This window comes from Populus nigra, chromosome 16 (assembly GCF_951802175.1).
Source record: "Populus nigra chromosome 16, ddPopNigr1.1, whole genome shotgun sequence".
In the NCBI taxonomy this organism is placed as follows: domain Eukaryota; kingdom Viridiplantae; phylum Streptophyta; class Magnoliopsida; order Malpighiales; family Salicaceae; genus Populus; species Populus nigra.
Genome location: NC_084867.1, coordinates 13,290,045 through 13,413,672, shown reverse-complemented (window position 1 = coordinate 13,413,672; position 123,628 = coordinate 13,290,045). Strand labels below are relative to the sequence as shown.

The 123,628-nt window shown below is 33.2% G+C and overlaps 16 protein-coding genes and 1 long non-coding RNA gene across 24 annotated transcripts; 9 read left to right on the top strand and 8 right to left on the bottom strand.

Moving 5' to 3' along the window:
- Window positions 1-6,563: 6,563 nt before the first annotated feature.
- LOC133675720 (21 kDa protein-like) lies at window positions 6,564-7,589 on the top strand. Its single transcript, XM_062097181.1, has one exon. The coding sequence runs from the start codon at window positions 6,645-6,647 to the stop codon at window positions 7,236-7,238; it is 594 nt and encodes a 197-aa protein (XP_061953165.1). The 5' UTR covers window positions 6,564-6,644; the 3' UTR covers window positions 7,239-7,589.
- A 6,409-nt stretch (window positions 7,590-13,998) lies between these two features.
- On the top strand, window positions 13,999-14,824 carry LOC133675555 (21 kDa protein-like). The gene has a single exon (XM_062096974.1). It carries the CDS (start codon window positions 14,058-14,060, stop codon window positions 14,643-14,645), a length of 588 nt encoding a protein of 195 aa, XP_061952958.1. The 5' UTR covers window positions 13,999-14,057; the 3' UTR covers window positions 14,646-14,824.
- A 4,036-nt stretch (window positions 14,825-18,860) lies between these two features.
- On the top strand, window positions 18,861-19,472 carry LOC133675573 (21 kDa protein-like). Its single transcript, XM_062096993.1, has one exon. It carries the CDS (start codon window positions 18,861-18,863, stop codon window positions 19,470-19,472), a length of 612 nt encoding a protein of 203 aa, XP_061952977.1.
- Window positions 19,473-20,692: 1,220 nt separating this feature from the next.
- On the bottom strand, window positions 20,693-23,209 carry LOC133675268 (endoglucanase 8-like). The gene is made up of 7 exons (XM_062096593.1): window positions 23,003-23,209; window positions 22,097-22,504; window positions 21,857-21,949; window positions 21,559-21,714; window positions 21,373-21,493; window positions 21,116-21,279; window positions 20,693-21,016 (listed from the first exon to the last, which is right to left on the bottom strand). Exons 1-7 carry the CDS (start codon window positions 23,207-23,209, stop codon window positions 20,693-20,695), a joined length of 1,473 nt encoding a protein of 490 aa, XP_061952577.1.
- A 5,249-nt stretch (window positions 23,210-28,458) lies between these two features.
- On the bottom strand, window positions 28,459-33,112 carry LOC133675372 (uncharacterized). Its single transcript, XM_062096723.1, has 3 exons — window positions 32,559-33,112; window positions 31,864-32,483; window positions 28,459-31,703 (listed from the first exon to the last, which is right to left on the bottom strand). The coding sequence occupies exons 1-3, from the start codon at window positions 33,110-33,112 to the stop codon at window positions 28,459-28,461; spliced, it is 4,419 nt and encodes a 1,472-aa protein (XP_061952707.1).
- A 1,344-nt stretch (window positions 33,113-34,456) lies between these two features.
- Window positions 34,457-38,028, bottom strand: LOC133675416 (endoglucanase 4-like). Its single transcript, XM_062096784.1, has 7 exons — window positions 37,438-38,028; window positions 36,022-36,429; window positions 35,841-35,933; window positions 35,530-35,727; window positions 35,334-35,445; window positions 35,063-35,226; window positions 34,457-34,962 (listed from the first exon to the last, which is right to left on the bottom strand). Exons 1-7 carry the CDS (start codon window positions 37,636-37,638, stop codon window positions 34,630-34,632), a joined length of 1,509 nt encoding a protein of 502 aa, XP_061952768.1. The 5' UTR covers window positions 37,639-38,028; the 3' UTR covers window positions 34,457-34,629.
- A 3,628-nt stretch (window positions 38,029-41,656) lies between these two features.
- LOC133675415 (probable pectinesterase/pectinesterase inhibitor 33) lies at window positions 41,657-44,663 on the top strand. The gene is made up of 2 exons (XM_062096783.1): window positions 41,657-42,660; window positions 43,859-44,663. The coding sequence occupies exons 1-2, from the start codon at window positions 41,781-41,783 to the stop codon at window positions 44,551-44,553; spliced, it is 1,575 nt and encodes a 524-aa protein (XP_061952767.1). The 5' UTR covers window positions 41,657-41,780; the 3' UTR covers window positions 44,554-44,663.
- A 2,421-nt stretch (window positions 44,664-47,084) lies between these two features.
- On the top strand, window positions 47,085-49,399 carry LOC133675500 (probable pectinesterase/pectinesterase inhibitor 17). Its single transcript, XM_062096903.1, has 2 exons — window positions 47,085-48,002; window positions 48,548-49,399. Exons 1-2 carry the CDS (start codon window positions 47,141-47,143, stop codon window positions 49,237-49,239), a joined length of 1,554 nt encoding a protein of 517 aa, XP_061952887.1. The 5' UTR covers window positions 47,085-47,140; the 3' UTR covers window positions 49,240-49,399.
- Window positions 49,400-50,070: 671 nt separating this feature from the next.
- Window positions 50,071-52,209, top strand: LOC133676333 (E3 ubiquitin-protein ligase RZF1-like). Of its 3 annotated transcripts, none has more exons than XR_009835577.1 (3): window positions 50,071-51,080; window positions 51,546-51,718; window positions 51,922-52,209. XR_009835577.1 is itself a non-coding variant. In XM_062097997.1 (2 exons), the coding sequence occupies exons 1-2, from the start codon at window positions 50,174-50,176 to the stop codon at window positions 51,584-51,586; spliced, it is 948 nt and encodes a 315-aa protein (XP_061953981.1). In that variant the 5' UTR covers window positions 50,071-50,173; the 3' UTR covers window positions 51,587-52,209. The 3 variants fall into 3 exon arrangements, 1 of the variants encoding a protein (XP_061953981.1); XR_009835576.1 differs by having other exon boundaries at window positions 51,808-52,209; XM_062097997.1 differs by having other exon boundaries at window positions 51,546-52,209.
- A 969-nt stretch (window positions 52,210-53,178) lies between these two features.
- Window positions 53,179-54,835, top strand: LOC133675319 (pectinesterase-like). The gene is made up of 2 exons (XM_062096662.1): window positions 53,179-54,049; window positions 54,156-54,835. The coding sequence occupies exons 1-2, from the start codon at window positions 53,179-53,181 to the stop codon at window positions 54,833-54,835; spliced, it is 1,551 nt and encodes a 516-aa protein (XP_061952646.1).
- Window positions 54,836-65,070: 10,235 nt separating this feature from the next.
- On the top strand, window positions 65,071-70,055 carry LOC133675603 (NAC domain-containing protein 7-like). Its single transcript, XM_062097028.1, has 4 exons — window positions 65,071-65,781; window positions 68,274-68,459; window positions 68,563-68,834; window positions 68,963-70,055. The coding sequence occupies exons 2-4, from the start codon at window positions 68,300-68,302 to the stop codon at window positions 69,620-69,622; spliced, it is 1,092 nt and encodes a 363-aa protein (XP_061953012.1). The 5' UTR covers window positions 65,071-65,781; window positions 68,274-68,299; the 3' UTR covers window positions 69,623-70,055.
- Window positions 68,854-72,535, bottom strand: LOC133675604 (uncharacterized). Its single transcript, XR_009835447.1, has 2 exons — window positions 71,970-72,535; window positions 68,854-70,425 (listed from the first exon to the last, which is right to left on the bottom strand). It is a non-coding gene; the product is annotated as an uncharacterized LOC133675604 (long non-coding RNA).
- Window positions 72,536-73,828: 1,293 nt separating this feature from the next.
- LOC133675138 (monocopper oxidase-like protein SKS1) lies at window positions 73,829-78,736 on the bottom strand. Its single transcript, XM_062096426.1, has 9 exons — window positions 78,369-78,736; window positions 77,407-77,516; window positions 77,018-77,288; window positions 76,779-76,917; window positions 76,028-76,394; window positions 74,933-75,298; window positions 74,771-74,849; window positions 74,318-74,517; window positions 73,829-74,232 (listed from the first exon to the last, which is right to left on the bottom strand). Exons 1-9 carry the CDS (start codon window positions 78,516-78,518, stop codon window positions 74,133-74,135), a joined length of 1,782 nt encoding a protein of 593 aa, XP_061952410.1. The 5' UTR covers window positions 78,519-78,736; the 3' UTR covers window positions 73,829-74,132.
- An 8,025-nt stretch (window positions 78,737-86,761) lies between these two features.
- On the bottom strand, window positions 86,762-91,570 carry LOC133675901 (acid beta-fructofuranosidase 1, vacuolar-like). Of its 2 annotated transcripts, XM_062097449.1 has the most exons (7): window positions 90,948-91,570; window positions 90,734-90,742; window positions 88,131-88,990; window positions 87,864-88,025; window positions 87,548-87,765; window positions 87,257-87,344; window positions 86,762-87,151 (listed from the first exon to the last, which is right to left on the bottom strand). In XM_062097449.1, exons 1-7 carry the CDS (start codon window positions 91,327-91,329, stop codon window positions 86,951-86,953), a joined length of 1,920 nt encoding a protein of 639 aa, XP_061953433.1. In that variant the 5' UTR covers window positions 91,330-91,570; the 3' UTR covers window positions 86,762-86,950. The 2 variants fall into 2 exon arrangements, with proteins under 2 accessions (XP_061953433.1, XP_061953434.1); XM_062097450.1 differs by lacking the exon at window positions 90,734-90,742.
- Window positions 91,571-96,051: 4,481 nt separating this feature from the next.
- On the top strand, window positions 96,052-97,356 carry LOC133675371 (stemmadenine O-acetyltransferase-like). The gene has a single exon (XM_062096722.1). The coding sequence runs from the start codon at window positions 96,052-96,054 to the stop codon at window positions 97,354-97,356; it is 1,305 nt and encodes a 434-aa protein (XP_061952706.1).
- Window positions 97,357-97,925: 569 nt separating this feature from the next.
- On the bottom strand, window positions 97,926-102,990 carry LOC133675483 (trehalose-phosphate phosphatase A-like). Of its 5 annotated transcripts, none has more exons than XM_062096878.1 (14): window positions 102,851-102,990; window positions 102,625-102,686; window positions 100,913-101,011; window positions 100,315-100,828; window positions 100,074-100,214; window positions 99,893-99,964; window positions 99,656-99,781; window positions 99,501-99,557; window positions 99,320-99,421; window positions 99,126-99,203; window positions 98,937-99,006; window positions 98,771-98,841; window positions 98,568-98,660; window positions 97,926-98,385 (listed from the first exon to the last, which is right to left on the bottom strand). In XM_062096878.1, exons 4-14 carry the CDS (start codon window positions 100,609-100,611, stop codon window positions 98,332-98,334), a joined length of 1,161 nt encoding a protein of 386 aa, XP_061952862.1. In that variant the 5' UTR covers window positions 100,612-100,828; window positions 100,913-101,011; window positions 102,625-102,686; window positions 102,851-102,990; the 3' UTR covers window positions 97,926-98,331. The 5 variants fall into 5 exon arrangements, with proteins under 5 accessions (XP_061952862.1, XP_061952859.1, XP_061952860.1 ...); XM_062096875.1 differs by having other exon boundaries at window positions 102,625-102,690; window positions 102,851-102,968; XM_062096876.1 differs by having other exon boundaries at window positions 100,315-100,821; window positions 102,625-102,690; window positions 102,851-102,968.
- A 12,470-nt stretch (window positions 102,991-115,460) lies between these two features.
- LOC133675833 (BAG family molecular chaperone regulator 7-like) lies at window positions 115,461-119,938 on the bottom strand. The gene is made up of 3 exons (XM_062097342.1): window positions 119,101-119,938; window positions 118,716-119,006; window positions 115,461-115,974 (listed from the first exon to the last, which is right to left on the bottom strand). The coding sequence occupies exons 1-3, from the start codon at window positions 119,800-119,802 to the stop codon at window positions 115,744-115,746; spliced, it is 1,224 nt and encodes a 407-aa protein (XP_061953326.1). The 5' UTR covers window positions 119,803-119,938; the 3' UTR covers window positions 115,461-115,743.
- Window positions 119,939-123,628: the final 3,690 nt, after the last annotated feature.

Here is a 123,628-nt window from a genome sequence, read left to right as displayed (position 1 = left end):
TAAAGATTTAATTAAACTCTTGACTAGTTTAATTAGTCAAATCAAGGGCTTAATTAGAGAATTAATAAGTTTTGAGACTTAATTAGCTTGGAATTAATTTAATTAATCAAATTAAGGGATTAATTGGAGAATTGATAAGTTTTAAGACTTAATTGAGCTTGGAATTAATTTAATTAATCAAATCAATGGCTTAATTGGAGAATTGAAACTTAATTGAACTTAGAATTAATTTAATTAATGAAATCATGGACTTAATTGAAGAAATATCAAAGTTTGGGGTTAATTAGGGGCATAATTGTAACAGATTAAAGTACAATGACTATTTTGTAACATACGAATAACTGCAGGGGTCCAATTACAATTTAACTAGGGGTTTAATAACAAAACTTTTAAAACTTCAAGGGCCAAAACGCAAAACACCAAAACGGCGCCGTTTCTCCTGGCTGTTCATCTTCCCCAACTGAAACGGGCGCCCACCGCCGCTCCCACCATTACACCTGCAATTAACACACTTCATGACTGAGAAACGGCATTGTTCTCTGGCTATAAAAGCCAGAGAACGACTGTTCAAAAGGGGGCGCACTCGACTGGGGAAACAGGGAAGACTACGAACAGAAAACAGAGAGGGGGAGGAAGAAGAAAACAGAGAGCGGGAACCGGCAGGAGAGAGAGAGAGCGACCGAGAACGGGGGGCGAGACCAAGAGAAAAACAGGGCGAACCAACACAGGAACAGGGAAGCAAAACACAAAAAAAAAAAAAACAGAGAGGAAACCAGAGGAACAAGCAAACACAGACAGAACAAAAAGAGAAGAACGAATTCGCAGAATAACAAGAACGAAGAAGGGCGAAGGAGAAAGGCGCTCGGTAGACAGGTAAGTAACCTTTTCTTCTTGCATTATTTCGTTTAATTAACACTTGCACTGTGCAAGTGAATTTTAATTCACTTGCACAGTGTAGCAACACGTGTGCGTTACCGGACGCCTGTTGCTCAGCCCAGCCAGGTCACTGGCTTGGGCCAGTGACCAGGCCGGGGCTGATTGGGTCCAGCCCAGCCCACATAGGCTGAGCTGGGCCCAGCCCCAAAAAATAAAAAAAATAAAAAAAATATAAATATAAATAAAAAAATAGAAAATGTAGAAATATAAATTTTGCATGTCTTAGAAAAAAATATATTTTATCAATTTATTCATTGATATCAAGATCAAGAATATAAAAAAAATATATTGATTTTTTTATTTTGAATTTTTACCAATATCAGAGTTGGAATTATTCATGGTGCATTTTTTACCAATGCCAAAGTTGAAAATATTCGAGATTGAATATTCACTAGCGGTAGAGTTAGAATTATTATAAGCAAATCATCATAGCATAAGTTAATAAATGTTTAGCAATTTAAGACAAAACCAGCAAAGCAGTTTGCCTCAGGCAAAATATTTAAGGGGTGATAATATCTTCCCTTTTACGTAATCAATCCCGTACCATAAAATCTCTGTTGACCAGTTAAGGTTCTTAGTGATTATAATACGAGGTAGCGACTCATTAAACAAGATATTTTTTCTAAAAAAAGATACCACATATCTTTTCTTTTCCAATCAAGATTATTTTTAAGATCACATGATATCCAGGTGTGACGAATGTAAACAACTAACTCTGGCTAATCTTAATATTGTTTGGATAATGGGACAATAATGCAAGGATAATTGGATTTGGGCTTATAGTTATGTTTGATTATATTGCTCCAATGGACATTATTATATTGGTGGTAGAAGGCATATTGTGGGGTTTATTTAATTTTTTTTCAATATAAATTAAAAAAAAAGAATGCTAAAGCAATAAAAGTGTTCCTAACAATATCAAAAAACAATTTCAAGACTTATGTGATTGTCTTAACTGAATTTAATAAACTTAGTTAATTTAAATAATATGAATATAAAAACACAATGATAATAAATAAATTGAAAAAAATTGATAACAAAAAAGAATACTCAGACAATGCTGATAATTTTAAAAAAACGAGAAAAATTTGAAATTCAGGTCATTAATTTGACTGAGTTCAATAAGCTAGTTAATTTAATAATATAATTAAAAAAATCAACATTAAATAAAGTAGAACAAAAATAATAATAATTAACTATAAGAAATGAGTTGCCATTATAATACTCAGGGGGTAAAGTTTATTGGAGACTTGCTATTGTTTCGTTGTGGACACTACTTTACCACAAGAAAAGAAAACAAAGCAAAATATCATGAATTGAGTATCTCATGTTTATATTTAATCAATTAATTTAATTCAATATAAAATATTTCACTAAAAAAATCAAATTTAACAAAAAAAATAACAAGTAAAAAGACTTGAGAAAATACGATTCATTTTCAAAACATGTGAAAATTTATACATAAAGCAAAAAAATAATAACGGAGACCAATATCTGATTAAATAAATGTCAAATGATAAAACTAAATGACATGAGCTCAAAAAAGAAATAAAAAAAAACTAAGAAAACTCGGGTGAATTTTTGAAACTAGTTTAATCCTCCAAACCTGCAACTCGTGAAATCTTAGACCCGAACTCAATCAAAAATCTCAATTCCCAATCATTTTAATTTTTAAAGATGAAATCAGAGAAAAAAAATTTCAATCAAAATAATTTGTCAAAGTAAAAAATAGTAATAAATAAAATGAGGATCAAATATAAAAAATAAATTTGGAAGACAAAATAAAGAAAAAAAATCAATTCTAAAAACCATCTAAAATAAAATAAATAAAAATAAGAAGAATAAGATCCAAATTTGACAAATAAAAAAAATTAAAGAATGATAAAATTAAAAAAAATCTAATTTTATAATTATTTTAAATAAAATAAATAGTTATTAAAAGAATGTATACCAAATAAAAAAGAAAAACAAATTATAAACTTTAGAAGGTCAAATACAAAAAGAAAAAAGAAAAAAAACCCTTAGCTCCAAACCCGAGGTTGGCGAGGTCGGTTGGCGCCTAACCTGATTAACATGGTTAAGTAGGAAAACATTTGGCAATCATGATTTTCTAGTGCTGCCTACCATTTGGAAACTGGGAATGCAAATGAAAACATCACATGTCGATCACCATGTGAAAGGTCTGAAGGCAGCGCTATGTTAACACATCAGCAGAGGCAATTGCCTTTTGAATCTCAGAAAAATGTAGTAGAAGTCAATTTTCAGATGTGAAAGAAAGAAAATGGGGCCATCTACGCCATCAAGGAAGAAACATTTCCAGCAAACAAAAAGCTGGCTATAGTCGCATGGCTATTAGAAATGACAGATTACAAGGAATTAATCAGTGAAATCAATTCAAAGGTAACAACAAGAAGAACAAAAGTCTCAATCTCAAATTAACTACTCGAGGTCGGTTGTTTAGATCCTTCTGCCAAAGCCCCAAATCAAAATCAATTCAAAGCTACTGTAAACAATTTCTTGCGGCTATGTGAACATGTTAGCAAGAATAGGCGTCTTGAAATGGCTGTCTTTTGACATTGCATCAGCTAAAATGGAATTCTAACTTGATCAGTACTTCTTTCTCCTGTTCTTGTTAGTACGTCTGGGGGTCTAAGCATCCTGATCTTTAACAGTACACTATCAGATGATATCAAGCTCCTTTTCATTCATAATTGAATGACGCTTGTGAATTCTTCCATCCTGTGTAAGGAGAACAGTAGACATGTTTGTAAAAGATATCTTTAGGTAAAGTCGTGTTCAGACAAGCTTGAAACGAATCAAAGGACACAGAAGATCACAAAGCATTTCTCTTTATGAAAAGGAGTCTCGTACAACGTTATCTTTATAGATTTCTTTAAATTTTCTTCCAGTTAAGTATCTTGCTTTTCTCGTCATAGCTTTAAGACCACTAGCCCTTGCATTCCTTTTGATGGACACTAGCTTTCAAGTCTAATTTGTGGCTCAAAGGCTGAAAAACAAAGGGCGACATGCACTGCTATCAAAAGGATACAGGGATATAAAATAGCCTTTCATTTTATTTTTATTTTTTTTTGTGTGGAAGATAATAGGTAATTTCATTTATTATAAAAAAAATAGGTATTTTCAGAATTATTTTAATACATACAAATTATAACAATATATGCTATCATTTAAATATGTGAATCTTTGGCTTCCCTTCGTTTTGTTCATGCGTAGAGGCCAGATCCCACAAGTTTGGAGGCGTTGAATTAGTACTCTACCGATATTGTTGTCACTTGTACGGCTTCAGGCAGCCGTGGAACGTGTATTCTTAGTGAATGTATAGCATCGTGTATTCTACTGGTAATGTTTTCCCTAAAATATTTTTAGTTGTGATTTTTTTTAAAACAAAAATTAAAAAAAATGAGTTTAATTAAAATTATTATCATGAGATAGATTTTCACATACTAAATAAATAATAATTTTATTTTCATAAATAAAAAACATGTTGTTTTAGTTTGTACAAAACTAAGATAATCTTAGTTATTTCAATAATAAATCAAGAAAAAATAATAATGATGTTAGCCCATATTCATGATATGATTAACTCTATTTAAGAAATATTATTTTTATTTATAAGAGTTAACCGACATGACTCAAAAATTAGATTATAGATTGGATGAGTTGACTTGTTAGTCTAACAATCAACACAAGCTATATTTTAATTTAAATAAAAAAAATAATGTCATATCATATGAAAAGAAAAAAAAAAACCAGTTCAAGTATCCGTTAAATAAAAAACAATCAATTGATTTGAAGGGGGAAACAATAATAAAAGCAGCCCACAATAATACTCGTAGCCTTAAGTATGTATGCTAGCAGACTCTAAGTATCTAGACATGCATGAATATGAACTTTGAAGCAGCCAAAATATCTCCATAATGCATCAATGATGCTGATATTTTGGAAGCTTTAGACCATGCATGAAGATTTTCGAGAGCTAGTTAATAACATCCAATGAAAGAGAAGTTTAAACAAGGTAAGACAAGTGTGACCCTGTAGCCTTAGATAAGGATGCATAACCATGCTAAGGTCTGAATTCTTCGGTCCAAATTGCTAAACCAATCTGTGACTCAACAGGCTAGCTAGGCTAAGGGAGAGTTCCAACTTTTGTTTTATGGCCACGGGATTCTCCTTCAATCCTTCTCGGTACGTAGAAAGGGAAGGCTGGCTAGTGGCTAGGGTCATCATTCAGATACGTCTATGGCATGGCAAGGAAGAAGACAAACCTTAACGGGAAAGGGACTCGATCAGCTTAGCATCCATCTCTTTTGGAATCTTAATGAAGACCCTAAACCACATGCACAGCTCTACTACGTGAACAAATTTGATTTTGAATCCCAACACACCGTTTTGACCTATCTTATCAATTAGTGTTCTATCCCCTTGTTAATTTTAGAGCAATTTCATTTTCCTATCTGAGTTGCCACTTGAATGGAAGAATTACTAATTAATCAGGGGCCATCACGAGATAAAATGAATCATAGATAATAAATAATGAAAAAGGAAAAGAAAAAGAAAAATAATGGGGCAGCTTGAATTATTGCGGGAGTACTGGTTGGGGTATTAACAAAATTGAATTGAATTTTACTGAATCATGTATCAAGAAAGCTTCGTAGTGCAAGACCCCATAACAAATCAACCGAAATAAATCAACAAGTGTAAACCTAAATCTATGTACGTAGAAGGATCATTCAGAAGAATAAAAGAAAAGGTTAAAAAAGTGAAGTTACCGAAAAAACAAATTAAAAAAAATCCAAAGTACAATGTGAGTAGTGTCATTAAAAAGACTAAGCCTTTTTAGTCGTGGGTAGGGTCACAGTAAAAAAAGCCTTTTTAGTCGTGGGTAGGGTCACAGTAAAAAAAAGCCTTTTTAATCGTCGGTAGGGTCACAGTAAAAAAAAAAGCCTTTTTTTTTTTATAGTAAAACCAAAACCATCTTTTAATAAGAAAAAGCTTAATCATTTAGTTATATTAACCATCAGTTTCAACAAATACATAGTACTAAGAAAGGTGTGTCTATAAAATCGTTTAAGAAAAAACTTAATTTTGATTGACGTGTAATCTACTTAAAATATAAAAAAACTATGAACATATCATGCGAGGATTTTATATATATATATATAAAAAAATAATTTATTTAAAAGTGTGATTACAATTATTTTTTTATTTCTTTTTATTTTGAGATGTATTAAAGTAATATTTTTTTAAAAAATATTATTTTTGATATCAACACATTAAAATAATTTTAAAACACAAAAAATATATTAATTTAAAAAAAATAAAAAATTTTAAAAATATTTTTAAAATACAAAAACAAATTTTACCTTAATTAAAGTGAAATTATTAGAGAATGGTCTGTACTCCCACTTGCCTAATGGGGTCGGTCCTCTTTATATATAAAACGTGCACTTATGGACCCAACCTCTTTTTTTATTTGTTTAAAAAAGAAATATCTTTCTTTTCAGCAATTTTCGAAACCATAACACATCCCCCACTAATTAAATGCTAATTTCATTGCAAATTCTATAATCACCCCCCCGTAAACCCTCTTTTTTTTCCTCTATAAATTGGGAACCTCCCCTCTCTGTTTTCATCGTCAATATCCAACAAACTTTACTTTTCTTTTTGAGAAAAACATAAAGAGAGATATGGCAGGTTCAGCTTCCAAGTCTTTTACTCTCATTCTTCTTGCAATGAGTTTCTACTTTAATTCTAGCTCGGCTGCTAGAGTCACCCCACAAAGCAGCATAGACTTCATAAGAACATCTTGTAGCACAACAATTTACCCAAAGCTTTGCTACACTTCCCTCTCAATCCATTCAAGCACAATCCAAACAAGCCCTGAGCTCCTAGCCAATGCAGCCCTTAATGTAACACTATCATCGGCTAAATCAACTTCAGCCAAGATGTCAACTCTCTCTCAAAGCCATGGCTTGAAGCCTAGGGAGGTATCCGCCATGCAAGATTGTGTAGAGGAGTTGACTGATGCAGTGTATGAGCTCAAAAAATCCATTGATGAAATGAGTCATGCTAAAAAGTCCAACTTTAGGCTGATGATTAGTGATGTGCAAACTTGGGTTAGTGCTGCTTTGACTGATGAGAGTACTTGCAGTGATGGGTTTGAAGGGAATGCAATGAATGGCAATTTGAAGACTGCTGTTAGGGGAAGGATTGTGCATACAGCCCAGTTGACTAGCAATGCCTTGGCTTTGATCAACAATTATGCCTTCCGTCATGGTTAGCTGCTTCAAGTTTGCAGCTTATGTAGTGCGATGTGCTAGCTAGTTTGCTAGTTTGTTGGATCATAACATTTGCTTCTTCTTTTTCTTTTTTTTTTATGAAATACAAGAGTTTCGTAAATCAACTGTTATAGCCAATAAAAACATGGCTTACATAGTGTTGGATCATAGTATATTTTGTTTTTGTTTTGTGTCTGGGCTCATATAGTTAAGAGGTAAGAGGCCTTCAGGAGGGTGTTCAAGCAATTTGTATTATATTATTGAAGTTGCTTTGTGTAAATTTGTGGTTCAAATTTGTATTATATTAAGTAAATCATCATGTATAAGAAAGTTGTTCTTCGGTTTTGTTGTCTACATGAATTACTTTCTGTTTAAATACATTAGAGTATTGCTTGGCTTCACTTTAACATCAATTACTTTGTTAAGCTGACTATCTGGGGGATTCAAATTAATTAAATTAGGATTGATGAAGGAAGTTGCAGCCTCGTAATAGGCTTTGTTTTCTGAATTCTTTATTATTCCAAGATGAGAGATGATCTTGTCATCATTTCACACGACAGTACAATTCAATTACTAAGGTTGTCTTGATCGTGATTCGTGACAGCATAATATGACAGTCGATTGCAGTCACTGTATATTGCAATATCTTCCTTACAGTGACATGCACTGTTTTATTTTATAATTTTTAGGTTCCTTTTATCCTTTTTCTTTTTCTTTTTCTTTTTTACGGTACCTAGATTTTCAATTATGACAATAAACTTTTTCTTTAGCAGAATGTCTTTGTTCTTGGTCAAAATTATATCTGTTGGACCATGATCATCAACAAGGGGGACATAAAAGAGAGTATGCAAATGTATGCATGATCTTGTGTTGTTAAATAATAGTTAATCACAAACTTAAAGTGTTCCTAGATGAAAATCATTGACATTGGTGTTCCAAGGGGGAAGAAAATAGGATTCGGATGAATACTAAAGAAGGGTTATTTATAGCTTAATTCTTAATTTAACTTCTCGTCTTCCATGTATATATAGAGAAAAACATAAAAAACAATAATATATATATATATATATATATATTAGTCTTTTCCAATTTTTTACATTGAAAATACTCTTCTACTCCTAAGTTACAAAATTTAGAACTATCCACCAATGATTTTTTTTTTTACAAATTTTAAAACAATAAAAATATTTATGTACCCTTGAAATTAAAAAAAAAATACATGAGCTATTGACCATGGGCTCTTTTGGTTTTTGAGTTTGTTTATTTTTGAGATAGCTTTTGTGGTTTTGGTTTTTAAAAAATAACTTTTAAAAAAGTGTGGTTTATTGAATTTAGATACGTGTTTGGTAAAAATTATGATTGAAGTTTATGTTTTGCAAATAAATACTAAAATATTTGGTGGAAGTGTGGTTGCGATTGTTTTTCAAAGTGCTTTTTACATGGAAATGCATCAAAATAATATTTTTTTTATTTTAAAAAAATTATTTTTGATATCAGCGCATCAAAATAATCTGAAAACCAAAAAAATTAAAAATTCTCAAATTTTTTCATAAGTGCTTTTGAAACACAAAACAAACAGGGTTTTACGAAACTCGATTAAAAAAGAATGTAAAAATTGCTTTACAGAAACTGTGTTTCAAACTCAATTTTTTAGTGGGTCCCACAGTATAAAACGCAGTTTGATTTATTACCAAACACCTTGCTGCGTTTTTTGCACCGCAAACGCAAAAGTAGGTGTAAAACAAACACAATCTTTCCCTTCTTAGGTTACAGTTAAAATACATCTTTGCCCTTAAAAAATACAAAAAAATAAGTTTTGTATTTAGGAGTGTTTTAGTCCCTTTTCACATTGGTTTATTTTTTATTTTCAAGGTAATGAGGGGTGTTTTGGTAATTTTATATTGATTTTTTAATTCAAAAAAGTTGTTGTCGCGTGTTCTTTACACGCTAATGCGTGGGTGGCATTCATGCCCTCTAGGTGGTGCGTGCGACGTCATCCGATTGTCAGACTTGGCTTTTTGTTGTGTCCTTAAAAGCACCACTGCATCCTCTTCCTCCTGGTATGACGCATGAAGGTGGATGATGAATAGTTTGCCGCTGGTGATCATTTGTTTTTTTTTTCATCATTATTTTCTCTCTCTTCCAGAGAAAACACAAGTCTTTCATCTTTTCTTTTTATTTTTTAATTTCAGTTCTTGCGTTTTTAATTGCTTATTTTCATCCTTAATCCTTTTAGAAAAGTTTTTTATATTTTCAATTTAGTCATTAAATTACAATTTTTCATATATTATTTTTTTTCCAATTCGATGCTTATTCTTTTGATTTTTCATTTTTACCTTTGGCTCTTTTGTTAAAATTTTATTAGTTTTCAATTTCATCATTCAATTAAAGTTTATGTTATTTTATTTTTTAAATTTAGTCCTTGTTCTTTTGATTTTATTTTCCTTTTGTTAAAGTTCTTTTCTTTTCAATTTAAACCTCCAATTTAATTTTTTTGGTGCTCTCAAATTTATTTTTTAATTTGATTTTCACCATCATTCTTTTAATTGCAACTTTTTATATGGTTGAATTTATTTATATAAATGATTATTAGATTCTTGGATTAACCTTTTGATTTACACTTGGAATCTTTTTATATATATAAAAAAACATCAAAATAGTTTGTATATTCAAGCTTTTTTTAATAACAAAATTATAATTTCCTTCAGAACACAGGTTAATTAGCTAGTAGTATCACATATTTTATAGGATGAAACTGAACAACTGAAAGAGATCAAGATTAACCAAAAGAAAAATAAAATAAAATAAAATGGGAGAGTGAGATAAGGATGGACAACAGTGTTTGCAATTTGCATTTGTCCAACTTGCAACTTGCAATTTGCATGCAATGCATAGCCAATTTATCACGACTCAGCTAGCTGCCAAGGGACTCAGGGAGAGGTCCCACCTTGTGCTACGTGGACACTTTCAGGTTCTGCGTACTCAAAGAGGCAGGCAAAGGCAGGCACGGGTCGCCATTCGATATGTCTACATCTGGACCAACTTGGTACCTAGCTAGGCACTGGGCTACGAGCTAGCACTCGTCTTTTTTAATCCTCGTTCATATCATGCGCACATATTGCATTGTGTATTTTAACAAGCTATATAAGATTAATATTTTGATAATTTTCAATACAGAATACTTTGTTTTGGCCTATCTTATCACGTACGTTATGTTACGCTTTTCTTTGGAGCTATCCTTCATTTTTCTATTGAGTTGTCGGTTGAACAGAAGTAAGCATGGCCATCAAATAATAATAATAATAATAATAATAATAATAATAATAATAATAATAAAATAATGATTTAATTGTATTGGGAATTCTAATTGAAATATTTTTAAAAAATTATGAAGATAAATTTTTAATCAATCTAATCTTAAAGAATGAAATTAAAAAAAATTAATTTTAAAAAAACTTTTAAAAAATATCAAAGTCAACCCAAGCTAATATTCAAAATTCTTCATCTTGGTCGTGAGACCAAGACTAAGCCAATAAAAGGAAAACCTGAATAAATCATGAAGTCAAATTCTTATTCAACCAAATGTTAAGGGATGAAATTAAAAAAATCAATAAAAAAAGATAAAAAAACAAAACAAATTGCAATAAATAGAATGAAGATCAAATTTGATATAAAAAATAAACCCAAATATCGATGGATGACATTGAAAAAATAAATTCAATTAAAAAAAAAATAAAAAATAGCAATCAAAATAATGAAGATATGATTTGATATAAAAATTAAATGATACCAAATGCTGAGGGATAAAATAGAAAATAATAATAATTCAAAACAAAATAAATAACAATAAAAATAATGAGGATTAAATTTGATAAAAAAATGATATGACACCTTTTTAATTTTGGTAGACCAGTACGAATGTCTAGAAGACCAACTACCACGCCTCTGAGAACACGCATTGTACCATCGGGAAGAATGCAACATGCCATTTTCAATATCACCACGGAAGCCACCGTTTAGCTATCGAGGGAAGTCGCATAATTGGAACTTGTCCGGATTTTTCCACTTGTTGGCGCGTGTGTTGCACGCACCATCCAATTCATCTTGCTTGTTTACCCTAATCTCTATATTTGTTTTAGTTTCAATTTTGGTCCCTTAAAACTTAATTTTTATAAATGAGCTGATTATTTTTGTTTTGCAAAATCGAGCATTAACCGAGTACCAAGAAATTCCTTTAATATTGCAAGACCCCTATATTAAGGCAACCAAAATAAACTACAAAAGTCAATTATCAAATAAAGCTAATGTAAAAAGATCAAATTAAAAAAAAAATAGAGGGACTAGAATTAAAAAAAGAGAGACATAAATACCCCTTGACTGTGCAAATCAGGCCCTAGTATTGACTTGATTTGAAGAAAAATATTAAACTAAATGATAAGGGGAAAATTAAAGAAAAAATAGTAAAATAATAAATAGCAATAAAAAAAATAAGAATCAAATTAAAAAATAAAAAAATTAAATAACACATTTATATTTTAACAAAAGAAAGAGATAAAAAAGAGGGAGAAGAAGAAATAGGTTTAATGGAGCCCAACCATCACGTCGCGATGCTAATGGAAAGAGAAGGTTGAGGCACTTCAAACGCTGCTCTGAAAAGCGACACTTGGTGGGGAGACAACGCTAAACACGTCGCTCGAAAGGTACGAGCGTCACCTAACAACTTGTTTATTACAAAATAATTAATAGGAAAAGAAAAACAAAACCATTTATATAAGTTGAATAATTTTTAGATGAAAGGGTAATATAGTTTTTATATTGTGTTTTTAGAACGTATAAAGACCAAATTGTTCTCGTGTAACCTTTTGATTTTTTTTCATTTGTAGAACAATATAATCATTACTCTATGCCTTTCCAAGGTAAGAAGACAAAATTATTCTCAATTAATTTCACAATGTCTAATAAATGTTTTGGAAAAAACTATTCTACCCCTAACACCGAAACAAATTGTGTTTAAGGAAGAAATGGTAATTATATTATTGTGATGAACAATAATATATGTCTAGATCAACAATGATTTCTCTATGGATTTTATTTCTTTTAACTGTAATTGTAATATAGATTTTGGAGAGGATGATGGCCATGATCCATCAAATCACTGATAAAGCCAGATTTAGCCTCCAGCTATGACCGTATAAATCTATCTGATCTACTGAATCAAACTTCTACAGGTCACACCTTAAACTTTTGTATATACAAAATTCTTTACCGTTCTATAACAAAATACAAAAATAAAGTACGAGTAAACTTTGAGATCTGAGAGAAAAGTGCTTCGACAGCTATTTGTAGTTTGCAAATTGATCAGTGTTCATTTTTTGTTTGTTTGTTTGCTATGGCCCGTCTTTTTTATCTTCTTGTTCTTCTTATCTGGAGACCCATTGATACAACTACTCTATTGTAACTTGAAGAGCCCATTATCCACGAACTTCTCACTCAAATATGCTAATTTCTTGATTATCCAACAACATCTAATTTTGGGTAATCTCAATCATTGAGCTTGCAATCTTGGGCCAAATTTCAGGCATAACTTGGCCTTAATCAATTTATTTCTGATGCTGAATATAGCCACTTTACAAGATCGATGACTCAGCTGGCTGCCAAGGGAAAGTCCCAACTTGTGCTGTGGTGCCAAAGGGCGGCAATGGTCACGATTCGATGTGGCTGTACAGTTGGCCGAGGGAGAGGACCAACGTGAGAACTACTGGGTTAGCACTCATCCCTTTAGGCTTATCTTATCATCATCACGCATGTTCTATTACATCTTGTTTTAGGGCTGCCTCTCTTTCTTTCATTTTCCTACTTGAGAGGACACTTGGACAGAACTAATCAATATGGCCCCTAAATAAAATGAAATAAAATCGTGGGGCATATGAATTATTGTACTGGGAGTTCTAGTCGAGATATTTTTGAGAAATATCTTACATTGTTTTCTCTTAATCGAGAGGTTCATAAAAGCTTATATAGAATATCTTAAGAACAGCAATTTAGTTCTTCCCGTTTCTAATACAAGTAAAATTCAATAAAAATTACTAAAATTAAAGGTATTGTCTGTACAGTTTGCTAAGGATTGTCTCAATTTGGATAACTCTTACCTCTTACAAAGAAGTGGAAGTGGAAGTGGAAGTGGATGTTAATTAAGTTAAATAATCACTGCAGAATCTCTAATTTCTCATTTATTAAAAAAACCATATTTGATCATTTACTTCATGCAAAGATAATAAGTAATAAATAATAAACTGTTGAGTATGTGCTTACATGTCAAGTGTGGATTCGAAGCCGACCAAGCTTTTTTTAAATTTATTTAAGAACTTTATTCGGTTATATCCAGGTGATTATGCGCATCAATCCGTAACTCAATTAACTCGATTTAATTAAGTAAAACTTGGATGGATAAATTTCAAGAATTAATTTGTTTTTTATTTTTTGTATTTAATTTTTTTAAGGTTTTATTTTTTTTCTTAAATGATATCATTTCAGTAAAAAAAAACAATATTTTAAAATAAATATTGATCAACTTGCGAAACTTGTAGCTAGATTAACCTAATCAATCCATGTCTCTCACCTTAAATCAGGTCATATTCTAGAGTAAATCGGATAACTATGGTATAGAGTCCCACTATGCTTAATTGGGATAAAGACGTCGTGGTCGGTCCCTTATGTAGAACATGCTAAACAACGTTTTTGGCATTATAAATTGGGAACCTTTCGTCCCTATTTTCATCATCTATAACCACTCCCCTTTTTGAGAAAAATATAGAGAGAGATATGGCAGATTTAACTTCCAAGTCTCTTATTCTTATTGCCATCAGTTTTTTCATAAATTCTAGCTCAGCTGCTACAGTCACCCCACAAAGCAGCATAGAATTCATAAGAACATCTTGTAGTACTACAACTTATCCAAGACTCTGCTATACTTCCCTCTCAATCCATTCACGCACAATCCAAACAAGCCCTAAGCTCATAGCAAATGCAGCCCTTAATGTAACACTATCATCAGCTAAATCAACGTCAACCATGATGTCCACGCTCTCTCAAAGCCATGGCCTGAAGCCGAAGGAGGTATCGGCCATGAAAGATTGTGTAGAGGAGTTGAGTGATGCGGTATATGAGCTTAGAGAATCCATTGATGAAATGGGTCATGCAAAACAGTCCAACTTTGGGGTGATGATAAATGATGTGCAAACTTGGGTCAGTGCTGCTATGACTGATGAGAGCACATGCAGTGATGGCTTCGCAGGGAATGCTATGAATGGTAATTTGAAGAGAGCTGTTAGGGGAAGGATTTTGAACCTAGCACAGTTGACTAGCAATGCCTTGGCTTTGGTCACCAACTATGCCTTACTTAATGGTTAGTTAGCTGCTTGAAGTGGGCCGGCCAATTATACTCCTTAGTATTCCCAATTCGATGCAATTTATGTAGTGTGATGTTCTACTGCATTGTATTGTAGTATACTTTAATTTGATTTGTGTGGCCACATATAGTTGTGGCGATTTCGATGTTACTGTTAAAGGAGTGCAAGTAATTTTTATCAGTGAATTGTTTTTGGTGAGTGTTACATTTAGAGATCAACCCGGTAAATTAATTCAATAATTCACCTATCCAAGATTAAATTAATTCAATAATTCACCTATCAACTCAGTTCAAACTCAATTTAATGGGTTAACTCATGATTTGTTTTTATAATAATTGAATGGTTAGCTCCTGATCTAATTAATTAATTATGTCAAAACCTTAGAATGAAACCTTTTATTTATTTATTTTAATTTCTAAAATAATATTATTGTAATTTAAAAATAAATCTTAAAATAATATTATTTTTTAATTGGCCGGTTTAATTTGAGTAAACTCATTTAATATGTGATTTGAACCTTAAACAGGTTATAATTCAGACCGATTCTTTTAACGATGAAGATATATGGGATCCAATTTTATTATATAAAGAATACATATATACAGTTTGACTTTTGACGAATAAAAAGAAAAAAAAGAAGAAGAAGAAAACGATAGACACACTCATCCCTTAACCAATAAATATTTGATTGATCTTCTAATCATGAGGCTAGTATTATATATATAGAGTGTAGTTACTTTGTGTGAATTTGTGCATTGGCGATGATTTATATGAAAGTTGGTCTTAGATCTTGTACTCCACATGAATTTGAAATACATTAACGTTACTTTACCATGAACTCTGAGCCCACGAGGATTAGAACAGTAGAATACGACCTGGTCTAAACTACAACATTAAGATCTTGGTCTATACACACAGCTTGTGATAGTTCCATGGTAATTATAATGTATAGAGTTACTATACAAAGAATCTGGAAAACAAATTTAAAGCAATCGCTTAAAGGTTTCGTTGTGAAATCTAATCTTAGTAATTGTCTTACCCCTAGGCATGTTAGCATACTCTAAAGATCTAGACCTATATGAATGAACTTTAAGAGCAGCCACGTATCTCCACTGTACATCAATTATTTATTATTTTGATTTTTTTTATTTTTTGATGATTTTGGGAGAGCTTGGTAGCGAGGCCAAAATACTGTTTGTCCAAAATTTGAGTCTGTTTTTGTCTTCAAACTCCATGTGCCGGTCGCTGTTCGTGTTTCTAGATGAAAACCCTTGTTATCGATGTGTTAAAGAAACAACAACACAAGAATGTATGGTTCAGCAGTCTGATTCAGGAAACAACAACGACGCCATTTGAGTCCCATCAACAGGAATGTTTAACTTCCCGTGAAATATAGGCCCCATTAATCTATCTACTCCTCCTGGAAGTCAAAGAGTTGTTCTTTCTTCCTTGTCTATAAATGATGGAGAAGGTTAGAACACACTTCCAACGTTGTAAAACTACTGTCCAGAAATGTGCAAGTGAAAGAAAATATTGGACGACACCCCCCTTCTCTCCTATTGATTTTAATCTTTCAAGAACACAGTGATGATCACCATTCAAGTTCTTTTCCTTTTTGTATTTCTTAAGATTGAAAAAAAGTTCATCTTAGTTATAACTAAGATGTTAATTATAGGGCTTTTAAATTATAACGTATCTTTTATCATAAATCTTTGTTTTGTGGTCTCACTAACACCAAAGCACGTACGTAGCCTATATCTCTTCGCCTCTATGATAGCCTTCCAATGAGTTTAGGGGAAAGATCTAGCATTAGTGCCCGCGCTTTGCCATGAAATCAACTAATTTTTTTTGCGCAAAAGAAATAATAACTGCAACCGAAAGAGAGAGCTTAGCAAGAACAGAGAAATTGGATAAATGTATTTAGTGGCAACCTCTAGCCAACCTTTAATTGCTTAACTATGCTATTTGATCTAAATTCATTCGTACCAAGTTGTGTTGAGTGGCCACCATGGATTCTAGCTGAAGATTTTCTAGGATGATTCACCCAAAGAAGATCAGGATCATAAATCAATAAATATCCAGAGTAGGCCAAGGGAGATATATAGGACCAAATTAATTAATTGATAGCCCAGTGGACCAATTAGCAACACCCATATATCTATCTTGGAATCTTAATTACGACTCTACAAGCATGCATTAATTGTAATGCAAGGCATTTTGATCTTGATTGGAATACAGCGCGTTTCTTACTTGAGTAGTGATGAGGTTCAATGAAAACCTTACGAAAATTATGAACACTTATAAAAGTCCCTTTTTGTGATTATGGGACCTATAATACTTAATTTGATACATGCATGGGAAGAATTATGAAGACTTAAAAGCTTGTTTGTGTGTTTAAAAATTAAACACGATGTAATGAAAGAGATGATTAGGAGTTGAAGTAAAAGAAGAATATAAACTTTAAAAAAATTGGAATTGGAATTGTATAATATATCAATTTGCATAGACATTGGTAAAGTGAAAAAATTGGTGATATAATATTTTTTTTTTGAAATCATTTAGGATAATATTGTCTAATAAGAGAGCGTTTGAAAACATGATCAACCTGCATATCCAAAAAATTTTTAAAATTTTTTTTGTTAAAAATTAATTTTTTTAATGTTTTGAATTGTTTTAATGCGCTGGTTTTAAAAATAATTTTTAAAAATAAAAAAAATATCATTTTAAAATAAAAAATATTTTAAAAATTAACTTCTAACATAATCCCAAACAAGAACTATTGACTAATTAATCAAAACGATGGTATTTTGTGGGCTATTTACTGGATCTAGTTATAGTAACAGCTGTGTACAACGTAGGAAGAGATGATCAAAGTCGGGGTATGTTTTTCTGGGGCTTGGGTCTTCAGGGATGCCTCTGTACAGGCTTGGGCCTTGGCAATGTAAGATAAATACATGACGTCGGTCCCTTATATATAACATGCACTTTTAAGCCTCTTTTGTTATTGAAAAGAAATCTTTTTCCTCTTTTGTCACCAAATTTTTTTTTTTTAACCATGATATTAAAAGAAACTAATATGCCTTGGAAAACAATGTTCATGTAGACTCGAGTTTATTGTTAACTGTAATGGTCTAATGATAATTTTGTTATTCCCATCAAATATCATTGAAATGGCTATTAGGATTAGTATGATATTTTCACTCCCGTCGTTTTAATTAAGCATGCTAGCGGACTCTAAGCATCTAGACCTAGCTATAACAATGACCACCTCGATCAACCACAAGTTTTTAATATACATCAATTACATTTGGATATTTTTTGGAAACTTTAGACCAAGCATGCAATAATTTTTAGAAATAACAACAGCAGCTGAAAGAGAGATCTTAACAAGAAGAAATAAATTGGATGAATGTGTGCAGTAGCAACCTCTTTCCAACCTTAAGTTAATTTATTGCTTAATTATGCGAGTGATCTAATTCATTCATTCTCACCCAGCTGTGCAGTAGCAGCCTCATAAAATTATGTATTGTTCTCTGCGTTATGTCTTCTAGGTTGAGAGTGGACGTTCCACTGACAGTTGCAATTTTTCCTTCTAATTATAATTAGTGATAGATTTTGTATAATTTGACAGTTGATTCTACGATCACTGTTTATAACAAATACCTTGCCTGAAGTTACAAGTTTTAGGTTTTGTTTCATGGGAAAAAAACTTAGCACAATTCTTTGCTTATTCACTCACTGGATCAGTTAGCTAGCCTTAACCCTATGCTATTCAGCAGAGAAATTAAAGCTGCAGCTTTCGCAGCTACATCCTTAGAGAGTAGGTAATCTTAAAGGTAAATTCTATACCTATGCAAGAAATGAATGCACTAACTAAATAATGTTGTTCAATAATAGTCAAATCACTGTAGAAAAATCTTGAAATTGGTGTCTTAAAGAAGCAGAATCATAAAGCTTTTGTCCTTCATATAAAAAAAAAAGGTATTCTGTGAACTACTTCAAGTTGTTCATATGCAACCAAAATATATTTCTATGAAGATTCAAATAAAAACCATATAAAATATCCTATTAATCAAATGCTAATTTAATTTTAAATTCCATGCTCACCCCCATAAACTACCTTTGTAGTGCTATAAATTGAGAAGCTTCCTTCCCTGTTTTCATCATCAATATCCAAGTAACTCCTTCTTGAGAAACAGATAAAGAGAAGTTAGCTATGGCAGCTTTATCCTCCAATTCTTTAGCTGAATTCCTTCTACTTCTTATTGCCATTAGTTCATACTTAAACTCTAGCTCAGCTGCTAGAGTCACCCCAAAATCCAGCACAGAATTCATAAGAACATCTTGGAGTACAACAACTTATCCAAGACTTTGCTATACTTCCCTCTCTATCCATTCAAGCACGATCCAGACAAGCCCTAAGCTCCTAGCCAATGCAGCCCTTAACTTGACACTGTCATCAGCTAAATCAACTTCAACCATGATATCGACGCTCTCTCAAACCCATGGCATGAAGCCTAGGGAGGTGTCCGCCATGAAAGATTGTGTAGAGGAGTTGAGTGACGCGGTGAACGAGCTTGGAAAATCCATGGATGAGATGAGTCATGCTAGACAGTCCAACTTTCAGTCGATGATTGATGACGTACAAACTTGGGTTAGTGCTGCTTTGACTGATGAGAGCACGTGTAGTGATGGGTTCGCAGGAAATGCCATGAATGGGAATTTGAAGACTGCTGTTAGGGGAAGGATTGTGAATATAGCACAGTTGACTAGCAATGCTTTGGCTTTGATCAATAAATATGCCTCAGACCCAGAAATGTTGGGTTGAGTGTGAAATTAGTTGATGAAACGAGAAATCCTTCGCTCTCCTCAGACCCAGAACTGTGTTGGTTGGTTTTAATATGTATCTGGTTAAATCTGATAAAAATACTATCCACCTTAGTCAAGTGATTCTGCTGACTCTGTACCGAATCCAAAACGTCAGATAACACTAAATTGAGTTTGTTAAAAATCAAAACATATAATGTGAGAAATTGATGCACAAGGACTGCCAATCCATTTGATCGACGGCTGCTACATGTTCACATGCATACAAAAGAAGGAAAAATTCGGTCTTCTAAGATGATAGCTGGTAACATCAAAAGTCATCAAAGCTAGTAAAAACCCAAATATCTTGCCTGCTTTTCCAGTTTTCTTCTTCTTATTGTGGTTTTTTTCAACAGTTCGAAGGATAATACTAACAAAAGCATGCAAGGAGGGAGAGTACAAAAAACCCAAGCAAAAGCTTAGGCCAAAGCAGGAAAATGATAAAAAGGAACGAAGAAATAATAATAGTCTACAACTCTACATGAACACTAAAAAAAGCCCTCCCTGTTTAGGGCGGACCTACAACATATGAGTTGTAGGTACCACGGCACCTCTAAGTTTAAATTTTTGTTAAGATCCATGGTTTAATCTTAATAACTTGCACCCCTTAGTTAGCCCCTCTAAACTCTGAAAAATCACATGATTTTTTATTCCGCCCCTGTCCTTGCTACTCTGCTGCATCTTTTCTTCTTTCTTTGGTCACTGGCTGGGGATATGGGAGAGTTTGATTGTTCAAAATTAATAATTTTTGGGTTAAAAAATGGAGGAGATTTTTGTTGTTGTTTTTTTTATAAATAATCCTATAAATTTTAGATTTCTGATTTTAACCTCATAAACTTTTACTATTTAGCTGAAAAACCCACCACAGGTGGAATAGAGGCAATTATAACTTATTCCCTGTGTTTATAAACAATACTTAATTAGTTACTATTATATAAGCTGATGAATAATTTAGTATTTGAATAAATATAAAATATAATTAAAAAAAATAATTGGCCAATGAAGACATGTCATACGATATTTTTCCAATAAAATTATTTAATTATTATATTATTAAGTAACATTTAGTTACTATCTTATAATTAAAAAAAAATGAAGAAAGAAATAAACATGAGATACAGTTATTTGTATCCCCTAACCAAACAAAACCTTACTAATAACAAAATGAAAAAATGGAAAGTTTTATTTTCCACCTTTGAAGAAAGCCAAGGCTCCAACCAAAGGTGCATTAAAGTACGTAGCTGGTTCTGATTGACTAACATTGAGACGACTATCAAGAAATTGATCGTTGTTGTCTGGTCCTCCAACAACAGCCCCTACAAGGACGTTCCGGTTAGGCATTTTGGTCACCAAATAGCTGTTGCCATCATGACATCCAATATGCTCATGGAAAGTAGACATGGAAGGCAAGCTCGATCCTCGGTGATGAATTCTCTGTGGGAATTTTGGGCCATATCCAACCATGTACGACATCCCTAATGGATTGCTTCCTAGTATGTAATCCACCTGCATCAAGCAATGCGCCATTACTTCTTCTTTTTTCTTAATTTTAATGACTACGATTTTCTCGATGGCTAGAAGTGGACTCGATAAGATATTTAATACCTGGGTTTTGGCGACCTCGACGAGTCTCGACGGGGTGGCAACCACAGAACCGCAATGAACTGATCGGTTGGCAACTTGTAAATAGCGAGAGTAAACAATAAGAAGAAATGATAAAGCCGTTGCATGTTGCAAGTTACATCCTCCTGGTTTGAACATAAGCCCGCCTGATCGACATAAGAAATTCATCATTACCGAAACGTTGGCAACATATGGGGTAAATCAAGCTATCCAGAAAGATCGAAGTCAGAAAATGCTACCTGGAGAGTATGTTACTGATTTGGTAGGTGACTCAGGCAACAAGGAACACACGAAACTGTCAGCATTGGTAATGAAGGAACTACCAGAGGAGCTCATCACCTTCTGTGGATAGAAATAAATCTAAGATTAAGCTAAAAATATTCACGAATGATAATTGGAAGAGAAAAATGAAGTTGAGTGATTACTGGAGAAACAATTATGTTAATCCCACTATGTTTTGAATCCCATCCGAACTCAAAAATACTGCCTCCTAGAGTTGCCATGTTCTTTACAACATAATCCCAGTACTTGGGGTCCTGAGTTGCCTTGGATAACCATGCTGCTCCCCAGATTAGTTCATCCTGTAAGACAAATGTATTCATCATATATATATGATAATTTTAGATATTGGATAGATGAATCATTACCAATATTGTACTATAGGTTATAAAATCTTAATTAGCAACTCCATAACTTTCGTTAATATTGTGATCAAATACATACATGGTAGCCATTGAAATCGCAATAAAATGGGCATGCCCCTCGTCCGATACTTTCATTGTAAGATCCTTGATAATTGTTTGCAAAGTCGAAGACCTGAAAGATTATCAAGACATTATTGTATAGCATAATTAGAAGAAAGAAGAAATTAATTAGAGATCAAAAGTGCATTGCCTTATAATTTAACAATTTTTGACACCCACAATTGTTATTAACATTATCGAATTAGCTACTACCAATTACCTGGGATGCCCTCTGGAGAAGTACACTAGAATACCGGCTGTCTTTGTTCTTGAACACGATAGAAGAGGCAGCTAGAGCAGCAGCAATCTCAGCTGAAACTTCTGATCCAGGATGGGTTTGATTAACAACGTAAGTAGTTCTGAGAGTGTCCATGTCTTCAGGCCTCTCCCAGCATGTGTGGTCACTGATGGGATCACCGACTTGGGCAACAACCATGCCAGGTTTGCTTGTGGCCTTCAGGAAATAGTCTGTACCCCATCGTAGAGCCTCTAACGCATGTTCCAAATCTGAGCCCATGGATTCACCAAACTCTACTATACTCCACGCCAACAACGTTGTTGTGAATGCCATTGGAAAATGGAATTTTACGTTGTCACCAGCATCATAGTACCCACCAACCATATCCATCTACAAGAATGTTAAGAACATCATAGTTTCTTGTCACCAGGAAGCACATAACTATGTAGATTTCAATCGGGCCGGCATAAACGTGTTAAATTTTGGGTAGTTGGTTGGACTTTATTATGTATTGTATTTGTGCGTCCATTTTATTAAATAATGTCAATTGATTTATTATGAAAATGGAGCGAAGTCTAACGTTGCAACGTGTTTGGCATTGCTTATCAAAATATTATTTTTTAAGAATTCAAAAAAGTTGCTTAAAATTATTTTTGTGTGTTATTTTTATTGTTTTGATATATTAATGTCAAAATAAATTTAAAAAATAAAAAAATAGGGAATGATGTTGAGCAAATTTACATAAAAAATTTGACAGCATAAAAATTTAGCAAATCTAGCATGTACAAAAGCAAATCAGACGTAAATTTGTAAGTCTAGCATACAAAACCATTGAGCAAATTTGTGAACTGCGTGCTTGAATATGCATGGAAAGACATAGCCACTTACACCAATATCAGATCCATCTCTAAGGGCAGAAGCCTTCCTCCAATTCATCCTTTGATTAGAAGGCAACTTCCCTGATCTCTGCCCTTCGAAAAACAAAATGCTTTTTGTCAACGCATCTCCATAATCATGTGACATGGCTGCTGTCACCACCGTTACCCCTAACAACAACATCAGTACAGCCATATTCATCATGCTCTTGCCACCCATTCTTTCTCTAAATTTCAATTCTCCTCTACTACCAATCAATTTAACAGGCATAATTGTCAACTCTCGATGCACTAATATATATAAATTAAGGGCTGAATGCTGATGAGGAAGCCGTATGTTCTGTTACCATTGTGATGTTAATCTCGGTATAAGCTTGTTAGGAAAGCATTAACTCAATTTCCCACTATGGTTTTGTTGTTAATTATATTTTTAAAGCCTAATTAATTACTAAGGTTTAGTTAAGTTTAGTTCATCATATGATTCTGTCATTTTATTACCGTCTTTGCTTGATACCTTTTACTTTATTTTATTGATGTTTCTAAAAAGGAAGTTGCAGGATGATTTGTTTCCAGCAAGGTTGTCAATTCCTTTTTGGTAGGTGTTTTATTTTTTCAATTGAAACGGAATGTTTCAGTTTCGGAATGTTTCGGCGTGCCGTTTCGGGGTTGTACTGTTCATATATATATATATATATATATATATATATATATTCAACAAACATAATTCAAATTCAAGATAAATTAATTATAAATTATGCAATACAAACACAATGTCAAACAAATATAATTTTAAAATTTAAAATATTTCTAAATAGTCAAGAATAAATAGATCTTTAACTTAAAGTAATTCAACTTAAACAAAATATCAAAATATTATGAAAGTAAAATGTTTTAACACAAATATTTTAAATATAAAGTTAGGTCAATGTTATTAAGGCTAATGAAATCTAAAGCATCCCTTGTTTTGCTTAAATTCCTACAAAATATAAACATGAAAAAAACAACATGAATATAAACCATATATATTAGTGATAAATCTAATTTTAAAAAATTAATATCATTGTTAATGAAAATAGTAATAATAATTTTCAATGTTATTATTAATATCATTGTTATAGCAAATAGTAATAAAAAAGAGCTTTTTATAATTGGGTGATTTAATTAATTAAATTGAATAAGGTTCAATTTGATTCAATGGCTTTTCAAGAGCGGAACGGAACATGTGAAATGAAACCGGAACGTTTCGGGCGGAATTTAGCCGAAAAATCCGGAACGGACCGAGATTTAAAATGAGATGAAATTTGTTCTGTTTTTTGAATTGGTATGGAATGTTTCGGCCATTCCAGACAGAATGGAACGGAATTGACAACCTTGGTTTCCAGTTCCAGTTCCCTTTATTGTTTCTGTATTTGTTGATTTACTATATATATATATATAAAATAAATATGTCATATATATATCTACCAATATATGGATCATTCAAAATCTCTTTATGGATATTTTGACATGACAGATACGTTCCAGAGAAGATTCTAATGACATTGCTTGTCTATCTGCCTTAGAAGGATTATCTAGTGTAGCGTACGGGTAACAATTTCATATACAGATTTAAATGGAAAGTAATTTTATATTATATTAAAAATAATTAGTGTACTAATTATTTCTTAAGATTTATTTTTAAAAAATAATTAAATAGAAATAAATGTGAGAGAAAAATTCTAAGTTAAGATATTTCTATTATTTTTAGTGGGTCATAGATTTTATTATCTTTCCTATATTAATCCGTGTATTTTTGTTTAATGTGCACCCTATGACTAATTAATAGAATATCATTAATTACTCATAATGCATTATAAAAGTTTTCACCAAATGGCTTATCTAACGAGTAATAAATAATATATAGATATTATCACACATAATACACACACATTTATTTCATATAAATGTTGATGCATGAGTTTTTTTAGAAAAATAAATATTTTCTTAATTTATTCTTCTTTAATGTTATTATACTTGTTTAGTTTATTTTTCTATTTAATTGGAATAGTTTTTACACTTTATTTTTTCTATTTAATATTACTAGGGTTTTCTAATTTTATTTTTATATAAAAAGATTGTAATAGCTTTCAAAAAGTGGAGACTTTTATGACTACAAATTGTATTTTTTGTTCTTGAGGGCTTTTTTTTTATAATAAAGATTGTTAAAATCCAAAAAATTTTATTAGTTTTGACTAGAGGATGTACATGATGTATATTAAAGCTCATTAATTTCTAGTGTTTTTGGTTTGGAGAACACATACTAGAGCTTATTGATTTTGATTTCTAGTAGTTAATTGTTATATATAATTTTTCATAATCTAATTTTTAACCCCTCTCAATCTAATTGAGTTGGAAAGAGTGTCAATATCAAGGGATCATTTGAAATGTAACCATGGACAAAATTGAAAGAAATATTAAGAAAAAGGTTAGAATTGGTAAAAAAAATAAAAATAAAGTCAAGGATCAAAACATATTAAAATAATGTTTGGAAGTGTGATAGCAATTATTTTTAAAGTGTTCTTTTCATTTCAAAACATATTAAAATAATGTTTTTTTAATTTTTAAAAATTATTTTTTATATCAACACATCAAAATAATATGAAAATATCAAAAAAAATTTAATTTGAAGTTAAAAAAAATAAAAAATTTTAATTTTTTTCAAAAACGTTTTCAAAACGTAATACTAAACATTACTTTGAAGACTCTCTTAATATTTAAGTTAGTATAAAGTATTAATGGAGATACTCTTACAGAAATTAAATAAAATATGTAGAATTAAAGAGAGGGGAGGAGAATAAATTCTAGGATTTTCTCAATATGTGATATAACTTCCATAGTAGCTAGCGTCCATGAAGTTTACATCGGCCTTTGTTAGTGGATATATCACATATTTATATCAATCAATCTAGGCCTGATTTTGAGAAGCCATTTGAAGTGCATACGGATGCTTCAGATAGGGCTATTGGTGGAGTGCTGGTGCAAGATGGACATCCGGTTGCTTTCGAGAGTCGGAAGCTAAATGACGCGGAACGGAATTACTCAACGCATGAGAAAGAAATGACGGCAGTAGTGCACTGCCTTGGCATATGGAGAGTATATCTGTTGGGGCCGAAATTTGTTGTCAAGACTGACAATGTTGCCAACACATTCTTCTGGACGCAGAAGAAATTGTCGCAGCGACAAGCTCGGTGGCAGGAATTCTTGGCCGAATATGATTTTGTATGGAAACACAAACCAGGAAGCCACAATCAGGTTGCGGATGCACTTAGCAGACGCGAAGTAATCGCTACTGTTCTTGCTATTGTTCAGGTGGAGTCGGACATGTTGTGCCGACTTCGTCAAGCTGCGGGGGAGGATGCAGCGTACAAGAAATTGGACAATTGTCACGGGGTTAAATTTTTCGCAACGAAATTCAACCCAATGCGGCAGTCTAGTCCCGACTAGACTCAGCCTTGCCTCACTCTTTTCGCTCGTGTTTCCCTACGACTATGTGTTTCGCTCACCCAAAGAGGTTCTCACAATAGCTTCGTCGCAAACAAGGAAACCAACACAAGCAAGCACAACAAGATTACAAGAATCCCTCTCAACCTTTATTTATCTCATCAACAAAGGAATACACAACAAGAGTGTGTGTGCTATGCACAAAATCGCATGCTCCCACAACAGAGGCTTGGCAAGCCTATTTATAGACATACATGAGCTGCAGGCTCCCCCCCATTATCCCCTATTTTTGGGACCTAGTGGAGCACTTCCTCCACCCCATGATCCCATGTTTTCAGGACATAGTGGAGCACTACCTCTTACCCATGATCCCATGTTTCCAGGACTTAGTGGCATGGAGAACACCCCAGTTATGCTCCCACGTTTTGCCTCCCATGAAGCTGCCACTTCCCCCATTTCCTGGCTGTCTACTTGGCAGTCCCAACTGCCTGTTCTGCTGCGTCAGCTGCTGACTTAGAAGGTCCAGTATCTAAGCCCCCACATCCATGCCAAGTCGTAGCTCAAAGACTCGCATAGATCATTGCACGTTGCTTGCCAAATTCGTTTCTGCCTATGCAAGGCTGCCGCTGTCCATCGCTGCCGAATTCTAGGCAGTGTGCCTTCGTTGGCGCGTCCCCGCGCCTAGAGCCCTAACAAACCACCCCCACTAGAAGAGTCCGACGCCCTCGTCGGAATAGATGTGAGGTAGTCTTGTATTTGGTCCTCAAATTGCCATAAATCAGTGTCCTTTTCCCACGAAACCTCCTCATTTTTCTTCCATTTTATCAAGAATTCTGTCCGCCGATTCTTTCGATGTTGGCCGAGTCTACGATGATCCATAATCTTGACAATACCATCGTCAAATTGTTTATGAATCGTAGGAGGAGCTCGTTGCGACTTACTTCTTTTCGGATCCTCATGATCTTCATAAAAAGACCGCAAGTAACTTACGTGAAAAGTAGGATGAAGCTTCAGCCGTTCGGGCAGCTCCAATCTGTATGCCACAGCCCCTACCTTTTCAATGACCTCAAAAGGCCCGTCATACCTTGGCACCAACCCTCGGTGCTTCGTCGTCCCCACAATTTTCTTCCAAATTTGCGGAGTTAACTTGAGTAACACCTTGTCACCCACACTGAATTCCAGCAATCTTCGCTTTTGATTGGCATATTTGAGCATCCTTTTCCTTGCCTTACGCAAGCTATCTTGGGCTTGCTCAAATAGTTCCTGCCGTTCCATCGCAAACCTGTACGCCGCTGGACTCTTCTCGCCCGATATCTGCACTGCAATCTCCGCAGGTGTTTGGGGTTGGGCTCCCAAAACCAGCTCAAACGGACTTGCTTCCGTTGCCGAGGATTTTTGAAGATTATAGCAAAACTGCGCACTATCCAGCAACTCCAGCCAGTTTCGCTGCGTCGCTGTCACGTAGTGTCTCAAATATTCCTCCAGCAAAGCATTTATCCTTTCCGTTTGTCCATCAGTTTGAGGGTGATTGGCAGTTGAAAACTTCAGCCTTGTTCCCATCATGTTGAACAATGCTGTCCAGAATCTGCCCGTGAATCTCACATCACGATCACTTACAATGTCTGAAGGTACTCCAAAGTATTTCACCACGTTGCGGTAGAATAATTCAGCGGCCACTTCGGCTGTACACACCGTCGGGGCAGCGACAAACACCGCATACTTAGTGAATCTGTCCACAACAACCATGATTGTGTTCATGCCATCCACCTTTGGAAAACCAACAACAAAATCCATTGAGACCGACACCCAAGGCCTTTCTGGAATCGGCAGCGGCTGTAACAAGCCTGCCTCACGCTGCCGTAAAGTCTTGTCTTGTTGGCACACTAGACAAGTCCTGACATAAAGTTCTACGTCTTCCTCCATCTTCGGCCAATAATAAGTCTGCGACAGGAGAGCAACCATCCTTTCTCTACCTGGATGTCCAGCCCACTACGGATCATGAGTCTCCATCAATAAGTGTTTTCGCAGCTCTCCCTTCGGCACGAAGATTCGACCCCCCTTTGCATAGAGTAGGTCTTGTTCCAACCAATATCTCCGTATTGTCCCATCTTGTACAAGCTCAACCAATTTCTTGTACGCTGCATCCTCCCCCGCAGCTTGACGAAGTCGGCACAACATGTCCGACTCCACCTGAACAATAGCAAGAACAGTAGCGATTACTTCGCGTCTGCTAAGTGCATCCGCAACCTGATTGTGGCTTCCTGGTTTGTGTTTCCATACAAAATCATATTCGGCCAAGAATTCCTGCCACCGAGCTTGTCGCTGCGACAATTTCTTCTGCGTCCAGAAGAATGTGTTGGCAACATTGTCAGTCTTGACAACAAATTTCGGCCCCAACAGATATACTCTCCATATGCCAAGGCAGTGCACTACTGCCGTCATTTCTTTCTCATGCGTTGAGTAATTCCGTTCCGCGTCATTTAGCTTCCGACTCTCGAAAGCAACCGGATGTCCATCTTGCACCAGCACTCCACCAATAGCCCTATCTGAAGCATCCGTATGCACTTCAAATGGCTTCTCAAAATCAGGCAGCCCCAAGACTGGAGCTGACGCTACCGCTGTCTTCAGCTTCTCAAAAACTTGCTGACAGTCAACCGTCCATTCCCATCTCCGACTCTTCTTGAGAAGATCCGAGAGAGGAGTTGTCTTCTTGCTATAACCCTCAATGAATCGTCTGTAGTAGTTTGCAAACCCCAAAAATGATCTCAATTCCGGGACAGATTTTGGTGTTGTCCATTCAACAATGGCTTGAATCTTCCTTGGATCCATCTTCACTTGTCCTTCCCCAATCAAGTGGCCTAGGAACATAATTTCAGCTTTTGCAAACTCACACTTTTCTCTCTTTACATACAATTCATATTCTCTCAACCTACTTAGGACTTTAGAGAGATGAGTTACATGATCTTCAATGCCTCTACTATAGATTACAATGTCATCTAAGTAGACTACAACAAAATTGTCTAAGAAATCATATAACACGTCATTCATTAGATTACAAAATGTTGCTGGAGCATTTGTTAGGCCAAATGGCATAACTAGAAACTCATAGGAGCCATACCTTGTCACACAAGTAGTTTTATGCTCATCACCATCAGCAACCCGCACTTGCCAATACCCCGATCGCAAGTCCAATTTCGTAAAGATTGAGGCTCCACACAATCTGTCCATCAAATCCTGAATTAAAGGAACAGGATATTTGTTTTTGATTGTTACCTTGTTGAGTGCTCGGTAGTCCACACACATGCGAAGGCTTCCATCCGCCTTCTTTTGAAACAAAACCGGAGCACCATACGGAGCCTTGGAAGGCCGGACAAATCCTGAGTCAATCAGCTCTTCCAATTGTTTCCTCAATTCTGCCAATTCCCTAGGTGACATTCGATAAGGGGCTTGAGATGGTGGCTTTGCCCCTGGCACCAGCTCAATTCGATGGTCAATGGCCCTCCTAGGCGGGAGTTTCTTCGGTAGCTGAGGCGGCATCACATCTTCAAATTGCTGCAGCACGTTAGCAATTTCTTTCGGCACCTCACCACAATAATCTGCCTTCTCGTCAACTATTGTTGCTAGAAACACTTCCCCTCCTTTCCGCAATGCTTTATCAATAGCAATGGCCGAGACCAAGCTCTTCCCCTTTTTCACCACATTCGCAGCTGCGACGTTACAACATAGGACGAAACATGGGCATCCCTCACTTGCAATCATCATTCCATTAAGATAAGGCATCAAGACAACCTTGGCTTTTCGTAAGAAATCTAGGCCAAGAATAATATCATAATCGTCAAGATTTACGACCAGCACATCATGCTTACCTCTCCACTGATCCAGCGTTATCGGCACATCGTAAGACATCCCAGCAATCCTCTGTGCCTTCGAGTTTACTGCCTTCATGGATGTGTGGCTATCACTCAGCCGTAGGCCAAGTTCTTTCACCAGCCGATCTGCCACAAACGTGTGGGTTGCGCCTGAATCCAGCATAGCATTCACGTCTTTGCCATTTATCACAATCTTCACATACATTAGATTGTCCGTAGCCCCTGACTTCCCTTTTCGCAGTGCATCAATTCTCGCCAAGTCTTTATCAACAGGGCGGGTTTCGGCAGCCCCATCCCCTGATTTAGCTACCAAGCAGTTTATCACACGCATAGGATTGACGTGCGTAACTACCCCTTCCCCCTCATCGCTATCCCCAGCCCGAATAGCATTCAACTTCTCCCTCTTTGGACATTCCCTCGCAAAGTGAGGACCATCACAAATGAAGCAAGTAAAGTTCGGTTTAGTACTCTTACCTTGTGCACCCATAAACTTGGCCTTGCCCTTCTCCGCGGCAGTAGCCCTCGATGCACCCCCACCGAACTTCTTCCTCGTTCTTTCCTCCTTGTTTCTTCCCTTAGACTTGAAGGAGGTTGATGTATAGCCCTCTCTAGTAGTTGATTTAAAATCAATCAAACTGTCCGCAGCAGCAATAGCGGAGGACAGATCCTTTACATTCTGTCGCCTTAGTTCCGCTTGCGCCCAAGTTTGCAATCCGGACATGAAGTTGAATAGCCTGTCCTCCTCGGACATATTCTCGATGTTGAGAATCAAAGAACTGAAAGACTTAACATAATCACGAACTGACCTGTCATGTTTGAGTCTTTTAAGTTCCTCCCGCGCAATCCACGACGTGTTGTTCGGAAGGAACTGCTCTTTCAGCTCTTGCTTGAGACAATCCCACGTCTCAATCTTTGGACGTCCAGCACTTAAGTCCTCTTTGGTTCTCGTTCGCCACCAAAGCTTCGCATCACCCGTGAGATACATCACGGTAAGATCCACTTGTTCAGCCGCGCCAATCTTCGCAACACTAAAGTATTGTTCCATATCCCACAAGAAATTCTCCAGCTCTTTGGAACTTCTTGCTCCACCAAAACACTTTGGTTCAGGCACTTTAGGTTTCGAATTACTTACCCCAATAGGAGCGTTTGTCACTGCCCTCTTTAGAATGGCAATCGTCTCTTCAGCAGCAGCCAATCTTTCACTTGATTCTGCCGCAAGAGATATATACAGGCTCTCAGCCCTTTCAGCGCTTTTCATAGCTTCCTTCAAGCGATCCATAATAGAACGTTCTTCGTCTTCTTCATCCAACCCTATCAAAGTCTCAAGACGCGTCAACCGTTCTCGAATAGCTTCCATGACTTCTGCTGCACGTTGTTAGAATCAACCGTGCTCTGATACCAATTTGAAGTGGGTTAAATTTTTCGCAACGAAATTCAACCCAATGCGGCAGTCTAGTCCCGACTAGACTCAGCCTTGCCTCACTCTTTTCGCTCGTGTTTCCCTACGACTATGTGTTTCGCTCACCCAAAGAGACCAAGCTCTTCCCCTTTTTCACCACATCCGCAGCTGCGACGTTACAACATGGGACGAAACATGGGCATCCCTCACTTGCAATCATCATTCCATTGAGATAAGGCATCAAGATAACCTTGGCTTTTCGTAAGAAATCTAGGCCAAGAATAATATCATAATCGTCAAGATTTACGACCAGCACATCATGCTTACCTCTCCACTGATCCAGCGTTATCGGCACATCATAAGACATCCCAGCAATCCTCTGTGCCTTCGAGTTTACTGCCTTCATGGATGTGTGGCTATCACTCAGCCGCAGGCCAAGTTCTTTCACCAGCCGATCTGCCACAAACATGTGGGTTGCGCCTGAATCCAGCATAGCATTCACGTCTTTGCCATTTATCACAATCTTCACATACATTAGATTGTCTGTAGCCCTTGACTTTCCTTTTCGCAGTGCATCAATTCTCGCCAAATCTTTATCAACAGGGCGGGTTTCGGCAGCCTCATCCCCTGATTTAGCTACCAGGCAGTTTATCACACGCATAGGATTGACGTGCGTAACTACCCCTTCCCCCTCATCGCTATCCCCAGCCCGAATAGCATTCAACTTCTCCCTCTTTGGACATTCCCTCGCAAAGTGAGGACCATCACAAATGAAGCAAGTAAAGTTCGGTTTAGTACTCTTACCTTATGCACCCATAAACTTGGCCTTGCCCTTCTCCGCAGCAGTAGCCCTCGATGCACCCCCACCGAACTTCTTCCTCGTTCTTTCCTCCTTGTTTCTTCCCTTAGACTTGAAGGAGGTTGATGTATAGCCCTCTCTAGTAGTTGATTTAAAATCAATCAAACTGTCCGCAGCAGCAATAGCGGAGGACAGATCCTTTACATTCTGTCGCCTTAGTTCCGCTTGCGCCCAAGTTTGCAATCCGGACATGAAGTTGAATAGCCTGTCCTCCTCGGACATATTCTCGATGTTGAGAATCAAAGAACTGAAAGACTTAACATAATCACGAACTGACCTGTCATGTTTGAGTCTTTTAAGTTCCTCCCGCGCAATCCACGACGTGTTGTTCGGAAGGAACTGCTCTTTCAGCTCTTGCTTGAGACAATCCCACGTCTCAATCTTTGGACGTCCAGCACTTAAGTCCTCTTTGGTTCTCGTTCGCCACCAAAGCTTCGCATCACCCGTGAGATACATCACGGTAAGATCCACTTGTTCAGCCGCGCCAATCTTCGCAACACTAAAGTATTGTTCCATATCCCACAAGAAATTCTCCAGCTCTTTGGAACTTCTTGCTCCACCAAAACACTTTTGGGAAAAAAACTTAAAACCCTGTGCTTAATCTTGTCAGTAATAACTTCCAAATGCTTGTTTGGAAGTACGAAACACATACTTTTTCAAGTATGTTTTTTTTTAAAATATATTAAAATAATATTTTATTTTTTAAAAAATTATTTTTATAATAGTATATCAAAACAATTTAAAAATATATATAAAAAATTAATTTAAAATTAAAAAATTAAAAATATAATTAAACCACAGTAAAGCTAAAAAGTTTGTTTCGGAAGTTCTTTCTTTGCAAAGAGAGCATAAAGAGAATGAGAACTTTGTTCCACAAGAACGTTGCAAAGTCACTCAAGCTATATATACACAGCCCACAAGAGGTATAATTGTAAAAGGGGGTAAATTATAAATTGTAAAAAAAGAAATTAAAAGTAAGAGAATTGTGAACGATGAAAAACTAAATGCAAATCAAGAAATTGAGGTAGATTTTTAAAAGGGAATGAATTATAATTGCATTGAAAATATAGAAACTAAATACCACTTTTCTAATTTTCAAATGTTCTAATCATATATATATACCATCACTATTTGATACGAAAGGGAAAACATAGCGAGAATGTTATATCAAAAATAAAATAAATACTAACTGATATTAAATAAATTTGAAAAATTGACAAGTAACATGAGATTTATAAACGAGCCATTGCTTGGATTGAAGAGAAAATGTAAATACTAAATACTATTTAGTAGATAATCAAATAGTAAAAGTTTAAGATTAAAGAGTTTTTTTTCTTGTGGTTTCAGATTCGAGCTTTATGATTATTAATATTGATGACTACTGAAAACTTATCTGGTTATTAACTTTAAGACCTGTAGAGAATAGTCAAGATATACATAAACTGACTCACATATTCCGCTTGAATAAAAAAAAAGGATAAATATGAGCGTGTATTACAATATAAAAAAAAATAAAATCATCAACTGTAATTACCATCAATTTAATGTGTACGTTATAAGTGTTTGTGAAAAGAATAACATTTGAAAAGGACGTTTTATTTTTTTCGTAAATATTTTATAACATTTGTTTCGACGATCTCTCAAACCCATGGCATGAAGCCTAGGGAGGTATCCGCCATGAAAGATTGTGCAGAGGAGTTGAGTGATGCGGTGAACGAGCTTAGAAAATCCCTCTGTTTTTTTCTTAATTTTAGGATAATGCTAGGAGAACTTGAGTTTTTTACTAATTAGCATGGCATTAGTTTTAAGGAAAAGTTTTCAAACTATAGAATATGAATCTTATCGCATTTGGAGATATAATAATAATAATATAGAGTATATTAACCCCCATTTTGAGGTTGTATAGTACTGTACTGCTCTAACAACTCATTGGCAAAAAATATAATTATAATTGTAATTGTAATTAATTCCCTTTCAGGAGAAAAGAAAACATTAGGAACAGAATATCAGCAGGTTGGGGGGGGGGGGGGATTCTACAAGGGCGGAGGATGTGATCTGAAGTAAGCCAAGAGGCCAACAAGAGGTGCATTAATATATGTGGTTGGCTCTGTGTGTACAAAATCTGCTCTAGAATCAGAGTAGGAATCCCCTTTATCAGGTCCACCAACGACAGCTCCTATTAGCAGGTTAGGATTAGGATCATTGCTTTGGAAGTATGGAGTTCCACCTTGACAATTGATGCTGGCAGGGTGTTGATCAACAGAAGGCAGAGACGAGCCGCGGTGGTGTATCTTCCGAGGGAATTTGCTGCCATATCCAACCATGTATGACATCTTCAATGGATTAGTTCCCAGAATGTAATCCACCTGCGTAGATTACCATTTTGTAACATTTCCTTAGCTAATATACAAGACCGGTAACAAGATTGATGACTTAACCAAGGATGGAGAAAGGATGAAGGCCTACCTGCCCTCTTGCGAATTGAATAAGCCTAGCTGGAGTGGCAACAACATTACCGCAATGAATTTCTCTATTGGATTGATTCAAATAACGAGCATAAGCAAGAAGAAGAAAGGATAAAGCTGTGGCATGTTGCAAGTTACTTCCTCCTGGTTTGAACAGAAGTCCACCTGAAAAGAATTTTGGAACCAATTTGAATTGTTTGCAGTTCCATCACAGAATGAATTGCCTTTGAAGTATGAATTGCAAAAGAAATTCATGAACAAATTAAGGCTACCTGGAGAGTATGAGACATAGACAGTAGGTGATTCAGGCAACACAGTGCAAACAAACTTGTCTGCATTGGGAATGAATGGACCTACGTCAGAAGTCTTGCTTGAAAGCAACAACTGTAAAGAAAGCAACAAGAAGAATTTAGAGAAGAGCATATTATAACAACGAACAGAGATGCTGCAATCAAGTTCGATAGTCACCTTTGAAACAAGTATGTTAATACCAGCATTCTTAGTATCCCATCCGAATTCAGCGAAGCTACCACCGCCATAGCCGACTCGATCAGTATGTTTTGCAACATTTTTTTCCAAATTGCTTATGTTTTGCACAACATAACTCCAGTAATTAGGTGCTTTGGTCGCCCTATATAGCCATGCTGCCCCCCAGATCAATTCATCCTGTAAAGACATTATCATTGATAACCATACTTAATTTGAGAATATGATTTTGCAATGGAAGCATAGATTTATTGTAATTCATATTGACAAGTTCTGAATGTTCTGATGAGTACCTCATAGCCACTGAAATCGCAGTAAAATGGGCACACCCACGGTCCCAGGGTATCGTTGTACGAACCACGGTTAGCATCTGCAAACTCAAACACCTAATCCATTTTTTTATTAGTGATTAAGTATGTTTAACCAATAGTTTAAAAACAAAGTGCATATGAAATACGAATCGATCTCATTTACCATTGCAGCTCTTTTGAGAAGCCTAGCAGAATATGCAGGATTGCTAGGCCTAAATACCATGGAAGATGCTGCAAGGGCAGCTGCTATCTCAGCTGACACCTCTGAGCCTGGAAACTGTTTACTAGCTGCATAAGGGATTCTAGGTGTGTCCATGTCTTCAGGCCTCTCCCAGCAATTGTGATCACCATAAGGATCACCAACTTGAACAAATACAAAGCCAGGGATGCTTGTGGCTTTAAGGAAGTAATCGGTTGCCCACTTAATAGCTTCTAGTGCATGTGGCAGGTCTGGACCCATGAAATTGCCAAAATCTAATACACTCCATGCCAGCATTGTTGTTGAGAACGCCATTGGAAAGTTGAACTTAACATTGTCGCCAGCATCATAGTATCCACCAACCAAATCAACCTGAGAATGTTCAGAACAAACTTTATGTCCCCACGTGATAGCAGAATAAAACTAATCTAGCAAGAAGTGATTTTCCAATTTTTTTTTTCTTTTGTGTTTGGATAAAGGGAAGGAATCGTGGTCCACTCTATGCACCAACGTGTAGAAACAGCCCCTCGCCTACGTGCCTGACAAAATCAGGCTGCCTGATTTGGGTTTCAAACCTAGAGGTCCTAGACAATGAGTTTACTTTTTCAGAACATTTAAGTCAATTTCAATTTTCCTCTTGATTTAGTGTGATATTTAAGAGTGGTCTAGATTTACTAGATGTGTCAGACGGCGCATATGGTCCCAATTTATTGCACAATTTCGTCCCTTTTTGCATGAAGAGATGGTTTGGTTTCATTTACAGTAAAGCTGTCAGAAAAAAGAATAGCACAATGTGATGAACCTTGTAAGTAAGTCGTTACTAACATGAGCAACATGTTATAAAAAGCCAAGAGACATCCGTTACAAGTGAATGAATTAACTCACATCCGTGATTCTTAGGTCACATGTGTGCTCTACTCACAAGGAAAATCACTTTCACCAATCATTTTCAAAGTCACAAGCAATTAGGTGTCCTTCCACCTTTTTACTAAAAAATTTGCACCCCTCCCCTGTAAGCAACAACGGTGTCTCTCCTACAGTTGTTATTTTTAAGAATATTCATGTTATGAGCAGAAATATATCAGCACAGTATGGCACTCAAATGCTGTTGTTAGTCTCTGGTCCCCGGTTGAGCCCTCGCCGATCCAAGTGAAGTTAGTGGCCGTCCGAAAGGACTTGCACCAACAAGCTGCCCTGATACTACAGGTGGGCAATTAACATATTGCAGGTGGCACTTGAAAACAGATGTCGGCTTTTTTTCTGAACAAATGTGGCCCAAAACAATGCAATGGCAATGGCAATAGCAATGGTAACAGAAATAAAAATGAAATGGTATATCAATGAAGAAGCATTTACACACACACACAAAACCAGACTTACACCAATCTGAAAGCCGTCTTGAAGACCAGAATCCTTCCTCCAAGTCATTCTCTGTGTAGGAGGTAACTTCCCTGACCTCTGCCCTTCAAAGAACAAAATGCTTTTAGTCAATGCATCCCCATAATCATGTGAAGCCACTCTCATCACCATAACCATCGTTATCACCACTCCAAAAACCAGCACTCTCTTTAACACACCCATCTCTCTCTTTCTCTCAAAGTCAAAATCAAACACCTCTAGCTAATTAACTTCCTCCTCCTATACTTTCCTAACCATTCAAGCAAGATTTTTGTAACAGGATGGGTACCAAAAGTAAAGAAGAAACATAAAGGGTACGTACATTCACTTGAAAGAGAAGCTGAAATTAACTAGTCAGGGAGGGAGAGTTTTGGTCGAAAAAAACAAAGATAATAGTGGAGGCGAGGCATTTCCGGCGCCTCCGTTTACGGTGGTGATCAATGTTGTTAGTTACAGTGTATTTGGTTCGGATGATTGCCTTCTTGAAGAGGACTCATAGTCATAATATATATGTGATGGTTGATGTGTGCTTGCTTCTTCTTCTACTATACTCCTTTGACAAAGTAGTGGTAGTCAGGAACCAACGTACACTTCCTGTGAACGTGGGGTTTTAACTAATTTTTTTTTTAGGTGATTATCTTGTATTCAAATTCAAAAACAAAGTTACAAAAAAATATATTTTTTAAGGGATTTCATTTTTCATTTGTATGAAAACTCATTCAAGATAACCCAAATAATTAAAACCAAAATAAATAAATTCAGAGAGTAATTTAACATGGGCTACTGAGGGATCGACCATTTTTGTGGAAATGTGTGTCACGGGTGAGCTACTGTTATGCATAAATTCATAACCTGTAGAAACCAATCATCGCTACCATCAACTGAATTTGTCACTCAAATTAAATAATGTGCCAGTAAACCGTGTGCTTACAATGGTTTTGGGAATTGGTTTTACAAAGATACAAGCGTTTTCAAAGTAATTTTTTCATATAAATATATCAAAATAATTACAATTATAATTATTGAGGGTGTTTGGAAGTAAAATAGTGGTTGTTTTTTAAAGTATTTTTTTTGGTAATGTATTAAAATAATATTTTTTTAATTTTTAAAAATCATTTCTAACAATTAACTATATCAAAATAATATTAAATATTAAATAAAAAAAATTCAAGTTTTAAAAAATTATCATTCCACTCCATACACGTCCCAAATGACTCGATCGTAATGTTGTGCAAGAAAATCTAAAATCAAGAAACAAAGCTAGGTGATTATATCACGTTTCTTGAATATAGGACATCTCCATACGCCTAATCAAAAAGTATATGAAGAAGGCAAGCAACAATGCCTTTTTCGGCATTTCAAGCAACAAAATGCATGTTTCTAATATTGTACACTGATGTTTCATAGTTTTAGGGGTTTTCTGGCATGCTTAAGGCTCACCTTTTGTGTAGGCTTCGGCTCCCATCCCTGACGACTTGAATATAAACACAAGCCACCCCTATGCTTTTTCCCTTTTCATTTTTGTTAAAGTAAAACTCAACCTCTAGTTCCAAGCAATGATATAGTGATATAAAACGTAACTTGATCTGGTACGTCAATCTGATGATGATCTCAAACTCTTTTTTGATCCGGTTTTATTTTGAATATATCCTCTTCTTTTTTTTTTTTTTAATATAACTTTAAAAACAAGCATACCTTGGGTTTTCAGTCTATTTAATCTTGATCTTATATTGGGCCAATTCTAAAAAATATGGTTCTAGGTCTTTGTTTCCTGGGCTCGGACAACGAGTACGAGCTTGGTCAATGTAGTTTGGATCCAAATGATCAAATGAGGGCTATTTTGGGCCTGTTGCGGAGGTCAATGAAATTGATGCCTTGGAGGGCTTTTTGAGCTTTTGTGGGCTTTTAACCATTAAACCTTGGAGGTTCCATCTTTGGAGTTTGGACTGTTGAGACAGAGGAAGGAATGACTCTGTGATGAACCTTGAAGGATTTAATTAAAACCCAAATGCTATATTATCAAGACATTTCTTGTCTCTCTCGTAAAAAAAGAAAAAAAAAACTATATATCATTGCTTGTCTAAAGTTTTCATATACTGATTAGGAATCAAAAAAATTATTCAAAACTCAAGTTCTTATTAAAAAAAATAGTGTACTTTTTTTTCGATAATAAAAAAATATTTTCTGATCAACTTAAGTGTTAATCAAAATTATTATTCTTTTTTGAAATATTTGAAGAGTATATTCAATAACCACCTAATTTAATTATGAGTATTTACTTTTACATTATAACTTATTTTTTAAAGTGCTTTTTAAATAGTTTTTTTTACTAAAAAAACCCATCAAATTGAATTTTTTTTTAATTTATAATTTTGAAATATATAGAAAAAAAATTATTTAAATATATTTTCAATTAAAAAAATATTTTTAAAAAAACATATACGACAAACTAATTTGTTGCGCAAAAGAACCTGAAGTTAACCATGAATCTAAAGTTAATCCTGATTCTTAAATTTTTGTTGCAACCGGGTCGAGGGTAAGGGCTTGGCCCAGTATAGTTTGGGTTGTGATAGGCCTAATTTGCTCAAAATAAGCAGTACAAACCAAGGATTATTAGGGCTAATTATGGAGGTCACCGAAAATATATACATTTAACAACCAACTATATGCTGTGACCTTTGTTCTATTTACTTATATATTTTTTTATTATTAAAATTATAAATAAAACTAAAACTCAGTGTTTTTTTTATAGATTGCACACATTGCAATCCACAATAAAGTAACTGATGGGCTTTTCAATAACAAAAAAAAATAGACATATTTAGGGGTAAAATTGTATTTTCACATATTTGTTGCATTGTATAATTACCCTCATGCCCCTTAAAAAACAACACATATAATACTCGAGGGGGTATTTTTAGATTTTTACATTATACATTTGTATAGTGTAATTATCACATAACTTCTAAGGTCAACTTTTTTTTTTGTCTAATTTCAAGAGGCATTTTAAGCTTTTTAACTTTGGTTTTCTTAGAAATTTGTTCGTGAGGTTAAGGGTGTTCTAAACTTTCTATAATTTAAAAAAAAAAAAAGAGACGCCGATGTCTTTTGGACGGCACAACAATGCCTTTCAATGATCATTGGCAACTTTTTACAATAACATTTAAAATATTGTGTCATCTTCTACATAGTAGATCAACACGTGTTAACCTTTGTAAAATAAAGGATGAAATAAAGGAGCTCCGGTGGTATTTTTATTTTTTTTGTTATTGCTTGTTAGCTTTTTCTTTCCTTTTTTAATTAATGCTTGCTAGCCATTGAAACTTCAGTTTCATGATTGAAGTATAAAGAGAATATTATAGCTATCTTGATCTACAATCTAGAAATCACATGGTTGATTCAGACTTTTATGGCTCTTTCGTCAGGATTGTTTGAGTAATAGTTGAGAATTTTTATTTATTCCTTCAAAGGAACTGTTACTTCATCTGTACTTGAGAAGAAGTACAATAATTAATAAATACAAAGAAAGAACGAAGAATAATGCTTATTTCTTCAGAACAATCATGTGTACGGAGCATGTTTCTTGTTTTTCGGCTAATTAATCCACATAAAATACTGTTGACAGATATGATTCATAGCTTGATGAATGGAGCAACTGCTAGAGCAGTTGACAAAATGACAAATGTGATGAGCTCTGAGTTTTGCTTCAAAACATTATTAATTATGAGAATTTATGTCAAAGCTTACACGGTTAAGCAAGTCGAAGTAAATTTATGAATTGACACGTATAGTTCAAGGAAACTTCATGGGATACGTTTTCTCTTGCAAGCATAGCATGTCTTCTCTTCGTAATGATGACCGACCTGATCAAACTTTAATCTGATTAATTAGCCGGCTAATTAGCCTCTGCATTTCATCGCTAATATAAACCAGAAAGGCGAGCAATCCTATGCATTTTTGCCCTATGAACATGATAGGAAGCAAGTTTTTCTTACAAACGACATCGATATATAAATGAAAAATAATTTCAATATTGAAAAGGAGAACCACTATATATTAAATAAAACAAGAATTATTAATTCCTATTGGGCATTGCTTGACTTGCCATGTCATTTTCAATGGTGCACTACACAAGTAAAGACAGCATGGATTGTAGTGTCATATCCTGCGTTTGCACTTATATATGGCATATTACTCTCCGCCATCCAAACAATTTATTAGTCCATCAAATTAACCTTTTTTCTTCAGTACTCTACTATATCAAGAAACACTTTGCTTACATGTTATTATGACCCTTAAGAACTTCAAGGTCCAAATCAGAAACCATGGCAACCAAGGTTAGGCTACTGGCAACATTGATAGTCTTCTCTTCAATCTTCTCATTCGCAGCGTCAAAGAGCACCAAATCCAACATAACGTGGTGGTGCAACCAGACACCACACCCTTCAACATGCAAGTACTTCATGAGCCATAGCCGCCACCATTTTGCACTCAAACATAGGTCCAAGTTCCGGTTAATGTCGGTCCAATTAGCCCTTGAGAAAGCCCTTATTGCACAAAGGCAAGTCTCGCAACTCGGGCAGAACTGCGAGCACCAGCACCAAAGAGTTGTATGGGCTGATTGTTTAAAACTTCATTCTAATACCATTCTTCAACTTAACCGTACCCTAATAGGGATAAGGAAGAAGAGGCTTCGATGTACAGATGTTGATGCACAAACATGGCTAAGTACAGCGCTTACCAACATTCAAACATGCAGAACCGGGTCTTTAGACCTTAATGTGTCGGATTTCACTATGCCAGCCATGTCGAAAAACCTATCGAAGCTCATTAGCAATGCTCTGGCAATCAATGGGGTTTTGCTTGAAGACAACAATACAGTACAAGAGTTTCCAAGCTGGTTCCCCAGGCACCACAGGCGGTTATTGCAATCTGCATCAATAACAGCAATGGCAAATCTCGTGGTGGCAAAAGATGGTTCGGGGAAATTCAGGTCTATTCAGGCAGCAATTAATGCAGCCTCAAAAAGGAGGTACAAAACTAGACTGATTATACATGTGAAAAGAGGAGTTTATAAGGAAAATATTGAAGTTGGAGCTAACAATAACAATATTTGGCTGGTTGGTGATGGCATGAGAAATACTATAATCACAAGCAGCCGGAGTGTTGGAGGTGGCTATACAACTTATAGTTCTGCAACTGCTGGTAAGAAAATCAATCTTTCCATCTTCGAAACATCCATTATCATTGCTATATTTGCTAGCCTTCTAATTGGATACATGCTTGTCAATATTGAATTAGTTAATGAAATATATTTACGACGTCGATTAATTTCTTATTGAATTTGTGATGAATAGAAAGGTAGAAGATGAAGTTTCTTTTGTTTAGAAAGAAGAAGAATGAGGTTAATAATTAAATACGTAATTGTTGAATTGTCCATAGAAGTTCTTTTAATGTTTTGATCACTTCACTTAAAAGTTACGATTTCATAATAAAAAAGGGCTATGATAATTAGACGTAAAGAGTATTTTAACAAGAGATGTCTTGATTCTCAAATAATATTCCATGATTTTCATTCTTTTTTTTTTATCTATACAATATTTAAATTGTGAAACTTTCCTCAGCTTTAGAGCGATTGTTCAATTGTTATATTTAATTAAAATATTATGTCAACACAAAAATAAAATTAAGAAGATACCTTTTTTTCCTTAAACGTTCCGATCCACGAAAAGGTTATGTTTGTTTAATTTTAATTAATATAATATTGTTTCATAGAGTAATCAATTATGTTTAATTAAAATATGATGTAAAAATAAAATTTAGAGTAATCAATTGAAATATCATTGTCAGAATAAAAATAAAATTAATTAAGAAGATATCTTTTATATTGTTTTATGAACCATTGTGCTCCTCCGAATAGTTATGATGTTTCATCTTTGTCACAAGTGTTATTATATTAGATTGAATAATTAAAAAATATTTAATAGAAGAAATATTTGTAATCAGCATGTTGTTTCGCTAGTTATAAGTGGGATGAAGAGTGTTTTATAAAAAAAAAAAAAAAACAAAACAAAACGGGATGACGAGTAAAAAAAAATCAGAAATAGAATATCCTTAATCAAAGATCTCTGGATTATGAAGAAAAATTTCAAAAGGAATGAAATCAAAAGTGACAAAAAATTACTAAATTATTTTTTTCTATAAATTAAATATCCTGCGAGCAAAGCGTAGAACACATGCAATTTTCTATAGTTTTGAAGATTATTTTTGTTTGAAATGATATTGCACGTGATAATAATTATCATCTGATCAAGATTTTCCAGTACTTTAATTTGTGTTCCTTTACTTGTCCAGTAAGCTGAAAGAAATTATATGCCTACTTTACCTAAAATTTGATTTGTAGGTATTGATGGCCTTCGCTTTGTGGCTCGTGGCATTACCTTCAGCAACACTGCAGGTCCACTGAAGGGCCAAGCCGTTGCACTCCGATCAGCCTCAGATCTCTCAGTTTACTATCGATGTTCCTTTCAAGGATATCAAGACACCCTTTTTGTCCACTCTCAACGGCAATTCTACAGAGAATGCTACATCTATGGGACCATAGATTTCATTTTTGGTAATGCAGCAGTTGTGTTCCAAAACTCTATTATTCTTGTGAGGAAGCCTTTGAAGGGTCAAGCAAATATGATCACAGCGCAAGGCCGCAATGACCCTTTCCAAAACACCGGAATTTCTATCCATAATTCACAAATTCTACCGGCACCGGACTTGAAGCCGGTGGCTGGTGTATTTGAAACATACCTGGGGAGGCCATGGATGGGGTATTCTAGGACAGTCATTCTTCAAACTTATATTGATGGTTTTATTAATCCAGCAGGCTGGTCACCATGGCTAAACAGTGACTTTGCTCAGGACACCTTGTACTATGGAGAATATAAAAACTCTGGGCCTGGCTCTTCAACAAGAAGGAGGGTTGCTTGGAAAGGATTTCATGTTATAACAAGCCCATCTGTGGCCTCGCGTTTCACTGTTAGAAGCCTCATTGCTGGCCAGTCATGGCTGCCAACCACCAAGGTCCCATTTACTTCTGACCTTTGATCATGATGCTGTGGTATTTGTCACTGTATTTCTTTTCTAATTTAATTGGATTCTTTCTGTACATTTTAACTCACTGAAAGTATAAATAAGTTAATTTACTTATATTATTACTTGATTGGAGCAAGTCAGAAATATATTTTTTTTGTGTGAATGTGTTCAAATTTTATTTAAGGTAATAAAAATATTACAAGAGCATGGCCTCTCCGACACAAAATACCAGCTTCCTCATTAAAGTGCATATTGTCTGGAGTATTGGGCTTATTCTACTTAGAGAAAGCATGGGAATTTTATTTTTATTTTTTGGAAATGAAAGCATGGAATTATAGTTATTAAATCTTACCATTGACTCCCATCAAATTAAACTTTTATAAAAAATATTAAAAAAACTTTTTTTTTTTTTTGAAAAAAAATCAAATCAGATCTCAGATCTGACCCATTGAACTCTCAATCCGGTCTAAGCCTAATCTCTAGCCAGTGGGTCACCTGGTTGACAATATGGGCCGGGCTGGCTTGAAAGCAACGCATGCAACTATACAAGCCCTTTTTTGAGCTCAAGAGGCCTTAAGAAATGTACGGCCTGTATTCCGAGAAAGAATTTGATAGGCACAGCTCATTTTAGCCCACATTCATTCTCTAATAGAACTAGAGAAGCGTTCAAGAGTTGACCGGAAATTAAGCTGTGGAAAAAAAGATAATACCAGCTAATTGTGCTATAGCTTAAATTTTCTTGCATGGTTTTCAATATTTATTTTTCAAATTCAGTGAGATCGATAGCTGCTTGTTTCGTGCTCTGTTCCATGTATAATGACTTTTGCGATAGTGATATACATTATAAGGTCAAACTTTTCTTGTGTCCACAAATATTTTAATTAGTAAGTAGGTGAGAATTAAATTAATTTGTTTAAAAAAATTAATTAAAATGTATAATATATTATCTATCCGGTATCCATCACGAAGCTCACGAAGCTGGCGATAGACCTTACCAAATTAATGTAATAATGCTCTCTCACATGTACCCTTATTCTTTATTTTTAGCCTCATGATAACCTTTTATATATTGCTCCATCCAAATAAATAAATGACCGCTTCACGTAGTCGAGAGCCTCCTATAAATTATTTGCAATCATGCCTATGCAGTTGGGATTCCTCTTAAGATAGAAAAAAAATAAATAAACAGTGGGAAAACTCGTATATATATTCGGGTTTATTAATTTAACGTAGTTTTTTTTTAAAAAAAAACAATTATGGAGACCTCAGGGTACTTAGATTGTCAATGAATGAGATGTTTTTAAAAAAGGTCTGGTGATTTGATTTGAAAAAAAAATAAAAGAAGGATTTAATTGATATATAATTAGAGATGTATGTGGTAATTAATTAAATATACTAAGTATACATTAACCTGTAATTAGCGCAAACCCTATATTACTTTTTTAAGGCGAAAAGAAGAGAGAGAGAGAGAGAGAGAGAGAGATAGAGAGAAGATGAAAATGGTCATCACCGTTGATATAATCAAATCTACGTGCCTTTGATTACGCGTTTAGTGCAGCTGCCTGTGGTTCAAAGTCAACTATATAGAAAAGTCCACCATCTTACACTGTCGAAGAGAAGGTTATTGGCACGTCATGTGTCTATATATATATATATATATATATATATATATATACAGTACGGTGTGAGATTTACAGGCTACCTGGTCAAACAAATCCTTCCAGGTACCATAAGAAGACTTTCAATTTTCATTTTTTTGTTTTTCAAAAAGGAAGAAGCAATAATACTGAGAATGAACAGTTTATAGAAGCCGGCAACCCACAGTAAGAGAATAGTAAAAGATAGATGCCATGAATGATTTTTAGCAAATTAAATTGTATTTTGATAATTACATATATATACACACACAAGATTATGTGATTTGATGTTCAACATCCTCACGAAGAATCGATTCTCATCAGAAACAGTTTCAATTCATTTGAGAAATTAAAAAAGTTAATTATATATAAAATTAAAGTTAATTAAGGGTTAATTTTGAAGTATTCTTGGCAGACAAGTTGATTACAATTCGAGGTATTCTGTCATTGTCTTCATCAGCCCTTCACTCTCATTACATTAAATTATTCTAGAATTAACACAAAGTGAAGATAATTAAATTATTTTCAAACGCAAGGAAACCGTGTTCTCATCTGGACTTAATTGCATAGAAATAATTAACTAAATCCAGGCAAGTGGCATGCAAAAGAAAGTCTCTCTTTACCCAGTAATGTAAGCTTGATTTTACCAAGTATACAATTATTAATCTATGAAAAAGGATAGCATTCTTTATATATATATATATATAACAAGACAAGAGTAGTAAAAGAGCTGTTACAAACATAATCTGAGTATTAAGCAGATGATTAATAATTAGTCGTTTTCAAACAATATGTGTACAGAGCTGGCCAACACCTAGCTGTCACCGGCACACCATAACAAAGAGGGAAAAAAAAAGTCCACCTTCCTCATTCCCCTATATAAAGAGCCACATCGATCCATAGCCTTGATCATTACAACATTGATATATCTTTCCAACAAGTTCTAGCTAGGCCTCCCGAAAATGGCCACAAAGCTTTGTTTATCTCTTTTGTTCTTGTGCTTATGCTCATTGCTTTCATCATCTATTGCCTCTAATGACCAGATAGATTACTGGTGCAGCAAAACCCCAAACCCTGAACCATGCAAGTACTTTATGAAGCAAAACCCAAAACACTTTGTGCCGAAACAAAGGTCTGACTTCCGCAAAATGGCAATCGAATTAGCCGTGCAACGGGCTCTCAATGCTCAAAATCACAACAAATGGCTAGGACCAAAATGCCGCAATGAGAAAGAAAAGGCTGCGTGGGCTGACTGCTTAAAGCTCTACGAGGACACCATTGCAGAACTCAACCACACTATTGCCTCCAACACAAAATGCACCGAGTTTGATGCTCAAACTTGGCTTAGCACTGCTTTAACAAACCTTGAAACCTGCAAAGCCGGGTTCAAGGATCTTGGGGTTTCAGATTTCGTGTTACCTCTCATGTCTAACAATGTTTCAAAGCTAATCCGCAACACCTTGGCTTTGAAGGACAATGCCTCATCAACTTTACCCCAAACTTATAATGATGGTTTCCCTAGTTGGGTTAAAGCAGGTGATAGAAAGCTCTTGCAAACATCTTCACCATCTCCAAATCTTGTGGTGGCTCAAGATGGTTCAGGGAACCACCGTACCATAAAGGCAGCCCTTGACGCAGCCGCAAAGAGGAGTGGCAGTAAGAGGTTTGTTATTCGTATTAAGAGTGGGGTTTATAGAGAAAATCTTGATATTGGAAAGAACTTAAAGAACATTATGCTTGTTGGTGATGGTTTGAGAAAAACCATCATCACCGGAAGCCGAAGTGTTGGTGGAGGTTTTACTACTTTCAACTCTGCAACTGTTGGTAAGTTTTATACATACATCCTCTCCCTTAATTTCTCTTCATCTACTTTTCTAATAAAACAAGGTATGGTTATTATCTCAAGACAAAAAAAAATTAAGATGGTATACAAAAATTTATCTTTCTTTTTATTTTAAAAATATAAAAATTTATTGATTTATTTTATATTTTCATCTTCAATTCTTTAACTAAACATGCATCTTTTTTGTATTTGTAGCTTTTATTGTGAAAAACTGAACACTTTGTAAGAAGAAAATGTCCACGGATAGACTTGTTCACGTCCTACACTCTTTGATTAATTACAGGCACCAAGAGGAAGTTTCAATTTTCAAGCATAAAAACTTTTGGATAAACATTAATTAATTAAAAAAAATCGGAATTAGTCTACGTACAAACATACATCATCAAACAAGTTAATTTTCATGAATCAGTCTTAGTCTACTTACCATTAATTTTCATGACTTGTATATTAGAGCCATTAATTTTAGTTTTCCTTGCAACATCAATCTTAATTAGTCTACGTACCATTGATTTTCATGAATTTTCAGCCGTGACTGGGGAAGGATTCATTGCTCAAGGCATCACTTTCCGCAACACAGCTGGTCCACAAAACCACCAAGCTGTGGCCCTCCGATCAGGCTCCGACCTCTCAGTCTTCTACCGTTGTGGCTTCGAAGGTTACCAAGACACCTTGTACGTCCACTCCCAAAGGCAATTCTACAAGGAATGCTACATCTATGGCACAGTCGATTTCATTTTCGGGAATGCAGCTGTGGTCTTACAAAATTGTATGATATATGCACGAAGGCCTATGGATAAGCAAAAGAACGTCGTAACAGCTCAAGGCAGGACTGACCCTAATCAAAATACTGGGATTTCAATCCATAACTCACGAGTCATGGCTTCATCAGACCTTAGACCAGTGCTTAGCTCATTCAAGACTTACTTAGGACGCCCCTGGAAGGAGTACTCTCGTACAGTTTTTCTTCAAACTTATCTTGATTCTTTGGTGGATCCAGCAGGTTGGTTGGAGTGGGATGGTAACTTCGCTCTAAACACTTTGTATTATGGAGAGTACAGAAATTCTGGTCCTGGAGCCTCCACTAGAGGAAGAGTTAAGTGGCGTGGTTACCGGGTTATAACAAGCTCAACCGAAGCATCAAGATTCACAGTCGCAAACTTCATAGCCGGAAGGTCATGGTTGCCGGCTACTGGTGTCCCATTTTACCCTGGACTTTGATGATATTAACAGTCCCCTTCGGTACCATTGATTATTTCAATCTGTTTGTTCTTTCATTGTTTCAACATTTTCTTAATTAATTTGTGGAGTCCCTTGTAATGGTTCCCAACTTGTCTTGAAGACATTAATTAATCAAATAATAAAGAAATTATTCTTTTCATTCCATTGCTTGTAACCTCTCATGAACCACTTATTCTCCATGAAAGCATTTAAAAATTACATTGTCAGGACTCGGATTATACAGTAGTTGATAATGACGTGGTCGGGATAAATTGACTTGTTGGAGTCTTTAACTAAATTAACACATGGAAAAAGGTACATCTCACTCGTATTTATTGAGAAAAAAAATTAAAAGAAAATAAGTCTTTAACTTATAGCACCTGTTTTTTAATTTGATTTTCCCCATTTTTACACCTATTTTTGTCAATATTTTTTATAATTTTATTTTTTTCCCATTATACTGTGCTGATCAATAATCTTGATTTTTTTTTTCTTTTTTAAACTTTGATTCCATGGAATCTGGTTGGCTTCTTTATTGCCATGGAATCTTTGTATGGGTTCTATGCAAACCAGAAGATATGAAACTAGTGCACGTGTTTTCTTTAGCTTTTCATTCACTCTCAGGGAATTAGATACATAACTTTATGGATAAGTCGTCTGTCTAGTTAGGTCATCGTTTAACCGAAAGTTATGTATTAGCTTTGCACCGTTTCTCATTCATCCATTGCTTTGTCAAGAAGTGAGAAGAAACTGTTCATGGAAGAAAGTGACAATTAGGCCTAAGTAACACCTCCAAGCAGAGAAAAAGAATATCTTCCTGTGCCTCCAAAAGCCATTCTCTGTGACATTTTCACATATAAAAGATTGTGAATCATTCTTCCTCGACAAATTAGACCTAACAAAGGCAGATACTTGCTCAGCCCCCCTGAAACACATGTCATTGATCAATCGCCCTCGTGTTACAGTCAACGGAATCAGAAGAATGAGAACTTTTCATTACTTCTGGTGTCAAAATTGCCAGCGTACGTTAAGGTTCACCTCCTTAAACCGACTTGAAATCCTTTGTCCGTATTGCTTTAGGGAAATAAATCATGAGCTAGATGTATCAAGGCCCAGGCTTATTGCTGATCTATCTGGCTTAGAGCCGTCTCCAGGTGCACGGTTGTTGGACTCTTTGGCGCAAATGCTCGATCCTCCTACAAGGCGGCAGGATGCTGATTTTGGTAGAAGAATCAGATGGGTACCTGGAAGTGCCAATGGACCTTGGATTACCCTCCAGTTTGTGGATCCTCCAAGCCTGCAAAGACCTGCTATCGCGGCACCACAGCCTGTTGTTCCTCCAAGTAATAGTAGTAATAACAGAAGCCATATCAACAATTTTGGTAACGATGAAGATTATCTGCTCTTTCAAGTTACGACACATACTGAACTGCTAGGGCCACCTCCTGCACCAGTTTCGGCAATTGAAGCGTTGCCGGTGGTGAAAATCACTGAACGACATTTGATGAACGACATGCATTGTCCTGTATGTAAGGAGATATTTGAGGTTGGTGGTGACGTGATGGAGCTACCGTGCAAGCATTTGTACCATTCTGATTGCATTGTTCGTTGGCTGAACTTGCATAATACTTGCCCAGTTTGCCGGTATGAGCTATGTGACGAATCTGACAAAGATCTTCCAGGTGAAAATGCTGAGTTTTTTGTCTTTGAAGAGCTGACAAACAGCATAAATTGGCTGAGGAATCAGCTCCATTCTTTACAGCCGATTCGTGCATTTTCTGATTGGACACAGCGATACTTTGATTTCTTAGACAATAGACTTATAACTACTTCGCGTGGAGGTGAGTTTGGAATTTCCTTATGCTACTTTCTTCTTCTCTTTGTTTTCCTTATTTCTGGTTTCGAAAGGCTACATGTAATATTTCAGGCTCTTTACCTCTTTTAACTGGGGATCTTGATGGAGGAATTAATAGAAAATTATGCTCAAGCATCTGGAAGATATATTTATTTTATATTTTTATTTTTATCTCTTTATCCAAATATATTTTTTTCTTTTCTATATATATATATATTTTTTGTGTTTTGGAACACTGACCAAACACAAAATATTATCTTATATTGATGTGTTATTAGTTATGTTGATGTATATTTTCACGCATATAATTTCCAAAAAGAAAAGGAAATTCAGAAAGAAAATTCAAATTGATCAATTTCTTCCCTCTACTAGCTTTTAGAAATTACACAAAATTAATTTGGAAGATTTGTATTTAATGTTTAACTAATTATGTGCTGATATTTTCCTGCAGCCGGCTCTTGGTGGCGTTCTTGGTTCCTTTTTTTACTCTGAATTCCAAATGCCTCCCGGCTTTAAAGCTGTACATATTAGCCTCATAATTGAATCATTTCTTAGGCAGGTATGTCCATCTACCATTAATTTTTAAAGGTAGCAGGGATGAAAGATATCGAACCAGCTTACCAGGTATGTGATACATTTCTTTATTGTTCTACTTTGATGTCCTTAAAATGCCTCCATTTTCCTAACCCAAGTTTTTGTTTCTTATTTAGCAGTTGCAAAAATGACTACATCTGCTCTAAGAATAGTTCCATTTGTTCTAATGTTTCTCTCTTCTGTCAATTGTTACATTTTCATACATATTAAAAAAAAAATATGCATGGTTCTAGGTGAAGGAGGATCTTCATATTTGATCTTCCTAGCGTGATCAAGGTTGGGAGAATGAAGAGAGTAGTTTGAGAAAGAGAAGCCTTGAGAGTTGGCTGTAAAAACAAACATGTTGTCACTGTAATGTCATTGATAGAATCAATGGCAGAGCTACCTTAGGGCCAGTAGGGGCCTTCACCCCTTTGGATATTAAATTTATTATTTATTATAAATGGTATATGCTTTGTGTAAAATAATTTGAAAGCTCTATATATCCATGCCATAAGATCAGAAATATCCCATTTTCATCAGATCTTGTACTAAATAACTTAAGTATGCAAATTTTCTTTTTGCTGCTAGTTTTTTTTTAGCAAGAAATATACAAGGAACATGGGGCTTGCATGGACCTTTTAAGTTGAAGATCAATGGTCCTTAAACAAGATAAAATTTATTTCTTCTTAAATATAATAATGCACTTTCTTGAGTCGAATGTGCTTCATGGACTTATTCATGAGTGGAACCAATATAAAAACATTAATGCACAAACAACTTTGCATTTTATATTTATCTAAGCAATATGTGATGGTTTTTCCTAACAGGTTCGCTTGACCTTGTAGCTCGAAAGGTGGCTCCGCTTTGGAGCTCAACCACCTAATTTGTCGTTAGATTCACAACCTGGCCTACACTACTTATAAAGCAAGAAACTCTCTAAACTAGTGTATCATTAACTGAGATTATAGTCTAGCAAGTAAAATGTATACCCATGAACCTTATTGACAAGTAGTCTCAAGATAACTTAAAGAATACTACATATCCCAACATATGAGCACATGAAGACGACGTATAGAGGCTATGTGAAATTAATAAAACCCTAGGTCAAAACTTGTAATTGTTGTCCATTATATCAAACAAAACAGTTTTGTTTCTTCTTAAACATGTACAAGGGGTGTAACTGCAGAAGTATGATGTCAAATTAAGCATGGAGTTTATAGCAAAAGATAAGTTACAATAAAAGATTTATAACAGCACTTATTAATTTGATAAAAAACTGAGTTCTTGGTTGAAATTTGTTTTTGTTTCCAACATATATAGTCGCTTCTCTTGAAGGGAACAACATATACTTTATAGACAAAGTACTAAGATCTTTGTTCTTATATCTTAGCTTGTGTAGCTTTCGGTTGTGTCCTTTCCTACAAACTAGCCAAAAGCTGCAAGCAGAGTACTCACCATTTTCAAAAAAGATTACATTCACGTTTTCAAGAGTTTTTAGGCCTACTAAAATGGCTACAAAGTTTGGTTTATCTGTTTTGTTCATAAGCTTTTGCTCATTGTTTTCACCAACATTGTCATCTATCACCTCTAATGAGATAGATTCATGGTGCAACAAAACCCCACACCCTGAACCATGCAAATACTCCATGAAGCAAAACCCAAACCCCTTTATACCTAACCAAGAATTTGAGTCTCGTAAAGTGGCAATCGAATTAGCCTTGAAAAGTGCTCTCACTGCTCAAAATCACCACCAGCGGCTATGGCCAACATTACGCAATGAGAAAGAAAAGAATGCATGGAAACAATGCTTAAACTTCTACAACAAGACCATTGATGAACTCATCCTCGCCCTTGACTCTAACTTAAAATCCACCAATTTTGATACCCAAACTTGGCTTAGCGCTGCGTCAACCTATCTTGAAAGTTGTAAAGACACAATCAATGATCTAGGGGTTTCAGACTCTATGTTACCTCTCATGATGTCTAACAATGTTTCGAAGCTAATAACCAACTCTTTGGCTCTACATAACAAAGCCTCATCAGTTTTCCCTCAAACTTATCAAGATGATTTTCCTACCTGGGTTAAAGCATCTGATAGAAAGCTCTTGCAGGAACCTTCACCATCTCCAGATCTTTTGGTGGCTCAAGATGGATCAGGTGATTACAGTAACATAAAGGCGGCACTTGAAGCCGCAGAAAAGAGTAGTGGGAATGGGAGGTTTGTTATATATATTAAGAGTGGGGTGTATAAAGAGTATCTTGAAATTGGTAAGAAACTAGAGAATATTATGCTTGTTGGTGATGGAATGACAAAAACCATTATCACTGGGAACAAGAGAAGCGGTGGAGGTGTTGACACATTTCACACTGCAACTGTTGGTAAATCTTTTAACTCTCTTTGTCTTAATTTAAGTGTAAACAGCCTTTTTCTTATCTATTATGTGTGAAAATCAAGACCAATGTTAAAAATTTGATGAATCCTCAGGGGTCGATGGTCACGGATTCATTGCTCGGGACATCACATTCCAAAACACAGCTGGTCCACAAAACCATCAAGCTGTAGCCCTTCGATCAAGTTCCGATTACTCTGTCTTCTACCGTTGTGGTTTTGAAGGGTATCAAGACACCTTATATGTCCACAGTAAAAGACAGTTCTATAGGGAATGCTCTATCTATGGTACAATAGACTTCATTTTTGGAGATGCAGCTGTTGTCTTACAAAATTGCATGATATATGTAAGAAGGCCAATTGGTGGCCAAAACAACGTTATAACAGCCCAAGGCAGGTCTTGCCCTTATACTAACACAGGGATTGTAATCCATAATTCACAAGTATTTGCTGCAGAAGACCTTGGCTCATCAAAAACATACTTAGGAAGGCCATGGAGGAAATACTCGCGTACAGTTTTTCTCTCAACTTATCTTGATTCTTTGGTGGATCCGGCAGGATGGCTAGAGTGGAATGGTAGTTTTGCCCTAAACACTTTGTATTATGGAGAGTACAAGAACACCGGACCTGGAGCTTCGACTAGTGGAAGAGTTAAGTGGCCTGGTTACAAGGTTATAACTAGTGCAGAAGAAGCATCAGAATTCACAGTCGCAAACTTCATAGGTGGCCGTTCATGGTTGCCAGCTACTGGTGTGCAATTTGCTGCCGGACTTTGATACTATTGACAGTTCCGTGCACTATTGTTTCAATGCATGTTCTTTCATTTTCAATAAGTGTTGTGGCTGGTTGCATTGGCATCCAGGAGGGCAGCCACATTCATTAGAGTGAATTAATTCAAACCTTGTTGGGTTCTTCTCCTAATTTTCTAGCAAAACTAAATGCATGTTGCTCCATGTAGCATGGAGTTTTTGAGGCATTTTTACCCCCATTGAGCTGTGAAAACTTGATTGTTAGATGAACATAAATGAGCATGGATTTGTTGAGTTAAAAATCAATTGTCACGGGATCACATATACTGTAGGTTGGTGCTGTTCTTACATTCCTTTTGGCCTTTTAAACACAGAGTTAAATATAGGCAATTGATTTGTTAGTACTCGAAGTTGAATTCTGTTTAAGTTCATTTTCTTGTTCAAGCTCCTTAAAATAAAAGGAAAATAAAAGAGCATTTTCTTAAATGGTTCTTCAAGCTTGTTTGAAAAAACTACCTTAAAGAAAAACACTCGATTTATAATTCAAGGCTAGCTAGGATGTTTTAATTTAAAACATGTTTCGAATTCTTGTGTTATGTTGTGGCTGAGATGTTTTGTGGGATAAAATTAAAAGCAATACTTAGTAACCAGTGTTGTACTAATAAATGTTTAAGGCAATTAAATATTATTTGATTAAATTCTATTTCTTTGTTTTTAAGATATAAAATTAATGACCAATAAGGATTATATTTAAAATATTTAAACAAATACATTTCATTTATATTAAATAATCTATGAAATATTCTTAAATTTACAGAGCATGTTAACATATTTTTTTATTAAGTTAAAAAATATATTGAATAGGGTAATAATATATATAGACATGTCATTTCAATAAAATTATGCAAAATACCAGCATACTTTGTATATAGCTTTTTATTAAAAATAAAATAACGAAGAAATTTTTCGATTTTAATAAAGAAAAATATAGTAATACCAGAAATGCATATAATAAATTACAATTTCCATTCAATAGAGTTAATAACGGGCACTTTAAAAAATAGCAAAAAACTGATTTCTTAATTATTATTTTTTTGAAAAGCAGAATAAGCCTATAAACGGCAGACAACAGGTCGTAAGGGTTGTAAGTCGCAAGGAACAGACATGTACAACGAAGTAAGCAATCAAGGCTCTGAATATATAGCACAAGAGAAATAACAACTGATTTCTTAATTAATTAACACTTATATATAGTCGTTTCTTGAATAGACTAACATGCTGTATATAGATCAAGCATAGCATGGGATTTAATCCTTATTTTATTTATTTTTAGTATTAACTTTGGTTTCTCTTCCTTTTACTTTACACGAAGTTTTTCTTTCTTTTCAGAAGTAATTATATATATATATATATATTTGTTAATTTTTCACAAATAATTTCTCAGTAGTTTCAAGAAATTAGTTGAATTTATTGTATAAATAACCCATCATGAGAAATCCAAACCCAGCCTTATCTAAATTCAAATGGGAAGATTATATTATGCAAACAGGGCTGGTGTGTGTGTGTGTGTGTGTGTGGATTATCTAATTAATTGGTAATTAATCCATGCTCTATTGGATCTCTGTAATGGTTGAGGTGTTTTAGGAGTGTGGGCATGGGAACATGGGCCTAATTTGGACAATAAGTTAGATTTAATGGCCTGAACTGACATTAATTCTAACAGGGTTTGATAAGCCCATCTCAATTCTAGGGCCTTTGACTTTGACAGTGATCCACCCCACTAAATATATCCACAAGCCCATCTTGAGGTAATAATTAGACAAATTGGAAAAGAGAGGAAAGGGGGAACAGAACTGGCTCAAGGTAACAGATTATATTTTTTTAATATTTAATTACATATATTTATTTTAGGGTTTTATTTATTTATTTACATTAATTAACTGATATGTTATTATAGAAACTATGGCAATTTTTCTTGGTGTTTAGGCATGTAGAAATTTTGTAATCTACAGGAGCTGTCATTCCATCCCGTGAGAAATGTTGATTAAGTAGTCCAGTTCCAAAAATTAATAATAATAATAATTAAAAGCATTGTTAATCTCAAATCTGTCACAATTTGATTTGGTGACTCAATCTAAATTAAGTCTTAAATTAAACTAAATATGAGTTGATATGATGTTGTTTGATTGACTGGACAAAAATAACATGTCCTAGTTAATTAAATAAAATCTTGTTTGACTTTTTTCAAGATAATATAATTTTGATTTATTTAAAAAAAAAATTGAAATGATATATTTTAGATTTATCTAGCAATTTATAACCAAAATTCATAGACCGACGGGTTAATAACTTTGATATAAAAAAATCCAGATTATATCAATATTAAAAGGTAATTAATTTTTGCTTTGATATGATTTAATTTAAGTTAGTTTCTTGCTTTATTATACCATTATATACAAATGTAACAACATTGCCAAATATCATTTTCCATGTAAATCTTGGGGTGATTATCGAGCTAAATAAATCAATTGATAATTGTGTTATTCTTTTTCATTAACAATATATCATTATTTATCGAGTGAGCATGACGTTTTGCTTCCAATTACTAAATATTATCACCATTTTTCCAAGTTCATCATTTAACAAGTAACTAGCCCAAAATAATTAGTATCCAGCACGATAACCAACTAGCTACAATTAGCTGTATATCATTGCGACACACTATACATTTCAGGCAGTAATTCTCTAGATAAGCTGTAATTATGATCTTAATCATGTCAACTTCCACTCTTTTAACCTTTTATTTGTTCCCATTTCGTATTATATAATTATATTTATAAGTTATAATTACAGATTATTATTTCGACGGTGACTTATAAACCATAATGCAATCATAAAGTCACCTATATATATATATATATATATATATATATATATATATATATATATATATATATATATCCTAAGCTCTTTTTAATTTATAGTAAATAAAAAATTAAGCCGTTTTTTTTCTTAGATGAATTAATGAAAAGCAAAATTAAACAATTAATCTGACTATCTTTGAGAGGTAAATGGAGTTTTTTTAAATAGCACAGTCAGTAAAAATATTTTAGAAACTAATATAGGTGAGAAAATTTTAGAATCTAATACACTTTTACTGGTTGCTCTATCGTCTTTGAGAGGTAAATGGAGTTTTTTACAACTAACAGTGTAATAAAAAATTCTTTTTAATTATGTCAATTTCAACAGCAATCCAATAAAAATTATTAGTTCTCAACATTTTTCCATGAATATACTCAAAATCTCGGCGCACTTCACAACTTGGCATCCAAGTTGGAGCTCGAATCAATCATCACCATAACCTGCTAACTATAGGCGAAGGTCCATTGTCATGTAGACTAGGGTATAACACTATAACGCTGCTTATAATGCATGCATGTGATGGGAGGCCAAGAGCATACCTTGGTGATAAAGGGTGTCGATGGTGTGTTGGAGATTGTGATGAATGTATTTGTTAAAATATATATTTTTTAGATTTATTTTTTATGTTAATATATTAAAATTATACAAAAAAAACATTAAAAAATATTTTTTTGAAGTTAAAAATATTTTTTAAATAGTTAGAGAGTGTAGATTCATATCTTAAGCTGCCCATATGTACAATTTTTTTCTTTAGAACGAGCAAATTTATTAAGAAAAATAAAAGGCCTAATTACAGAAAAAGGTTGAAAGCAAGAGAGCTGGAGAACCATGTCAACACCACATTACAAATAATGTAATTTGTCAACTTACTTTCACAGCTATAACATTCATCATTTAATCAAAATTTTATATTCTATAGAAATATTTACTCATCATTTGATGATTTGACACTATTTTTTATAATTTACTTGAACTCTCCCCCCCCCTCCTTTTTTTTTCTTTTGAGAATATATTTAAAAGAATTATTGTTAGTGGATCATATATATTAAGAAATTGGTCCCAGAAAATATCTTCGCATGAAAGAAATATCTGATAAAAAGTATGCAACCTAAAATATTGGTCCCAGTTACTTACAATTGGGACCATGATCAAATTTATAATTAAATAATTCATAATTATCATTGCATATATAGACTTCAGACAAATATTAATGTTCACTAGATTTTATACCGACTGGCGCCCCTTTCTAGCTAGCTTTGAAGAGGTTTATCCCTTTTGGAGGTTTGGTGTAATAAACAAAACATTTTGCTGGACCCAGAAACTTTTTCTACCCCTTTCTTGTTTTAATTACTATATTTTTATTTTCTTCTGTATAAAAAGCTGGTGAACTGTCCTTCTTTCGATTTCTATACAGTACATGATTATGTAGAATTTCTCCATCACATATGGCCTACCCCTTGTATTCATACCCTATGCTTTGAGTATATCGTACTTCTGGCAGGTATACGTACATTATACTCCTAGATATTTTTTGAACTTTTGATTCCAAAGCTGCCCTCATATATAGTTGAAACAAGATGAAGAGAGAATACACATACGTACTGAAAATGCCAAAGGAGATTATCCTCGTGAAAATAAAAGGTTATGCATAAACTACTCTACTAACTTATTTAAAGATTGAAAATATATTAATAAAAATGAGTAGATGACCCCAAGTAATAAAGTATTGGAACAAAAATCTTTTAATTCAATTTCATATATTCATCAAAAATACCTTAAGAAATCTAAGAAAAAAAATTATGGTAGATTGTACTTGGTTAATGTCTTAGAATTGAAAAGATAAATATAGAAAAAATTAGAATATATTTTATTAAAGAAACAAATTAAAATATAAAATAAATTTATATTGTTTTAAAATAGTAACTAAATGCTTGAAAACCTTATGGTTTGAAGAGGAGGGTTAATTCTTGTTTCGAGAAATTAAAGACTTCAAATCTCCATCCAATTATTGGCATTAGAACACATTGTCATGTAATAAATCTAACCAGACCCTTTTTAACCTTAATCAATGGCTTGCTCATAATGAAGGGCGAATTTGTCCTATAAAAACTCCCAGGAGACAAAATCCAGTAGAAACCTCCAATGTGGAAACCTCCCATTTAAGTAGAAATTATTTTTTAAAATTATTTTTAATTTAAAAATATATTAAAATATTTTTTTTAATTTTTTATATGAGTGCATTAAAACCATGCTGAACACGCTAAAACAGCAAAAGAAATCACAAGTGGGGTCCGAACGAGTATTACAGAAATCGCATCCCTATTGGTTGCTGCTAAGTTCAGCCATCCAAACGGTGCCACGTCATGACGTGACGGTGCGAACCCCGAAACGTGCGGTCCGAAACAATGACTTCTTGCAGCTGTGATTATAGAGAGCAGGACCCACGTGGATAAATCACAGCCCCACATCATAAATATTTGCCCTGTTGTGATTTTTTAGATCTAATTTTAATTTTAATTGTATAAAGACAAGAATGAATCAATAAATGCTTGAGTTTGGTGCTTCAAGGCTATTGGGTTTTTAATCACGTGTTTGATTGTTTTTTTTTTTTAATCTCACTTGGTTTTGTTTATAAATGTGATAATAATTAGAGAGATGATGTAAATTTGGGTGGAGGGAAGTGAGGTTACCATTAATTAATTTTATTTAAATTTGATTATAATTTGAGAGATGATGTCAATTGGGGTGGAAGTGATGTGAGGTTACCATTAATTAATTTTATTTAAATTTGATTATAATTTGAGAGATGATGTTAATTGGGGTGGAAGTGATGTGAGGTTACTATTTGATCATATGCTTGAAACTTTTGGTTCACTTCATAGAAAAAATTAATGGCTACTTTAATTCTACTCGACTAGTTAATAAAATTAAGTTGTCGAGTTAATCAATTATAGATGAACAAATACAAAAAAAAATTATATGTTTGTAGTAAAATAATATTTAATACATTCACTTTTTTTTAATTGAATTAAATAAGTTGGATGAAGGATTTATTCATTTAACATTAATTCCATCCTAATTTTTTATTATTAAAAAACTTAAAAATTCAATCCTTAATAATTAAGATCTAAAATGAATAAATCTTCATTTATAATAATAATAATAATAATAATAATAATAGTAATAGTAATAGTAATATAGGTCAATCAAGAATGGGATAAAACCCCTCCCCTACTAGTGATAAAATCGAATCGAATGCTATTTTAATTTTTGTTAAAATAAATAAGAAGTTAAATGCATTAGATGATACAAGTAATTAAGGTTAAATTCATTTATAATCACACATCATATTTTTAATTAATTAATTTTTCAAGGTAAAACAAGAAAGGCTTTTCTCAATATACATAATTTAGCAAGAAAAGATTGACGGAAAATATTTTTAATGAGAATTATTAAACAAATTTCTTATGGCATCATTAGAGCAACGAATAAAAGAGTTTTCGTTGCTTCATTTGCATAATTTCATAAACAAATTCACATAGCTTCCACGTAACATGATCAAGATGCTTTTAGAGTGTTTATTGCATCATCAATCATACAAAATCAGTATATAAAATTATTGATTTGAAATCCAAGTTACCCATGATTTTATAACTCCAATTTAAATTAAGTTAAATTTTAATAAAAATAAAGAAAAATTAACTCAATATTAAAAATTTTAATTAACATGTAACCTGGTTAAACTAAAAGAATCTAATTAAAATTTGGTTAAAATTAGTTGATTTTTTTAATTTTTAAAATAATATTATTTTTAATTTTTATAAATTAAAAAAATTCAATTAACCTATAATTTAGAATTTTTTTCTCATACGCCCGAGTTGTGATTAAAAACTATGCTGATAAAAGTTTTCTACTTTGTATTGACTTAATTTATAAAAAATAGAGACTGCAGGTAAAAAGTTGGGAAAAAATAAAGTACACAAAATAAAATTCACGTGTTTAATGTGGAACCCACTTGCGATAAGTAGGTCCCGCAGAAACAAGCCAGCAAAGAATACGATCCTGCAAGTTGCGAGCTTAATGATAGTGGCTAGCCCAGGCCGGACCGCGAGCCGCTACCAAGTACAGTGAAACCTCAGGCTCCATCATTCCCTCTCTCAAGTGGGACCCATAAGCCAACATAATCTGCTTGGCTCACCTAGATCTAGCCGGCTTCACATAGAATTTTCCATAATCCTGTAGTTCGGAGGGGTCGTCCCTTTCTCAAAAGCCATTGGCCGGTTCGTAGGCCCACCCGTAAGAATATAGCAGTAGTGACTATTAAGGATTGTCACTCTGTCTTGGGGATATAACATGAACAGGCAATTCCACTTACTTTTGTTTTTTTGGTACTTTGAATTATTGTATTTATCAAAATCAAGTCTATGATAAGTTATTTAGAATCTCATCACATGTTATACAAGTAAATTAGGAGTAAATTTAGCCTAATGACCGAGTCATCGATGATAACTAGCTACATGTAGTAAAGCAACAATCAAGTTTTCAAGATAATGATTTTTCGATTATAATTATACTAAATGAAGGATATTTTCCATTGTATAGTATAAGATTCATTGATCTTTGTATTCTTGAAATTCTAAACCCCAGTATCTAAAAGTCCGCTGAACCTCAATTAATCCAGTCGAACCGGGATAATCCACTAAGAGATAAAGCTCTTCCAATAATGATATAGACTTGAAATCAAAATCTTATTTAAAAAAAATAAGTGTCGAACTACTTGAACCAACTATCATTGGTAATGATAAATCTAATTTGAATTTATTATAAAGCAATGACACCATAATGAAAAAAATATTTATTTGATCAGTCCTGCCTATTTAATGATGAATTTATATATAAAAAAATACAAAAATAAATAAACTTTCGCTAATAAATTTATTTTAAATTGGATTTTTGTTGATTATAGACTAGAACTAGAACTATGATTTATTTATGTTCCTAAAAAATTCTCTTTTGATTTTTTTTATATCAAATCATGAATTCAATTGAAAACACAATAGAAGAACTAAATCTTAAAATATCCAAATTAGACATAATAATAAAATGAAAGTTTGAGTTCAAGAACTAATTAATTTGGCATCGAACATGAAGAAACTATGGTTAAAAAAAACCCATTGAGAGACAAGAAAAGAAATAACGAACCAACCAAATCCAGCCACCTTGGACACTACTTGCCTAGTTAATTGCCAAAAAGACTCTGAATCCAAAACGGAACGGGGTAAAAGGGGACTGGCTGGAACTTGAACGGGGCTTGAGCTCCCGTAGCAAGACACCAAGCTGAAAGACTATTTTATACGTTTTAAAAACAAAAGTAAAAGTAAAAGACATTATGATTGTGAGCATGGAAACGTATCGGTCACGAGCAAAACCGGTACGTTAAATAATATTAAATTATAATGTAAAAGGGCCTAAACTACTCCTTAGCATAGATATAAAACTTAAACCCGTCCAGCATGTCAAGACCTAGATTCTTGCTGATTTCTAGTTGGGGTTGAAAAAAATTTTCTTTGGTTCAATAAAAAAAAATATGAGTTAATTTGGTGACTTAATGGAATCATGCTTTATCTAGTTAAAATTCAGAATTTTTTTTAAAAAATTATTAAAATAATAATATTTTAATATATTTATTTTTTAAAGAAATTTTTTTTAATTTACTTGTAACCTGAGTTTTATCCTAATTTAAGTTTTATATAACTATGCTTCTTAGTATGTCAGCAAATTAATTTGCATTATATAGTAGAGTTATGATTTTTCACAAAAAAAATAAAATTACGTGAAGTTCTATTACGGTATAGTTTTATTAAAATGGTGTTTCAGTATCTTGGAGATTTGTTTTTTATAATGGTGAAGTTAGAAACTTTTAGTTGGAGGAGATGACGATGAGTGCGTGCTCAAATAAGAACTTCATTCGTACATACAAAAGGATTTATGTATCCTATATATTTTAGACTTGATCCGAGTTTTAAGTTTTAACTAGGTTATTTGAATAAATTTTTTTTTAAAAAAATTTAAAACGATATTATTTTAATAAAAAAACAAAAATCAATAAGTTGTAACTGAGTTTTTGACCGGGTCATATCAGGTTTTTTTTTTATTTTTTTTTAACCTAACCTGGTTCCAGCCTCGAATCAGTAAGGTCAAATTTTAAAACTAAGATGGATACAATAAAATTAACACTAAAAGCTAGGCTAAAAAATAGTTGAAAATTCTCAGCAGTTCTTAAAGCAGGGGGGAACTTTTATAGTAGTTTCCTTGAGGGCTGTGGCATGCCTTCATTCCCATAAATGCTTTATTAAAAATCGATCGAATTCTTATTAACTTAGTAATTTTTTAAATATATAAAGAACTTTACCAAAAGGAACGGTATTTTTTTTTACGTAAATCATTAGAGTTAAGATTTATATTAGGATGGAAAAACAAGTTATAAATTAAACAAATTAGCATTCAAAATTCAAGGGATTGGTATAATTTGGACACCGGTTACTTCAGCCAGAACACCAGTGAAATCTCCTTGAAGATAGCACCTCATATATAGCTAAAAAACAGCACGACTCCTACAGACATCCTAGCATTCAATGAAGTAAAATGAAATCTCCTTTCATGTAAAAAAAAAAAAAAAGAGGAAAAAGCTTGAGGTTGCCATTTGGTATGTGACTAGCAATACTTAGTGCCTAGCTAGGAATTGGATATATATAGGAATTGAAATCTGCTCATAGAGGTCATAATTCAGCAATTCCAAATAGATCATATTTAATGAAATTAACCATAATGTATAGACAAGTTGGATGGTTCAATCTTATAGAAAAAAAAACGTTTGCATCACATCAAGAAATTAAATATCCATGTCTTGCCCAGACTAAGAATTATCACGGTGATGATAAAACTCACCAATCTATTTACCCCTAGGTTTAAAGAAAAAGAGTAGCCAATTCTATGGCCACACCTATTGGTGCCGGACCACAATACTGTGATAGAGAGACCATGGTAGATCCAACATCATCATTCTGGTTTTATCACAGTTAAGACTTCTAAGAAATGGTAGGGACTAGGAATGGAGTTTAGGGCTAGCAAGGGCCACCATGCCACTTTCATGGAAAAATAAAAGAAATAGAGAGTGATGATATGTAGTTTGTGTGTAACTTTTTGGCTGGTGGCTGTTCCATTACGTCACCTGCACCAATATCATCACCATTTTTTTTTCTTCTCTTTTTGGGGCCTTCTAGCTACTCTTTTAAGCTTTCTTGATTGGTCTGTTCAGTGAGTTTATCCCTTGACAATTCCACCATTTAATCACCCCTCTATATATCTCTCTCTCTCTCTATTTCTTCGTGTGTGCTGGATTCTCTTCTCAGTAGGGTCTCTATCAGTTGCGGGTAGAGGAAGAAGTAGAGAGATCAAGAGAGGAGGCGTTTTGGGGTTACCTAGCTAGCTAACCTTGTATTTTTGCCACCTTTTTCCCGCCCAAATCTTGTCCACCAATCTAGCTCAATTCGATAACGAGAGCTTATGATGTTGAATAACATTTATGAATCATTGATGATAACAATATTTGGCCTTTAGGATTTTCTCTTTTCTTGGTCTCTCTCTCTCTTATTTAACCCTACTCGTTATCCCTTCTTCCATTCCTCTCTTCCTCAGCTTTTTTCCTTGTAGAGTGTGTGCTGTTCTTTATTTGACTTCCTTGGGATCCAATCCGACAACTAGACAAGCACATTTTTTTGGCTGGAGTAAAAAAGGGGGTTCAATTTCCAAGGAGAGGTTATAAAAGTGCTTTTGTTGTCTTGTTTCCTTGTCTGATTTTAGGAGCTTCCTCTATAGTTGGAGTGAAGTTGAGAGCTAGAGCAGCCAAAAGTTTCTGTCTTATACTCTTATCCTTCTACTTTTGGAGAAAAAAGGGTTTTGCTTTGTTGAATTCAAGGAAGTTTCAGTCAACAATACAGATCTCTGTGGGTTAGAAGGACTAGAGATCGACGATCTTGGTTTTTTGATCCGTGAGCTCTCTCTTCTCTTGATTTTTTTTTTTTTGCTTATGCATGGAATATTATAATCCGAGGATCATTTCTAAACAAAATCAATGATATTTCATGTTTGAGACTTGATGAAAATGAAATTTGGAAAAAGGATTGATGAAAAAATCAATAAGGTCGATGTTCATACAGATCTTAATAATCTGAGAAATAATTTTTTCTTGAAAATTAAAAAGAAAAGGATATATATATATATATATAGCTAAAAAGGATTTTGTCATGATCTTGAAATACCTAGTGCATTTTATTAATCATGATTAACAGTACAATTTCATTCATCACATATGTTTGATCTGGTATTTTATATTTTACACCTTTTTATGGGCTAGAATATTGCTTGTTCCATATAATTAATGGAATGTCCATAATTCTGCATCATAAAAATGATATTGCATGATGGTTATGGCTTTGCCAAAAAATTATCATCACATGCGTGTTCATTGAAGAGGAAAGTTAATTTTTCGTATGCCAGAAGATCTCAGCAGCATATTCAATGGCTAAATCTTCTTTAGAAATATTTCATGTGCACTGAGACTTTTTTAATTTTGTGTTGAAATATTACAGCAATTTTTTTTTGTTCACCTTACTGCAATCATTTTTGGTATGATAAAAATGGAGCTAGAAAAAATAAACCTTTGGTTGATGTCTATATAGTACTAAATAAGAAAACCTAAATTCAGTACTTAATTCATTCAACCAGTTGAATATTATTTCATGATTACATTATCCTTTTTCATAATTACACTGAAAGAATTGATATTCCCTTCCAATCTTGCCTTTAATTTCCATTTTGATAAGAACCCTTAATCCATTAATCATTTGTACGAAAACGTGTTTTCATATCATTTGACCTCAAGAAGAAAGAAAAATAGAAAAAGTTGGAGATATTTTGATTTAATTGGTCTTAACATATATATGCACATGGTAAGAGTGTTTTCCTTTTACTCGGTTCAATATTTTTTGCGCGCAAGTTTACTATTTTTTTTATTAGTTACACACAGTAAAATGATAAAAAAGGGAAAAAAATACATAAATTCATTCCAATATTATATCATAAATATTTTTATTTTTTATTTTTTTATTTTAAAAATACATAAATTCATTCCAATATTATATCATAAATATGTAAATGATTGTTTTGCCTCTATGTATTGAAACAAATATATTTCTATCTTTTTATATCTATATTTTCAATTCTTGGGCCAAAAATATTGTTTTTTGTGACAAAAATATTGTTTTTTGTGACAGTTCTTGAAGTTTCTTCTGTTTTCATATTATTTGTAAATGATTGTTTTGTTTCTATGCCAAAAACATCTTTTAATATAGAAAAATAGTTTACGTCATACAATATCTCCCCAGCTAGCTTACCCTTTACAAGAGAAGTGACCAAGAAAATAATGCTTCTATGGCCAGAAAAGATTGCTCAGTTTTTGGGTTTTCAACCATGAAAATTTTGACAAATGAAAAAAAAAGTTTTTAAATTTTTACCGTATATCCACATGATTAAATAATTTGTCAATAAACGGGGATGTATGTGTGTGTATCTCATATTGTATTCATTAACCAAAAACAAATTTTAGTATATTATTAGAAATTGATAATTATAAATGTAGATTGGAGCTCATATCTTAATTTATCTTATATGGTTGTGCAGAAGAGAGAGCTGAAATAGTGAACTTCTTACATATATAATCATAAACTAATTCATTCTCCAGCATATGGCCTGAGGTTTTTCTCTCTTCATCCAAGCTTTCCAATCTAGAAATCAAGGGAACAAAAGGTGTTTGGCGGCATGCATCATAGTTACCCTGATTTTTGTTTTAATAGCAAGTTCAAAAAAAAAGATTTTAGTTTGAGATGATCTAATCAAAATAAATTACAACTTGAAAAATGCACTTCATTTAAAATGAACTTTGAACAATGAGATGTGCATATGACAGTTATGCAGATGGAGAAGAGAAGGATAGACTTAATTTTATTCATTTAATGCTGCTCCTGTTAAATTTCTTCTTGGAGAATTATTGTTTTTCATTTTAAGGGAGGGAGAGTCAGCCAATTAACATGCTGGCAGGTTACACAAATTCTTGGTTTTTCATCAGGAATAATATTAAGAAAAGCTGGAAAATCTATGAAAATAAGTCCTTCAACCCAAGTATAATTTGATATTTGAAAAAATAACTTTCTACGTTTTACAAGGAAATTGCTAGTGTATATATACAATATTTTTCTTGGATCTTCACCCCTTTCAGAATTTCTAATAAAAAAAGGGGAAGGTTTTGCAATGCTATGCATTTCAGTAACTATCAAAGATATTGAATCTTTAAAGTAAAATTAAAACCCAAAATAAGGCTTATAATTAAATCCATTAATTATGAAAATGGATTTTCTTCTTGTATAAATTTGATAATTGGATGAAAATATGCACATGCTAATGTGGCGTGATAATTGGATTGCAGGACTCAAGGCCTAGCAGGATCAGAATATGAATTCTTTTACACACGTTCCTCCTGGTTTTCGATTCCATCCTACAGATGAAGAACTTGTCCATTACTACCTTAGAAAAAAAGTAAATTCGAGAACGATTGACCTAGATGTCATCAAGGATGTCGAGCTTTACAAGATTGAGCCATGGGATCTTCAAGGTGGTACTGCATAAAATTCTTGCAAATACCCTATTTCAAGAATATTTGGAGACCATGAAAGTTCACTAACTATATAGTATATGTTTCTTTTGCATATAAACAGAACTGTGCCGAATAGGAACCGAGGAGCAAAATGAATGGTACTTTTTTAGCCACAAAGATAAGAAGTATCCTACTGGGACTCGCACAAATAGAGCCACTGTTGCAGGATTTTGGAAAGCAACAGGTAGAGACAAGGCAATTTATTCGAAGCACGACTTGATCGGAATGAGGAAGACCTTAGTCTTTTATAAAGGTCGAGCTCCGAATGGACAGAAATCGGACTGGATTATGCATGAGTACAGACTTGAAACAGATGAAAATGGGACTCCACAGGCAAGTATAATCATAAAAATTTCTTCATTTAGTGTTTTCTTGTAAGCCATTAATTTTTAAGTCTTAACCATAGCTGCACAATTTTTTTCGAGTGTGAAAGTTTTTTTTTACATGTAATTTTGTTGCAGGAAGAAGGTTGGGTTGTGTGTAGGGTGTTCAAGAAGAGAATTCCAACGATGACAAAAGTGAGTGAGCATGAATCAGTTTGCTGGTATGATGATCAAGTTGCATTCATGCATGACTTGGATTCACCAAAGCAAAACTTCCAGCCTGACTTAGGTTATCAATTCCCTTACTCCTGCAAGAAAGAGCTGGATTTTCAGTACCAAATCCCTCATGATCACTTCCTCCAGCTCCCACTTCTACAAAGTCCTAAACTTCTGCAATCGGCTCCTACATTAAGTTGCAATTCCATCAATGCTGCATACGGCCTAGACATAAACCAGACAAGCACTTTTCAATCCTCAACACTCACACAAGAAGATCACGTTCAACAAACACATGAGAAAAGATTTCCCACCATCTATGGTAACAACAGCAGCAATCATGAGCAAGCAGTTGATCAAGTCACAGACTGGAGAGTGCTTGACAAATTTGTTGCTTCTCAATTGAGCCACGAAGATGTGATCAAGGAAACTTACCACCCAAATGCTAGCAACAACATTTTCAACGCATCATCAGTCGAGGCAGCAAACATACTTGTTACACACTTGAATAAGCAAGAAGCATCCGTGCAGGAAAACGCCTCGACGTCAACCTCCAGTTGTCAAATTGATCTATGGAAGTGATTATATCCAGCCAAAATCTATGATTCATGGCATAAACTGATCATAGGATGTTTCAGTTTGAAAGCCAAGGGAAATTATTATGATTTTAATTAAGTTCCTGTACATAATAAAACATAAAACAACATATGTAGCTTTAACTGTTGTTGTCCTAGCTATAGCACATATATAAATTAAGTTAATACAACAAAACTAGACTATCGAAAACCATTATGTTTAATTTCTTGTAAGATGAAATGTTTCTTAAGTGGATTGTGGGAGCTGAGAGTTGGTGTGAGTAAAGGGAGTACTTCAAGCAAGTACGTAAAGGTTTAATATTGTGTAGCCTATGGTCTAGCGGCCATGTACGTGCTGTTTATGGAATCTATGAGATTATCGATATCAAATCTGCCTGTAATTTCAACTTTGAAATATTAGAATGAAGCCTTTCTGTTCTTCTTGCCGCATTTGTGCGAGGTAGTATTTTCGTATAAGATCACTCAAGCTCGAGACATCACCTTCTTAATTATATATTGGCAGGATATGAGTAGCATTAATTAAGCCGAAGGCCCTGGCCTTAGATGAAGAAATACATTATTGGACCGACCACCTTATCTTGGAATTTCAGCTATACAAATCTATGATATAGCATGATGAAAGCATGCATTTTTACAATATATATCATGATATCATAAATTCATGATAAGTTCATGCTTTGCTGAGAAGTTTGGCAAATGCACGTATGTGAATTATATATGCTCCCTTTTTAAGCGTGGAAGGCACTCAAAAAATCCAATCAGCTGGATTTTTGCATAAAATCGGTACCACTGGGAAGATATAGCTTTTGTTAGAGCTGGGATTTACTATTTATGCATGTAAGACAAGATTAATTAACAGATAATTATTGAGCAAGCTCTAACTTTACTTGGTCAATAAGAAAAATATCAACAACTTAATAAAGGTAGTGAGATGCGAAGGACGCATGGCAGACAAGTACAATTCAAGAAGTGACTTGTCAATTTGTCACTAAATCAAATCTTGGTCTGGCCCATTTTATTGATAGACAAACCAAATCAACCAAACTAACATAAATCAGTAAGGAGGTTGGTCTCTGCTTTAGTTTTGATGACAGCTTACCTTGAAAACTTGTCGATTCGAATCCTATCCTTGATCGGGCTAATTTGTTTTTTAAAAAAATTATATATATATATATAGTTGACCAAATGAAATTCAAATGATTTACCATTTGTTTGTTAATATTTTACTGATTACTTTTTAAAATGTTATTTTTTAAAATGCATTGAAATAATATTTTTTAATTTTTAAAAATTATTTTAAATATTAGTATATTAAAATGATTTTAAAAAATTAATTAAAGTAAAAAAGATTTATTTTTTTGCAAAAACTTTTTTCAACTGCAAAAACAACGAGGCCTTATCATATCAAATTATACTCCAAGTCGACCTATAAAACATTATTAAGGAAATTTTTTTTAAAAAAAAAACAATTAATCTTGGTTAACTGTTAAGTAATGAGTTGACCCATAAAACATATAAGCTGGCCAAGTAATGGTTAAGACATGGTTTCCAAACATTGGTTTTTGCTTCTACACAAACCTTCAACATCATATTATGCTGAAACACACTTGTCACTTTTATTTACCATCTTGAATTTCAAGGAACTCTAAATCATGCATATCACACGGCCAATTAGAGGTGATTTATGTGGCTCCAAGAAAATTTTTTGAATTTTTATGTATTTTTACAAAATAAATTTTGATTTGAATTCTTGTAAGTCACCTTCGAAAGCAAATAAAATCGCTTAGTACCCTAAGTAGGCATTGAGTCAAATTTTGGTTCACTGGTTTGTTCTCTTTGGAACTAGGAAACTACTTCTTAAAAAAAAATTACTTCTTAAATTTAATTTTTTAATCTAGAAACCGGTTTAACATTCTCAAATGTTTGTTCCTATTTGTTAAATCTACAACATACAATTCAAAATAAATACGTTTGACTCTAGCATATGTTAAAAATTGCTAAACTTAATAATTAATACTATTATTTTTCTCTCATCTAATATATATATTATTAAATTTAAAATAAATTCTAAGAATAGAAAAACATGACAAGTCCTGTTCTTTTCAAACATAAGAAACCCGAATCTAGGAAAAAATTTCGTAGTTGGTTGCATGATGTGTAAGAGCAGACCATATCATCGTGCAAAAAATAGTAGAACTATAACAAGAAAAGAAACGAAAAAAAACAAATTATCTATAATTAAGCTAAAAGGAATTTATTATTATCACCACGAAAAGAAAGAAAAAACCAATGAGTCTTAACGTCAAACTGTCAAACGAAAACTCTGTACCAACCTTAAACGTGCATGAATATGGTCTCATAATTTGACAGGTTGAGAGCTGCAGGAAGCAGCAGCAGCAGTATGTGAAAGCACGAAAGAAGAAATACTAACACTACTGTGGATTAAGCAAGAAGATGTGGAAAATATTGGGGTGCAAGTTACAAAGGAAGATCCAAAATATTGGTTTTGAAGTAAAATCTTAGGAGTATATATAGTATTTTGCACTAATGGAAAGATCATTTACTTGTGGAGTTCTGATGAAGTCAAGAGCATGAATGGACTTCGAAATATAAATGGATATGTCCAAAGAACATACTTATTGTGCTATGTCTTCTCTACTGATCATAGAGCTAGTCACAAAGGGACAGAAAAAATCCTAAGAGTAGAAAAGCAAGTGAAGTGACTATGTTTGACATGGACATTTCCTTGTTTCAACAAGCTGGACCCTTATCTTTCTTTTTTCTTGTTCGTGGTTGCACACAATCAGTGTGTTTCCTTTGCTAGACAGAGCGCGCGCCTGCAAAGCTGAAGAAAGATTGTCCATGCGCATGCATGAAATTTGGTCAGTGGCTGGCAATATTTGAGGGGTGTGAGTGAATAATTAGGGTTTTGTTAAGAATTGTTGTTTGTGAGGGAAGCTAACATCATATAATTTATGAACTGCTTGAAACAATTCCATGTGACTGCTAATTATGTTCTTCTTTCCACCCACAAATCCCCAAGCCCATGCCTTTTTCTGCCCCACCAGTCTCTAAAGTTTTGGGCAGCAAACCTGTTTTCTGGCTAAAATCAAAGCAACCGTTGGTTGATTGATGTTCCCTTCCCTTTATTGTTTCCCTTAATTCTCACATAATGATTTCATCAGAAAGTAATGGCTCAACTCTTGGGACCAAGATCCATGGTGCTTTCATCCCTTCCGCATTGTCCCTTGACCAGGGTTCCTTACAAAACAAGTTGCAGTTTGGTAGCTTTGTGTGGGGTTTAGCTTAGAAAGGCCTAGCCCAACCCATCTGAAAGAAATTGGAAATTTGGTCCCTATCAACCCAAACCCTACCGAATCAGGGCTTCCATGATCTCCCACAGGCAAATGCCAGAAACATTTATGATACCACATTTTGAATTTTGATGGAACATTGTAAATCTTCTATTATTTTCCTTGTGTTGTATAATTTTTTTAAAAAAAAAAAGGGAAGAAGAAGAAGAGTCAGAGCAAAAAGTAGGATTCCAAAACTGGAATGTTATTTGTTGCATAGTTTATCTTCTTTTTAATGTATTTTTTTTTATCATTTGAATTACTTTTTAATATTTCTTAGTAATTCTAATGCATTGATATAAGAAATTAAAAATAATCTCAAAAAAATACTTTCAAAGAATTCTCCATCACGATCACAAACACGCGATTAATAGTCAATCAAGAATCACGGATTTTTCAAGATTTTTAGATGACTGTAATCATTGCAAACAGAAACCTGTTTTACAATCCAGAAAAACAAGAAGACAGTTCTTGATTTAACTGGTCCTACAACACTTCCTTTTAACTTACATCTTCAATTGAAATTAAAATCCTTAAATCACCCAAGGTACCTCAAAGCATACAGGCACCCAAATGATTTAGCAAACTTGTAGTGGAATCAAGAAAGGAATATGTTCAGACAATTTGATAAAAAAGAGTCAAGATCCACCATCATGACATAGAATTCCACTTGAGCGCGCGCATTATCCTCTTCAGTGATACAGTTGACACTAATGAACAGAATAATTTCCATCTGGCAAAAGGTATGATTGTGCTCTTCGTTAAGGATAAGGGGCACGGCACAATCGATTCAAGAAGCCAGATGAAACACAAAATGTTATCCAAGAAAATGCATACAATTCTTGCATGTAAAGTCAAATGATATTTAAGAAAATGGATCAATTTAATCATGTTCAGTATGTTGCTTTGAGATGAATGAAGGACAGCAGATCCCCAATGACCTAAATTACATAGAAAGGGGGGGCCAAGCTCCCCAAGGAATTAATAAAGAAGAAAAAACAAATGAAAAATGACACCATGAAACTTTCTACTAACAAGAATGAAGTTCCATGTCTAATCTACACAGCTAAATGAGGGGTGTGCTACAAGTCCTCACCGCTGACAACAAAAAGTGTCAACTTCTAAAGCAATCAGAAGAAACCTTTAACTGAAAACCAAAACTGCGGCGCAGACCGCCATCAGCACAGTGAAAAACAGATTGCCCTGGAGAATCGATCCTGCAGAATCTTTGTGACTTCGATCCCTGAAGATGCAAACAGAATATTAGCTGTTCATATGAGAAAAAGCAAGAGAGAGAGAGAGATTTATGAATGGTTTCTGATACGTACTGCTGTTTGGAAGCAAGAGCACCACAAAATAGAACATTGTCAGGGGGGGCCATCTCTGTTTCGCCGTTTTCCTCGGGATTGGTGATTTTCATATATGTTTCTTGGCCGAGATACCATCTATCAAGATTTTCTACTCTCAGATTCCATATTCCAACATTGTCAAGGGAAGCAAGGACTGCTGTCCATCCCCCAGGGTAAACCTAAACACAAAACAGAAAAAAAAAAAGGGAACTCGCTGAAAAACTATACAAGGTTCATCCCAGAATCTCCAAAAATTAATAATCCTCTTAGCATGCTAATCAATTAAAGCTGCTTTTACAACAGATGGATAAGCAGATAAAAGATACCCAAGGAAATGTAGAAAATCTCCAGAACTAAAATAGTCCTGCAACAACATAGAAACATATGCATGCAACATATACGGTAACACATGATCCAGATAGAAAAACCAACCTCTATTGTGCTGCGAGAAATAGAATCCCACTTATTGTATGAACCTCTGCTGTTCTCTGACCAAATCCCCCAGTCCATACTGAATTTGGAACCACAAATTGTTATATGACAATTCCAAATTCCAACAGCTAGCATATTAGAAGAAAAGGAGTGCATTCTTACCCAACAACAAAAAAGGAGTAACCATTCATGTGAAAGCTCTGCATTTTGGTATCATTGTTCTGCAATATGACTTCTATAAATCCCTTATATGTAGCATTAATGACAGAGGTATCCCTCCGAAGAGGTCTGTTAAGTGGCTCACTGGGAAAATCAAGCTTGTAAGATCCCTTCACTTGGTTGAGGTCAGCAAGCCGGATTGGTGTGTCTGGATTGACAAATGATATCCCATTCAGAGTTGCACGCAGCTTCCCATCAATGGTAGATGGTGGCAAGCTCCTTAAGATATATGTGTCCGTCACATTGATTGAACCATAGTGAAAAGACCCCTGTGGATTTGGGCGAGCTCCACTTGCAGTTGTATTTTGCCTAATGCATTTGAAAACAGCAACATTTGTCTTAACTAAATAGCTAAAACCATGACTTCACTAAACCTAAATAACAAATATGCAGAAAGAAATAAAACCAGCTGGCTCTTCATTCATATGCATCAACACATGAATGACACCTAGCCTTACGTGCTATAATGCTGGCTGTCCAAAGGGCAGAAAATCTTAATAAAGTTTTCCAATTATCGATGAGAAAATATTTTCAATCAGAAAAATGCTAAATTGAAAGCAATCTTCTCCTCTTCTCTAAGCAGATAGTTTTCTCCTGTCCTGCTTTAAAACATTACTAGGGAGGTATCCTTTCCTTTTTTCAATTGTAAAAACAATATAAGACACATATTATAAACATAAAAACAAAAATTTGCATTGAAAATGCTTACTCAAAGATGTTTCTTCCTTTACACTCTTAAAACAAAATAGAACATTATCTCCTTGTTCCTTCTTCACTAAGTAGATGGTTTTTTCCTCTCTTGCTTTAAAACATTCCAGGGAGATGTTCGTTCCTCTTTTCCAATGTCAAAACAAAAGGATAGAAACACAAATTTATAAACATAAAATGCAAGAATTTACATTGGATGTGCTTGCTCAAAGATGTTTTTTCTTTTACATTTTTAAAACAAAAGCAAAATCGTATCTAGACATGACATATCTGAGACCATATATAGATAAATTGTACTAGAAAATGACCTCCTGAGTTAAAAGAAATAACCTGATGGCCTTGGGCTGGTTCATAGCTGACCACTGGTTATAAATATCACTTGGTGCTTCAGGCAGAGGACCAGTTGCACTCCCTTTTGAATTTGAATATTGCAGAATTCCTACACCCGTGACTTTTTGCCAAAGTGATTCATTCACAAACCGAGCACTTGCTACAATATAGTAATCACTAGTAGCATTCTGATCCATGGTAACCAAAAAGGAACAAGACTGCCCCACATGAACATCAAAACTAGAGAAATTTTGTTGCACAGTATAATGTCCCTCTGTTTCCACAAGCAGCAGATTGTGTCCCTGGATTCTAAAGTTCAAACTAGTAGAAGTCCCAACATTATGCACACGAAATCGATAAGTCTTGCCTGCAAAACATAATACATTGCTAATTAAAACTTTGAGCAGATGAGCATATTTGACACAGAATGAACATATAACAAATAGTTGAATCAATTCAACATGTATAGTAGTTAAACGTCTAATTATGGACATGTACAAAAAGTTCTGGGCTTGAAAATGATTGTATGAAACAATATCACCACCAAAATCACCAAAATGAGAAAAATTAAAATCGAAAGAATAAAATAGCAAGTAGGCTATAACCGATTATCAAACATGAAACAATTCAATTACGCTACTAAGAAAACAGATAATCAATGGACAAGAAAGAAAACTGTTTCACGCGCAATCGAAGGCAAACAAAAATATGGTTTAATGAGCATTTCACTTTCCATTCCTGAAGAACAAACCTGGATCAACTTTGATGGTTTCATAAGGTAACCCATCAGGCACAAGAGTTGTGTTGTATCTGTAAGGCCCTTTCCCATTAATTAAAACTCCATCAGGCATTCCAAGGTCTTTTCCAGAGTCAAGATCAGCTCTCAGCGCCTGAAATTCAATGTAAAATATCACCACCATTAGAGTTCAATCATGAAAATATCAAAGCATGGGGAAAAAAAAAAAGTAAACCTCCTAACAAATTACTAACCGAATGGTTCCGTGTATACCAGTCACCAATCAGGAGTACAAAATCACCATCTGGCTGAGCGAAAGGAATTTGGATAATTGCCCTGTTATTAATAACAAATGGACCAAAGCCACCGGATGCTCTTTGAAGATTCAGAGACGGGTAGTAGAAAAAGCTCCCAATCTGATCTTTTAGTTGAAAGCTGTAAGTCCAGTCCCAATTCGGAGGGATTGGACAATTTGTGCCCAGAACACCATCCTGCCATGAATTGCGTCGCATTTGGATCCCAGGCCTGTTAAATAGTCAGCCATCAAACCCAAAGTTTCAGAAAATCACTCTCCGTGTGAATTATGAAGAATAGGAAACGAGACAAAAACCAAAAAAAAAAATTCTATTGCATAAAAACCTACCATGTCATTAGGAGGTTTTCATCCAAATCATTTCGTACATTTATAACAACATTATTGTTAGTAGTAGCATTAACAAGAGGACCAGGAAACTGTCCGTTGACAGCTATAACCTGCAATTATATGTTAACAAATAAGTAAATAATGCAGCAAAATACAGAACACAGACCATGGATTACTTGAAAAGGAGAGCACAACTTTTTATCCCCAACACATTTCCACAATATCTTAACAAGTTGAATACAGTGAGCATAAGAAAAACACGTAAAGGGGGTAAAAAAACAAAACACTAAAAGCATTAACCTCAAAATAACGATAAGTTGAAAATAAGCTGTGTAAAGCCATATACCATAATGCCCAGTGTTTGACTATACAGCAACAAAACAGATAAACATGGTATATATATTTAATTTTTTTGGAAAATAATGCAATTTACTGCATAGAGAAAACAAGAACTAGCAAATAAGCCTACATGGAGAAATCATCTTGAGCTAGCCAAGAATCATTGTATTAATCTAGTTCAGCAACAGTAAGAGACTGTTTGGTACTGTAATCGCGCGCCGGTAATGAAATGTACGTTTTATTTAAAAATATATTAAAATAATATTTTTTTTATTTTTTAAAATTTATTTTTAAATCAATATATCAAAACAATATAAATACACTAAAAATAATTTAAAACAAAATAATAAAATAAAATAAAAATCATTTTTTTCAAAAAAATAAAGGTTTTTGAAACAAAATAAACAGACTACGAGAATTCAAACTACTTCAAAGCACCTTGAAAGAAACAAACTACTTCAAAGCACCTTGAAAGAAACAACAGCCATTAACGCTAATGTCCTAAAACACCATACTGACCAGATCTCATAAGCCAAAAACAACCACTAAAAGTCCTAAAAACCCCAAGAACAAAGCTTTAAAAAATGGAAAAGATAAAGTCTACAGAGAGAATCAAGGGGAACCTTTTGAGGAACACCAAGAGGAGAGACAGTGATGTAAGAGAGCTTGAAGTCATAAGAGACAGTTGGGTCTGCTGCAAGAGAGAGGGTTGAAAGCAGAGCAATGTGAATCAAAAGAAACAGAGAAGTTGAAGAGGACTGGAACAAAGCCATAGAAAAGCTTGAATCTTTTTCAGTGTTTTGGATTTTTAGAAAATACTGGAAGAAAGATTTTCAAGATTTTTGTGAAACGATTGTTACATGGTCAACAGAAAACAGGAACTGATTAAGCAGATGGAGAGCGGGAGTGAGTGCTCTGCCGTGGAGTAGAGGAAAGTTGAGGTTTTTTGAGGAAGAGAGAGGTGCCTCTGTTTTGGTTTTGTAAGAAGAGAAGCCCCCTGAATAAATTAATAATATCATTGTTTTGGAGACTTTTCGTGGGGTTTGGGAACAGGGTACTGGCTAAGCCGGTTTTAGTGGCTGTTTGGAATTATAGTTATAATCTCGGTTTAAATTTTTTTTAAAATAATAATAAAATAAAATATTTTTATTTTTAAAAAATTATTTTTAAAACATTAAAACAATATAAAAATACATGAAAAGCTTAAATAATAATTAAATCCAAAATAATTTTTATAAACATGTAATATTTCATCAAAATACCTGTTTTTTTCTTAGTTTCTTTAGTGTTATGATAACTATATTATATATTAAAATCTAAAGATATAAATTTCAAATATATCTCTGTATTATATTTGAAAATGAATGGACAAATTAAAACATAAAATAGAAAGAATACATATTTTTTAAATTAACCCATCTATTTAGGCTTTTAACTATTTTATTATTATTTGAATTATAGTATAGTTATTAAATTAAACCCGTTGATCCAGCAATTCCAAACTTAATCCTAGCCGGATTTTATTTTAAACTATATTAAACATTAATCCGGTCCAGTCAAACACAAATGGTACTCGAATGATACGGTACAAGCAAAATTCGAGCAACTTGTGACGTGGGCTAATTATATTACTGGATATAGCAGGTGACAAGGGAAAGTGACAGCCAATAGTCAATCCAGCAGAACGCGCAAGTACCGGCTTCCAGTGCTTTCCTTTTCAAATTATTTTCAAGAACAGCCCACGATTTTATATTTATTTTATTTTCTATCCTTTCAAACGTTTCTCAACGTTCGGATTTTGCCACAGAAAGCGCCACACAAAACTGCATCCTCGGCCCCCGCACCTTCTCTATTGTCTCACCATTATTTTAGCAAATTACACTCTAAATGGTCCCTGAAGTTATTGGGTTTGGTCGTTTTAAGCCTTATATTACAAATGTGAGCATACCGGCTTATTTTACGACTGTTGATTTGTGGTTATTTAAGAGCTTGTTTGACATGAATTTTGAGTTATGAATTTTAAACTTTGAGCTATAGCTAAATTTGTTATATATAAATAAATTATGATAAAAGTAAGTTAAAATATGCTTAGCAAAAATGACCCAAAATAACATTTTTAAAGAATAAACATAGTATAAATTAAAAAGATATATATATATATATATTGATGGATTAATTCCAACATAAATAGGTACATGGATCTTAAATTCCAAAACCATCACAAATAATTATTAGTATGAAAATCAAGCATGGCTGTGCTGGATAATCAATTGGGTGGATTTACTTTCATTCTTAAGATTGAAGGATCCAAACCAATGTGGCACAACATTTTAGTGAAAAGGTTAACTGATCAAAATATGAAACATTTGGGACCATATTAAACATGACCTCTCAATTTCTATACACCGTGGACGGTCCTCGTGGCCCCATCGCTAGCTAGTCCGGCTCATTATACACTCCACGCGGTGGTGCTTTTGCCCATTTTCTGGTTCCTTGAACACGTAGAACAACATAAATTCTTAGTTGGAAAGGCTAATAAATGACTTTTAGCTGGCAAGAATTATTTGGATCCATTTTCCTAGTTCGTGTTGGGTAATCAAGCATCGCATCTAATGTGTAAAACTTTGATTAATCCATCAATCCCTTGATTTTTGCATGATTGGTAAGACTTTTAATGTAGTTTGAGATGGTTGACTCGAATCCCAATTGGGTTGATTGACTAATTGAAATACATGGGATTTGAATTGCAATTTAATTTGGTGTCGCCCCTTTTCTTAAACATAATTTAGTGCTACTTTGCTATCCTAGGAAGATGAGAGAATAGAGGTTTTAAGATTAATTAGCTCTCAAAATTAGCAATGAATTAATTTAATTTCGCGATGTCTTGTCTTACAATCATGATATGGAACCCAAAAGGAAATAAGCATAGAGCCTGCACCATCGAGTGATATAAAGAAGGCTAAAAAATCAAGGTTGACATTTCTTAGTTTAGTTGATTGATCAATGATTAAAATACTCTTACTTTTCTAAAAAAATTACATTTTTTATTTTTATTAAACATAATTTTGTACAATATTTGGAATGTAAACTGAATAAGTTAGTTCAAATTAATCTGAATAAATAAATAAATAATTAAAATGATAATATTTTGTAAAATAAATAAAATAAAATAAAAAACAACTTTGATTTTAATGGGTAATCTCCAAATTGAATTTTTTTTAACAGTAACATGCAACAAGAGACTAATGTGAATCATGTGATAGGGTCTTAGATTGACTCGTAAAACAATTACAACTTTAATAGCAGTCCTTTGCCTGTTTAAATATAGCGCTTGATTAGCAGTCCTTTTCTTAAACATAATTTAATGCTACTTTGCAATCCTAGGAAGATGAGAGAATAGAGGTTTTAAGATTAATTAGCTCTCAAAATTAGCAATGAATTAATTTAATTTCGCGATGTCTTGTCTTACAATCATGATATGGAACCCAAAAGGAAATAAAGCATAGAGCTTGTACGATCGAGTGATATAAAGAAGGCTAAAAAATCAAGGTTGACATTTCTGGTATTGCGGTAGCTGTTATGGTTGTGATTTGAAAAAAGTTATTTTATAAAAAGTACTTTTAGTTGTGGTTGGTTTGAAAAAATAGATGTTTGGTTAAAACTATGGTTGAAATTGAGGTTGAAGAAAAAGTAGTTTAATGTGTTTGGTTAAGAATGTTTTTGAAATTGAAGTTATAAAATAATTTTTAAAAATATATATTAATATTGATGGTTTTTAATTTAAATACTGTGAATTTAACTATTGCGGTAACATCATGAAATAAATCATACTTTATATATGAGAAAATTTATTGTTCTATTAAACTATCTACAATTCCATTACGTACAAAATTCATCCGACAAGAACTACAGTTTTCATAATTTTTTAGCGTGTAATAAAATTATATAAAATATTATCATGTATAAAATTCACTCCAAACTAGTTTTTTTTTTAAATGTTAAAAAAAAAACTTAACACACTTAAAAAAAAAAAAAAAAAAAGTCCACGCAGTGCAAGTGAACAGTGCAAGAGAATTGCATTGTTCACTATTTTAAGTGAACAGTGCAATTCTCTTGCACTGTTCACATGAACAGTGCATCACTTGCGCTGTTCACGTTATTGCACTGTTCAATGAACAATGCAATTAACGTGAACAGTGGAAAAAAGTAAGAAATGGCTGCTTCTCCTTTCGTGCGTTGCTAACGCAGAAATTCAGTGGGGCCTAATTAACAGTAACCCAATTTTTTTCTTAACCAAACAGCTGCGAACTGCGCAGCCACAGAGCCAAACGGACTCTTACTTTTCTAAAAAAATTACATTTTTTATTTTTATTAAACATAATTTTGTACAATATTTGGAATGTAAACTGAATAAGTTAGTAATAATTTTGTACAATATTTGGAATGTAAACTGAATAAGTTAGTTCAAATTAATCTGAATAAATAAATAAATAATTAAAATGATAATATTTTGTAAAATAAATAAAATAAAAAACAACTTTGATTTTAATGGGTAATCTCCAAATTGAATTTTTATATATATAATATGGCATTCCAAAAATATTGTACAAGTATGTTTATAGCTTGCAGTAAATTGATAGAACTCCCAGCATTCAATAAATTTTGCTACAATATTCAAAAATATCGAAACAGGATTGGGTGATAGAAATGACATAAACAAGAAATTAGTGGATGGATCCTCTAGTTGTACGAAGCTCCATTTTATTTATCTTTTTTACCTTACATCATTTACTAAGCACTCTCGTTTCCTAGCTTTCTACTTAGTTATTGTGAAAGACATCGTACAAAGGTCAGCCATGCGTACAACCAAAGTATTGATCTCGAGAGTGTTTTTTAACCGGGAGAATTGAAGGTTGATTTGTAGAAATTATTAGTTTACATTTTATAAATTTTAAGGTTTTTAAAGAATTAATTGAGATGTATATAAATTGATTTAAATATTTATATTAATAATAAAAAATTAATTTAGTTGATAAAATTAACTTATAATCTTGAGGGATAGTATATATTTGACCATTATACTTCTCTCTTCCTTCTTTTTTTTTTTGTCTATCTATCATAATACTCCCAATACTTCATTCAAATCCCGATTCAGAATATTTTTTTAATGTGGTACTTTTTTTAAGCTATGCATTTGACATGCCGAAACTTCTTCTTAATCTAGGATTTTTGTTACGCTCTCCGTGTTGATGCTATAATTATCTATTAGTTATAACTTAAATATTTTAAAATTGTTCTTTTATATATATATATATATATATATATATATATATATATATAAAATTAAAAACATAAAAAACATAGGTGTACTTACTTCAAAGCCTAGCACTCTTGAGTTTAGCAACGCGTTGAGCCTAATTATATATGAATATCACATCCACATCCTTTAATTTAGTGACGTGCTAAGCTCAAATGTATGTAAATCTAACGAAATATCAAATCCAACACTTCTGGTTTCAGCTACGCGTTGAACCCAATTACATGTGGGTATGGCTAGATTCAAATCCAATATCATTAGGTTCAGCTACATGTTGAGCTCAAATGCATTTATGTCCAGTACGCTGTCATACCTAATATTATTGGATTCAGCTACACATTGAACCCAAATGCATACGGGTTTGGTGATATATTAGATGCAATATCTTTGGATTCAGCTACGTGCTAAGCTCAAATACATGTAAGCCTACCAAGATATCAGATCGTATACCCATGAGTTTAGCTACGTGTTAAATCCAATTATATATAAGGTTAGCAAGGTGTTAAAATTAATACTTTTGAGTTTAACTGCATGCTGTGCTGAGATTAAAGATATTAGATTCAACATTTTTAATTTAATTACGTGATGAGTTTAAGTATGTATAGGTATAAATTTCACGGAATGGCCCTTGGCTATATAGACTAACCGATGCAAATCATCCTTGACTTAAATTACCTTGATCATAACTTAACCATTTAGATGCCACCTTGAATCCTATCCTCCCCTTTTACAAAAAACATGCGAGGAGTTTGCTTTGCAAGAATGATTTGCTGTGATTCGATATTAGACATTGGAATTTTTAAAATCCAATCTTAATGCATTTCAGAGTGCTAAGCTCTTAATCTTCTAATTTAGTCACAAGTTCCGATTGTACAGATATGCTATATGTACATGAAGAAAAAGTGACAGCTACAAAATTCCATGAACATGATTTTGGTTCTAATTCTTGGAGGTCCCTCCATGTGCCGATGAAGTCATACTGCATTAGTTTATTTATTTTTAATTAATTTGGACAAGTGGAAAATCAACCACCAAATATAGAACTCTACCCATATGATTAAATAAGTCGCCGAGCTCGTCTTCTCTGTTGAGTTCGATTTCTTGGGGGCAACAACTACCTTGCACATGGGAGTTGAGGAGACTTATCGGTGTCCCTCTATGGATCCATGCATCTTGTCTGTGAATGGTTTTGATTTATTTTTTCATATTATAAAGGGTATTTTTAAATTAACTTTTACATCAATTCTAATAAATAAAAAATAGAGCCAACTTTATTGATCACCAGACTTTTTATTTTTAGGAATCTGCAGGAGGGTGCTTTTTTTTTTTTTTTAAGAAAACCTACCGGAGATTTTGCTTAATTTTTATGTTATAATTATTTTGAGCTCATACGATAATACTATATATTTACATAATTCCTTAAAAAATAAATAATAGCCATAAAAGTTATGATTGTTTTTTGAAAATTAGTACAATTAATGAAAAAATTGATAGAATAAGATATTTTAAAAAAAATTAAATAAATTGCACAGTTTATACTTGTGGCAATTTTAAAAAATAAAACAATGTTATAATATGACATTTCTGAATCATTATATCTTTACTGGGATAAATCATGGTTTGATAAATATTGTGTTTTTTTAAGCGAGATATATATTAAATATTGTGTTTTTCAATTATAATATCTTCATTTGTTCACAATAAATATAAAATTAAGTCATTTCATCAATATTTTTTATATTTATAATATTCTGTTAATATTTTTTATTTCTTGTTTACCCAAAAGTTTTAGCACCATCCACCGCGTACATAATAATTATTAATTTATTGAGATGCTGACCAAACTTCTTTAATAAAACACTTTCAGAATCAAACCAATTTATGAGGCGGTCTTTAAGATTGTATTTTATGGTAATTTAAAAAATAGTTTTTTGTTTGAAAATATATTAAAACAAATATTTTTTTAGATTTTTTTATTTTTAATATCAAAAAAATATATTTTTAAAAAATATCTAAAAAATAAAAGAGAAAGTTTTGCATAACACCCACTTAACCGCTACTTCATTAAAGTCGGTGAGAGCATGTTTGTACCAGCACGAGAGAAACAAAAAATGATATGGTTTTGGATAAGAAGTAAATAGGATACAAAAAGTGCAGAAAATCGAAAAAATAAATTAAAAAAAAGTTGGCACATAAATAATTTTATTTCTAAAATAACATCAATTATTAGCCCGAAACTTGGCACATGAATAATTTTTTTTTTTTTTAGCCTAGCTGCTGTGGTTAACCGTATGACTTGTTCCGTCCCCGTCCCGGGTTCGACCCTCTACGTGCACGCCTGTCACCCCCGCGGTGCCTAACCTGCCCCTGGACTTGCAGGATGTCCAGTGGGCCGTGAGGAATAGTCGTGGTGCGCGCAAGCTGGCCCGGACACCCCACGTAAATAAAAAAATAATAATAATTTTATTTCTAATCAATTTAAAAGTTAATCTAATCAAACTTAATTGATTTAATTAAGCTAATCAAACCTAAATAAAATTTGATTTGATCAACTTTAATAAAAAAAATTTTAATAATATTATTTTTCATGTTGATTGAAAATTCTGCAATCGCAGGCCTAGTCTAATATGGTTACAGGAGAATAAATACATGTGAAAAAACATTTCAAGATTTTCATGGTTTCTTCAAATTCTTTAATGAACAACAATATAAAGCATAAATTAAAAAATTCTTAAAAATCATATAGAATAACAGGTATATAATTAATAATTGATTACATTATATTACATTTCAGATGGCTATCAAGGTCTTGTATCAAGAGCACTGTCCATTGGTTATAGAGTCACGCAAATGACAAAATAAATAGGTAACATACAAATCATCTTATATGAATTGAATTATTTCCTTACTCCATAATCAAGCAACGATGCATAAATTCATTCTTGAAGATCCAAAGCATGTTAAGGCACTTGGATAAAAGAGAAACCTTTTATAATTCCTCGTATGTTGGCCTTACCTCGGATGATGTACAAAAGAAAAATCTTTATATTCCTTCCTCTACATGGACCCATGCCTAGGGTTTACAAATAAAATTTGGTCACGATACTGAAGCTGCTCCCCCAGCTCATAATCCACTATCGTGATCCATAAATCCAGCCCCTGGCAAGTTAAAGTTAAGGCAAGTGAATCCTCCTCGAGGCAATTGACTTTGTGGACAAGATCACAGAAGCCGCACCTTCGACATTGGCTCAGAAGTTCCTCGAGGTATGGTAAAGATGGAAATCACAAAGCTTGCTTTCCGAATAGGATTCCTGAAAATCACCCACCACCTGATTGGTGGGTTTAAGACGGTGGTTAATTTCTGGGAATACTGCAGAAATCTCTCTGGGCTTGCGTAATGGTAAAATTGCTGTCCCAAAAACATTTGGGCTCTGAATTGCCAGTGGCCGAATAGAAGATTGAGGCAGCTGGGCCACACTGGCCCAAATGAGACCCGTGTTTTAGATTTGTTCTTTGATTATGTTTCCAAGTTTGGCATCATTTAGTTCGTCAAGAAGTGAAAATCTATCAAATAAGAACAGAATTTTCATATTAATTGCATAAAAAAAAAATGCTCAAGACATTATACACCATAATATCAAACACACACTAAAACTAACAAGGCTAATGATAGTCTTTAAACAAAGGGCAGGTACAAAATTTCAAAATTGTGACTTTATTCCGGGAAGAAATCCAGCTTGTGCAAACTACAAAACCAAGGGATTAAATTACATAAACAAAAACAATCTCATGTGGTTGCCTCAAGGTTTTCTCATATTTTTTTACAACCAAATGAAACAATAAAAGAATATAATACAATAGGCTTAATGGAACTGAGAGCAATCCATTCTAATTTTGGTCAAATAGGAAAGGATGGATAAATGCAGAATTCAATTCCCAAATCTTGAGCGTGGCCTTAACGTTCACCCCAGTTGCGTTGTTAAACAAGAACAGCCTTGCATCCCCGTAAATTGCTTTTGTTGGATAAATTCTTGATGTTATCACTCTTCTTCCTCCTTGAGCAAAACTCTCCACAATTGAATGATCAACCTGCATAAAAAATCTCATCAATCATCTTCTAAGTTTGACGTATTTTCTCATAAACCTCGTTTAACTTGTTGTGTGGCAATCATCAAGAAGGTTTATCTCCCTTACCAATACCCTCATTTGAAACTCTTCGTCTGTGAACACAGGAACTGTGCTTCCATAAACTTGTTTGTAAACGTCTGAAGCTTTTGATGACCTGCATTAAGCAACTTCTATCAGTTTACAGCACAATCTTCTTGTCAGAACATTAAATTTCCATCATCATTCACCAGCCTGCCTCCCGAGGCGGCGCGACACCGAAAACCCCACAGACAAGTTCGTATATTGAGTGTGCATAGATTAATCTAAAGAAATCTATTTTCAGTAAGTGAATTCAATAAATCGATCTGAGACACAAACCTTGTTTCATCAGCACAGAAATAAGTTTCGACAATGCCCTCAGTTGTATTAACTGGCCGGAAAAATATAGGGGTAAGCTCTGAAAGTGTTTGGTCTGCTACGACTAGAAGACCAAATGGTCCCAAAGCACTCCTGTCCACAGCACCACCACTGCAACCATATTTTTCATGTTTTGTCTCTGATATTTTCTCTATTTCAAACTCAGCGAATATGTCTAGCTGCCAACATTGTCAAAAGAAATTGTTGCTAAGAAGACATTAATACAACGTTACAAAAATGAAGTCATGTCCAAGTTTTAGACTGGGGGTGAGCAAACCTGCGTGGCCTGTCCTATGTCAAGTGGCACAACCGAACCAGGTCCAACCACAATCTCTGTAAAATCTGTGCTCCTCAACCTCAAGCTCTCAATCTCTTCCACCGGCCATTGAAGTATATTAGTTCCAGTCTTGTTATCATACAACACCTTCCTTGGAATAGTCTGCAGAACAAACATTGTTAGAATTTTTTTTCCCTCTAAATAAATCATGCCCGTCTCCAAAATTCTATTATAAAAGCAATTAAAATAAAATTAAATAAAGGGTACCTGAACAGAGGCCCATCCCTTGTCAAGATCATCAGTTTCAGTATCAGTTTCATTAATCCAGCCCCATAAGATCCTCCTCTGCGTGTTCTGGTCATAAAACGTTTTTGATGCATAATACCTTCCATAATCCACCTGTAACCCAATGCCCACATCCTCCTTCGGATTATCCGGGGTCCATTTATCGGTTACAGGGTCATAAACCCCAATTGCATAGTGGTCCCTCTTTGTGTCATCCAAACTAGCCTTTAGCACGTGTTTGATACCCGCTCCATGAGCCGAAGTATCCAATCCAGTTGACCCGTTTATTGCAACCGGGTAAAAATCCACACATTCCCACATACCCGTACCCGGGACCGCATGCAAGACCCCTTCCAATAACTCGTAGGTTGTAAAATTGGAGGTTTGGTACACAAGCGAAAGGCCAATGCTTTTATTATGTCTTGACCCGATTGTGATCCGCCATGTCCCATCGGGTCCCATCCAAGCTGTTGTCGGGTCTCTAAATTCATCAGTCTCGGTCCCGTTTGGTGGTGTTATAACCGGATTATTCGGATACTTAACCCAGTCAATAAGGAGAGGATCGGATAGATTAGCAGGGTACGCAAGATTTTGGACCTGTACTGACTCGTTAGTTGACCCGGTATAGAGCATCATGATCTGACCATCAGGAAGGAGCGTGGCAGACCCGGTCCACACGCCATTTATATCGTACCAATGATCCGGGACCATGGCGAACGGGAGGTAAAGCCAATGAATCAGGTCCGTTGATACGGCATGGCCCCATGTAATGTTGCCCCACACGGCTGAATCAGGATTGTATTGGTAGAATAGATGGTACCATCCCTTGTGAAACAATGGACCTGCAGGCAGACAATGGTTAGCCCCATCACAAAATCTCATGCTAGCTTTTCTTGTTGAACCGAACCAAGTTGAGCTAACCACCGGTCAAAAGAGATAGCACCCATCACTTCACAAAAGGGTTGAGATCATGTGCAGAAATTTAATAAGACCCCATCTAAGTGATAGTGATGCTTGCTCCAATATATTATGGTGCCTTATAACTTACTTTTAATTAAAAAAAATATGTGTGTAACTTACTTTGATTAGTTTTTTATATAAATGTATTGATATTTTTAAAATATAAAAATGACAGTAAATGCAATAAATTTCGGTTTTTTTTTTAATAAAATAAGAAATGAAAAAGTTCGACTTGCTCTTGTGTTGATGAGCGTATGCACGCACATCATCATCATCATCCATGAGCAGGTTCACTTGGAGACCCTACGGACCCCATCCAGCATAATATATGGTCATTGTATTAGCCAAAACCGCACCCCCTTCCTGAATGCTCGCCAACTTCTAAAAGCCACTCCTTATCATGACGAGTTTTTTTTTTGATAAATTTGTGATTTAGAGTCTTGAATAATTGGAATGATAAGTTAACTTGGTTACACCTAGTTTTGTCAGCACAATTTTTTTTTTGTTTCAAAATATTATATTAGTTAGATAAAAACCTAGTTTAAGTTAACTCGGTAACCTAAACTTTTTTTTTTTTTAACGCAACCTCGAGCTCAGTTTCACAACTATTTTCAACTCCAAATATATGGCCATGGTAGCAAGTTAATGGTTGCCAAATATTTATTGTAATGTATACTATTCGGACAGTATCAGCCGACCAATTTTCTTTCATTCGCTTTCTACACAATATGGACAAAATTTCCACATAAAAAAGTCGAATTATTGCAAGATATATATATGGATACACTGAGCATATCATCAAATCAAAGTTGGTCCATGGACTAGAAGTTGCCAACCCCCACATGTGCATTATTTCGAGCCAATAAAATAAATAATATAAAGATAAGATGGTCAATTCCTTTTTAAATGCAAAACACTTCTAAGCTTTCGAGGTTCACCCGGTCTATTTTTTTTAAAAAAAATAATATTTTAAAAGATTTTTTTTGTTTTAAAATAATTTTTTTAAAAAATTTAATATCAACATATTAAAATTATTATAAAATATTAATTTAATAATTTTTTAAACAGCTATTTAACTCTCAAATACACTTTAAAATGAATAAAAAACCTACTTTGTAGCCAGAGTTAAATCACCCGTTTAAAAAAACGCTGCCTGAGCATTCTATTCTTTTAATCAACTCTTAGTTTTATAAAACACAAATCAAACGAAATATTGTCTCTTCTCTCATAATTTGTAAAGAAGAGTAACATCAAACTTGTTTTAAAATGAAAAGTTAACCTCAAATCGATCTCAATCTTCTTTTAAGCAGATTGAAATTAAACTTTAATCCCATATAAGAATAACAAAATAATTAAAATATCTTGCATCCAAAATTAAGAAATATTATTTTTTAGGGGTATTTAATTAATTATGCTGCAAAACAAAACTCAAAAAACCCTTTAACATAAGAAAAACAAAAATCTACTAACCCTTTTTTATTTTAATGAATAATGTGTTCCATAAAAAAATACGATTCTACCCATGAAACTAAGCAAAACGCATAATAAAAACATGAGCTACTTTAACTTTGGTTATAATAATAAAAGTAGACAAAGATGTAGTGCTAGTCATGGAAAGGACGTACCATCAGGATCTGAAGCAGCAGAAACGAAGCGATCCCCCCCACCAAAGACAGCAATAATGAGAGGAAGAAATGACAGTAAGGATTTCATTAAAACAAAGCAGCAAAACAAAGATGAAGATTTATTGAAATACCGAGAAAATAAAAAGTTCTCCATGTTACCTACCATTAATAGCTAGAAATGAAAAATGAAGTGAAGAATTAATATTGCACCTACCATTCATCCAATTCTTCTCAGGTTGAAAGTGGTAGGCAGTTCTTTGCCATGAAAACATAGCATTTGTCCAATTATAGGAGACCTTATCACTGAAAAATGATGGATTTGACTTTGGTGATACCCCTTGAGCCACTCCTCTTGGCTCTGGCTTGGAAAATGACTCTGTAGGTCTTGGCGTTGAAGGTGACCGGTTTTGGTTTTGCTCAGGTAATGACTCTTGGCTTTGGTTAATGATTAATGCGACTAAAGATAGCAAGAAAATGAGTGAGGCGAGTATCGCAGCAAAACCATTAAAGGGTCGCCGGATTCTTGCCGGAGAAGGGTTGTCTAGCAAGGGAGTGTATGGTGGATCAGAGGAGGCATGGGAGGGGTTAGTATCCATTTCTTTTGGTGGGAGTTTCGAGGGCTGCAAAAGTGAAGTGAAATGAAAATGGGCTTAAATAGAGAGAGAGAGAGAGAGAGAGAGAGAGCTTAAATAGAGAGAGACGGTGTTGTGTCAGAGACCCATTTGCTAGGTAGATCACAGTAAGGGTTGAAGTGTAGTGGAGGCTCGAGCATGATCTGGTTGTTTATGGGCGTGGATTTGTGGTTGTCCGTCCAACTTACTTGGAGAGAGGAAAATGGTTTTAATCAATGGAGCGTGTTTATGAGTGAAAAGGGGAAACAAATAATGTTTAGAACCTAAATTGTTGCTTTCGAATAATATTAATTTACAATATTCAAGATATTTACGGTATAGAAAAGAAAATAAATTTTTATTAAAACAAAGACATGAAATATACAGCGGAAATTCAAGCTTTGAATGGTAAATTTCAAGGAATTAGGAAAGTGTATAATTGGAGGTAGGTGTCATCTTAGCTTCATACCTTCTAGTCAAACTCCTAAAGCATATCTTTAGGGATTGAGATTTTTTACAGGGAATAAAGACACAGAAACACCTCACGCTACCTTACAATAACACACAGTAAAAATAGTAATTTCTGCATACCAAGATTGAATTTTTAAACTGGCTAATTATATTCATGTAGAAATTCCTGTTTTATATGGCAAAAATTTGTTCCGAAATGCGTACTGCAAGTTAACAAGCCATTGATCTGCTGCAAATCTTTGAAGAAACGTGATTATGTCAAGTGTTATTAGGAGTGGTAGGTTTTAGGGGTAAGAAAAAAACTTAAAAATTGATTAAATCAAGAAAATTGAAAAAACAGAACCGTGAAAAAAAATTAATTAAACCGATTACAATTAAAAAAACTGATCGGTTCAGTTCGGTTTAATTTCAGTTTTATAAACCTGAAATCAAAAAACCAAACTAAATTAAATTAAAAAAATCAAATCAAATTAGTTTTACCCCGTTTTTTTCTAAAATGATCGCTACTGAGAGGTTGGGTGATCTGAAGACTTCGGCTTTGATGGGCCACACATTCATAAATAGCATGTGGAATGTTTTTCTAGCATGTATTAATTGGTATTTTACTTTAATTTAGTAAGGACCAATTACTAGCCATTCGGAAGTTTGAATACATAAAAATAATAGCTAATAAACCAGTTTTTATGAGTTGAAAATCTGGTTGGTAAAAAAAAATTTATTTTAAAATTAAAAAAAATAAAGTTTTAATCAAGTCGTGAATTAACTTAATAAGTTAATCAAATTTAATAATATTAATTTTTTTTTCAATTTAGAATGTGTTTGGCAGTGTGGTAGTGATTGCTTTTTAAATAACTTTTTGTGCCGAAATACATGTCAATTATGTTTTTTTATTATTTAAAAATTATTTTTGATATCAACATATCAAAACGATCTAAAACATACAGATCATATTAATTTTTTTAAAAAAAATATTTGAATTTTTTAGGAACGCGATTTGCACCACGTTCCCAAACACATTCTTAATATGAAATTTAATAATATTAATTTTCTTTCAATTTAATATGAAATCCAGCCAACACAAATCTTGAATTATTTGGCCTCCGGGTTGATTGGTAGGGTAGGGCGGGTTTAATAACATAACATTTGGTTTTTTATTTGGTATTGTGATTTTGAATAACCGACAAGTTGTTTAAACATGTCTCGCCATAATAACGGTGAATGATATATTGTCATTTCGAAGGAGCATATGAAGATTGATGCTCATGATCATGCTTTGATTTTCAAGAGACTGGGAGGTTCAGATCCAACATGCATGTTGGGGTATCTTATTGGTTAGCTAATTTTGACCTAACCAAGAATTCTTTTGATAGAACTTCTTTAATTCTTTTGATGATATTTAATACTGTATTACAACTTGATTAGGTCTCTTTTATCTCATTTAATTTAATTTTTTTGGGACCATTAGACCTTGATTTTGACAAAAATAATAATAAATAAATAGATAGCTTCAAAAGCTGGCCACAACAGATTAAGTTAGAAGCTATTTGGGAATATGGCACAAATAATATTTTATAAAAATTTAAATTTTTTTATTTAAAATTATTTTTATATATGTTTTTAAATCGTTTTGATGTGATGATCTTAAAAATATTTTTAAAAAATTAAAAAAATATATTATCTTAATAAACTCTTAAATAAAAAAATATATATTTAAAAATAATCATATCATATCCTCAAACAATTCTTTGATAACCAAGCATGTCCTTTTCAGCAAATTGCAAGAAAAGAGAGCAAAACTGGGCCTCTTATGGGAGGAAAATGATATATTTGAACTTTTGTATCTTAATATAAGAATTGTTGAGTAGGTTCTACAACAGTCTACACATGCACGTGCTCCATGTGATAGGAGTAAAGTGTTAATTAGTGACATGGAAATTAGAATTAACTCGATTGATTTTGACACCTAAAAAGTCAGGGGGCATTAATATAGGCTTTTTTTTTTCTCCTGAGAAAAAGTAATGAGGAGAGCTACTGCAACCTTGACTTTCACAACATAAATCATTAAAAAAAAAAACTTCAAATGTATTAATTATTAAAAGAAACTAAAAGGGTAGAAGATTTACTGCAGCAATAAATATTGTAGTTTTAGATTTATTTGCATAGTGGATTAGAAAAATGAAATGATTATTTTGGAATTTTCAACAAAAACAAATGGCCTAACTATTGAAATTGTATTTTTATAAAACAAAATTACATAGTAAAATAACTAATATATCTTTCAAAACTATATTTTTCATAGTGTTTTTTTTTCATAAATATATTAAAATAATATTTTTTTAAAAAAATATTTTTTTTAACATCAGCATATTAAAATGATCTAAAAATAAAAAAAAATATTAATTTGAAGTAAAAAAAATTCAAAAAAAAATTAAAACGTAAAAACAAACATTCAAAGGCTTTAAAGTACCTAAAATGATTAAATTAACCTTAAAATCAAATTATTTTTACTATTCAAGGGCTTTGAAGTTCTTAAAATAATGATATTCAAACTCTTGATTGCATAGTTATTACTTATTAAATATCTGATATCATGTAAAAAAATAATATCAATTTAATAATTTAAGATACTAAGAGGATATAATTAATTCATATTATACTTTACCGTAAATTAGCTTAGAAATACTCTTTATTGCAAAGTAAAGTAGTAAAAAAAACATATATTTTGTATATATTAAATTTGATAATGGTAAATATACGTGGAATTAGTTGATCAAAGACATACATACACACACAGTAAGAAACATGCATGGGATGCATGAACTCCCTTCACTATCATGACAGCAATGATATGGGTTAAAGTGAGTGTCTGGTAAACATGGGAACATGTGAGATGACTAGACGTGTCCAGATTTATTGTCTCTTGTAGCCCTTTCAGCAAAACCACCATGTGAAGATGAAGCTACACCATGCATGTATCCAGATTTTGGCCACAGCATTCTTAGATCTTGAATTGTTTGCAGCATTTGCTCGAAGAATGGTAGCTAGCTAGCCATGAATTTCAGTTAGGAGATCACATGATCTAGCTAGCTAGCTAGCTGATCATGGAATTGAATTGAATTTCTATAAAGGCCAAAACAATCCATCCCTGGCATACATATAATTCCCGTCCTCATGATCAATGCCCACACAAACTCCTTTCTTTTATCTGTCATCTCATCATCGATTCAAATACCATTTTATATTTTGAATGTTCATAGCTTGAGGATATATAGCATTTCAAATAATATTTTACTTGAAAAGTTTGAGCATTCCATGCCGTAAGTGGCTGTTTCTCGCAATCAATCTGCAGTATTGGTTTGCTTCAAGTAATTAATTACTCTCTTGGTTTCATTATTAATTTAATTGGTTCATATGTACTTGATCGATATTCCTCCATTAGATCATCCATTTAAATATTGACAATCCATTTGTTGGATTATCATATGATCAAGAAGATGTTAATTTGGAATCAAAAGACTCTTGTGTTACCCTTGAAATTAAGGTTGAAAATCCAGCCCACACTTCAAGATATTATTATTCTTGAGTCAAAATTTGAATTCTATGGTGTTATTCAATTATTTTCTAACAAGTGTTATTTTCTTTTAATAGTGTTCACCATCCTACCATCAAAGCTTGTAATCAATGAAGTAATATTTATTTTTTTATATTAGAGAATAATATAAATTTTATTTTAAAGTATTATCTAACCATTTTAATTTTTAAACTAAAATAATTATTAAGATATTATGGAATTTTAATTATTAAAGGATTGTATTTGAATTTCACAATATCTCATTTTCATTTGATGAGATATATTACAAAAAAATATTATATAAATTATATTTTAAAGCTTTAACTCATTCATCAGTTTAATTTCTTGAGTCAAGAGAAAAACTTTCACTAAATTTAATCAAATTTATTTTGTCTTCCGTTCATTCTTATCTCATATACGTTAATTTGCTTAGTTTTTTCAAGAAATGTTTGTCTTCCTTTATTAAACCTTGTGTTATTGAATACTAATATTTAATACTAACATGTTGCGAATATACTGCGTTCTTGATCATCCTTGTTGATATATATACGAGCATGTACCTTCTTCCAAAAAAAATAAGCTGTGGCTTGTGCAAGAACACAATTTTTAATCCTTTTTTTTTTTTATCATTCCTTGTTGATATAGACCTTGAAAAGAATTTCAATATGAACGTTCAAATCCTATCTAGAAAGCTGATAACTCCATCATCTCCAACTCCACACCATCTTCAAAACTTGAAAATATCATGGCTTGATCAGTTTCTCTCACCGCATAATTATTTACCTTTCATTTTCTACTACCCATCCAATGGTGATGAAAATAACGAAGAAAGAAGCAAGCAATTACAGAACTCTTTATCAGAGATATTGACCATCTTCTACCCACTTGCTGGAAGGTACATTGATAACAATCTCATAATTGATTGTAATGACAAGGGAGTTGAATATACAGAAGCCCAGGTAAGCGGTGGCCTCTCACGGCTTCTCGAAGGAGGAGAACTTGAGACCGAGCTGCGGAACCATTTGGCTCCACATCCAGTTCAACCTGACAACAGCCCTCTAGTACTAATCCAATTCAACATGTTTGAATCCGGCGGGGTGGCCATTGGCTTGTGTGTGACACACAGGGTGGCTGATGCATATACAGTATTTACATTCGTTCGTACTTGGGCTACAGCATGTAAATTAGGGGTTGATGAAGTACTACATGCCCCAAGTTTCCAATTACCTTCCTTCTTCCCATCAAGAGATACAATATCTTCTCCTAATCGATTCATCGGCCGCAATCATCACAAGATTGTGGTTATGAAGAGGTTTGTGTTTACTGGTGCAGCCTTGTCGAAACTGAAGGCTGTTGTTAGTGCCAGTGTCAATGGATCACACCAGCCGACACGAGTCGAGGTCGTGACAGCAGTTATATGGAAGACACTAACAATGGTGGCTCAAGCGAAACATGGTCGGTTAAGGCCTTCCCTCTTGTCGCATACGTTTAACATGAGAGGGAAGATAGCAATGCCTATACCTGATAATTCTTGTGGGAACTTCATAAATGTGGCACTTTCACACTTTACAGCAGATGATAAGACCAAGGTGCAACTTCATGACTTTGTAGATAGAGTTTACAACGGAATAAAGAATATGGTATCAGATTGTGCAAGAGTTTCAAGTGATGACGAGTTATTTGTTATGGCGGAGAAGATCAGGATCGAGACGATAAAAGCATTTACCAGAAGCGAAATGGATCTCTATATGTTCAATAGCTGGTGTCGGATGCCAGTTTATCAAGCAGATTTTGGCTGGGGAAAGCCTGGTTGGGTTAGTGGACTGTATGTGCCTGGTGTTGAGATGGTTTTTCTTGTAGACACTAAAGATGGTGATGGAATTGAGGCATGGGTGAGCTTGGAAGAAGATACAATGCTGCTTTTTCAAGAAAATCCTGACATTAAGGCATTTACTGGCCAAGAATTATAGTACCATCAGTACTGAACAGAGTCTTGATTGCGTACCTCATGATAGCTTTAAGAGTTTGGATTTTATCGGATCATGTCCCCGAAGAGACTACTCAAGGGAATTGACTTCGAGAATAAAATTATATGATACTAACAAATTTCAAATAATATGAGTGGAATAAACTTGGGGTGTAAAAAGTTTTGCAACCCTTTGATGAAGAACTTGAGCATTACACAAGTAGTGTCCTCCCGGATCTTTTAGTTGTATTAATTTTATTACAAACATTTTTATTACCCCAACTTGCATTCTCCGTTAGTGGTGGTTAATAGATCCGTCAAGTATGCATTCGTTTGCCATCTCCTTGCATGTCGGTGCACGAAACGAACCCCGATTTGGAATTGAAAATAAATTATACCTTATAATTTGGATATTCCAAGAACCTTCTATCGGAATTATGTTGGTTCAGGTAGTAGCCTTCGTTAGTATTCTTTCTCTAACAATTTTTTTTTTTTAATGCTCCGAAAACTTGAATAACATCGTAAATGATGAAACATTACATAGCCCATCATCCATCAGCAAAGTTAATGAAATGCACAGAACAAGAACAATAACTTAAATATTAGGTTTAAAACTAGGAGGTACAAGAGCATGTATTTCTATATTTAAAAGAATTAACAAATATTTAGGATTGACTTACTCTACCTAGAGGGTAAACCGACCAAAACTGAAGAAGGGGGTTTAATATACTTAGGACATGATGGCATTTTACTGAAGATCACTAAAGAAGGGGATTTACAATTAAGACAAGAAGATTCGAGCAGAAATAGTTAAGCAGGATGATGATGGTCCTCAGGTCTCCAATGAAAGTCTTCTCTTCTTTGCATCTCTGCTTCAAAACCACTTGCGAGTATTTCCTAGAAAAAAACATATAAAGTCTTTCATGTTGTAAGTGTATACTAGAGTATTCTCCTCTTCTTTGTGTGTTCCTTATAGCATTTATTGAGCACTCGACTTCTTCCACATCACAAGGGACTTGAGAAACTCCATGACCTAAGATGATGACAAGCAGATGATAGCCACATTAAATTGCTGGGGACTACTGATCATTCCTAACGTAGCGCAAAGGCAGAAAAGAAACCCCTCATGGAGACAGAGAATTAAGAGATCCACGAGACATGTTTCATGAAGCATTTCTAAAGTTAAAAAGTACTTCGAATAAAAATAAATTGTACCTCGGATGGGTCCCTGAGAGAGTAATGTGCATTGCTTTCCTTGGGTGATTTTGATACCAGAATCCCATAACCACAGTTCCTCTCTCTCAAAATCTATTGCATGTGCATCGAAGTAATTCAGCAGATAACTAAAGAACATGTCATAAAAAATTCAGCAGCATATACTACAAGAAGAATGTCGGGGTATTTTATCCATAGATTACCTTAAATGCATCTTCATCTGTCCGGTCATCTCCAACATAAATTGGGAGCACATCATCACAATTGCTGAGACCTAAAACATATTTTTGTTGCAACTCAGTATAAAGCAAAGCTTAATATTCTATAAATCATTTGTAACAAACAGTTCAGGAGTAAAAAGTTGCTCACCTAGTGATTCAAGTAGAAACACAAGAGCTTTCCCCTTGTCCCAATTGATCGTGGGACGAATTTCTAAAACCTAATCATTATGAAAATAACAGCATATAAATAATAAATTCTTTAAACCAAAAGGTGCGGAGATTATCGAAACTAAAAATGCAAGTACAGACGATTTTATATGATGGATCTAAAATTTACCTTCCTCCCAAAAGTCAATCGCAGGCGAGGGTACTTCTTAATGACATCTTCGACACACTCCCAAACTGCTTTCCATTTCTGAAAACAAATTCAACAAAGAATGATTAAAACAGGAATAGCTCCTTTGTGTGGCAAATAACACAAGAGAAGTGGATTGAAAATTCAAGATTTAAATGCTCAAAAAAGAAACATACATCTTCATCAACATTTCGGTAATGTACAGAGACACAGAATTTATTGTTCTCAACTGTTGCACCTTTAATTGCTTCGGTACTCTTGACAAGGGAGCTAAAAACCTGCAAGTAAGAAATCAAGAATAAGCAAAACAAACAAAAGCACATCAAAATTGGCATTAAAGAGAAGATATTCCCAGACCTCGTCGATCATAGGTAAAAATTCTCTAGCTGGCTGGAATAAATTAACTTCATTTCCCTACATTCAGAAAAATCAAATGAAAAACTCAATTTAGAAAATTATGGGCAGATGTGAAGACACTGCAAAGAGATGTCAAGATTTTCATGGAGGTTTACCTGCATGTCCGTAGACTCGATACAATTTAGGTGATCATCAGATGTGGAGTGCCTAACAGGGCCCACAATATCCATTCCATGGCTACCCGCATAATAGAGTTCTGTGAGTCCTACAAACTCGTATACCTGAATAACAAACCCACCAAGGATGAATGAAAACATGAACCAAGGAAAATAAATGCTGACAAAGTCATCAAAAAGTGTTTCCATTTATTTTAAAACAAGTTTGTTAGCTACCTTGTCACGGCTTCTTCCACTAATTATTGCTGTGGGGAAATATTTTGCCACTTTCTTTACAGCAGAACGCATCTATAAAAAAAATTTGCAGGACTTCAGTGATGACGGTAAAAAAGAACAGGATAGGAAGTGAATCTCAACAGTAAATTTTAAATATATGCCATTAAGAAACTATTCTTACAACATCAGACATGAGGGCATTGTCAGGATTTTCTACAATCGGCGATAGAGTACCATCATAATCCAGGAACAAGGCGATTCTCTTGCCTTTTGCAAAGTTTGCAATTTGCTCAAAAGATGCAAGAGCAGATGGATATTTAAGCTGCATGATGGAGAAAGATGCACAAGATCATAAAAATTAATCATCTACCAATATAACAATAATATAAAACATATAAATGAACTTGAAGGAAAAGAATTACAAGCCAAGTGCGGTAGGCAGCTTCCGGATCAGGCGAGGAAAGCTCTATGTTAATATCCTTGTTAAACTTCTTGTGAGGAGGAGATGATGATTTCATTGCGTCCAGCCAACCAATGGAGCGAACATCATCAAGAACTCCAGTTTTCTTCTTAGGAATAGATAACCATAGATTCGGCGAAAAAGCTGCACCGCCTGAGGGTGAGCATGGGAACAAACCATGATGCCCACCTAGTCTTGACTTGCCTAGGGGTGCAGAATCAGTGAGCACAGGAGCACTGTGATTTGATTTGAGGTCCATCGGATCCAGATGATCCAGATTCGTAAGATAATTTATAACGTCCAAAGAAAGCAAATGCTAACAGTAGATTGTCCTTGCAAATTGAACCTGTAACAGATTTTATTGGATGTCAGGTATCTCTTCACCCAACCCTTTTATCGAGGAAGAACCACCTCTTCAGAGTTATCTTGTCACTGCTGCTTGGCAAGCAGTCCATCAAGCACTGGGCTCCTGAATGCTAATGGCCATTACAAATGCTCATAAAAATATAATCAAGTACAATGTCAAGTTTCTCTTCAAAGAAAACCAATATCCAATTTACCTATAGGTTTTCATCGCCTTAAGCACGATGGGCCAAAAAAGGGCTTGAAAATGCTGTTAATATTTTTGCTTTCACGTTCCACGGGAAATCTTCAATCCTCTACAAAGCATGGAGAAACAACTAAGTGATGCAAGAGACACCAAAATAAAGCAGTTTAAGTAAATCCTAAAATAATCTACTATATGTAGCAGAGATGTTCAAGTTGATTGTGCAAAACGAAACAATCATTAAAAGAAAAGGAATAAAACCCACAAAGCAGTTCCCAAGTAGGCTTGAACAACTTTGGTGTGGCAAACGGAACATTCTCAAAAATCAGCAGTGTGGCATCCATCAACGAATTCAAAACACCAAGATTAAACTATTTTAATCATTCTCCCTAAATAGTGTCTAATAACATTATTAACTTAAATAGTAGGTAGACATCATGGAAAAAGAACACTAAAGCAAATCTATGTAACCCGACAAACACTAAAAAAAAAAAAAACAGTGTTCAGCATTAAAAACTGGCCCACAAAGATGATATCTGGTAAGAGAAAAATATGAGCAAATGGTAGTTGTGTACAATAAAAAGCTGTCTATACTCATTTATCCCCACATGGTAGAGATTGAAGCATACCATATGCAACCACACATAATGGGCCTGCATTACAAGCATGGAATCATTAAAACATATGGGCCCGGAAGATTTATCAACTGATGTAAATATATATCATAAATGCAAAATTTAAAATTTAAAATTTTAAAAAAATCATTTATTTTCATTTAAAATTTAAACATAATCTCCATGCTTTTGTTGCTATTGCTATCACATTCTTCTACTCCAAACTCAACAACCCAACAGCAACAACAACACCAAGTTCCCTCAAAAAAGAAAACCAGTCATCCCAAATAACATATACACAAAGTACTGAAAAACCCATATAACAAAACCACTCAAAAAACCAATTTAAAAAAAAAATAAAGAAGAATAGAAAATCCCAGATAATAAAACCACTCAAAAAAACTTTTTTTTTTTCAAAAAGAAAAATCACAGATAATTAAACCACTCAAAAACTTATATTTCTTTAACGTGGAGGAGGAGAATCTGTGTGGATTTATTATCGTCAATATTCCAGCAAGGGAAAAATAAGGATTCATGAACACGATTTTAACGCAAAAAAAAAAAATTGACTTTTGACATTTGACGACGACCATTTAGCGTATTAAAATCAGAGAGATAAGAACAAAGGCTTGTATCACCATCGTCATTATTGCCTTATCAAACACACAGCTTTGAAAACAAATGTCGTTCTTGCCGTTACGAAATAAAAACTGAAAAAACTGACAATAATTTTAATTTTAATTTTAATTTTGACCAAAGAAAAAAGACACAATAACAAACTACTAAAACAAACACCAAAACTAAAATCAGATTCAATCAATTAATTATTTTTTTAAAAAAAAACAGAGAGAGAGAGATGCAACCAATAAAACAAGCAGCAGAAATCAATTTTTATTCTCCAAGCAATAAAAAATGGCCGAAACGTTTCTCGCGTGAGTAAGAATATAAAAAGAATCAATAACACAGACATGGAGAATTTGACGACAGAAAAGGCTGTCGTTTAAAACAAACAGCATTCCAGCTTGCAAGACAGCAGAGATAGATGAGAAACTAAGGAGGATTGGACAGACACGCCGTCGTTTTATACAGAGATATTAGAAGATTAACGTACCTAACAGAATCTCCAATCCGAAATGAAAACGTACGCTAAGGAAATCTTTAAAATGCAGGTGCCTTCCTTCAAGAATAAAACGCAAGGAACCAGATGAAACGAAACCGTTTAGATATCTTACAGTCGTCGTAACGAAATGAAAATAGGAAAGCCAGCCCCAGCCTCCGACAACAGAAAATAGAATTCCTTCGGAAGAGAAAGAGAAGAAGAAAAAATGGGAAAATACCTTTTTTTTCTGAAGAATCGCAGAGAACGAGAATCAAGCAATAGAAAGATTCTCTCTTTGACGCAAAACGAAGAGGAGCTAGAGATAGGTAGGGAGAGAGGAGAGAGGAACGTTGGTTGAGGAGAGAAGGTATTTATAAACAAGAATATAGTTTTTTTTATTTTTTATTTTTATTTTTTAAATGAATGTGTTTTATAAGCCTAATTTCACGGTATTTAAATTAGAAACCTCTCAACTGTCACACTGTTGAAATAGTAATTTTTAGCAAAAAGCTATAAACATCAGTTGGCGCGTTATTAGTACGCGTACGTTTGATGACTTTTGAGACTGGTCGTGGTGATGGAGGTTCGGTTGTCAAGCAGCGATGCTGGAAATTTCATTTGATAGAAATGAAAAATCTCTCTTTAAATGTAAAAAATAACTTATTTTAATAATGCAAAAAATAAAACCTTGGTTTGGTGGTTTTCTCATGTGTTAAGAGAAGAATTTTGTTTTACGTTTATCTTAAGATTTAATTGGTAGATGAAAGTTAGTTAAAAATATTCTAATTCTATTCTAAAAATAATATTTCTTTTTAATTTCATTGATTTTTTTAATGTAACTTATTATCTTGATATCATAAAACTTATAGTAATAATTCTTGGTGAATTAAGAATATGAATTTAAAAAATATATTTTTAATTAATAATAACAGAAAATTTTATTCTTTTTAGTTAAAATAATTTGAAAATATCATTTATAAAAAAAATAACTTGATCATTGTTCTAAACAATATTAGAATAATCAAACAATTAATTAAATTTATTGGTAGAGGTAGGAGGTCACAACACATGCGGTATCAAGGTATTAATCGTCCTCTCTTTTAAGTGTTATTCTTTTCGTTTTTTATTATTAATCTCTATTAACTTTTCACTAAAAATTAGAAACATAATAAATATGATGCTTCAATATTACAATATTATATTTTACTTTTTATAAATATAAAAAAATATAATAAATATAATTTAACAAGATATATAATAAAAAAAAGCTCAACAACTTAGAGTATATCTAGACAAGTATTTTAAAATGTATAAAAATAAAAGTATAAAAAATTATGACTGTTTGGTATTGTTATATAGAGCAGTTTTTGAAAATATATTAAAATATTTTTATATTTTTTTATGTTAGTATATTAAAAAAAATTAAAAATTAAAAATTTGATTTATTATTTTTTCTATAAATACACTTTTAAAAAGTGTACTTACAGAACTCCGAAAACAAGTTTTTAATCCTTCTTAAGTTTTGTTTATTCAGTTGATGATTAAAAAAAAAAAAAAAAAACGGTCTAACCAACGCGGGGTCCAGGGTGATCTAAGAGGGTAGACAACACGTGGGAGTGAAGACTTGTCGGACAAAGCGCGTGAGAGCACCTCTAAGTGAGTCGATTCTGACGTGGCCACGTTTCAGCGCGGGTCCTACTATAAACCCGTTTGCTCCGTTTTAACCCTTTTTTAAAAGTATTTTTTATTTAAACATTTTAATTTTTATATCACAAGCGACTTAAAAATATTTAAAAATTTAATTTAAAAATAAAAAAATAAAATTTTAATTTTTAAAAAATGTAAAAATAAACGGGTTATAAAAGAAAGTGGGACAACCGAAACGAGCCATCGCTTTCACTATCAGAGTAACAGCTGGGTGATGGTAATCGGTGACGGTCGTTTAATGCATATGGTCCCACGTGGCAGGAATTGCGGATAGTGGGCCTAAGATGCTCTTAGTAACTGTAGCCACGCGATGATGTGAGGTGGCAGGAGATGGGGTAATGATGTGGGGTCCAGTTAATGTTAACCAGGTCAATCATAGTTTTTAGAGGTGGTACAGTTCTTGGATTCTAGATTTTTGACAGGTTTTTTAGGTTAGTTTTTTTTAAAAAATTATAATAATATTGTTTCAGTAAAAAGAAGTCAATAAATTATATCAATTTTTTTTCTTTAATCTAGCTTGATTTAACCTTGAAACGATCTGTTAAACGATATCAGATTTTAAAACTATGACATAAATAACCAAAGATCACGTAGATGGGGATTGAGAGGACAAAAACAATAATAATTTTTAGGTTAATTTTTTTGAAAAAATCATAATAATGTTGTTTTAGTAAAAAAAAGTTGATAAATTATATCAAATATTTTTTTTATTTTTTTTAATTTAACTTGATTTCAACCTTGAAATGATCCGTCAAACGAGATTAGATTTTAAAATTATAACATAAATAACCAAAGATAGCGTAGATGGGGATTGAGAGGACAAAAACTGAAATGGCACCACAAACTTTTTTTTTTAATCTGCCTCGTTATAACACTTGGTTGTTTGTTTAAAAATATAATAATAATTATTTTTTAAAATATTTTTTATTTTAAAATATATTAAAATAATATTTTTTTTTTATTTTTAAAAAATTATTTTTAAGATTAGCACATAAAATGATCTGAAAATATCAAAAATATATTAATTTAAAGTAAAAATATAAATAATAAATGATAATATAATTTATATTGGAGTAAATTAATTGAATATAGATGCAGCAAGTGTTTGAAATATATAATTTTTAACAATAAAAAAGACGTGATTAAGATATTGAATGTGATTTTTTAAGGAATCAATGTTCAATAGAAAATGTATTTGGAATAAAATAATCGAATATATACACAAAATTTCTTAAAATACATCATGTCCCAGACAATTTTGAAGAAGTTATTAAGGTATATAATAAGTTTTTTTTTTTCCCTTTTCTATGGATGGGAGCACATGTTTGATAGAAAAATAGAGACCATGCACGTAAAAGGAAAAAGTTGCACACGAAGTTTCATGCTGACGATTAAACTATGAACAAGGCTACAAGTCAAAACTTGTGCCATTACTTGCGGTAAAGAAAGTTCCAGGTTTCATTGTCTTCGAGTTTAAAATTATATAAATTTGGTTTCACTGGGAATTCAAATCTGTATCTTTCTATCGAGAGAAAGTTTTGATTCCCACGAGATCTCACCAAACAAATTAATTTCAATAATATATAGTTTTATTGCCACGAGGTTTGACCAAACAGGTTAATCTCGACAACATATAGTTAACTATATCAGGATAATTTACTTGTGCTACTCTATGGGTCAAATTAATTTTTTAAAAAATATATAAAAATATCTAAATATTGCTAAATGTTTTTTTCCTGACAAAAAATAAATAAATCGTGTGATAGTTTACCCGATGTAACCCGGTTGACTTTACTGGCCTAAAAACAACTTATAAAAACAATTTTTACTAAACAAAATTTCAAGATAATATATTTCTTTACTATTAAAAAAACAATATATTAGATTGACTTTAGACAACTCAGGTTAATATATTAAATTCATAACCTAACCCAAATTATGAGATTACGATAACTCTATAGAAAATAGATCAAAATAAAATATTAGATCTATAAAAAATAAATTAAAATAAATTAATTCTAAAAATTTTGGACTTGGAGTCTAGCCTAAATTAATTTTTTTAATGAATAAAATAAAATATTAATTTAGTAAAATTTAATTAGACTTTTAGTATTACAATTAATATGGTTTCTCAAATTTATTTTAAACTCGATTAGGGAAATATTAAGAAAAAATCGGTTTTATACCTTTTTTTAATAAAAATAGTTAAACCAATAATTATCAAGCAAGATCCTTTTCAAGTCAATTATTTTTAAATTAGATTTGATTATAACCACAATCGTGGAGAAAAACTCCCCCGTCGATGTCGACAACAATAATGTCCATTGCTGAATCTTTGTAGGCGGCAATGAAAAGGCATGTGATGGGACATGACCTGCTAGCTACTCAATTTTTCAAAATAATATTTCTTTATAGGTAAATTTGTATAGGTGTTTTAAAAGCATTTAAAAATATTATTTTTTAATTTTAAATTAATTTTTTATGTTTTTTGTAAATTATAAAAAATAAAGATTAGTATTTAATATATTTTTAATAAAAAATAATTTAAAAAACAACAACTACATCAATTTTCTTACCAGTATTAACTTCTCCGTTCTCCAAAATAAAATAAAAATAAGAATTAATTATGGTACCAAAAGTTCTAGACACGTCATTTAGATCTCAGCACTTACTGATTTTTCTTAAATAATCTTCAAGCCTGAGTTGGAAAAGTTGATGCAATGAAAGGGAATTTTAGGGAATATTTTGAATTATAATAGCTTGTGTTTATTTTTCCAATTACAAAGGAAAATATTGTCTCGTAAGTTAAATAATTTATGTTTTTTTATTAGACAAATTGTATTTTAAATCTTAATTTTATAAAAATTAAAATAATATTTTATTTATTTATTTTACATGCAAAAAATCATCTTAAATAAGTTTTAATCAGATATATATTTTTTAAATTTATTTTTAAAAATATATCAAAAACAATAATAATATAATAACAGCAATATATATATATATATATATATATATATATATATATTCATGCCATGTTATTGTATTTAATTTAATTATAAGAATAAAACTTGAGTATTTGAAAGTGTGATATAGCCTGTGAATGCATTTTAAAAATGTTTTCTATTTAAAAAAAATTAAAAATATTTTTAATGTTTTTTAATGATTTTAATAAATTAATAATAAGATTTTTATTATATTTTTTTTTAAAAAGCAATTTTTTATTTAATATAAACACACAGGCGCAGACGCACATGATAGGAAAACGCACAGAATCAAATCTCTCGAGGTTCGCACTTAAAAAAGAGGCTCCTATGTGGAGTGGACTGCACATTTTACTTCTCTTCGTACGTGCTGGACACTTCTCAGCCACCGTCTAACAAAAGTTCAGATTTTTTTAAAAAAAAACCGTTGCTTTTTTTATTTTAAAATATTTATTTTATTATTATTTTAAATTAATTTTTTATATATGTTCACATTATTTCACGTGCTAATATTAAAAATATTAAAAAAGTAATTATTTTAAATTAAAATAATAAAAAATACTTTAAAAGCTCTTCATGACACGCGATGCTGACTGGAATCTTAACTCAACACCATGGACTTTCAGGCTACAGCAAGGAATAAAGAAGGTGGAGGGGGGGGGGGGGGTGGCTGCTCCGTTGAATTGCAAAACAATGGGGGGCTGTGTACGGTCATTGGAAGCTGGCAAACATACAAAAGGCTAGTTCTTCAAAAAGAACAGAAGAGGGTCAAAGACGCTGACAAGAAAAAAACGAAAGGAAGTAACCAGGAAAGGAAACCAGTAACATTTGTACATTGAAAAGTGAAAAAGCAACTTGGATTTTTGCACTTTTCAACTTTCTCTCCCGTGCTCGGGGGGCCATGATCTGTGGTAGGTTACCGAACCTTCTTCTTCGATGCCGTAGGTTGTGGTGAGATGGACCTCCTCTCAATAAATTTATGCATTAAATAATCTTGCTTGCTTCCTTTCTTTCTCTTCTAGGTGTGTTTTTTGACATTGACATGCCCTGAATATTTCAAAGATTCGTCGAGGAAATATACGAGTAAAATTATGAGAGAGGAGGTGTCAGTAGCAGGAGTGTGTTCCTCCTGTTTTTCACTGAGGCCACCTCGTTTACGGAGGTAGTAGTAGTGGGTTAATTCAAGTTTTGTATTTATAACAAAATCAAGTAATATTATTTTAATAAATCAAATCTCGGTCGTCGGCGACTCATCGGATTGACCGCCAGGCCGATATTGTTACGAGGGTTCTAAAGTTTACTCTAGACTTCGTTTTTTTAATTTTTTTTTTAATTTTAAATTTGAGGTTAGAATTTGTATTATTTAGGTTTGGTGTAAATGAGCCAGCTAGCACCTAGATTTAACACCAAACCCTTCATTGATGCTGAAGTGGTTGATAATTAGGAAGGAATTAATCTTGACAGTGAGATACATTGATTATGTGAGAAAAACCACTCTTAATCCAGGAGGAAATGAAAAGAGGCAGCACCCATAGTTTTGCTTCGGCATTTAAGATTATTTTAGATTAACTTGTTCGTTGGTATAAGATCCTAGCTAGGTATTTTATTAACACATGAATTCTTTTGAGAAATTTTATATTAATTTCACGATGTTCTTATTATATACTTTCATCACGGAAAATAAACAAGAAGGAGAAAAAAAAATTGAAAAGGAAATTTTTTGTCACATTTTGGTGCCCACATGATATAATATTTTGAATGTTATAGGTATATTTAGTAATTACAGTACGATCGAATACTATAAAATGTTCAAAGAGATATAAAAGTTTCATTCAATTTTCTCAATTCTTTTGCATTCAAGTTTTTTTTTATAGACTTTTCAAATTCAAATATAAAGTGATAGTATTAAAAAAAATATTAAAAACCTCTGATAGTTTGATTGTGTTTTTAATTTCTGTTTGTATTTTGAGAAAATACACCTAAAATCTCGAATAAAACAATTTCAAAAAAAATCAAAAGATTAAATTATCCTCACATATAATTTTTATAGTATACAATATACTATAGAAACTATATTAAACTTTAAACTTGCATAAATTTGTACTACCTTATGCTATTAATTAGAAGAGTGAGGATGGTGAGACTAAAACTTGTAACCGTTTAGTCATCAAAACTATGATATTATGTTAAATAATCAATTTAATTCAATAGTTTAATCTATTATGTGAGATTCTAATATATAATTTATATTATTTTTTAACTAATAATATGTATATAAATGTTGAGAAATTGTAGTAGGTTTTCAAACTGTTTAATAAAGTTATGAGATATTTTTAAATTTGTAACAAAGTTGTAATATTAGTGTTGTAAGATTTTTTAGTAATTAAATATAAAATAATAGTAATCTTGTAAAAAATAATATTTTTTTGTTGATTTTTTTAGAAAGATGTTAAGTGCTGACCCCATTGTAAATTTAGGATATAAATGTAATTTTTTAAAGTAAAAACGTAATTAAATTTCAGGATATTTTGTGTAATCATTTAAAAAAATAAAAAAAATGTTTTGAAGCGCACTAGAAAACCAATTCCTTTATATTTTTCCTCAGCATCGTAGAGATGCTTTCGAGAAATAAAGTTCATATTTTTTACACGATGACGTTATCAAATTACGAGGAATTAAAAAAATAAAAAATTGACATCTGTGCCACGCGCGCCTGAATTCTAGCATGAAAAATGTTGCCATGTGATGTCATCAACTTAGCCATAATCTGGCTGGTTGTTTTTTTCAATTCACAATCATCATTTAATAATTGTTTAATTTATAATTATTTAATAGTCGTTCACCCAACATTTTCTTGTGCCTTTTCGTAAATGTCGGTGAAGTGACAATGACCCAATTGTATATTAATGATTTTAAGTCCATGGTTTCAATGTTTTCACCATTGAAATCATGACAAGACAAACAGTTGTGATTTATTAGGGATTTTTTTATTAAAAAAATCACTACAGTAAATATATAAAAAAACACTGAATAATTTTTATTGTAAAAATATTTGATAAAATAGCATAATTTTACTATATTATACTTTAAAAACATAATATTCAATAAATATTATTATTAAAAAGCATCAAGGTCAAATATTGACGATTGAAAAACACAATATTAATTAAAATTTAAACCTTTTTATATAAAAAAACATCATACTAACGATGATTTTCTCTTAAAAAAATTATTGATGCCCTCAATTTCTTTTTAAAAAACCCATTAAACACTTAGGCTGTGTACTTAAATACAAAAAATTAAACCTGTCGTACTCTCTAAGCATTCTTAGATGTTTTTGTGGTAAATCTTAGATTAACAAAAACTATGGTTTTATAAACTTTTTAAGGTTCAAAACACTTATCTTTTTTCAAAACTGGACAGTAATCAAAATAGTCCATCAATTCATGTTACGGTTCTCAACCACGATATTTAGTTAAATTGTGCTTTTTCAGAAAAAAAAAAATTTTTATCCTATATTAACTCACCACTTATTTGTATTCACTTATTTGTATTTTGTGTGTTCATTGTCCAATCCATCTATTTATCATTGTATTGGAATAGAAAATATAAAGATATTAAAGTTATATTTGTGTTTTTTATTTTAAAATTTTAAAAATTAAATTTTAAAAAATATCAACCAACCTAATCAATGTTGTATTCCTTTCCCGGGGATAATTAAAAAACCCACCAACTATTTTTAAAAAAATAATAAATGGACTCCTCCTCCAATTCAGATTTAAGAAAACTCTTATTGAATAAGGTAATAAAAAACACAAATAAATTGTTTGGAATTCAATCACAGAATTATTAATTAGAGAATGCTTGAACGTGAAAGGACAATTATAATAGTTCTTTAAATTATAAGAAATTTGGCTGTTTGACTTGGACTTGGTTGCCAGTATTTGCCACGTTAGCTAGAATCTGAATCTTGCAAAGTAGCTAATAAAAAAACATAGAGAGCTGAATTAAAATATTATGGCAGTGATACAGATGCCTTTGAACATAAGGCAATGACATAGTCTATGAGGTCGTGATAAAAAAACATGTTGTTTCCTTGGGAAAGAAGCTAAATCAAAAAGATTTGGCCGTGGCAGCGGGGAATGATAGCCACAGAGATAAAATAAATAAATAAAAAAAAACTAGCAATATATGGCTTTTCGAGTGAACTCTAGGTGGGCATGAGAGGGCACTATAGGGACCAGCCGGAAGCGAGGGCTCATGTGACCATGTCAAGCCATGAACAAATTTGATATTTCATGCTAGAAGAAGCACAAATGACAGTAATATATGCATTTAATCAGTAAAAAGATTGCCCTTGTCGAGAAGTTCATTGAATATGGACTGCCTAGAGTGGAGATTTCTTTCCCAATCTCTCTTATTTTGCAGGGAATTATAAGAAATATGAACTTAATGCAACAAGAGATTAGGGCCACAAATTACACACAAGTTAGGTTTAGCTAACCGATCTCTCGTGCTCTTTCTCTAGTCTGGAAGATGGAAAAATACCAATCGCACCAAACTAATTAAAAGATGAAAAGCAAAGAGATGTTTTGCATTGCTTCTTAATTAACCTACTTTTTATAAATAAAAAATTAAAACATGTTCAAAAAAAAAAAATACTCATTTGACATTGCGTTTCAAACTAATCTTATATATATATATATACAAACTACTTTTCCTATACAAGCTGCAATCTAAACTGAAATCCTAAGATTTTATTTGTTTTTTATTTTAAAAGTATTTATAAAACAAATTGAGATTTTTGTAGCTTTAAATTATTATTTTTAGATGATTTTAGATTGTTTTAATGTGTGGATGTTAAAAATATTTTTTTTTAAAAAAATATTATTTTAATATATTTTTAAATAAAAATTATTTTAAAAAATAATTATTATCTCAATACGAAACTGCAACACAGAATAAATTATTTTTTTTTAACACAATCCATAATTTTATCCATGATTTTGAACAAAATCATGGAGGTGGATACCATCTCTTTTATCTTTTATGTACTTATTTTTTTTATATTAGTGTAAATATAATTTAAATAACTAATAATAAGAGTTATGAGTTTGAATTTTTTTAAAATTTATATAATTATTAATTTTAATATTCATAAAATTAATTGTAAATCCATATTAAAAAAAATTAACTAAATGTTAAGTATCATATATAATTTTCGCACGATGTCAGAATTATTTGTATTGTCAACTAAATGCTGTGAAATTGTTGAAAAAAGTTTTTTTATTTTGGCATGTCCTGCCTCCGATCCTGTCTTTCAAAGCATCTGTTTCTGACCCGCTGCAATAAATTCAGGCAAGGGGTGACAGATGTGAGGGCACATCAGTTGGTAACCCAGGCACAGCTCTCAAGAACTCATTTATTACCATAAATGAGCCTGCACTTCTTCTTTTTACCTTTACTTCTCATGCCTGGCAACAACAGTTTCCCTGTCACATGGAGGTTGGAAAAGTACCCATAGATAGCAGTCAGATTAAAACGTTCAAACTTCGAAGTTTCCACTCTTGACCCAAATAGATTCTCGGCAGAGTTAGGAGACTTGGACACTGCATTCTATGCTTCTCCATTAAGGAATTCACCCTCGAGAGGGTACACAGTTGATGCTAATTTTCCTCTGGGATATTCTGTCTCGAAATGAAAGCAGCTGTTCTTTCTAGATGGATCGGACATATCATACCCCCATAGTTATTGAACTCGCTTGCGGTTGATATGTCTACCCGATGTCCAGCAAGAGCTTAGTTTTTTTTTTTAAAAAAAAATAATTGTTTTGATAATTGAATTTGGGACATCAACATCTTATTTGGTGGTTGACCTGATTAAATTATTATGAGATTTAATCGGGTTAATTTAATTTTTTTAAAAAAACTAAAATTTTAAATATTTTCTTAAAAATTAAAAAATTATTATTTTAAAATAAACCTAAATTAACTTATCGATCCATAAATTAACTCCAAAAACACATAAGTCGAGCCGTTTCAGAACTATGTTCCCACTCACAACATCGGGAATGAAACTTACAATATCTCGGTTTATGGAAACACAATATAAAATTTTTGGTGGTTGCCAACTTGAACCCGAAGTCCTTCCTCATGAACAAGATGGTTTGCTTATAAATTTATTAGGCCTGTTTCAATGTCAATTTTCTCTTGTTTTGAAGAAACAACTTTCTACGGGTGCCTCCAGAGAACTAAAGCCAAGTCTTTGTCAAACAAGAGGCCGCATTTGAATTTTAAAAAAGGCCCCTTTCTGAAATGGTTTAAACCTAGGGCTTCTTTCTTTGACTTGGACAAAGTATCCCTATAAAGGCGACCTCCATGAACATGGAGCACTGTCCGGCTTCTGAAACATACAGTAGACTATGATTAGAATACCCATTAGTTCAAACTTCAAAGTAAATTATAAAGGTTTTTTTTTAAAAAAAAAAATGCACAACACTTTCTTCTTTGAGGTAACAAGGTAATTTTATTTTATCTTTTTAAATGTAGTTTATTATTCTTAATTATCACAATTTCGAATCAATTAATTAAATTATAAAAAATAAGATAATATTGTTATGGTACAATAAATAAATCCACTTAACAATTCATAATCAGTGAATACCATTTTTTTTTAGATGACAATACTTTTTGAGTCATTTTTAAGGTGATAGTTTAAGTACTAGTAACTACCATGGTCATGAAACAACTAGCAAGAAAATACAAAAAAAGTAACTATTTATAAAATAGTTGTAACCCAAAAAAAAAAAAAGTTTGGGAGTACGATAAAGGTTACTTTTCAAAATATTTTTCATTAAAAAACGCATCCGAATATTTTTTTAAAAAAATTATTTTTGACATCAGCACATTAAAATGATATAAACATATACAAAATAATACAATACCAAACAGAGCAATAACTTTTCTTTAGAGCATAGTTATTAAACCTGGACTAGCTTTACGGGTCGACTCAGGACCCAATAGCTAGACCTGTCCGAGTAAGTCAAAAGACCAGGATGAGAAAAAACCAGTAAAACCTAATTGACCTGCTAGGATGACTCGACCTGGTTGAGACTAATTTTTTTTTCAAATGTGTTTTTTCTCCTAGCCAAAGACCATTATAGTTGATTATTAATCATTTTTAAAATTCACTATATAAATACTAGAAAGGAATATTTTTTTTTTTAAGATGGATTTGAAACCCTTTATGTTTACAATAAAAAAAATATTTTTTCAATATGAAATTTGAAACTTTTTAATATATATACTCTATGTTCATAAGAAAAAATTTATATTTTTTCAATGTGGGATAAATTTTTCTTTTTAATTTAAATACTTCAACTTAAAAGGATAACATACTAACATAGTATCTTTCCGATATGAGATAAAAAATCTTTTAAAATAATCTTTTAAACTTTATTATTTATAACATGTATAACTTATATTCATACTGTTTAATTTTTTTATATGAAATATTAAAACTTTAATTTTTTAAAAAAATTTCCAGATCAACCAGAATAAACCTGTACCTGTATATCACTTGGAACCCCATTTCCTTGTTCGGGTCAATCCTCAAGTAGACTTTGCTCTAAGTGGAAAATGCCAATGGGCTTTCTTGTGGCGGGGATAGATTGAGAGCCTATTTTGGTCAATCTTGGCGCCTAGAGGGCAGAAAATGGCTCGAATCATTCAAATCAAGCAAGCCCCACATTCGTTGAATCGCAACTCACTACAAGTCTCTGTCCAGTTACAGAGGTCTCCATCGCTTGCGCGGCCCCGTCAAAATCCACTTTGAGTTTTACTCTTGCGAATGTACTCACTTCCCCAGCTTAACTCGTCAGCTACAGCACTGCACGAACGAGTCAATACACACAGCCTAATATCCATCCTTTATGCCCAATGCCACTGGCGTATCTGATCTAATCCCATTCGCTCCCTCTGCCGCAACCGTATTCTACCCTCGCAGTTTCCATCGCTTGTATTCTGAACCCTGGGATTTGACTTAACAGACACGGATTAGTCCGAAAATGACCCATGACAGACACATTAAGAGAGATAAAAGGCAAAGAGGCCAGATCCACCGTGAGTAATGAAAATGCATGCAAGTAATGCACAAGAATTAAGAGACATGATCTAATTTTTAACCGTGAAAAATTAACTGGAATTTCTAGTTTGAGAAAATAAAGAAACTTGAAACAACAAAGACACGTTTGGAAGAGCATTAGTGTACACAATCCTCGTAAAAAATAGAACATCAAGCTAGCTAGGGCAACCTCATCAAACATAGCATGACAAGTTAGCTTTCAAATTCTGTTCCATATTTTACAGCAACAAAATAAGCATTTGGACACCCAAAACCCCAGGAGGTGAATGGGTTTATTTTATTAAATTTAAACACGTCCTTACAAACATGCCTCAAAGGTGTTGGTGCCATTCTCTTCATTGTCAAGCATTTGGACAACCTGGGCCACACTTTCTGCAATTTCCTTATGAATGACACCATCAGGCATATCAAATGTCCGTCTTCTCATGGAAAGTGATCTACCGGCAGGTTGGGGGTCGACCACATCCAGCATTGCCTCCAGCTCATCCACCATTGACCTCTTTGCAGATCGAACCATTAGCTCAGCTCCCTAAACAGTGCAATGCATCAGAGCCCATTCAAGAACCAATACAAGTGATGCCATGTTAGACAGAAAGGCAGGTGCTTAGCTGCCATGGCCGCTCCCTCCAAAACCAACATACTCTCACAATTAAAAGCAAACATCCTAGTACTCTACATCAACTAGCATAACAATGAGATCTAAGATATCTAGCCACTGTACTTTCCCCCCTTTAAACATGGAGTTTTTTTTTTAAAGTAGCAAAGTCCCAATTTTTTTTTTTGGGGAAACAGTAGAAATTTATTTGGAAAAATAACACCTTTTTTTATAAAAAATCGCAACAATGCCAACGCCACAACAATTAAATTTCAAAGGCTGAAATTTCAAAAACTTGAAAGGCTAAGGTAATGTCAATGCCACAACCTTTGAAATTTAAAGGCAGTGCCATTTTCAAGCATATAAACCACAGATTTATTATCATATGCAACCTCCAATAAAGCTTTAAAATAAATTTATGTGGTTTGTATGCTTGAAAATAACAGTCTTTAAATTTCAAAGGTCGTGGCAGTGTTAATGCCGCAACCTTTAAATTTCAAAAAAAATAAAAATTTAAATGTTGTGGCATTTCCATTGCCACAACTAAAAAAAATTTACAATGCTATTTTCCCAAATAAATTTCCTATTGTGCTATTTTCCCAAAAAGTTTTGGAACCGTGCTCTTTTTTTTTTTTTTAATAAAAAATCCTCTTTAAACATGGTCACCAAGGAACTCATTTTTTTTTCTTTTATTCATATGTCAATAGGACTGCAACATGAGATGATTCATGTTAAGGTTATAAAAATGTGTGGTGATGAAACTTGTGAAAACAGACCAGCTATATAAGCAAAGTTCATCACCGTTAGAGTGACACTTCTAACGTCTAACTCAATAGCACCTCAATGATTTGTGGATGAGACAACAAAACAACATGGTCACACCTCTCTTATGGTTCATCAAATGTAAAGCATTTCATTTATTTTTCTTAGACAAGTCTTCTACATGGAAACCGACCGAATTAGACAAGGAAATATTACTTGTCATGAAATTCTGAGTTAAAAGTGAGATAGTTAGCACCTCAAATGTATAGGAATATTTTTGTTAGATAAATGAAATGCAAGGGATTTTTATAACATAAAAGTTCAATTCTTAACATCAAGATTTAACACTCCATAACAATCATCATCAGTTTTGTGAAGCAGAGACATAAAAAAGGTATCGAATTGGTAAAGTTTATCAATCAACTAGACTCAGCCATTGCGCCTTAACTTTAGCGATAAAAGTATGGCGTGAGTCTTTGCCTTTGTTTGATAGTATGGTGTGAGTAGCTACAGCCACAAACCCAATTATTTGGTACCATTACAAAAGCATCAAGATCATACTTTTGCAATTAGTACATTTAACTATTATAACAGAAGGAGCTAGTCCAACCACACTACCAACCACAGGACTATATTCAAACCCTAAAGCTGAAAAATAAAATTTGTGCAAAGTTAGATTGTAGATGCAGAATCATACATGGTGCTCTTAGAGGATCTATAGCAACTAGCAGACTTCATATATAGTTTAGCTAGGAAAATAAAAATAAGAAAATTGTTTAAAGAAGCATTTCTAATTAAATTATTATCATGTGAACTTGAGAAATAAAAATTGATTAATGATAAAAGATAGTACAAAGTTGTATCATTTGTCTAATCCTTGTACAAAATAAATGCAGGAGGTTAAACAATGCACCACATTATACCTATTTGCTAATAGCATTATATTATCATTCACACCCTCCAAGTTCATTAATTTTTATTCCAAAATGAGCAACCAATTAACAAGCTGAATTTTAATTTGAGGACAGTGAACAATTCAAAAGCTATTAGGTGGACCAGGTCAAGCACCCGGTCATGGACTAAGTGAATGAGAGCAAAACATGTAAAAATAAATCACTGTTACAAACAACAAAAGTATGATTGTGCAAGGAACCTACAGTTGAGGAAAACAAAGCTAACTAGCATGTTGGAGCCTCTTTCATTAATTTGTAGCTGCTTAAACAAAGCTATAAAGCAAGTTCATTTGGTTGTTACAGAACATACAAGTACACTTGTCAAGTGAACAGACAGTATTGAAATCATTGGTGGGTCTTGGTGAGTTGATACAATGATGGTTGGTGTTCAATCTTTGCACAACAGAACATTTATACAGAGTTTAAGGAGCAGATCTCACATTTTCTGAAACACGTCCTCTCCCACATTTTGATAGATTTTATCAACACAAATAAACACACACTATAAATTTTTCATTTAACATGCTCTTTTAGTACTAATCTTAATAGTCAAACATAGAAAGGCAGCAAAATCCAGTGTGAGAACGGGTGCAATTGAAAAAGATTGTTGTAATAACTGATGTGAAGGTATATGTTGATAAAATTCACTATGAAGTTTGTCTCCCCTCATTCTGTAAAACACAATGAAGCATGGGATCTATGCACCTCGTAACTAAAGGAAAAATCTTCCATGGAACCCATTCAGGTATTTAATCAAGCAATCACTCATTATTACAAGCAACCATTACACTAAAAACCAGTTGAAAGTACAATAATCAAACACTAACATCAAGCAAATATTAAATGCAATGTCTCAGGAGGCCTAATATGCAACAATCAATAGCAGCTATCATCTTGTACTAGCATCTCAAGCAAAATCACAGAGCACACAATTTCAAACAAAAAAAAAACACGATTTACCTCAATGGCATCAACAGTGAGCAGCAGCACAATAATTTTCTCTGAAAACCTCTGCCTCTCCTCAGCATCACGAGCAAGATGACGCCTATACGAAAAGTTATTAAACAAAGCTCTAAGCTCCTTCAACTTTGCTTTCGCAATCGCCAACTCTCTAAGTGCACGAAGCGCCTGCGATCTCCTAATCAAGTAAGTCCTAAATGTCACCTGAATCAACAATGCTGCATCTTGCGGAGACAATTCCTTCTTCTTTCCCTTTCTCTTCTCCACCACTCCAGCTCTCTTCGCAAATGCCTAAGAGAAAAAAAAAATGCCAGTAAGAAAACTTAATGTACTCTCCATTGAGCACTTTTAACTAACTTAAATCCCGCAATCCGTCCCGGATTACCTTTCGTAAAACAACAGCTCCATGATCAGGGTAATCTTCTATTTCAACAAGTCGCGTGGCACACGCTCCTTTCTTCTCTTTCTTACCCTCTTTCTTCTTCTCATTCTCATTCTCCTTCTTCTCTTCTTTGCTACCCTCACCTGCAAATCCACTTGATGTTTCAAAAGTATACTTCCGTGACATCGGAATCTCTTCCTCCCCCTTTCCTTTAATCTCATCCGTCCATTTATAATTCTTAACCTGCTCTTTTTTTTTCCTCTTCTTCTCCTCCTCTCCTCCTTTGATCTCCGCCGTCCATTTATACTTCCTCTCCGTCACCGGTCCTTTAATCTCCGCAGTCCACGTGTATTTCCTCTCAGCACCACTTCCGCCGTTGATCTTCGCGTTGACAAGGCGGTCAAACTGTGACTCGAGCTCACTGACGCGGTCAGAAAGAGTCTGCAAGCGCAAGTCAGTCTCAAATCGGTCAAGAACACTCTTGGAAGGGCAAAACAACGGCGTCTTAACCAGATCCGTCGCCGTATAAAAACACTCGAGAGAGCTAGGTTTTAAGTGCAAGAGATCGAGAGCAGCAAAAGATAGTTCCTCAGGTTCTTCAAAGGAGGGGAAAGCGAGTGTTTTCGAAGTGAACACGGAGGCTTCTCTGAGGAACACAGGAGCATAGTGAGGCTCAAAGATTTCGATTCTTCTAAATCGGCTCATGACTCCGGCGAGTTTTGAAGGCTGGCTCGGAGAGTTGGGTGGGGATTATCGGGCGAGTTGAGATGATTTTGATGATATGATTATGATTGATGGTGATGGTGAGATATTAAGGGATATGTTTGAGTTCGTTAAGAGGACAGGGACCCGAGGAGAGCCAGATGTGGATAACAGGGTAAAATGGGAATTTTGTTTGTTGATAGCGATGTTTGTCTGGATTTGATAGCGTGTGAAGTTTCATTAGCGGTGTCAATTACATGTTCAACTGTGTTTACGAGAACAGCGTAATTTTTTTTTAAAGTGTTATATATATTAAGAATTGTTTTTAATATAATATATCAAACCAATTTAAAAATAAAATATAATTTAAAATTTTAAAAAGTATAATTTCAAATGTATTTTCAAACAGCATTTTAATATTTATTTTTTAAAATACTAAATGAGATAGCTCTTTGTATGTATCTATATATATAATGAATAATTTTAGTTTAACGTGTAAATTTTATAATTTGTTTTACATTGAATTTTTATATTGATTTGAATATAAACTTGGTTAGATTCAATTAATTTAGTCAAATTGGATAAAATTTGGTTGAGTTAATTACAATTTTTCTTTTAAATTTTATTTAAAATGATAAATTCACCTAAAAAATAAAAATAAAATGATTTTAAATTTAACTCGTTAACCCAATAACTAGCTCATTAATCGATTCATATCTTGAACCATATCTAATACCTATGATTATATATAATACTCAAAATTAATTTTGATGGATGAAATTAACTAAAACAATAATTCAATTATAAGTATTTTTAAAAAAGTGATCATAATGTCTCATGACACTCACACTATATGGTATTCTAATAATTAGAATTATTTTTGACCCATTGATTATTTTTTTATTAATTATCAATATGTCATTTCCTTTTTTTTTTAATTTATGCCCATAGAAAAAAAAATCAAGATAAACAACCTTCTGTCACAAAAATGGAGCAAGTGGCTGGTAGAATTTGAACCAGCCAACTGGCTAACGTTCGAAACAAGGGTCGCCGCATAATTAAGGAGGAGGAAAGTACAGAAATGTCCATGACATTATAAAACATTACGGGGACATGAGAATCTGATAGTGCGATGACAGCACGTGGGGTCTGAAATCCGTGTCAGCTGGTAGCACGTGATTTAAGGGATTGATCTGGGCTTCTTTTATTAAGGGCCGGGACCAGATTCTGCTCTAGATGGGTTGGGTCCAAACTGCATTTTGGATGGGCTAATTAATATATTGTTTAGGGTTGTTCAGGGAAGAGTAAAAAACCTTAAAAATCAATTAAATCGAGAAAATTTAAAAAAGATTAAAAAATTCAAACTGTAAAAAAAATTGATTAAAATGATTAAAATTTTAAAAAACCGACCAGTTTGGCTTTGGTTTTATAAGTTTAAGGTTAAAAAACCGAACCGAATCCAAACCGAAAAAAATAAAAAAAAATCGAGCTAAACAAAAAAAAACCGAGTCAAACTGGTTTGAATCAATTTTTTTCCTAAAAAACCAAACCAAAACTATTCAGTTTGAACCGGTTTTGATTTTTTTTAAAAAAATTAATTTAATTATTTTTTTAATAAAAACCAAACAAAAAATGATCATTACTGGATGCATTACTTTTGGCATCTTAAGGTCTGTATTATTAATTTTTTAATTTTATTCTTGAACTATCATATTATTGATAAATATTATATTTTGTTTGATTTGATTGTTATATTAATGGATAAAAGTTTGAGTTTTAATCGAGATTCATCCTAAAATTTTTTATTTTAATATTTTAATTGAATTTTTTCCTCATGATAATTCAATTCACTTTTATAAATAATTTCAAGATTTTTTGAAGTTGGAAACTATTCTTTTAAGGTTATAAGAAAATATAAATTTAATAAATTATGAAAAATATAAAATAATCTAGAATTATCTCAAGATTTTATTGGAGACCTAAATAAGTAATGAAAAATCCAATAAATAAGAAGGTCATGTGAATTTATATAGGTAATTTTACTATAGTTTCTAAAAATAAGAAGGTCATGTGAAAAATTCTTAACCTCAGAGTTTTTTTGAAATTATCTTTGCAAATAGAATGCATTTTATTAGCATATATGAAAAAGTTCAGCTCATAAAAAAAATAAATTTTCTTTTATAAGAGTTTTTGATAAATAATAACGATTAAATCAAATAGAGAGACAATATTCGCCCAAAATATGATAATTTAAGAATAAAATTAAGAGCACAAACCTCAATTAAACTCACATATCTCCATCACAAATTCATACAAGTATCATGTTAATAAAACATTCTTTTCAAGAATTAATTAAGATGAGATATTAAAATTTAATTAAATATTATGTATTCATAATAAAATTCGTTTTCATTCTAATATATTTGTTTCTTCACACTAAGTAAATTATATATTTTTATTTTTATATTATATAAAATAAACCATATAACTATGGATTAATCAAATTAATGTTTTTCAATAGTTTTGATGTTCTATGTTAAAAATAAAAAAAAAATATTGATGTAATTTTAAATTCATTGCCAGAAAATATTTTTAAAAGAGAAATAAATAATATTTCACCATTAAAAAATAACAGTTGGATAATCACACATATTGTTCAATATAAAAAGAAATCCACTCTTTTTTTTTTTGGATAAATAACAAATCCATACAACTTTAGCAGCAAATTAAAAGAAGATATATTGCATTATATTTTTTTAAATTAAAATTAAGTTATTTTAATAAACAAATTGAATCAAGAATTACACACAAATAGTCACAAAAATCACATGGCAAAACACAAATTTATAGTAGTAATTAGGTAGGAGGAATACACACACTTTGTTTCAGATGAGGGAAGATTCCACTTGAACTTTCTGTCATAAATCCCATTAAAGCCATACCAATCACCACCCCACTAGCCATGCCCCAGAAAACCCTCCCCGATCTCTTCTTTACAAGAACCTTAACCATCTCTCTCTTCATCGATGGTGTCTTCTCTTCGATCAAACTCTGAAAAGCATTATCTGCCTCCTCAAATTCAAACGAACCCGTTTCCTCAGAGGTCTGATCTCCATCTTCATCAAGACAAGACTCGGTGGATGGAACATTATCTAACTGGTCTTGGGTTGTCACTGCCAATGGTGTCGCCTCTTTCATCAAACTCTGAAAAGCATTCCCCGACTCCTCAAATTCACACAAGCCCGTTTCGTTAGAGGTCTGATCTCCATCATCATCAAGACAAGACGCGGAGCATGAAACATTCTCTAACTGAACTTGTGTTGTCGCTGTTTTATTATTGTTGTTCCTGTCATAGAATGCAGTTTCAAGGTCTGATAACCTCTTGCCTATTTGTTGCAAGCGGTACTGCGGCCTTTTAGAGCTTGATGTTGTTTCTGCCGACAAGAGATTTTTCAGAAAGAAGAATCTTTGCTCGACGTCTTGAATATATAGTTCAGACAATTGAGTCTCGGCAGGAAGAGAGAATACTTTGTTGGTGAGTTCATGTTGAAGTTCTTGCAGTTTTTTCTGCAACATTGAGGATTGTTTTGCCATGGTTTTGGGGGGTTCTTCCTCTCCTTGTTTATGGCTTGTTTTTGGTGATGAGGATGCAACAAATTGGTGGGGATTTCAGTTATCTTGGGAGGTTTCTTTATGGTGGCTAGTGGCACCGGACACGTTAAGGGAACGGTTATCGTGTCGTGGGAAGATTTGTGTCCATGCCATGCGACGGTTGAGACCTGAGACTAGCTTTTTAGGCTTTCATCTATCATCAAACTTAAAAACAAAT

Excerpts from the sequence above, each read along its gene's own strand:
- LOC133675901 (XM_062097449.1), bottom strand. The coding sequence starts at position 91,329 with ATGGATACTAACCCCTCCCATGCCTCCTCTGATCCACCATACACTCCC. Across the intron at positions 87,345-87,547 it reads TTCTGTGCTGATGAAACAAG|GTCATCAAAAGCTTCAGACG; the intron begins GTTTGTGTCTCA and ends TGCTTAATGCAG. Across the intron at positions 87,152-87,256 it reads AGTTTCAAATGAGGGTATTG|GTTGATCATTCAATTGTGGA; the intron begins GTAAGGGAGATA and ends TTTTTTATGCAG.
- LOC133675371 (XM_062096722.1), top strand. The coding sequence starts at position 96,052 with ATGAACGTTCAAATCCTATCTAGAAAGCTGATAACTCCATCATCTCCA.
- LOC133675415 (XM_062096783.1), top strand. The coding sequence starts at position 41,781 with ATGGCAACCAAGGTTAGGCTACTGGCAACATTGATAGTCTTCTCTTCA. Across the intron at positions 42,661-43,858 it reads TTATAGTTCTGCAACTGCTG|GTATTGATGGCCTTCGCTTT; the intron begins GTAAGAAAATCA and ends TTTGATTTGTAG.
- LOC133675138 (XM_062096426.1), bottom strand. The coding sequence starts at position 78,518 with ATGGCTTTGTTCCAGTCCTCTTCAACTTCTCTGTTTCTTTTGATTCAC. Across the intron at positions 77,289-77,406 it reads GAAAACCTCCTAATGACATG|GCCTGGGATCCAAATGCGAC; the intron begins GTAGGTTTTTAT and ends ACTATTTAACAG. Across the intron at positions 75,299-76,027 it reads AACCAGCCCAAGGCCATCAG|GCAAAATACAACTGCAAGTG; the intron begins GTTATTTCTTTT and ends CAAATGCATTAG.
- LOC133675500 (XM_062096903.1), top strand. The coding sequence starts at position 47,141 with ATGGCCACAAAGCTTTGTTTATCTCTTTTGTTCTTGTGCTTATGCTCA. Across the intron at positions 48,003-48,547 it reads TTTCAACTCTGCAACTGTTG|CCGTGACTGGGGAAGGATTC; the intron begins GTAAGTTTTATA and ends ATGAATTTTCAG.
- LOC133675372 (XM_062096723.1), bottom strand. The coding sequence starts at position 33,112 with ATGGAACAATACTTTAGTGTTGCGAAGATTGGCGCGGCTGAACAAGTG. Across the intron at positions 32,484-32,558 it reads GCGGAGAAGGGCAAGGCCAA|GGAATGTCCAAAGAGGGAGA; the intron begins GTTTATGGGTGC and ends TCACTTTGCGAG. Across the intron at positions 31,704-31,863 it reads GAAGAGCTTGGTCTCTTTGG|CAGAAGTCATGGAAGCTATT; the intron begins GTGAGCGAAACA and ends AACAACGTGCAG.
- LOC133675573 (XM_062096993.1), top strand. The coding sequence starts at position 18,861 with ATGGCAGCTTTATCCTCCAATTCTTTAGCTGAATTCCTTCTACTTCTT.
- LOC133675603 (XM_062097028.1), top strand. The coding sequence starts at position 68,300 with ATGAATTCTTTTACACACGTTCCTCCTGGTTTTCGATTCCATCCTACA. Across the intron at positions 68,460-68,562 it reads TGAGCCATGGGATCTTCAAG|AACTGTGCCGAATAGGAACC; the intron begins GTGGTACTGCAT and ends GCATATAAACAG. Across the intron at positions 68,835-68,962 it reads ATGAAAATGGGACTCCACAG|GAAGAAGGTTGGGTTGTGTG; the intron begins GCAAGTATAATC and ends ATTTTGTTGCAG.
- LOC133675833 (XM_062097342.1), bottom strand. The coding sequence starts at position 119,802 with ATGAGCCGATTTAGAAGAATCGAAATCTTTGAGCCTCACTATGCTCCT. Across the intron at positions 119,007-119,100 it reads GAGCTGTTGTTTTACGAAAG|GCATTTGCGAAGAGAGCTGG; the intron begins GTAATCCGGGAC and ends TTTTTCTCTTAG. Across the intron at positions 115,975-118,715 it reads TCACTGTTGATGCCATTGAG|GGAGCTGAGCTAATGGTTCG; the intron begins GTAAATCGTGTT and ends TGCACTGTTTAG.
- LOC133675555 (XM_062096974.1), top strand. The coding sequence starts at position 14,058 with ATGGCAGATTTAACTTCCAAGTCTCTTATTCTTATTGCCATCAGTTTT.
- LOC133675483 (XM_062096878.1), bottom strand. The coding sequence starts at position 100,611 with ATGGACCTCAAATCAAATCACAGTGCTCCTGTGCTCACTGATTCTGCA. Across the intron at positions 98,661-98,770 it reads CAGATGAAGATGCATTTAAG|ATTTTGAGAGAGAGGAACTG; the intron begins GTAATCTATGGA and ends CACATGCAATAG. Across the intron at positions 98,386-98,567 it reads CTCTCAGGGACCCATCCGAG|GTCATGGAGTTTCTCAAGTC; the intron begins GTACAATTTATT and ends TCATCATCTTAG.
- LOC133675416 (XM_062096784.1), bottom strand. The coding sequence starts at position 37,638 with ATGGGTGTGTTAAAGAGAGTGCTGGTTTTTGGAGTGGTGATAACGATG. Across the intron at positions 36,430-37,437 it reads AAGACGGCTTTCAGATTGGT|GTTGATTTGGTTGGTGGATA; the intron begins GTAAGTCTGGTT and ends GAACATTCTCAG. Across the intron at positions 35,227-35,333 it reads CTATGTCTCATACTCTCCAG|GTGGACTTCTGTTCAAACCA; the intron begins GTAGCCTTAATT and ends AATTCTTTTCAG.
- LOC133675720 (XM_062097181.1), top strand. The coding sequence starts at position 6,645 with ATGGCAGGTTCAGCTTCCAAGTCTTTTACTCTCATTCTTCTTGCAATG.
- LOC133675268 (XM_062096593.1), bottom strand. The coding sequence starts at position 23,209 with ATGGGTGGCAAGAGCATGATGAATATGGCTGTACTGATGTTGTTGTTA. Across the intron at positions 21,715-21,856 it reads GCGATTTCAATGGCTACCAT|GATGAACTAATCTGGGGAGC; the intron begins GTATGTATTTGA and ends TTTGTCTTACAG. Across the intron at positions 21,280-21,372 it reads ATCAGTAACATACTCTCCAG|GCGGGCTTATGTTCAAACCA; the intron begins GTAGCATTTTCT and ends TATGTCGATCAG.
- LOC133676333 (XM_062097997.1), top strand. The coding sequence starts at position 50,174 with ATGTCATTGATCAATCGCCCTCGTGTTACAGTCAACGGAATCAGAAGA. Across the intron at positions 51,081-51,545 it reads TATAACTACTTCGCGTGGAG|CCGGCTCTTGGTGGCGTTCT; the intron begins GTGAGTTTGGAA and ends ATTTTCCTGCAG.
- LOC133675319 (XM_062096662.1), top strand. The coding sequence starts at position 53,179 with ATGGCTACAAAGTTTGGTTTATCTGTTTTGTTCATAAGCTTTTGCTCA. Across the intron at positions 54,050-54,155 it reads ATTTCACACTGCAACTGTTG|GGGTCGATGGTCACGGATTC; the intron begins GTAAATCTTTTA and ends ATGAATCCTCAG.